At 33.1% G+C, this 144179-nt stretch overlaps 8 protein-coding genes across 13 annotated transcripts; 4 read left to right on the forward strand and 4 right to left on the reverse strand.

The window, feature by feature from the left end:
- Nucleotides 1–15511: 15511 nt before the first annotated feature.
- Nucleotides 15512–16591, forward strand: LOC135133577 (jerky protein homolog-like). Its single transcript, XM_064062027.1, has one exon. It carries the CDS (start codon nucleotides 15512–15514, stop codon nucleotides 16589–16591), a length of 1080 nt encoding a protein of 359 aa, XP_063918097.1.
- Nucleotides 16592–34098: 17507 nt separating this feature from the next.
- Nucleotides 34099–38380, forward strand: LOC135133675 (origin recognition complex subunit 3). Its single transcript, XM_064062148.1, has 9 exons — nucleotides 34099–34270; nucleotides 34399–34542; nucleotides 34593–34874; nucleotides 34927–35394; nucleotides 35445–35756; nucleotides 35806–36114; nucleotides 36165–36392; nucleotides 36460–36650; nucleotides 38243–38380. The coding sequence occupies exons 1-9, from the start codon at nucleotides 34244–34246 to the stop codon at nucleotides 38343–38345; spliced, it is 2064 nt and encodes a 687-aa protein (XP_063918218.1). The 5' UTR covers nucleotides 34099–34243; the 3' UTR covers nucleotides 38346–38380.
- Nucleotides 38381–45695: 7315 nt separating this feature from the next.
- Nucleotides 45696–48561, reverse strand: LOC135133642 (CKLF-like MARVEL transmembrane domain-containing protein 4). 2 transcript variants are annotated; one of them, XM_064062097.1, is made up of 4 exons: nucleotides 48455–48561; nucleotides 47542–47686; nucleotides 46280–46546; nucleotides 45696–46215 (listed from the first exon to the last, which is right to left on the reverse strand). In XM_064062097.1, the coding sequence occupies exons 2-4, from the start codon at nucleotides 47674–47676 to the stop codon at nucleotides 46069–46071; spliced, it is 549 nt and encodes a 182-aa protein (XP_063918167.1). In that variant the 5' UTR covers nucleotides 47677–47686; nucleotides 48455–48561; the 3' UTR covers nucleotides 45696–46068. The 2 variants fall into 2 exon arrangements, with proteins under 2 accessions (XP_063918167.1, XP_063918166.1); XM_064062096.1 differs by lacking the exon at nucleotides 48455–48561 and adding an exon at nucleotides 48029–48446.
- A 6974-nt stretch (nucleotides 48562–55535) lies between these two features.
- LOC135133735 (protein asteroid) lies at nucleotides 55536–57854 on the reverse strand. The gene has a single exon (XM_064062223.1). It carries the CDS (start codon nucleotides 57754–57756, stop codon nucleotides 55552–55554), a length of 2205 nt encoding a protein of 734 aa, XP_063918293.1. The 5' UTR covers nucleotides 57757–57854; the 3' UTR covers nucleotides 55536–55551.
- Nucleotides 57855–57993: 139 nt separating this feature from the next.
- On the forward strand, nucleotides 57994–59360 carry LOC135133736 (protein-S-isoprenylcysteine O-methyltransferase). 2 transcript variants are annotated; one of them, XM_064062225.1, is made up of 5 exons: nucleotides 57994–58352; nucleotides 58402–58663; nucleotides 58709–58818; nucleotides 58865–59177; nucleotides 59236–59360. In XM_064062225.1, the coding sequence occupies exons 1-4, from the start codon at nucleotides 58164–58166 to the stop codon at nucleotides 59147–59149; spliced, it is 846 nt and encodes a 281-aa protein (XP_063918295.1). In that variant the 5' UTR covers nucleotides 57994–58163; the 3' UTR covers nucleotides 59150–59177; nucleotides 59236–59360. The 2 variants fall into 2 exon arrangements, with proteins under 2 accessions (XP_063918295.1, XP_063918294.1); XM_064062224.1 differs by having other exon boundaries at nucleotides 58865–59360.
- Nucleotides 59361–59412: 52 nt separating this feature from the next.
- Ack-like (Activated Cdc42 kinase-like) lies at nucleotides 59413–85495 on the reverse strand. 4 transcript variants are annotated; one of them, XM_064062221.1, is made up of 11 exons: nucleotides 85445–85494; nucleotides 85292–85383; nucleotides 85053–85140; nucleotides 84610–84967; nucleotides 83557–84371; nucleotides 77166–77427; nucleotides 76312–76842; nucleotides 66380–66451; nucleotides 66173–66326; nucleotides 65569–66131; nucleotides 59413–59874 (listed from the first exon to the last, which is right to left on the reverse strand). In XM_064062221.1, the coding sequence occupies exons 2-11, from the start codon at nucleotides 85293–85295 to the stop codon at nucleotides 59677–59679; spliced, it is 3045 nt and encodes a 1014-aa protein (XP_063918291.1). In that variant the 5' UTR covers nucleotides 85296–85383; nucleotides 85445–85494; the 3' UTR covers nucleotides 59413–59676. The 4 variants fall into 4 exon arrangements, with proteins under 4 accessions (XP_063918291.1, XP_063918292.1, XP_063918289.1 ...); XM_064062222.1 differs by lacking the exon at nucleotides 85292–85383 and having other exon boundaries at nucleotides 65569–66119; nucleotides 85384–85495; XM_064062219.1 differs by lacking the exon at nucleotides 85292–85383 and having other exon boundaries at nucleotides 85384–85495.
- Nucleotides 85496–85586: 91 nt separating this feature from the next.
- LOC135133737 (large ribosomal subunit protein bL20m) lies at nucleotides 85587–86342 on the forward strand. The gene is made up of 3 exons (XM_064062226.1): nucleotides 85587–85826; nucleotides 85878–85988; nucleotides 86040–86342. Exons 1-3 carry the CDS (start codon nucleotides 85740–85742, stop codon nucleotides 86289–86291), a joined length of 450 nt encoding a protein of 149 aa, XP_063918296.1. The 5' UTR covers nucleotides 85587–85739; the 3' UTR covers nucleotides 86292–86342.
- A 47501-nt stretch (nucleotides 86343–133843) lies between these two features.
- Nucleotides 133844–137179, reverse strand: LOC135133578 (splicing regulatory glutamine/lysine-rich protein 1-like). Its single transcript, XM_064062028.1, has 6 exons — nucleotides 137120–137179; nucleotides 136749–137072; nucleotides 136493–136652; nucleotides 136316–136421; nucleotides 134134–134341; nucleotides 133844–134047 (listed from the first exon to the last, which is right to left on the reverse strand). The coding sequence occupies exons 1-6, from the start codon at nucleotides 137177–137179 to the stop codon at nucleotides 133844–133846; spliced, it is 1062 nt and encodes a 353-aa protein (XP_063918098.1).
- Nucleotides 137180–144179: the final 7000 nt, after the last annotated feature.

Consider the following 144179-nt stretch of genomic DNA (forward strand, 5'->3'; position numbering starts at 1 on the left):
GACGTTTTATGACCCTAAAATATGAAATGAAAAAATAGGTTTCCCGTTTCCGTTTACCTGTCCTCTGTCTGTCAATGTTTTTACTTCCGCAACATAAGCTAAGGAAGTATTGTAATAGGATCCAACCGGCGAATGGCTACTTTCAGGTCTTTCCGACGTATTTTGACCCTTAGAGTATGAAAAAGAGTTGTCTTGTGTCTGTTTGCAACGCAAATTTGAAACTAAAAACTTATCAATAAATATCGAAAGAATAATAAAAAACACACCGAAGACAGAAGTGGATTTTGGCAGTTTGTCTTTGATCATGACATTTTCAACTCAAACCAAATTGGCGGTAATCTGACAAGACGAAAATTTATTAAAGACAAATCTTGAAAAATCCGTAGCTGTCTTTGATCGTGTTTTTTATTGTTTTAAAAAGCCAAAAATTCTGTTTACTATTCAAGGAGGTATTTAGAAATTTTTATAAATCGACAGGTTTTAAATTTTTGAATTCGTTGAGAGTGTTTTTAGGTATCATAGAAAGTTTAAAAAATCAAACTAAGAACTATCTTAATTTCTTTGAACATGATCAAAATTTAAAAATAAAAACAGGAAAATAAAAAGAACGAAAAAATTTCACAACGGAGTTTAAAGTCAAAAGTTGTGGCAAAATTTAATTTAATTTAATTTATTCCATACCTTGTCAAAATTTGAATTTTGTATTAATGAATTAATTTATAATTTGCCCTTTTTTCTTAATATACGTAGTCTTCTTTTCACAACAAGAAACTTAAAACATGTTTTTCTCAGCATACCTACATATACTAAACTCACTCGACATACACCTTGTAAAACTTTTATGACTTAAGCGGCTTAAGTCAAATTAGCTATTGTAAGCTTTATATAGCCGAACCGCAAGGATTATTACTGTTCATTGTTCCCATAACGGAGCTGTAAAATTTTACAAAGTATATCTTGACTGAGTTAAGGTGTATGTCAAGTGAGTTTAGTATAGTCTTCTTTTCATAACGAAAAACTTAAAACATGTTCACATTGGTCAAATTCTGCAGGGAAATGAGAATTTTGTAATTATGCTCCGCCCCTGGCTCCCGAAGAATAAAAAAATCATCACACTTGAGATAGGGTGGGTGGGCGGGGCTTAAATTTGGCCCTTTTTTTCTTTCTTAATATACGTGGTCTTCTCTTCAAAACAACTTCAACTTAGCCAAAGCAGGAATAAACTGATTAACCACCAAATTTTGAAAAATTGTTCCGTCCATTGTTTTGTGATGGTTTCTTTCATTGTTTTTCTGCAACATGTTTTTGTTTAGATAAAATTTTGCGACTGTTTTCCTCCCTATGTTTGTAACTGATTGACTTTCAGGTCTTTTCTCAACACATAATTAATTTTTATTTTTGAATTTTTAAATATTGGGCGCGATGGAGTGCAAATAGTTAACATGAAACAAATATATACAAGAGCTGAAAAAACGAGAATCTAAGATGGCTTTAAAGAAACAAAATTCAAATTTGGGAATGGCTGTTTGGGATTTATAAACATTCGTGTCAGATTTATATCATATTTGCATTGAATTATTTTAAAAAAACTTGAAAATCCGATTTTTTAATAACAAAAAAATCAAAATTTTTAACTACAATATTATAAATAAATATCGAGAGAGCAGTAACAAATACAATCAAAGACAGCCATGGAATTTTCAAGATTTGTGTTTAATAGAATTTTCACCGGGCAGATTAGCGTCAAAAATTTGCAAAATTTAAACTCATCTTCAAAGTAGTTCAAAAAGACTTTTTACAGTTGGTAAAATCCGATACATTGATGTGGTCCGTGTCGATTTTTATTAGACAGCTATTTTACATTATATGTATATAACGAATATCATGTAAAATCTGGCTAATCATCCCCAAGAATAATTTAATGATGTCACCTCAACATTTTGAGGGGTAAATGCTATTCAAATTTTTTAAAATAACATACTCGTGTACGTGTGGTTTATGAATCCGTTTTGTGTTTTTACGCTAGACGTCCAGACTTTCTTCCAAAAAATAAAATTTGTGTTGTCCTAACTCAGGTCAAACTGGTCGACAAAAAATGATGGGGATCCTACGACAGGTCTAAATGGTCAACAGACAAAGATGCCGTGTTTAAGATAGGTCAAATGAGGTCAAACTGTCTTAGAAACTGCACTACTTAATTATTCGTCATAAGAGAAGAACGTTTAGGGTCCAATTATGGATCAATTCGTTAGAGCGGGCGCATATAATGCGACGGTCGTGGGTTCGATCCCCACATCGATCACTTTTTTTCTTACAATGTGACTCGTATTTTCAATTTTTTTAACCTACTAAATTTTATAATTTTTTGAAAAAGCTGGATTTGTTGGACTGTGCTTTTATATTCTTTTGACGTTGTTATTAATCGACTAATTCTAACTTGGATGTATTACATACTGAGAAAATGTTTCTTCTAGTCTTCTATCTATTTTTGTTCCTTATTTCTCTTTTAATCAATATTCTATACATTTATTTATTCGTCGTTCTCTTTCTCTTCACTATTTTCAACATTGTACTTACTCTTATCATAGTCATCGTCTTCTACCACATCAATTTCTCTTATTTTTTCCATCGTTTTTTACTACAAGTGAGCTAATATCCCAAAATAGATACACACACTTTTATTTTAGAATAACCTGCGTGGTGCATGAAGAAAAAAAAATCATTTGATGCTATAATTTTAGCACTTAATTTTAGAAAATAGTTAAATAAAAAAATTCCAACGGATAAACAGGGAGACGGTAGCGGAAAACCTGTATTTTCTAATTCTGCGAACTGTGAAATTGAAAAAACATGAATTTAGATATGTATGAAAATGGAAAAATTAATTGGTCTAGAGTCCGTAAAAATAAAGTCAGAATTGCAGAAAATTATAATACTACAAGATAATAAACCGTTTTTCGTTATCATCGACGACTGTACTTTCGCCCATTATAAATCCCATTAAGAACCCATTGGTATGATCCTGGAAACTTCGTTCTTGCGAGGAATTTATAGCGGAAGTAAGTGTTCGATCTCGAAGTAATAACCCATTACTGGAACAAAAACTGGTTTATTACTTCGTGGAGTTCGATCCTGTCATAAACCTAAGAAAAAATTTGTCATTGCAAATCCTATTAAATTTCTGTAGAAAATCCACAACGCAAAATTCTTAGCCTTTCTTCCTTTCTTCGCACCTTCTTCGGAGTCGAGTTCAAGAAAGTCCAAGCATCCGGTCATCCTCCTATAAAAGTAAGTGTTTTCGCAATGCACCATACCGCTTTCTTGGCATCCAATTGCATTGTTCGTACACTTCTTCAACAGTTGGTGGACACACTTTAGTGTCCATCGTCCAAGTGAATAAGGTTAGATATCAAGACTGCCAGGTTATTTGCGAACGTTGTGCCACTTACCTGCTCTGCACTCGACGCAGAAAAGAAGAGTACATTACGAGAATCGAACACACATGATGATGGTGCCGTTGAACTCGGCCAGATTTATGCAGGATGGCGTGATTGACCATTTTGCGCCACAAACAGTCATGCAGTTGATAATTAGCAAGTGCATCTTATTGTTCATATCGTGCTGGCGAACACGAGCGAAGAGGGAAACAACCACGGTACACCACTTCCAAACTGGCTATTATGCTGATTTATGGCCACGGCAGGAAGGTGAAATGGCTTCAGGATACCTGAAACTGAAATCGGGAATGGTGCTTGAAGGAACTGAAAACTTGTTCTGAGAGGCGTTGTGGGATGACGACAGATGGGAAGTGAGAAGTGTGCTGGGTTTTAATTGACAATTAACGAACTGTCTGTTTGCTTAGTGTATTGACTACCGTTCATAACTTGCGCTAAAAGCGATACGGTAACTTTTATTGTGCAGATTTATCGGTGTTGATAACCACGCTTGTCGGTGAATAATAAAGAACACTGTTATGATTAAATTCTTAGAAAGGCATAACTTGTTTATATCAGGTTGATAGAATCTGTTCAGATTTGCATTACCGGAAGTATACAAGATGGTACTTTTCTTCTTGACAAATAAGCAAACAATATTTTTTATTTTTGTCAAAGCAAACAGAAAAGTAACAAAAAATTATGTTGCTTTCGATGTTTGCTCGTCACAAAGTGAAATTATTTTTTAAACAAAACAGCTATAAAGTTATTTACGCAGGATTTCCCTCATTTTTCAAGGGACTACTTTCGTGTGTTGTCATTACCTTAGGAAAATTATAGACTCAGCTTCTGAAGTAATAAGTAAAATGTATCACTCTGTATTTGAGATATCACTTAAAATTGATGGAAATGCCACCCCAAGTTACTTCCTGTTGTCAAAACTGACAAGGGTGACAATGACACTTAAAAATTTGTTATGGATTATTACTATTAAAATGGCATTACTTAACTTTCCTGAGTGCTTAAAAGTGACTTGGTTAATTCTGTTGTTAAATTAACCAGTATTGGGTAAGATGACATCTGAGGGTGTATTCCTTATTGTCTAAAATGCAAGCGAAATTGACTGTACTTTAAAAGCAAGAATCAAAATATTTTTTCCCTTAATTAATATAATTTAATTTTCCTAATTTTCGTCAGTACTATACCACCTAATCTAATACAAAATTCTTCTAAAATTTAATGTTAAAAAATTATTTTGACACACCAAAACATTCTTACTCAGTTCGACAATTACTGTAAAGAATATTAACGTATAATGTAAACTTTTTGGTTATGGTCAAATAACTGGCAAATAAAATGTCAAATAACTTACTTCAATTTTCTAAAAGAAGATGGTCCTGCACTTGTGGTTTATGAATCCGTGCTGAGTTTTTACCCTAGACACCGAGATTTTTCGAAAAAAAATCAAAAAATTGTCAAACCGAATGCTCTGAAATTTTGCAAATACGAATTTTTTCGAACTATATACTAGAGATGTACCGACTGTAGGTCTGGCCGACTAACCGACTAGCCGATTGTTCGGCCAGTAAAAACCGACTAGTCGGCCGACTGTTCGGCTTTGCTAAAACCGGTTTATAAATGCAACAGACAGTGTGTTTTTTTTCTATTTCTCTGACTACCTTAAAAATTTGTAATAACTAAAGTTCCTTTGTTTTCAAAAAATTTGTTAAATTTGTTTGGATAATTTTAACATTTAATTTTTTTTTTAGTAACTCACTACAAAAATAAAGAATAACACAATTTAGGGCCAGTTTATACAATATTTTAACTGAGATTAAGTTGATCGCGCATTTAGCAAGGCCATTAGCGACGTCTAATTGGCGAAGAGTCGGTCACATGGTACTTTAATGCGGGGTTAAACATTAAATCGCAATTAAATATTTAATTGAGGTTCTGTAAACCGGGGTTAATTGTTTTATATACTATTTTAATTTTAATAAAAAAAGCCGACCGATCGGCTGTTTAGCCGACCAGTCGCCGACTGCAGCCGACGCTGAAAAACGGCCGAATAGTCGGCTTACCCGACCGGTCGGCCACTAGTCGGTACATCCTTACTATATACATAAACTGTCGAAGTTAAGCATGTAGTGAGAAACTGAGAATACATTTTTTCGTTTGATGCTGCTTTAAATATATTTCTGCGGGTTTGTTATTTGCGCTACTGGTTTTTACTTTATTGTGGTTATTACAAAACCGAAATTGCAAAATCAAATTTTACAATTGCAAATTTGTCGAAATAAGATTTTTAACAATTTTTAAATCCCATAGTTCAACAATTGCAATTTTTAATTAAACTGACACTTTCTCAATTAAGGACGCTAAAGAAACTTATTTTACTCAGAAAACTTGGGGCTCAGTATCTTTTTTTTTTTGTAAACATATTTAAATATCCGGAAATAAATGAAACAAATCGTCTGCTGGAATATTTACATTTTATTCAGTATATTATTGAATGTATTTTTACCCCTAGTTGAACTAAAAAATCAGTAATTATAGTTTCAGCTGACTAAAAGAGCTGTAATAAGTGTGTTTAAATATTGAAAACTTTAACCTGCAGTACTCATCAAATTGTAAATAAAACCTGGTGGATAAAAAGCTTTTTTCTTGAAAATTTTCCATCACGTACAACAAAATTGGCAGTTCTTCGCGGAGTCTAAGAAGTCTGAGAAACTTATTTTGTGTTATCAAAATTTTAACGGGAAAATGAACCCTTATCCAACCTTTTTAGACGCTACTGAAGGATAAATAGGTAAAATTAATTTATTTTAGTAAATCCTAGCAACTGTAAAAATAATAAAAAATAACAGACCCGTTTGTTGCTATAGAAACCAAAGATGACCTTTTTATCAGAGGCGTACAACGAATTTGGACATAAATTTTAATAATTTTTACCTCTAAAAAGAGAACACTTTTACCTGAACTTTTTTTTACTTTTAGCACCCATACTTCGAAACCAATTGCCGACTTTATTTTGTACGTACCTTTCAATAACACGCTGCATTTAAAAATCAATGTCTCAATTATTTTTGGAAATTTCGGAATGCCGTTTTCAACACTGTTTTCATTTTACAAAACTCTAGAAATCGTACGAGATGCTTTGTCAATTTATTGTCGGAAATGAGATACAGTACAGGGAAACTTGTGTCGTAGAAGCTACTGGAAGTTGTAATGATTGTATGTCATTTCCAAGAAAAAAGTCGACAGTCTATCGGGTATGATTTCTAGAGTTTTGGATTTTTAAAAATACTTGATGCAAAAATTTCAACAAAATTAAAAAAATAAATGTGAAAATAAATTTGTTTTCTAAAATACTGTCCTGGCATTGTACAATAAAAGTTGTGGACAGGTTACATGTAAAATTTCATGACAATAAGTCTGTTAATAATGGAAATATTACATTCTGAAAATGTATTGATATTGTCATATCATATAAGCCAAACGTAACGAAATTTGTCTGTTTATAGTACATATTTCAAAAAATGACAAAATTATCTTACAATTTTCCTGAATAAATATTCTTCAAATTCGAAGTTGATTAGACAAAATTAATCAAATTTCGTTTGACACAAATGCTGATGCTTGTTATCTTGTATAATAGTCGAATTCTTTCGAAGTATATACATAAACAGTCGAAGTTAAGCATGTAGTGATAAACTGAGAATACATTTTTTCCTTTACTGCTACTTTAAATATATCACTGCGGGTTTGTTATTTACGCTGCTGGTTTTTACTTTACACGGGTTATCACAAAAGAAAAAATGGGATTTGTTGAACTGTACTTCAAGGGCGAGGGAAGTTCTGTCGAAGTAACCCTTTTAACAATTTTTAAGTTCGTAGTTCAACAACGTTAGTAATTTTTAATCAAACTGACACTTTTCCTCGGTTAAGGATGCTAAAGAAATTTATTTTACTCACAAAACTCTGGGTCTCGGTATCTTTTTTTGTTAAAATATTTAAATATCCGCAAATAAATGAAAAAAAAAACATCTATTGAAATATTTACATTTTATTTAGTTTATTATTGGACGAATTTTTACACCTAGTAGAACTGAAAAATCAATAATTATACTGTTTATTCAAAAATTGTTGAATTCAGTTGGTACCAAATACCACTGCTCTAGAGCTTATTTTCACACTGGCAAGTTGGTAGTACAAAAATTTCAAATTTGAAATTTCATGACAAAAACGTCAAAATAAAATAAACAAAAACAACCTGTTTTGAATGAAAACCATAATCATCCTAATTCAATTTTGTTGACAGCACATCTGGGCACCAAAAATCTCCCAGACAATCACTATGTTGCCGGTTGAGTGGTCACTTAATTTTTGAACAGATAATAGTTCCAGGTTTGAAATAATGAACACTTACTAAAGCAGATGTAATAAGTTTGTTTAAATATTGAGAACTTTAACCTATAGGACTTATCAAGTTGGAAATTAAAAAGGGGAAAAAAGCTTTGTCATGTTTAATTAGAATGAAATATCCAGGAAGAGTAAATCTGTCGGTAACTACTTGATTAATATTCATTATTTCAGAACCCAGACTATACCTGCAGTATATTTGTAACGAAACAGTTTTTACTAATCTAAAATGATCTTCTATGAATGCTCATTTTTAGCAATTAAGGTTGAAAATCTAATGTTTTTAGTGTGAAAAATGATTTATTTCACTGTGGAAATTTCCGTGTATAATTCCAACCAACACTAAATTATATATAACTCTGCTAGATCCACTCAGATCTCAAATTTCATCTTTTTACTTCCTTGATTGTAAACTAAGGAAGTATTGTAATATGATCTACCGACGACTAGCTACTTTCATGTTTTATTAGCGTACGAAAAAATGGGTCTCGCATTTCCATCTGTTTGTCGTCCGTCTGTGTCGATTCTAACCAAAATTTGTGTAATCATCCCGACCAACAATTTAAGGACGTCCCTTCAATTTTTTTTAGTAAACGCCATTTAAATTTTATAAAATATCATAGTCCTGTATTTGTGGTTTATGAATCTGCCTTGAGTTTTTACCTTAGGCGTCAAAATTATTATTATTATTATTATTATTAATAAAAAATAAAGGGCAGAGGGCAAGCCCTGTTATGCCCACGGAACTGTACAATTATAACAATATGTGAACAATCTATAAACTGTCAAATCTAGATTTAAAAACATGCTAGTAAAAATTCAAAATGTTTTCTTAGTCTTTTTACTTCTCGACCGTAACGCATAGAAGTGTAATAGGGTATGTTCCATTCCTTCGAAATCTATTATTCTAGAATTTTTTGTAGATTTTTAGGGAACTTTTCCAAAATCTCAATTTTTCAGTGTTACCTCTTTTGAAATTTTGAACTCTTTTTCGATATATATGTATTTCAGAGCTTTTGTGGATTTATAGCAACTTTTAGAAAACCTCAATTTCTCAATACGGGGGAAAGTTTGTATAACTCCGACATTGAGGCCTAATATTTCTAAAATCTTGATCCGGGACCATAAACACGCCATATTTTTCAAATCAGTTCATCGAGATCTATATCCTAGAATCTTTTGAGGATTTTTAGGCAACTTTTCCAAAATCTCCATTTTTCAATAAATATTTTGAAGTTTTCGATTCTTTACCCCATAGTTTTCAATTTTTTAATGCCCTCTCCCCTTATGAAATTTTCGATACTTTATCGATCACCATCGAAAATTACCTGAAGAGAACTTTTTTGTCAACTTCGACCTCGAAAATTCGTATAATTTTCCAAAACTGCCAAATAAAATATGGCCATTCTTTTAGAATTTTCAAAAATTTTGAGTCTGTGACTAAACATTTGGAAAATCTGCATCCGTGACGATCAGCAAGTTATATTCTCACAATATTCATGTGGACATCTATATCTTAGAATATTTTGTGGATCTTTAGACAACTTTTATAATACCTCTATTTTTCAGGACTCCCATTTTATGAAATTCCTTCGAAAATTACCTAGAGATTTTTTTGTACCTTTCGGTGTCCAAAATTTACTTTCATTTTTTGAAAATTAAAAACGTTTTTCCAAAATCACCAAATAAATATGGCAATTTGAAAATTTCTAAAAAAATTGAGTTTGAGACAGAGTGTTTTGAAAATCTTGGCCCAGGATTATAAACACTCGGTATTTTCTGAATCATGTCTTGGGAATCTATACCCTAGAACGTTTTGCGTATTTTTAGGCAACTTTTCCAAAACCTCAATTTTTCAATATTCCCTACTTATGAATTTTCCGACCTTTTCTCGACCACCTTCGAAAATTACCTAAAAAGATCTTCCGTAGATGTCGACCTCCAAATTTACTTGCGGCTTAATTTTTTTTTAAATCCCAGCATTTTTCTAAGATCGCCAAATGAAACAGGCAAATTTTAGTACATATTTCTAAACAAATTAACCTATCTTTTGAGAATCAAGATCCAGAGGAAAGTCCACTTTCATGTTTTATCAACATTTCATGAAAAAATAGGCACCAAAAGTTTGTGTGGTAAATACTATTTAAATTCCATAAAATAACATACTCTTGTATTTGTGTTTTATGAATCCGCCTTGATTCTTTATTGTAGACATCTAGATTTTGGAAAAAAAAGCCAGATTGTATAATAACATTATAAGCATTTTTTTCACTTAGTGTGTGACTGCTATTATCTATATTTTTTAACTTGTAGAGGTTATTATAAAATAAATAGAAAAAGAACTTCTGACTTTTGTCAATTTTTGTCTTCATTCTACTTTTTGTCTCTTTCATACTGATCTTTAATGTTTTCGATGTTTTAATTTATCTTTTTGTTTTTATGTTCCCAACGGCATGAAGATATTTTGAAAAAGTCGATATTTCAGATTTCCTTGGCACCACACCGAATATTTCGATATTTTTCATATATTTTAAGAATATTAATGATAAGATTGTAACGAAAATTTTCTATACCTCCAAAAACTGATTTTAACTTTGCATATTTTTGAAAGACAATGATTTAGAAATTACAGATTATTGAATAAATATAGAACGAACCGACTTATTTTATCCACGATGTTAGAAGCTCCTACCTCATAAAACAAAATAAAAAACTCACCACATAAATATGTAATTTTAGAACATTTCATTTATAACCAGAAATCGTTAATAAATAAAATTAATAAAACCGTCTTTCACTCCATTAAACGAATTTATTAACTTAGGGACCGGTTTGGGCCTATTTTTGGTGCACGTTTCCAACCTGGAGCTACAACCGATTATGAATTATAGTGAAACCTACATCTGAAAACACACCTAATTTAAAAATAAACAAAATTTGTAGCGCAGAAAATGAAAAAATGGCAACTTTTAGCAAACAGACGTCCCTGCGTGACGACTTTACTCCATTTCGGTAAAAAATTGTGTTATACCATAAAATTGCAAATAATCCACCGTGAAACTAAGTCTAGTGTAACTTGCCCCATCACAAATAAAAGATTATAAAATACTAAAATTAAAAGCTAAAATTAAACTATATCTTAACATTTTTATTAATAATTTTCGTTGGTTAATCAGCTTCATCTTAATGCATGCACCAAGCCATCTGTCCATGTTCATAATTGTTATTAACAACGCACTTTAGCTGTCATTTGCTTGCGCAATGCGTTTATTTCCCCAGTAAATTTCATTACGCCAGAATACTTAATTGTTTGGTTTGTGAATAACCAACGATCATCTGCTGATAATTGGCACTAATCTGAATTATTAACAGTGCTCGTGCAATTATTTCGACGCTAAATGCAGTGAACGTTTTAGCTTAGCTCAGTTATCTTACTGTATTTTGACAATGAAAGGATCAAATTAAAAGCAATTAATTTCTAACCGTAAGTTTATTTAAGGAAACTATTAATAATGCCGTCGCAAAGTCACGGTCGTTTTCAGTTATTACATAATACATTTGTTTAACGTTAATTAAAGCATCCAAAGTTCTTGAGCCGCCCCGAACCTTGAAAATTTAATATGCTGCATAAAAGTCTAATTTCCGGTAAAGTTCCCAAGTTTTACTTTTAGTGGTTTTGATTTCATTAAAAGATCATTGATCCTGTTATTATTCTGCTAATAGAAACACCAGAACGTGCATTATTAGTGATCTTAATTACACCAATATAATAAGTGTAGTGACTCCAGGTTCAACGGCATCGTCTCTAAATAATGCTAATTTGTAATAAAGGAAAGCATTTTGCGGCTACTCCTTTTCATTTCTTGCTGAATTTTAATTCGGCGGCGGGTCACCATTGAAATAAAACCACAATTTTTAATTATCAACTTTTATTTTATTTTAATTTCAATTTTAAATTTTTGGTCACCGAGAGAAGCTGTGTGAGCAATTTAACTTGTGCTGCCATCGCGCAAGCCACCTTGGAACCAACAGCGTTTCTGCAACTAATTTAAAATCGAATTTTGTTACCAATAATAAATTTTATTGTATAAAGAAGCAAAAGACTAAGTAATATGTTATATTTAAAAAAAAAATGAGTAGTGATCTTAATTCAGAGTAAATACTGCATAATACCCTTTTAGTGTAGTGACTCCAAGTTCAACGGCACCGCCTCTAAATAATGCTAATTCGTAAAAAGGAAAGCATTTTGCAAATATTTGTCTTCCATTTCTTGGCGTGGTCTGAGGCTGCCACTTAACCGATGAATCGAATTATCAGGATGAAATCCTGAGTTTTTCAATCGCATTCCTTGCATAAATTAATATAAAGAGCAAATTGAAGCTACGATTGTATCTGCGTATCAGAGAGCCATTTGAAACTAACATTTAGCAGTGAACTTGGCAAAGGTAGGCCATTCGAGTTCAATGCCTTACTTTCATAACTTCACAATCTCTCTTACATCACTTGTACTACTATACAAAGTGTGAGTGGGGAAATTTACAACTGGCGACGTTCTTTCATCACTTGATTCCACGTTTAATTGTGTTTCCTTTTTGTGTGGGTACTTTTCTGAAAGTAGCCAAACGGCTTGATTTATCTGCTCTGGTCGCTGGTGAGTGGTTTTTCAGGGCGCCGGGCTTCCGAGAGCTCCTGGAGTTGGAGGATTTGAAGGAGACGTCAGCGAGGATGACAGTGGTTATAAAATGACAATGTTTGTTTTATGGGAGGTGATCGTGGTTTATTAAGAGGCGGTTTATAAACGGCTGGCGAAACAGATGCGATTAAAACGGAGAAAGAAGGAGCTTTAAAGGAGTGATTTATGGGACGTGAATTGAAAACAATCAGCTGTTATTACAAGTTTTGACAATATAAGATTTGCTAATAGATCATGATGGGGTTAAATAAGAAGTGAAATTTATTTACGACTCGTTCAAATAAATGTCATAATAATAAACATTACATTTTGAATTTGTTATGGAGAATTCTGTTAACCCAAGTTCTCTGGAACTTACGATTAAACGAGTTCATAAATACAAAGTTTTCATTTAAAATTTTATATTAAACTTCAGATTCGATTTCAAATCCTTGGTTATTTTGTTCGGGCTCTTTTAATTAAAAACTGGATCAACGAGGATTTTTCCATTCATACTTACACTATAATTCGTCTTTATGAGAATTTTATATTTCAGGATTCAGGACAACACGATTCGGAACTCCAACATTCTCGTTGTAATAGGATTCAGGACTACAAAATTCGGAATAACAGACCGCCCGGAATCCAGTATTATCCTTTTTGCATGTTTACTTCGCGAGATTATTTCAATAAATGTTCGATCATGTTTTCTTACCATTTCATAACTTGAAAAACCTGAAAATGGATTTCCCGTTTCCATGCATTCTAATGTCAATGTGTAGACGGCAAAATTATAAAACTTGTCTATTCATCCCGTTCAAAAAACTTATGACGTCAGAAATTTGACTTTTTTTTAGAAAAATTGCACTCTTAATGTAACATTGTTACATGTTGTTAATATGTTTGTTCTCACAAAGAAAAAATGATAACGTCAATATTGCTTGAAATTTGTTAAGTGTTACGAGTGAATTTATGAACTATCCTATAATTTTGAAATCTTGCTCTGAGACTAAAAACACGCTATATTTTTCGAATCGGCACATCCCAGACTTTTTTGTGACTTTTTTAGTTAACTTTTCCAAAAGTTCAATTTTTCAAAATTTTTGGAAAATTATCTGAAGAAATTTTTTTTGTTGATTTCGACTTGTAGAAGTTATTTTCGGCTCCACATCTGCGAAAATAGCATTTTCATTTTGTCCATTATCAAATATGGAAATTTTTACGATATTTTAAAATTTTGATTTTGAAATAAAAAAATTCGAAAATCTTGGTCTGTATCCTCCACCAGGCTATGTTTATCAAATTGACGCTTCGAGATTTATATTCCAAATTTTTTTGTATATATTTAAGGATTTTGACAAGAGCTCAGATTTTCAATACACCTACTTACGGCATTTGTTATTTTTTCGCAAGCAGTTTCAAAAATTACCGAAGGACATAAATATTTTTGTTACTTTTGAAGAAATGATTTTCAGCAACATTTCTTCGAAAATTCCAACTACTTTTGCAGAATCATCAAAATGAAGCATTTTAAGACTTTTATTTTGAAATTGAAAACTTCGAAAATCTTGATCTGGGACCATCAACAACCTCTGCTTTCCAAATCAACTTGTGGATATCGATATAATAGAACTTTTGGTGTATATTTAATCACTTTGGATAAGGCTCAAATTTTCAATACATAGGGATTTTTTTGTCTTTTTCAAGTAGTTTCAAAAATTAAAAAAAACACTTTTTTGTTGATTTCGATTTGCAGAATTCATTGTAGCCAAGATTTCTTCGAAAAATTTAACTACCTTTCCAGAATCTCCAAGATGAAATACGGCCAGTGATAGACAATTTTAAAAGTTTGATTTTGAGATCAAGAATTTCAAAAATTTTGATCTGTGGCCATTAACAAGCTGCTTTCTGAATCAGCTCGTCGATCTTTATATCCCTGAATTTTTTGTGTTTTTTTTTTTGGAACTTTGCCAATTTTTCAATTTTTTTAACGTGTTCAAGAATTTTCGAAAAATACAGTAGAACCCCGATTATCCGGGTGCGCATTAACCGGGCGGTGGAATATCCGTGCCAGTAGATAACCTCGATTATCCGTGGTTCGATTATCCGTGCCGAACACGAAATGCAAGCATGCCGACAACTCAGCTAAAATGTGATTTGTAAAACAAAATATTATGTTACCCACCTATAACAGCGTTGTGGTATAAGCATGAAACTGAAATCATAATAGCTACCACAGCGTTTTTTATTAATGAGCTGATTAATTTAACATTTATTTAGTCTGTTTTAAACTTTGTGGTGTAAAAGCGTAATATATTCACTCAATATCGAACACTTATATAGTAATTATGGATCAGCCAGGTGCACGTGGTTCTGCTAAACGAAAGCGTACAGTTCTAACCATTGAACAAAAAATTGAGATTTTCAAACAAAATGGGCCAGGTAGATATTCGTCGAATATATAATTAAATCTAAATTTTGAAACAAACGTTTTATCTAGGAGAAAATGTGGCAGCTCTAGCTAGACGATTTGGAATAGGGCGTCAAACAGTTCGCGATATTGTCAAGAACAAAACAAATCTACAGGCTTTTTTATTACAAGCCGATAGTACGCAAGTGGTTTCCCAACGAAAAACAATGAAGGCTTCCACGTTTGAAGAACTGGAACAAGCAATGATTAAATGGTTTCTACAAAAACGAGCCGAAGGTACGCCAATTTCGGGACCAATGTGCTTACGTCAAGCTCAACTATTTCAAGAAAAACTGAATCCTGGAGAAAATTTTAAGGCTTCAAATGGATGGCTATATCGATTTAAAAAACGACATGGAATAAGAGAGCTACCCATAGAAGGCGAGAAACTGAGTGCAGACGAGGTAGCTCTAACTGAGTTTTTGTTATGAGCTTGAAAATATTATCCTGGAACGTGATTTAAAATTGGATCAAGTATATAATGCCGACGAAACAGGTTTATTTTGGAAAACAATGCCCACTAAAACTTTAGCTCACGAATCTGAAAAATGTGCTTCAGGTTTTAAAACCAATAAAGACAGAGTTACCATACTTTGTGGTGCCAATGCAACTGGACGACATAAACTACGACTGACTGTGATTGGAAAGTCAAAAAATCCACGTGCCTTTAAGAACATTAACAGAAATAATCTACCCGTGGATTACTATAATCAAAAATCGTGTTGGATGACACGAGATATTTTCAGAGAATGGTTTTTTAAAAAATTTATCCCTCAAGTCAAAAAATTTCTTGAAGTTAATAAATTGCCACCAAAAGCTCTGTTACTTCTTGACAACGCGACTGTACATATGGACGAGACAGTATTGAAATCTGAAGATGGAAATATTACTGCAGCGTTCTTTCCTCCAAATGTTACATCTATTGGCCAACCAATGGATCAAGGAGTGATCGAGAACATGAAAAGATACTACAGAAAAAAGATAATGATGGACTTATTACAAGAAGACGCTGACCCAATGACGTTTTGGAAAAATCTAAATATTAAGGACGCGATTTATGGCATTGCTGAGGCTTGGAGTTGTGTAAAAGATGTCACAATAAAGCGAGCATTTTTAAAAATTTTAACATTAGAAGATGTACCAGATATGAACGAAACGATAGTAGAGAGTGAAGTTACTACAAATGCCATAGCAAACATTGCCTCCGAAATTTCAACATTGGATGGTGTCGATGCTGAAGTAATTGACAATTGGATTCAGTGCGATTTTCAAGAACACGGGACTGAAACTTTTACTGAAGAAGAAATAATTGCACAATCTGAAAAAAACAAAGAAGAGTCAGGTGAAGATCACGAAAAAAACAAAGAAGAGTCAGATGAAAATGATGATATCTTTGAAGAACACACTTCCAATAAGATTACAAATCGACAAGCACTGGAAGCTTGTAATACTTTGATTGATTATTTTGAAAAGCAAGATATTGATGACTTTACCATTTTAAACTTACAAAAAATGAAGTCGTTCATTAGACAGAAACAATTAAAAACTAAAAAACAAACCAAATTGAGAGCTTTTTTTGTAAAACATGTTTAATTTAACCGTACATATGTATTTCCCTAAATAAATAAATAATTTTGATTAACCGTTCATTTCAATTATCCGGCAAACATCTGGTCCCGGTCGGCCCGGATAATCGAGGTTGCACTGTACCTAAAAAGATGTTTTCGTTCATTTCGACTTGCAGAAGTTACTTCAGCACCATTTTTGGAAATTTGCAACCACTTTCCCAGAATTACCAAATTGAAATACATACGGCAATTTTTAAGATATCTATTTTAAAAATTTGATTTTGAAACCAAAAAGTTCGAAAATCTTGGTCTGGCCCCATTAATAGGCTAAGGCTACGTTTTCTGAATTAGTTAGTCGAGATTTTCAGTACTCCCCCACTTACTAAATTTTTTAACGAAACATTTTTTTTATTAATTTCGATTTTCAGAATTCACGAACATTACTGCTACTTTTCCAGAATCATAAAAATTGAATTATGGTCATTTTTGGGATATTTTTAAAATTCCATTTTGAAATCGACAATTTCGAAAATTTTGACCTGGGAACATCAGCAGGCTCTTTTCTATATCAGCTCGTTAATATTCATATCCCAGAATTTTTTGTAGGTCTTGAGAACTTTGTCAAAATTTCCATTTTTCAATATTTTTGACGTTCTCTGAGAATTTTTCAAAAATACCTAAAAAGATGTTTTCGTTGATTTCGATTTGCAGAAGTTATTTTAGGACCATTTCTGCGAAATTTACAACCATTTTCCCAGAATCGCTAAATTGAAATATGGCAATTTTTGGAATATTTACTTTAAAAATTTGATTTTGAAACCAAAAATTTTCATAAATCTTGGGCTGGCTTTATCAACAGAGGCTAAGACTATTTTTTCTGAATTAGTTAGTCAAGATTGATGTCCCGGAATTTTTTGTGTATTTTAAACAACTTTGTCAAAAGGTCAGATTTTCCAATACCTCCCACCTATGAATTTTTTTACCTTTTTCTGAGCAGTTTTGAAAATTACCGAAAGAACTTTTTTTTTTTATTTTGACTTTCAGAATTCCCGAAAATTCCAACTACTTTTTCAGAATCATCAAAATTGAATATGGCAATTTTTTATTTTGAAAATTTGATTTTGAAACCGAAAATTTCGAAAACCTTGCTACGCATCCATCAGCAGGCTATGTTTTTCTAATTATCTCGTCGAGAACTATATCCCAGAATTTTTTGTGTATTTTGAGGTAACTTTGAAGTAAGCTCAGATTTTTCAATACGGAATTTTTTACTTTTTCCTAGAAATTTCGAAAATTACCAGAACACATTTTTTTGTTAATTTTGACCCACAGAATTAATTTTCGGCAACATTTCTTCGAAAATTCCAATTACTTGCACACCGAATCGTCAAAATGAAATAGGGCCATATTTACGATATTTTAAAAACTTGATTTTGAAACCGAAAATTTTGAAAATCTTGCTCTGGATCCATCAGCTCTCCAAATCAGCTCCTCGTTATGTATATCATAGTTTTATTCTGAGTTTTTAATCAACTTTGTCAAAAGTTCGCTTCTTCAAAATTTTTTTGACGTTTTTCTGAACACTTTCGAAAATGACCCAAAATAGTGTTTTTTGTTGATTTCGAATTACAGAACTTATTTTAGGTTCAATTTCTGAGAAAATTGCAACCACTTTTCCAAAATCGCCAAGATCGAATAACGCAATTTTTGAGATATTTTTCAGATTTTTCAATACGGAATTTTTTACTTTTTCCTAGAAATTTCGAAAATTACCAGAACACATTTTTTTGTTAATTTTGACTCGCAGAATTAATTTTCGGCAACATTTCTTCGAAAATTCCAATTACTTTTATACAGAATCGTCAGAATGAAATATGACCATTTTTGCGATATTTTAAAAACTTCACAGGTTTTTAGGCAACTTTGTCAAAGGTTCGGTTCTTCCAAATTTTCGAAAATAACCCAAAATAGTGTTTTTTGTTGATTTCACTTCCAGAACTTATTTTCGCCAAAACGGAACTGAGAATTTTTTTAAATCGCCAAGAAGAATTAACGCAATTTTTGGAATATTTTAGTAATTTGACTTTGAAACCAAAAATTTCGAAAATCTTGATATGCATCCACTATGGTTTTCTAATTAACTCGTCGAGAACTATATCTCAGCATTTTTTGTGTATTTTTAGGTAACTTTGCAAAAAAATCAGATCTTCAATATCCCCCAATTACGGATTTTTGTATTTTTTTCCAAGAAATTTGGAAAACTACAGAAACACATTTTTTTGTTAATTTCGAATTGCAGAATTTATTTTCGGTAACATTTCTTCAAAAATTCCGAGTTCTTTTACAAAATCGTCAAAGTGAAATATGACCATTTTCGCGATATTTTGAAAATTTTATTTTGAAATCGAAAATTTCGAAAATCTTGATCTGGGATCAATGCTTTTGGAATCAGATCCTCGATATCGATATTAATACAGATTTTTTGTGTGTTTTTAGGCAACTTTGTCAAAATTTTTGTTGATATTTTTCTGAACACTGTCGAAAATAACCCAAAATATGTAGGGTTTTTTGTTGATTACGACTTGCAGAACTTATGTTCGGTTACATTTCTACGAAAATTGCAACAATTCCAGAATCGCCAAGATGAAATAACGCAATTTTTGGAATATTTTGCTAATTTGAAACCGAAAATTTCGAAAATCAGCTTTGCATCTATCAGCAGGCTATGTTTTTACAATTAGATCGTCGAGAATTATATTCCAGAATGTTTGTATATTTTTAGACCATTTTACAAAAAGCTCAGATTTTCAATCACTGAATTTTCTACTTTTTTCCGAGAAATTTCGAAATTACCCAAAGAAATTTTTTCTGTTAATTTCGACTTGCAGAACTCATTTTCGGCAACATTTCTGCAAAAATTCCAACTACTTTAACAAAACCACCAAAATGAAATATGGCCATTTTTGGAGCATTTTAAAAATGTGATTTTGGCACCGAAAATTTAGAAAATCTGGAACCATCAACGACTCTCGAATCAGTTCGTCGATATTTGTCCCAAGTTATTTTGTGGATTCGTAGGCAACTTTTTCGAATGAAAATTTTTTTAATTCACCTCTTCCATGAAAATTTTGACGCTTTTTGACTTCCTTCGAAATTAACCTAAAGAGACTGAAGATATTTTTCTTTATAGATTTCGACCTCCATACGTAGCTTTTGGTGTCATTTCCTTGATAACTTCTACCATTTTTCCAGAATCGCGACTTGAAATATGGCAGTTTTTATAATTAAAATAAAATTGAATTTCAAATGAAATAATTCTAAAATCTTACGCCGAATCAGCAAGTCGAAATCTAAATGCCAAATTTTTTATGTAGATTTGCCAAAAACTCAAATTTTTAATACATATAGTTTCCCCACTTCTAATTTGGTTTTATGATAGCATCTCATACTATATACTGGTTAAATCCTTATTTATGACTGTCCCATCACCGGCAGTAGTAATCTATTTTCAACGAAGTTAACTTTTACACATCATAAAACCGAATTAGAACTGGGGAAACTATACTTTTGAAACTTTTAACTTTTTTCAGGGCAGTTTCTAAATTTACTTGAAGACACTTTTTTGCTGATTTCGACTTGCAGAAATCATTTTCATTCCATTGAAAAATTCAAACAGATTTCCAGGCAACAATTTTACTTCTCGACAAATTGTAGATTTAATTAAATCGTTAATCATGGAAACATAAAATTTATATACTTATTAAGTGAATATATATTAAATTAAATATAGAATACAATTTTTGAATTATTTTTCGAAGTTATCAACATCTATTTTCCATATAGATATGGCAAAATTTAATCAAATAAACGTGTAGTACGTGTTACACAATATTTCTCAAATTTATTTATTAGTTATATTTTTGGTAATATTTGTAATGTATATTGTAATTAAAAACGCTACCTCTGGCGATTCAGTTTACCAGTATCGATTTCCAAATTCCCATTTTTGGTGTGGTATTTTAAACCATGCACCAAAAACTTAGCATAAAAAAAATGCATGGTGAACCGCCGATGCAATTGACAACTAAATTACTTCATTACCGATTCGAGCCCAGCGCAGATGCTTTTGTTCCCATCAGATTAAGACAAAACCGATAAATTCCACCTTGGAAAAAGTGCACCAGCACCACAAATAATAGATTCTTGAAATTACACCGCAAAAAATTAATTACAACAAGCACTCGAAGAGAGGAATCAGTAAATTGCATTTTTTCCAGTAATGCTTGGCTCCGGTCCGGAGTTCGTTGTCCGGAGTCAAAATAACGGCGATTCCGACATGTTCACTTTCGTGGGCCATTGCCACCAAAGTTTCGGCTGCGGTAAGCGAAATCACTGATTCACTGCAGTGACAATTAATTGCACACGGAATGGAACGAAATTCTTGAGAACTGACTGTTCGTGAAATAATCTGTACCGTAAGGAAGAGTAGATGTTATTTTCTTCGGAGATTGGAAACTGCAATAAGGATGTGCTTATATAACAGTTTAACAATCAGATAGGAGCTCAAACAATCAATTTAACAATTTAGCAATAAATTTAGCACGACCTGGAGTCAAGTTCAGGTCTTAAGTTCAACGTCTTGGTGATTGCGCAGATTTTAACAATGAGACATGAGGATACTGCACATAATAGAGCGTACAACAAAAAAGCGCCACCAATGCTTGGGGATTATTTCTGCATGATAACATCATATCTAGTATTTGCACATCTTTGGGTTATGAATTTTTATTGCGGAGTTTACGTCGGGCGAGCTTTTATTTCAACTATAGTTGGCCAAGGATTACACTCTAAAATCAGGACAACCCAAAAATTTGCATTAATAGTCAGTCACCCGGTATTGTAGCAGGAAGACTTTTTAGTAGTTTTAACATTTATTTGATTTAAACGAACTTTTAAGCTGTCAGTAGTTTTTGCTGAAAATAAAAATCATTAGTAGAGAGCGGATTTCTAGGTTTAATGCTTTTTGTGAAAAATGTAAGCACTTCAAAACTTTTTTATATCTGTAACTATGATACAATTTGGAGTCATTTGACACATTTTTTTTTATGGTTATTTGCTTTTTTTTCAATTTTATGCATATTAAAACTTATATGCTTATTTAATGCTTTTTTCGACGAATATGAGTTTTAATGCATATTTTGTTCAAATGCCGGCCTCGTCGGGATGACAAATACTTGTTAGTTAGCTGTATCGTATCGTATGCATTTTACCTGGACTTGACCATTGAAGTACACTTACTCAAGACCCTTTCTGTGAATAGGTTCCGGTCATTTGGGTAATAAAATTTTATTATAGGATTGGAAAAATACTCCATAGATTTTATGACTCTAAATCGTTACTTCCGTTGATAATGAATTAAAGCTTTTAACCAGATGTTCTTTTTCGGCATTTTGCGGCAAGACCGTTGAAGATTTTCTAGAAAAAAGGATTATTGTACCCAACTACCTACCTTAAAATTTTTCTAATGGAAACTTTTAAGTAAATGAACCGTTTATTTCACAACCATCAGTCTATCGCATCTGTCGTAGTACAGTGTTATACGTGGTTCTCCCTTGTTACATGTTGAGTTCTTTTTGGTAATATTACTAATATTTTAAAAGAATGCCGAAAGTAAAATCGACGCCGGATGAGTGGATAAGGGATTTTCCAGAATTAAAATTAGAAAACAACAAAATATTCTGCAGAGCTTGTGTGAAAACCGTAAGTCCACTAATTTCTTTTTATCTATTTTCCTTTGTTAATCCTGTATATGTACGTTGTTTTAGATTCAAAGTGATAAAAAATATAACGTGACGCAACATGTCAGAACGACTCTTCATGTAGAAAGGAAGAAAATGTTTGAAGTTTCTAAAATTAAACAGCAGACCATACATGAATCTGTTGCATCTACTTCCACAAAAGATGAGCACTTTCAGTTTAATTTCGATTTATGCTTATTCTTAATTTTTTTGTGCTTATAAATCCGCTCTCTAATCATTAGAGTTGTAATTTGCTTAAATCAACACAAAACTTGAAAATGGATACTTATCTGTAAGAAATCTAAAACGTTCATAAAATACAAACAACCAAATTCAAAATGCTTGAAGATATCAGTTTCATTTTTTGCTTCCCAATTAATTTAAGTTTGCTCAAAAATATGCTTAGGGAATGCTGTTTAAATTTTATAGAATAATATACCCCGGTACTTGTGGTTTACGAATCCGCTTTAAGTGTTTATCCCAGACATCCACATTTTCCCAAAAAATGCAAATTATATAATAACATTTTACAACAGTTTAGGAGCAACCCAACCGTAAAGGTCAAGCCTTGTGATTGGTATTGTCTATATCTGTTTCACTTATAGAGGATATCATAAAATAAACAAAATTTCCCAAAATCAAGTTTTATCAGTTTTTGAAGAAACTGGATTTATTAGACTGTATGCACTTCAGTGGCGCCGGAAGTTCTGTTTAAATAACCTTGGACTTTTGTTTTAATTTGAATACATATTTTATCAATCTGAAGTTTTTATTATATTTTTTTTTTGAGTACTGATTTGACGTCATTTGATTGATCGCATAAGTATGTTACACTTTGTTTTACTCTGTATTAGACAATTTTCGAAATGTTGAAAATAAGTATAACAGTAAAAATCGCAAATTTTGATCAAAAACATTGTCCGTCTGCAAAATTCTCTAGCATAAAATGGAACCAAGTCGTTTACAAAATAGTTACACTTTTACGAGATCTGACACTAATTACTAAAAACATTGGGTATAATTAATAATTATTTTAAAAAGCCTTTAAAAGCGTTTTTTTTTTTTTAATAGAAACCCTCAATTTTTTTGCTAAACTTAACTTAGTAAACCTTGTTAATTCTGTGAATACTCTACATCTGAACATTTTGAAAATTAAAATTTTTGCTAAAAATGTATTTTTGACTAGAAATCTGTTTCTGACGATTTAAAGCACGGTTTTAGCATTCTAAACTATCAAATCCACCTGTGAGCGACAAAAATTGGTCGAATGTTATTTCGATAGAACTTTCCTCGCCTCTGAAGTACAGTACAGTGAAATTTTCATTTTTCGTGATAACGTCTATAAAGTACAAAAAAAGGCCACGGAATTTTCGTGTTCGGCGTTGTTTGTAAAAATCTACCATACACTGTGAATTTTTTTGCGAAAACTTAGATATCTAAAAAACTCAAGGCGGATTCATAAACCACAAGTATATTATTGTATAACATTTAAGTAATACTAGCCCACAAGTTTGAGATGTCGTCATCATGTTAAGTCATATCCGAACTGAGGCACAAATTTGGTCAACTAGCAGCTAGTTAAAAACATGGGTAATTCTGGCCGAATTGTGCTGCATTCGAACTGCATGGGTGCCGGGAGTTATGGCAATTGAATAAATTCGGAAGAGCGTCAAATCTCATTTAGGTAGTGTTATGCATTTAAATTTTATAGAAAACTAGATCTATTTAGACTCAAATACGTCATTAACAAAATGGCTTAACTCTCAAGTCAGAATTTTTCCGCAGTTCGGTCATAGATTATGTTATACATTATAAATTATAAGGTATCAAGTAGTTAAAAAAAATTGTACCGCAGTTCGGTCGCAGACTAGAAATGTTCGGATAGATTGATCAAATGGTTAGTGAGGGTGATTAGACAAATTGTGTTAGCGTTTAACTGTCTACGTGATATACTCATAACATACATCTAAACAATCGGTTTAATAGTATTGGAGATTATCTGTATAATAAAAATCGGAACAGACGCCAGACAGATAGATGGAAAAGGAGGACCTATTATTTCGTATTCTAGGGGTCGTGACATGTCCAGAAAATATTAAATTAGTCATTCGTCGATTGGACACGCTTACAATACCTTCTTAGCTTACTCTCAGGAAGTAAAAATTTTAGAATTTTTTTCCAACAATTCCACCACCCTACCGTCTGAGAAACATCAAAAAACATTGATATTTTAGCTAGAAATATTTTTTTGTCGAAATTTTTGAAATTCAAGCTGCTTTGGACCTCTTCGAGCACTTCGAATTACTACATCCACCTGTAAGCTGCCGAAATGACTCCTTTTTCGAAAAGAAGTCGATTGTACTCAAATTTCCTGTTTGGCACTTGTAGCCCTATAAAATCGTTCAGAAACTAAGAAAATGTCAATTTTTGGCAAATTTTCTCATGGTTTCTAAAGAATTGCCAGTACTGGAAAAAGGGTATTATTATTTAAAAAGTAGATAACGCCATTGCTCAAAAACAAAAATGACAATGCAAATTTTAAAATAACGCAAAAAAAATGTATTTAAAAAACTGACCCTTCCAAAAATCTCTGAACAAAAAATAGTCCCTTCTTCTTCTTTTCCATCTGCATGATGAAGATATTAAGTTCAGAAACACGTGTAGTAGTATTCTACAAATAAAATATTGCTACGAAAGAAACCCATACGCTACCCCGGTACGACGCCTATGGGCCGTCGAAAGATTCCTAGTAGGTAAGAACGCCAATGACGGGTGAGTCATCGTTAGTCACGACGGCCGAGCAACGTACGAAAAGCCTGGAAGCAGAAGTCGCTATGGGTATTCGAGAAAGACCTCGAACGCAGAAGTATGAGTCAAGAGACTCCAGTCAAGTTGCGCCGAAATTGTTTTGTGCATAATCGTTGTAATAGTCGTGTAAATTCGAATCAGTAAGAAATACATAAATTGTTGAGTTTTACCCACGCCGATTTTATTCACCCATCAACGTAAGAATATTTTGGAACCTAAATGATATTGCAAAATTTATTTAAAAAATTATGATGGATTTCTAACAAGGATCCAATTTACCAACCAACAGTTGTTTCACTTTCATAGGTTTTTTCGTTTTTTACTGCTAAGCTAAGGAAGTATTGTAATAGGGTCGAAGCGGCAAATGGCTACTTTAGAATAAGAAAAAAATAGATCTCCGGTTTCCGTCTGTCTGACTGTCGTCTGTCTGTCGCTTGTCTGTCTATTGTCTTGCTGTCTATGTGTCGTCTCTATTGATTTTTGTTAGACAGATACTCTTCGGAACAACTGATATAGATGGTAAAAGACGAACCAAAATCATCGCCACCAAGACTTTAATGTCGTCACATCAAAATTTTCCTTGGCGTTCTATGAAGCCGCGTTAAAAATAAAATTGTAAATATCACGACGCAAAAGTCACTTCCGGTCTAGTTTCTTTGATAACTCCAACCGTTTTACCAGAATCGCCCACTGAAATATCTCTATTTTCAGAAATTTCGGAAAATTCCAAATTCACACCGAATATTTCGAAAATATTGCTCCGTGTCCTTAAACACGCTAAATTTTGGGAATGAGCATATCGAGATCTATATCCCTGAATTTTTTGAGGATTTTTGGACAACTTTTTCAAAAACGAAATTTTTCAATAATGTATGTATGTAATAATAAAAACTTATTTTTCACCATTATCGAAATTTAACTAAACACATTTTCTTCTAGGTTTTGGAACGCAGAAGTCACTTCCGGCCTCGTTTCTTCGATAACTTCAACCGTTTTTCCAGAATCGCGTACCGAAATATTGCAATTATAAAAAATTTCAAAAAATTTCAATATCACACCGAATATTTCGGAAATGTTGCTCCGTTACCATAAACACGCTATATTTTTAGAATCAGCACGTCGGGAACTACATCCCTGAAATTTTTGGATACATTTTCCAAAAACAAAATTTTCTAATTATGTACGCAAATTTGGACCCATTTTTGACCCTTTTCGAAATTTAACCAAATACATTTACTTGTAGATTTCTGGACGCAGAAGTCCCTTCCGCCCTCGTTTCTTTGATAACTCCAACCGTTCCAGAATCTCTGTCACTTGTCTCTCTATCGTCTGTCTATTTGTCCTCTGTATCGAATTTTATTAGACAGATAATCTCCGGAACAACCGGATCAATTACTGTCAAATTTTGTATGTATGTTGTGAACATCATATAGGTAGGGAAAAGTCGAACCAAAATCAATCCCACCAAGAATTTAATATCGTCACCCAAATTTTTGTTTGGTATTTGTGATCTAAAAAATCAAAATTAGGAAATAACATTTTTACATTTAATTTGGGATCTACAAAACCGAATGCTTTGAAATCTTGCAGATGCTTTAAGGTTATAAAGAGCATAATAAATTTTTAGTCAAAATATATTTGGTTATCCCCTCGAAAAACTTGATGACGTCAGCTCAAAAGTTTGCCGAATAAATCTTATCTAAAATGTACAAAATATGCTAAGTCTGTACTTGTAATTTATCATTCCATTCATATTTTTTGGACTTGCATATACAGGGTGACTCAAAAAAAATTATCATTATATTTCAGGAGCGAGGGAAGTTCTGTCGAAACAATTTTCGACCAATTTTTACTCTAGGCATCCATATTTTTCCAAAAAAAAAAAACAAATTATACATATAATAACATATTTTATATCTACCATTATAAACCAAACATAACTTCATGCAATGATGAGCCTGTCGGATTAATAACACGAAATACGTGAATTTCGCAGGTTCGATTTCCTCATTGGCCACTTTTTTTCTTACACTGTGATTGGTATTACTTATATTTTTACTTCCTGAGCGTAAGCTAAAAAAGTATATATTAATGCTAGGGTCCATCCAACGAACTTTCATGTTTTCTGTACATGTCATGACCCCTACAATATGAAACAATAGGTCTCCCATTTCTGTCTGTCTGTCTGTCTGTCTGTCTGTCTGTCTGTCTATCTGTCTGCTATCTGTGTGCCGTCTCTATCAATTAGTATTAAACAGGTGATCTGAAATTACTGGACCGATTGTTATCAAATTTTATATGTAATTTAAAAATATAGTGTAGAACGCTAACTGAAGTTGTCTATTCATCTCCACCAACAATTAAATGACATAAATTAAGATTTTTCCATAGCAACTCCTATTTACATTTTATAAATAGCATTCGTGGTTTATGAATCCGCTTGATTTTTGTCACTATTATTTTACAAAAATTAGTGTGCAATATTTGTCACGAGTCTCACGTAGTAAAATTAAAAGTCAAAAATGTTAAGTATAAAAGAGTAGGTATGTGAATAAAACAAAATTAATCGTCTCAAATAAAGTAGAATACACAAGAGATCCAATTTTATTATTGGATTTATAGGAATAAATGATTCCTCTATTTAATTTTTATTTTTTTTATTTATTTTATTTTTTAAAAAAGCTTTATTTTCTAAGTTTTTAGGATCTAGTGTATGTTCATTATTGACAATATTTTCATGAAGAACATAGAAATTGGAAAAACAGCTATTGTGACTCAACGTTCACAGAAATAATGTCTATTTAATTTTTGGACGATATGAAACTTTAGCCACTAAAATATACAACTAATTTTATTATTTAAAAAATATAAAACATTATTAAGCTTATGGGCAAAATTTTAATGAATTAACTTACACTGCAACAAACATAAATAACAATTTTACAACAATTTTTTGACAAGATGTCATCAACCTTTTGGAGGGGATGAATTTTAAATTAATTTTAGTTAATAATGTTCGGTGATACCTAAAGTGATGTTAATATATTACCAAAGCTTCGAAAACGTGTATTGTAAAATCTATAACAAAAAAATTTTGTTGTGTGCAACCATAAAGAGGCGAAAAACAAATATTAAGGTTTTCTTATTCTATTGATAAACTGCGAGGGACCAAAAATATCAAAATTAGAAATTTTCCAAAATAATCTTACTGCAATAATTCCCACTTTGTTTTCTGTTAATGTTGTTTTTTAAACTGAAAAAAAAACAGAATAATTTACTAATTTGTTGCCTTTAATAAACATATAAATAAATAAACCGATTTAACAATAGCGAAGCATCAAAAAAATAACCTATACACAAGGTGAAAATACAGTGTTTTGAACACTCAAATTAATAAGTTGTTACTTTTTCATGTTTATATTTTAACAAAAAAAACCTTGATACGAGTAGTTCATATTTTATAAATATAAACAGTGATTTATTAGTTCGTGCCATTGAATGTAGTAATGTTTAACCTTAAATGAAATGTTATTAAAAGTGTGTTCCGCCCGTTTTTTTTGAGCATTTTGTAACAAAAATTAACTACTTTCGTATTTAATATCATCAGAAGCCCCCAAAAGTGAGAATCTACTTACTAAAGCCTTGATTTCAGAATGTTTGTCTTTGTTTTAATTTTTGACGCAGTTTTCCATAATAATTTCAGTACCCCCGAAAAATATGCACATAACTTATCTCCCACACTGCTGATTGCAGTTATTTAGGCATTCAACGGAACACGTCTTCGACCAAAATTAATCATCCTCTATGCAAGATTTCAGTCCTCCTAGAACAATAAATCAGAATTTGTAATTTAGATCGGTCTAAAATTAAACGAGTGGTGGCAAGCCGTAGGGCATGTAATAATTACTGCAGGTGAAGGCGTTTGCGGAAAGCCATCGTGGCCTAAATGCTATCTTTGCATCTCCGAACGTGCGTCGGACGTTTCGCTGCAGATAGCTTTCTAATCGTCTGCAGCGTTTTTTGCTAAAATGTCGAATTGAGACAATTACATGAATCAATGGCGAAATTATCAGTCGGCGAACATCCGAAGTAGAAGCGGAAATGCATTCTATGGCGGTGTAGCACGAACAAAAAGTGCAACATACTGACATATATTTGCTTTTACTCAGTAGCTGTCTACTGCTAAAGTGCTCTTGTCTGTCTTCCTAGAAGCCATTGACTTACTTTATGCAACTTTGATGTTTGATGATCTTGCGGATCGACCATCCATCAAAATGTACGCTTGCATGGATCTGCAGCGGTTGCGGGTGAAAGCAGTTTTTCTGGTGTTGAACGAGTGGAGGATTTTTTATTGTAGAGGTTGTTCCAGTTGGGAACAGGACCTTTTGTTCGGTAAAGAAGCGATTATTTTCGAGCGTTTTTAACAAATAAATTTTATTTTAAAATCATGGCGAAAAAAAATATTGTCGAAAGTGTTTTGGCTAGGAATGCTAGGACTGCTTCAGCTTTTTTTCTAGGACTGTCTAGAGTGAATATTAAACAAATTCTAGGTAATGGTGGTCGCTGAAAGAATACAATGAAGTAATTATTCATTTTAGCCTCCTGAAAAATGAATACCACTCCTACTTTTTGTATCTTATAGTATTTCCTACAACCGTTTAGAAAAACGTTTATTGTAGACGTGTCGCAATGCACCGCTTAAGAAAAACCTCAACTGCAGTCGGAGGAGAGTAAAATACAAGGTACTGCTTGCATAAAGTAGCCATTTCTCACTCGTCTAGCTGTGGTAAGGTTTTTTCTCGAGATAAATTCTCCATTAAGCTGTTTATAAGTTCCCTTTAAAAAGAAATATAAAAAAAACAGTATGCAAGTCCTTCTGTTGTAAAATAATTGACACAATTTTCAAAAAATGCTTAAAAATGTAGCACACTATAAAATATTAATATACCCGAGGTAACAGACTTTATTTTACTATAATTTTCAAAAATATTAAAAACAAGTTACACAAAATTCTGAAGTAAGTAGATAATGAAATAAATGTGTGAAGTTTATTTCTTTTTTATGATAACCCCTGTAATTAAAAAAATATATATGAGTATATGCTTAACTACATATCAAGTTGTCTACTCAAAGCAAACGAACTTAAATTATTTTTTAAACTATAGTCTCCGAAATACTACAAGGTTATATGGCTGTTGTAAAATTAGGGCACTGTGAAGACGACAATGGAGCAGTTAATAAGGCAAATCCTTAGTTATAAATTGTGTTTGTGTTGGTTTAATGTACCAAAAATGTTTAAGCGGATTACCCATCAGTAGTTATTAGCCGCACAAAAGGAATTATAACATCCCATTATTAAGTTTAGTGTGGCCATATAACCTTGTAGTATTTCGGACACTATACTGGAGCTTCTGAATATTATTTTAGGTAAGTAACTATTATTAATTAAAATGAGGTGAATCGTTCTTGATTTAATCAGTAAAAAACCGAATTCCACCAGCGCCACACGTCAATTGTGATAAAAAATGTGATGATAAAATTTGGATTTTTTGCGAAAATCTGTATTCCTAGGATAAAAAATTAAGGCGGATTTATAAACCACAAGCATAGTAGGAGTATGTAATTTTATTAAATTTAAATGGCGTTTACTAAGAAAAATGTAAGGGATGTCATCAAATTGTCGCCGGGAATGAGTGAACAAATTTTGGTTAGCGTTTTACTATTTACACGATATTTCATAATACACGTATAAAATTTGACAACAATCAAGCGGTAGTTTCAAAGATTATCTGAAACGTCGAGAAAACATGAAAGTTGTTAGTCGCCCTATTACAAATCTTTCCTAACTTGCCCTCGAAAAGTAAAAACAGAAACTGATAAAATTTAAATCATATTTTATTTCTCCGTTATTAACAGACTTACTGCTATGAAATTTTAAATACAAATTGTCCACAAGTTACTCAGTATTACACGGCGGCGGCTTTTTTTTAACAGTTTACCATGATCATTCTTTTTGAAGTTTCTGTGAAATTTTTCATCACGTATTTTTTAAATTCAATGTCACAATTATTTAGTTCGGAACGCGGTTTTTACCACTGTTCTTTTTATTGTTGAAAATGAAATACTATCATAAAGCAGCTTCGACACTAGGTTCTTTTTAGAAATCTCATTTCCGACAAAAGAAAAATCGACAACTAAATCTGCTCTCGCGTTATATACATATACAGGTTATATTTAAAATTTCATAACAGTAGGTTTGTTAATAACGGTGATATTACGAAAATATATTGAAAATCTAATGAGCCAAAAGTCAGAACTTCTCTTTACTAATGATTAAACTTCTCATTTTACATTTCATTTCATTTTTTGTTGGATTCTTTAAAATAATTTTGTTAGTTTTTCTCAGTTTTTTTTAATATGCCCATTTCCTAATAAGGTTTCTATATTTTTTGCCATCTTTATTTTGCCATATAATACTTATCTATACTTATATTATTATATTATATTATTATAAATATAAAGCTGAAGAGTTTGTTTGGTTGAATGCACTAATCTCAATAACTACTGGTTCGAATTCAAAAAATCTTTTTGTGTTGGATAGTCCATTTATCGAGGAAGGCCATAGATTATATAACATCACGTCATTTATTCTAAAAGAATCTAGTATAAAATTTTCGTGTCACAGTGTTTGTAACCAAACTCGTCCGAAACGACTTGACGTATTTTCATGAAATTTTTTGTGTATATTCGGTAGGTCTGAGAATAGATCGTAAACTATTTTTCATACCCCTAAGTGATAAGGGTGGCCCACCAATTTTTTTTTATTTTTTGGACAAAATTTTTTATTTTTATTTTTTTAAGATTTGGCATCAAGAAATACATATAACCCTAAATTTTCACCCTTCTACCACCAACCTCCATTTTTTAATAACGATATTAGTATCTTTACTTTCATCCACAGATGCGCAATAGGGTTGCAAGAATATAATCATTGTCATACGATAAATTTGTATGTATAATTTATATAATTTAATTTAATTATATTTATATGTATGTATTTTAATTTAATTTTTTATTTAACTACCAAAATATTCACTAGAAATGCCAAACCAACGTAACCTATAAAAATGTCTGCTTGGTACACTTTAGTTCAAATTTTTACTCAATGAAATTTTCAGTAAAACTTAGAAAAAAGGCACTGTATAAATAATACTATAAAGTCCACTTGATAAAAATTAAGGTTGGTTGCAATGTCCTGCTCGGGTTTTTTGTTCGGTAGGGTTGACAGACAACAACGAGATCTGAAATTTTATTGACAACTGACAAGCGCACAAGCAAAAATCATTGAAAGATTCATTTCTGAATTCAAAGTGGATAATTTTACCAAAAAACAAAGTAGAACTCTGACGTCAAATAAACACGGTTATTTTTTGATATTTACAACGTTACAACATCTTATACCCAGTAATATTCCGTAATTTACACTAGGGAGGAGACAGATAGAAATGACCTGGACTTTATAAACAACAATTTATGAAAACAAAACCAATGAAATGAGAAAACTGTGGTGTGAACTTTTAAAACTTCAACTACCTAATAATTTCGCTCTATGTTTGTGTTGACAGATTAATATGATATTTATAGAGCAGAATTACCAACTGAGGTTTCAGGGTAAGACTAATTCAATTTGTTTTTTAGATTCCTGAGAACATGTACTTTTGAAATATTTCTAGATGTTTTGGTTACAGTTTATCTAAAAAGAGTGAAATACAGCATCAATATTTTTTTAATAAACCATTTGAAGACAGCTGTCAAAATTGCGATAGTAAGTGGTAGAGAAATTATAATTAGATTCCTAGAGAAAACAGAAATGACATTATTACCTGTTACAAAAACATAATGTTCACTAAAACAAAAGAAAGTCGCTATAATACAGACAAACTAATAATTTTTTTCCTTTGACATTTTGATATTTCACAGCCTAGAGAATACGAAAACGTAGTTACTTAACTTAAATTTTAACTGTTTCTTGTCACTGTCGTGAAGATGGTAAAACACTATCCTGTGCCTGTAAAACTTAAAATTAAAAATGTTTTTAATGATCTTTTCTAGACAATTTAAAACGACATTTCTAAAAGTACTACATAAAATTATTAAATATGTCCCCTGGAATAATAATACTTAGCGTGATTTTCAATTTACTTACCGTACACAACGTCTTCAAATAGTGAATGTATCGACCGTTTTATTTTATCGATTATCTCATAAACGGCTTTTTTAATTTCCTTTAAATTCTTCGAAACGCTATCTACAGTTACCTTGAACGTGCCAAAATAAAAAAATCTATCAAGAAGTTGATGAGATCATTTCAAAAATGATTAAATAAATGTTTATAGACAGATTACTTTGAGATATAACATTGTTCCACTTTAGCAATATGTTTTTTATTTTTGAAAATTACTTATACAGATTGTCAAAAAAATACTGGATGAAACGAATATATAAAAGTTAGCAACTTTTCGTTTGTTGTCAGCGGTCAGGGAAGTCTGTGTAAATATTTTAACTTATTTTTGAACAGTGTCAAGGGCACTATTTGCGACACCCAGTATATTTATTTATTTTACACTGTTAGTGGAATCTGAATTTGAACAATCGTGGACCTGTAACAAATTTCAACCACAACCACAGTTCGACTGTAGGTCTGTTTGATAATATATGCAACCAAATATACGCACTATTAGTTTTAATAATATACCGACTGAGGTAAAAATATTCATAATAAAAACTAAAGCTTAGCCAACAGGACAGTTTAAAATTTAGATTTTCATACGTTCTATTTTAAAAATTGATTTTTCTCTAAACGTTGATAATTCTGTCACAGTCAGTAACATTTCGATCAACGGGTGGTAGTACTGATGATTTAAATTTTGTTGTCATGTGTTATTGTCCCGCCAAAGATATATCAATTAGTGCAGTTTTAACACGATTTATGGCGTAATTTACAATTTTGCATGTTTTAATATTATAAATAGGGGCCAGTGCATACTTAAGTGTACAAGTTGCTGTGTAAAATGTCTTCGACAGTGTCTGTTTCTAAAGTAAGTTCTAAACATAACCTCACACGTCTAAGTGCGATTTTTTCAATTTACGTTTATATTTACACTATTTTGCAATATAAACTCACAAATTAAAGTTCAGCTTGTAAAATTATGTGCACGCCTTTTAGGGTGTATTCGTTTTTAAAAATGGGGCAAAAGCAGCCTCAAAATCCGCACGAAAAAAGAAAAAAGCGACCGAAAGCCTCTTCTGTGATAGTTTATGGTACAAAACGTATAAAACATTATGGAACTCCGTTGAAACAAAAATTCAAGTAACTGTGTTTGTGTTGTAACCTCAAATAACTCATACTTGTCATTTTAGGAATTAAATAACGATATGTTTTCAAGTGTCCTGAGTAACTTAGTTGATTGTATTAAAAATAGTTATGCAAACCCGGTATCAGAAATTCCTGCTGTTGCTTTGCTCACTGGCATCAACATGCCGGATCATTCAGCTCAGTTTAAAACCTTAAAGCAAGAAATAAAGAGAACCATAACACCACATTTGTGTACATTGAGTGGAGAAGATTGCCACAATTTAAAATATCTAGTGGAAACTATGATCCACCAACTAGTTAAAAATGAAGATGTGATGGATGAAGAGGTAATCTGTGTGTTTGTATGTTTATATTTGTGCAATAATTGAACGTTTAAAGGACGAATCTGACTCAGACACTCCACGAATTAAAAAGTCTCAGTGCAACTTTTCTTTACTACAGTATTGGTATGAAGAACTGTACTTAAATAAATCACAGAAACTTTCACCCAGCAAGAAAATAATCGTTGTGATAATTCCACACTTTGAGAACTTTTCCCCTAAAGTGCTTCAGGATTTTATTTTAATCGCTAGTTCGTACATTAATATTTTACCATTCGTGTTTGTGTTCGGCGTAGCGACGTCGCTTTCGGTTGTTCATCGTTCCTTACCCTATCACGTTTCCTCAAAAATTAATATCCAAGTCTTCCATTCCTTTCCTTCCACAGTGTACTTGAATAACGTTCTCGAAAATATTCTATTTTCAAGAGACTGCCCGTTTCATTTAGGTGGAAAAGTATTTAATCTCTTTCGTGATATATTTTTGTTTTATGATTTGTCTGTCAGCGGTTTTATCCAGAATTTTAAGGTAATAAAATTGGTTTGTTACATTCTTGTGATTATTTTTTGTTTTTTTAGTACGCGATGCTCGAACACTTTAGTTACGGTAACGCAATGGCGCTATGCCAGAAAAAACACGTTAAACAAATTATTGAAGACTTTACTCACGACGATCTCGAAAATGTGCGTCAAATCATGTCTTTCAGAAAACTAGTCGAAAGCGAAGAACCAGAGAATAGAATTCGCCTTTTAACTGATGATACGTATTTTAAAAATGTTCTAAGGAGAGAAATTAAAAAAATTATGTCGTATTTGCCGAATTTGCATTTGTTTTTAAGGTGTCTACACGTGTTAGTGCACGACTTACCAAAAGCACCATTAGGAAAACAGGTTTTATTTTGAGAAAATATATACTAGGATTCTTATGTTGTTTTTGAAGGTGCGCGAACTGTATGCTGTCGCAGTGTCAAAAAACATCACCACGACTCAGGAATATAAAGAATGTTTCCAGTTATTATCATTTCAATCAAAGGAGGAGTTAACTAAGAAGATTGTAAGGGTTAAGGAGCTCATTGTGAATAATTTTGAACAATCTCATTTGGATTATGAAGTAGAGGGTATTTTAGTCAATGAATTTGATAAGTTTATGACGCAGCTAGATAATTTGGAACTGGTGGAAGATAAGAAGGAAGAAGTGACGCAGAAAGACTCTTTGCTTGAGTTAATGAATAGATTAGATCTTAAGGAGGTAACTTTCGTGTGAATTTTGTAATACCAAATCATTGTTATTCGTTTTAGAAATTAAAACAAATGTCACAAAATAAACCACTGAATAAATATGAAAAAATTCGTCATAATTTACTAAATTTTCTGTCAAGCCAGTTTGAGGTGTATTTAGTACCACCGAGCAATTTCTATTTTCATGAAATTTTCTTTTTTAATGATATGTCAATTCAGAGTCATATTATAGGAACTCACAGAACAGCGATCCACACAGCTTTAAATGATCCACATTTTTATCTGCAGGTACCATATTTTTCAGTTTAATTGTATTTTGTTTTTGTATGTAGATAATGTTCTATGTTCTTTTCAGTGTCCTTGCTGCAGTATACCCAATGACTCAGTGATATTACCTTCCATGCCAGATATATGTATAGTGTACAAACTACACCTTGAATGTGGAAAAATGATCAATTTGTATGATTGGTTACAGTCATTCCTAAGTATTGTGGATCCACAGGAGCTTGATGATGATTCCAAGCCGACAGTAGATCCGGAATTACAGTATCCTTTTATTTAAATTTGTGTTACAAAATAATATCCTTCTATACTTCTAAATGTACAACAAACACAAGTTAGTTAAAAACTGCTTAAGCAAAATTATCACCAGCTTGATAAATAGTTAATTTAAAATTGATTTATTTAAATTGATCAAAATTTCTCTGCTCATCCCTACCAAAATTTTGATGACGTCACATTCAATGTTTGGGAACTTTTGTTTAAATTGTTAAAATAAAATCCACCCATATTTTTTATTTTAATACATAGGCGTTATTACAAAAAAAAAAAACACTTCGTTTATAATTTATCTAAGTAACTTTAATTGATTCATTGTGTTTCTGGTATGAGGGAAGTTCTATTTAATAACTTTGGTCCAATTTTTTGGCACTACAAATACGAAAGATTACAATTTTTCTATGTGGTGTAGTTTTATTTTTCGTAAAATTTCAGTTATCTTGTATGTATACGCCATCTACGAAAATAGTGGTCTTACGAGTTTGACTCCTCCGTAACGAATAATGCAGCTTATTAAATGCAAATTTATGTCACTCCTCCAAAGCTTCTAAATAGAACTGGCTTATCTGTTTAGATGTACGAGGTAAGCGCCAAATATTCTCGGCCTAACAAAGAAAGAGACCTGATGGAAAAAAATTAAATATTTATATTTCAACATAATCTCTGTTAACTTCAATACATTCAAAACTACGTCCAACTAACAGCTCTATGCGTTTAAAAAAATTATTTGAATCTTTATCACTAAAATGATGTAGTACTGCCGTTTGCACCTCTTTATCCGTCCAAAACGTTTTCCTTGCAAGTCGTTTTTTAACTTAGAGAACAGTTAATAATCGTTCGAAGCTAAGTCAGTACTGTAGGGTGGGTGATCAAGTTACTCGAAGTCACAGGCCCCTATAGCAGCTTGAGAAAGACATGCGGTATGAACGGGCGCATTTTCATGAAGCAATCGAACGCCTCTTGTTAATTTTCTCGGCCTTTTTTCCCAAATACGTTCTCCTAATTTATGCAGTAAGTAAGCATAATATGTAGCGTTGACAGTGGTATTTCATCCTTTAAAATTAATCAACAACATTCCTTTACAGTCCCAAAAAATTGTGGCCATGATTTTTTTGGAAGATTGGTTCGTCTTCAAGGGTTTCTTACCCCATGCGAAATAACTGTGATCATTTTTTTTAGTAAAATGTGAAGGACAAGCTTCAGCAAACACAAAAACCATCCTGTCCTTAATACCCTTTAGAGCAATTCCATCTTTTGATAAGAATTTGATTGCCGTTCGATTTTCAATTTTTAACAGGCATGATGAGTCCATAATTTTTCAAATATTACTCCTCAAATGTATCAAAACTAATGGGCAGTGGGGCTTGAAATTTTACACACATACTGCGGGGACCCTCTAGTCTTTTATGAGTTGTACAAATTTCCCGACGAGCAATCGCAAATATATCAGGCCGAGAATATTTGGCGCTTACCTCGTAGTTCAAATACTCGAGGGGTTTGGAAAAGCCAGTCATAAAACCACTGTTTTAGTGGATGGCCTATACTTAAAAAGTTGTATATAAACCTTAACACAAAATTAGAGCCCGATTTACGCAAGCGGTAGCAGAGCTAGAATATCTAGGTTTTATTAAAAGTTCAAAAAGGAAGACTGACCATGTGACTAGACTTACTTGGGGCGGTTGAAGCATATTTTATTAAATAAAGATCTGAACTATAAATCTTTTTCTATTTGAAATAACCATATCTAGTAATTCCTTAGTTTATTCCAGTTGCGTTGTTATTTCTCTGCTGCTGCAGAGTTCTAACAGCACCAAAAATACCGGGTATCTATTAATAATTGAAGCAAATTTTTGGGTTGACAACTCTGAATTAAGAAAGTAAGAAAAAAAATGACATATCCTCTAGAAAAGAGAGGGTGGGTGGGCGGGGCTAGTACCTAGTAGGATGTGACTGATTTCGGCAAATGATACCTTCTGAAAAAATAGAGGGCGGGTGGGCGGGGCTAGTGCTTCCAAAAATAAGACTAAACAATATTAAGAGTATTCATTAGAATGAAGATAGGGTGGGTGGGCGGGGCTACTGCTTGTTCATAAGACTAGAAAAAAGCTGAACTCCGCCCCACTCACCTTTCTCCATTTTACTGACTTATTTTGTTTCCTGTAAAATGAGAATTGAATTCTGTTTTGACAAGAGATAGAATCTAAGGTTGGGTTGAGTTTGTTCTGGTGAATGGAGGAATAAAATTCAATATATGTATAAATGTGTTATCAGAAGTGGATCAAGGGTCAAACATTGGTCCTATATCATTTTCCCTTTTTATTAACGATGTGAAAGATAAGCTTAACAGTAATTTTCTGCTCAAACTCCAATCGTCTTTAAAAAAGACCAATTTTAGCGAATGATATAATTCCTTTTAATTTATCCGAAAATAAAACACCAAGGTACCTAAAATTAACTGCGCACCTTTTAAATGTAGGGTTTTAATACTTTGACAATTTTTGATATGTCAAACATTTTTAAATGCTTACTGGATTTTTTCTGATTTGTACCTTGGCTTTATATGTATCAGGCAAACATTGTTGTCAAATGGAATTTTATCAAATTACTACAAAAACAACATAACCATATTTTGGTGCATTGTAACTGAAATGGTAATTAAGCATGGTTATGGGGTAGAGAAATATTAACTAAAAGTTTTATTACTAGTTATTGTGCTAATGACTGTCTTGTTTAGTTATTATTAAACGTAGCAAAAGACACAATTTTAAAATAATTATGTCAAATATTAAAATCATGCGAGAAGGATTTTTTTCCAATTTTTGACACTCGCCAGTTGATTGTTAAGAGCGTAGCTGAGAGTTAATCTGCCATTGTCCAAACACCCGGTATTAAAAAAAAAAAAAAATGTAGCCCCGCCCATGATTTTTTTTATTCATCCTGAGCCAAGAGGGTGGAGCTGAAAATCCTTATTTTTTTACAAGGACTTAACATGTAAAAATATGTTTTTAATTATCGTGTTGTTCAAGAATACTATGTATATTAAGTAAAAAATAAAGCCAAAGACTAAGCCCCACCCTGCCATGTTGAACTTAATCGTGATGAATTTTTAATTCGTTGCCAGACCGAGGGGCGGACTGTAATTGCAAAATCCATATTTCCCTACAAAAACTACTATTTTAAACATATTTTAAATTCTTGTTATGAAAAGATAACTAACTATATTTAAAATAAGGCAAAATATATGCCCCGCCCACCCGCCCTATCTCAATTGTGATAATTTTTTTTATTCATCGTGAGTCAAGGGGGTGGAGCTTAAAATCCTTATTTCTCTACATGAAATTATCATGTAAAAACATGTTTTTAATTATCATGTTATTCAAAAAATACTTTGTATATTGAGTAAAAAATAAAGCCAAAGATTAAGCCCCATCCTTCCATGTCGAACTTAATCCTGATGAATTTTTAATTCGTATTTCCCTGCAAAAATTTACTATTTTAAACATGTTTTAATTTCATCTAATTATATTAAAAAAAAGGCAAAATGTATGCCCCGCCCACCCGCCCTGTCTCAATTGTGATGATTTTTTTTATTCATCACAAGGGGGTGGAGCTTAAAATCTTTATTTATTTTAAGTTCTTGTTATGAAGAGATAACTAAGAATAATAAAAAAAGGAAATATATAACTTTAACTTTGCTTACAGAGTCTTTCATAAGCAAGCAATAGCCCCGCCGACCCACCCCCTCTTCATTCCAGTGATTACTCTTAATATTATTCAGTCATTTACTAAAATCAGTCTTAACATAAGAAATACTAGTCCCGCCCATCTGCCCTCTGTTTTCTTAGAGGGTATGTTATCTGCAAAATCAGTCTTATCATGGCAAATACTAGCCCCGCCCACCCACCCTCAATTTTCTTGGAAGGTATGTCATTGGCCAAAATCAGTGTTATCGTAGCAGGTACTAGCCCCGCTCACCCGCGCTGTTATTCTATAACGATTTTATTTCTGATCAGTATGAGATCAACCTTTCATTCGGACTAAATAAAATGAATCACTGAAATAAAGGCGGTGTGGATGGGCGGGGTTAGTACGTTCTTTTGTAGAGTGAAAATGGGAATTAATAAAATGTCGATTGTAAAGAAAGGGGTAAACGCAATTTTTTATATTATTTACTATTTGCGATATTTCTTATTTCAGAAGAAAAAAAAAAATGGCAGAACGGGTGGGTGGGCGGGGCTAAGTTTAAATTTTTCTAACATTCTTTTATAAGCAAATAATAACCCCTTCCACCCACCCCCTCTTCATTCAGTGATTGCTCTTAAAATTGTTCAGTCATTTACTTCAATTCAAAAAACTAATTTAATTTAAATTTCAAAATTTTGAAAATTCAAACTGTTGTCAGATTTTGCTAAAAATCTACAAAAAATTATCGGATATCGGTTGTATTGAAGAGTTGATTCAAAAATATATTGCTGGTCCCAAATCAAGATTTTTAAAATTTTCGGTTTCAAAATTAAGATTTTCAAATATCCCAAAATGGCCATATTTCATTTTGGTGTAGTTTTCGAACAAACGTTGGCGGAATTTTGGAAATCTGCAAATCGGAATCAACGAAAAAATGGTTTTAGGCGTAGCAAAAGTTAAAAATTTGAAAATTTGAGCTTTTGGCAAAGTTTCGTAGAAAACCAGAAAAAGTTCTGGTATATAAGTAGATATCGATGAGCAGATTTGAAAAATATAACTTGCTGTTAGTCCTAGACCAAGATTTTTGAAATTTTCAGTTTCAAAATAAAAGTTTAAAATTCGAAAATTTTCCGTATTTCATTTTGATGATTCTGGAAATGTGGTTGAAGTTTTTCAACAAACGTTGCCAAAAATGCAAATTGAGATCAACGAAAAAAGGCTTTGAGTAATTTTCGAAGGTGCTTGGAAAAGGCTAATCGTAATTTTTTGTTATACTATTTGGTATAAGATTTATTTCGTATTTCAGAAGAAACAAATGAGAGAACGGGTGGGTGGGCGGGGCTAAGTTTAACTTTTTCTAACAGTCTTTTATAAGCAAGCAATAGCCCCGCCCACCCACCCCCTCTTCATTCCAGTGATTACCCTTAATATTGTTCAGTTATTTACTTTAATTAAAAAAAATAATAATTTAAATTTCAAAATTTTGAAAATTAAAATTTTTGACAAACTTTTAATGATGAACTTAGTTACAGTTTATGTACAGTTTAGTATTACCCGATTTTTTGTTCTTGGTATAGGTAACTTTGAACATAGAAACGTTCGGATATAAAAGCAGTCTCTCTATTGGTTAACTTAATCGCCTTTCAGTTCTCACACGGTTAAAGCCTGGACAATTCTTTTTGGGAATTACGGCACAGTTCGGGACAGGGAACATGTCATTCACGGGAATGGCGCGAATTCTGGGACACCTGTATATATAAACGATAAAAAAAACCTTGTTGCACTCATAACGAGTGTTCAGTTGAAAAAAGTTATCAAGTTGGCGTTGCTTTTTTGAAAACGTAGCGAAAAACGCATACGTTTATTAATCCACACCGTTGTGAATAACTGACATTTTCGCCTTGTTAGCTGCCATCGATTAAATTTTAGGTTTATTGTATTTAAACATATTTGGCAATGTTTACTAATAATTAAGACCCACTGAATGACTTTTTCACCACATATATTATTTGAGTTTTTTTTATATACCTACAGTTTAAACTTTTTTTGTGCAAAGAACACCCCATGGGACGAAATCTCGTCGTAATAAAAACATTTTTACAGATTCTAAGTATATACCGTATAATCAAAAGGTTTTAGGGTATGTGTTCGAAAGTTCAAGAATATACTGGTAATGACTTTGAAGGACCATATCAAACACAAACACTGTTTGATAAAAAATGTATTTATTTTGTACTAACGAGGCACTACCGATACCGACTGTTTTCGTTACGGTTCTGTTACAAGTATCAGAATAAAATTCAAAAATAGTTGTGGGGGGTGGTTTTCACCACCGTCGCGCTTGCGCATTACAAAGGTCTTAACAGTATGATTAATATACCTAGGCTTAATTTATTGCTTTCCAATAAACAAAAGCTTTCTATCTATAGTCTTTGCCATTTCTATTGAAACACCACCTGTTGATTTTGCTTAAAATTTAGCAATTGGTAACAGTTTTCGGTTTTTAATTAGAAAATTGTCTGAATATCAACGTTGCCAAATTTACGATCAACAAGTGGTGTTTCAATAGAAATGGCAAAGACTATAGTATGTCCGACGTGCGCTGACCACAACTTCCTTTTTCTGAAAACTTGGATTGTACTGGTGAGCCACTTAATTTGTGTTTACGGAAGATTCTAGAAACAAAATTTTGAGTCTAACTTGATCGATATATTTGTATAAAAGTCTTTTGCGTTGTCAAAATCTTGACGTTTAAATTAAAAATTTTGATAGACAGAGAGAAATAGGTGAAGAGCAGTGGCGGCTCGTGAAGTTTTCTTCAGAGGAGGCTCAAGTTTGAAAAGCACTACTTTTTATATCTTTCATTATCTGAATCATTTTTTTTTGTCATGCCCACGAAAAGAACACTCTTGCGTTGATAGATAAACTATTGCATCGATTAGTCTTTTCAAAATTGTCCTATTTTCACTAACTTTTTCGTTATAGTTCTCAATATCCCTCTTATGAGCGGAATCTAAAGTAGAAGAAAATATGTGTTTCTGTGATTTTTTACGCCTTTCTATAGATCGTGACAAATTTTATAAATTATTATAGCCTGGTTTATCCCAGATGGAAGATTTATCACTTGTGAATAATACACAATTCCAACAGTATAATTTGCTTCTTAAAACCGCAGCCGTTATCCATTTAGTTTTATTATAATTATTTTCATGAAATGCTCTGTCATTACCAGTACACGGAGTTCTATATCACCACTGCAATCCCCCAGTTGAAGTAAGGTGTGGTTTACGGCGAGTAGCGGGGACGCTTTGATCTGGTCCACAAGGTCGTAGCCAGTGCGTCGGTAGGAGTGTTTACAGCTAGTAAATAAACTACTTCTATATTACTATATTACTTCAAATAATAATACTCGATGCCCTTTTTAATTTTTCAACCACAGGACCACATATTCGTGATCTTGAAATGTTATATTATGTTGATATAGTCCAAAAGAAAAATATATTTGTAATCAAACTATCGACGTGACAGCACTGGATCTAGCGTATGAGTCATTACCATTAATAGAAGTGGTGATGTTGGTCTCTCCTTTTGTTTTATAGCTATCTTTTTATCACAATCAAAGCTACTAAATTCATTTTTCGCCACTCACCACTGAACAGGGAGCACACGAAACCACCTCAATGTTTTTCCTGTTTACACCCGATCGCGCCAATTAATAAGAAAGAGATAAAATTATCCGTACGACTTGATCTGAAAAGAGATGAACTAGCCGGAGGCTAGCGACCTGAAGCGGCAGCTCGATCAACGTTTTAGCCAATGCAGTACAGAATGACGGTGCATCAAGGTTACGGTCTCAATAGTAAAATGCATTCTCGGCGGAAGCTAGCCTTTACCGCTGAAGCCAAACGCGGAGTGGTGTGAATTATGATTGTAAGGGCGCAAATATAATTTTTTTCGACATTTAAACCTGATATATGATGAAAGTAAATTAAATCAAACAAAATATTCTGAAAAGTAACAAATGTCTACAAATTCTTTCATCGAAAAAATTAGAGGAAGCTCAGCTCCAAAAAACCAAGGAGGCTCAGCCTCCCCTGCCTCCTCTGAGGAACCGCCACTGGTGAAGAGTTTAAAAAGTACCGACATACGTTTTTGTGCGATCCCGCGTTGGTCCAAATAATCACAAAAAAGTCGTTTAATAGGCTATAAAATTAATTTTCAAAATAATGTTGGCATTACAGATATTTGAAACGTATTTAACCGTAACTGTCAAACTGAACTGAAACGCGTTTCATAGGTTGCTAGACGATTTTAATTCTATTATATGGTGTTTTACGTGTAATTTATTTTGTGGGCGATTTTGGAATACTGATAGGCGGTCGGAAATAAACACTTTTGAATCAGAAGACCTTCAAAAATGTTACTAAACTATGTAGATTTTTATATTACTGGCGGATGGTACGAACTTATTCAAAAAAAAGAAAATGGACAAATGACAGTGACATGAAAAACTTATTCCCTTTGCTTTTCATTGATCTACGAGAACCCGATTTTTTAATACTCGATTTTTGGTGCACTTACCCATTTATTGTTTCTTCAGCAACACTTTCTTTGAAGTGCTACAGTTGCCGCCAAAAAATTTCAGACGTCAATGTCATTCAGTCGTCAGATAGTGTAAAGCAACCTTTAGATGTTTAGGTATTTTTCGTGGTGTGAGTATACTCCCACCACGGTATTTTGAAAGTTGTGAAAGTTTGACATTCCAGCTGTCCGAAATAATGACAATAAAGCATAGACTACTTTAAAATTTTTGACATGACAGAAAAGTGATGTTTGAAATTTTTTGTCGGAAACTGTATATAGAGGAGCTGCGGTTTTGGGCATTGTACTTTGTTTTTAATAAGAGGAAATACGTAATAAATATTTGACATTAATTGAGTTTATTTTAATATCAAAATTTTTCTTCTACCTCGGTGTCTTGATTCGTTTTTGTTAGTAACTGTCAATTAAACTTCGTTTTAGTGATCGACCTGTAAACAGACACGATAGAGGCCAGAGGGTATCTCTCCGGAATTGATAATATTTACTTATTATCATTGTTTTTGCACAAATAATATTTAAGTAGATTAAAAATGGCGATGACGTAACTAAGGAAAAACAAACATGAAGACAAGTTGCTACCTGTAAAAACTTGAAATGAAAAGTGAGGTTAAGTTTTAGTTTTACTGTCGACGCAGCGAAGTGTGTGCTTGTCCACTTTATCCTGTAGGTACTTCATTAAAGGTAAGAAAGCCATAACTTTGAGAAACATACGTATTCATGGTCGTCTACTAACACCGTAAAACCACGTTTGTAAACTTACATTCATATATTTAGTTCTTCGTTGCAACAATAAAAATACAATATAAAAGTGTTAATAACACTTTACATAAATAACTATTTGTATTACTTTTATCCAACAGGAATAAGTGCTTTCATAACAAAAATATTTACAATATGCTTTGCTCTGATATAAATAGATATGTGATAAATAACTAACAAATTAATTTACTTTTTTCCAAAATATGGCGATGAGCTTGTAAACCATTACTAAGTAGTTACAATTACAATGTCCAACACATGATCATGAATTAATTATAAGCTAAATGACTTGTACATACTGAAACTGGGTTCTCGACTATTAAGTAGACAAAAAAGACGGATAAACTTCTTGAACACAACATTAATAGTGAGGAGTTGTTGGAGATGTCGCCGTCGCAGTCTGTTTGTTTATAACTCTTTCACCCTGTGCGAGTTGACCACTTTGTACCGCCCTGAGTTTGAAGTAAGCGTCCGCTGCGTACACGATCATTGCGCAGAACCCAAAAAACTGTAAGTAAGAATGAGCGATCATGAGGGTGATCATTGGAATGGAAGTCAAACATTTCACTCACTGCAGCAACTGCGAACGCTTCCACTCCCAAAGTAGCTGCAAGGCACGATGCGATCAAGTAGAGTACTGTCCACACGGCACAAAACCCAAACTCGATTTTTAGCCACGGAATTCGGTAGAATTTTTCTATGATGTGGAATAGGTAGAACAGGAGGAGAATGCCCGTGAACCAGAAGCCAGTCATCGAACAGAAAATGAAGTAGCTACCTCGGGAATGGTAGGAGAAGGCACTTACTTCTATGCATATGAAGCCCAGAAGATTTAGAATCTGAAACATATTAAATTTGTAATCGTTTATTAGTCAGAAGATGAATAATTTTATTCGTGAAAGAATGCGATGACAACATAAAATTGCGACACACTACCTAGGGACACAGATAAATAAAGTAACAGTTGTAGCAGTTTTAGTAAATTGATGTATATTTTCTTAAGGAATGTTGCAGTTGCGGTTAGAAACAGTGTCGTTTGTTACATGTGGTTTATTTTTCGTAACTTAGCCTTCGCTAGCTCAAAGCATACGATAATTAATTATGTATATACAAAGTCTTAACTCTGAATCAAATGTTTCCCCACTAAAAATTAATAAAATCTCGAAGTGTTCTTAAATTAGTGTAGCAGGTGATTTTTAAATTTTTACTCTAGTTACTATTTAAAATAAAAATATGAATTTGCATTTCCGTATGTGATATCTTTGTGTTTATTGTAGACCCATTCACAACGTTTACACTCGTAATCGGCGTATATATAGAACAGATGTGTCATTCGCAATTATAATTTGTGTACAATTTGATTAATTTTTGTAGATAGAAATATTGTGGATCAGAGTTAACTCTGTTGACTTATTAAAAAATATTTTGAATTTACGGATACTTTTATCGTCTTTATAGCCACTTTATGGTCTCATTGTACTCAAGCCTCAACTAATCAACAACAATTACCTATACATTTGAAATAATGAAAATGTTTCAAATTGCGATCAAAAGAAAGAAACGTAAATACAAAAAACATAAAATTAACAATAACAAAATTTTTATTGCGCTCATAAAATAGTTCATAATCTAAATCTGGTTTAGCAATATTTGCAGAAACATGTATCCTGGTTGATTTATAACAACTCTTAACAAAAATTTCACTGTGGTACCTGATAATTCTAAAATACAGTTGACTGTAGCAAATATTTAAAATTCCTGTTCTGCATTGAAATTTAGATAATCGCAACGATTTTCAAAGTCTAAATTAATTCCAGTGAAACTTGACACTCACGATCTGGGCAGCTTTGAGAATTCCAGGCAAGGTCCTTATGTAAATGGGGTCATATCTGACATTGGTCTGGACAGTTGTGTTTGAGGTAACAGTTGTGGTTGTGGTGTGCTGTCCCGGAAAACCTGGATCGGCCATCGCTAACTACCTGAAAATCACAGATTACATGTGTTTAAAATTATTGTTGACTAATAAATTCTGTGATGATGTCATTCATGCAGTAATATCCAAAGCTAGACCGTCTAAAATTAATCCCACAAATTAGGGTCAAATCTGTTTACAAATATCGACTTTGCTTAATATAACTCAATCTGAGATTCACCAGAAGTGCGTATTCACGCAATTCGTGAGAATTATGCTATGTTAATTTAATAAAACCCACCAGAAACATCGATTTTCCCACATGACCAGTCACACTGGTATTAAAGGCTAACGCACCCAGGTAAAAACTCTGTTTTTTCGTAGACACAAGTAACAGCGTATTACTTACCAAAAACTGGAGAGTAGAACCTTGAATAAAATTAAATTAGTCTGTTTTGACTTTTTTCACTATCAAAACACTACATCAATGGACTAGTATCACATCACCGCGTTCGCCTCTGCTTTGGTTTGGAGGCGTAACCGCCCAACAGCCTTGCGCAATGTAGGAATGATGGGTGGGTGTTGAAGAGAGATGGTACGAAAAAAGAAATGTCGGTTGATTTTGGCGCCAAGTCCAAGCTTGGTTGCAACGCCGCCTTGACTAACGACACCGACTGTCGTTCGCAGTCTTGCGTTATCAACTTGAGCTAATCGCGCTTGTTGGAGTTTCCGATTTGCGGTTTTGGGGGCGGTTAAGTTAAGTGGGTGTTTGTAAGCGGCACGTTTTGTAAATTAATGAATTTATTACACTTATTCGCTAGAGATATTCACTTACGTTCTAAAGTTTGTTCAAGTTTTGCTTATCTACCATATGATAATGTTTCATTGTCACAGCGAGATAAAATATAGGAAATGTGTGGATAAGATCGCAGGTATTACGCATATCTTATCTACCTCCCTTCTACAGTAGCTGCAACACTTTGGGTTTAACGTATATAATAACGAAGTCAATAGTAAATTCAAGAATTGATTTAATTTTGGCACGTGATATAGGTACGTTGAGTTTTTCGTTGATGGACGTCATTTATAACGTCAGCGATATTTTTTATTGTACATAAAAAAAAATGTAACTAGATCTAGAAATAATACACATTCGAAATGAAAATTATGAAAACTTGATTTAAAAGAAAGTAAAATGGATTTTTGCAAAACTGCTCGTTCGGATTGTTTGCCTATTGTGATGTCATTAATTTAAAGTTGATGGTACGAGGCGATGAATTTTATGAAACTTGAAAGTGTGGGTATAAACAAGAACTTTCACTTTATTATGTTCGTAATAATTTTATACATTCTAGCATTCCACATTTAATATCTATAAATAATCTAATTAATGTGATGAATGCGCAAGAATTATACCGATTTCTTTTTAATTTTTGAAAAAAAAAAAACACCAAAGTATGGCATATGATGAAAAAAATGTCTAGTCAGCCATGGAATTATTTCTTTTTAAACTGGTGGCACTAATGTTGTTTTCTATTGAATTTACTCGTATGTTCGTTATTAGAATTGTCAGTAATGTCAGTGTACTAAAAAATGCTTGAAAAAACATACAATTTTTATAATCCAAAGTTTTACCAAAATGGAGTCAAGCAAGCAAACGGTGAATGGTCTCTCTAATACGATGCATAGACAAATTTCGCGAGCAATTTCCAATAGTCTTAAAAACGAGTATCTGTAAGATTTTTTAAATAGTTTCATGGGTGACTAGATGACTTTTTTTATCATAAAAAAAGAGAAAATATTCCACTCCATTATTAAAAAATAATAATAATAATAAAATAAAACTACTTTCACATCAGCACAATTCTGTGGTATATGTATTGATATATTTTACAGATTTTTGTGCGTCAGTATTAAAGTAGAGTAATTAGGTCCTTTTTAATTGCTTTTTAATTACCCCATTAATTACTTACTTACTTTAATTACTAGCACTTTCATTTCAATTATCCAATTTTTAATTAACACCTTAATTACTACCGCTTTATTAATTTGACAGCGGATTTAATTAATTATAAAATGAATAATTGAAATGAAAGGGCTAGTAATTAAGACAGTCATTAAAAGATAATTAATAGGGTCCTAATTACTAGAAGTGAAAGTGCTAGTAATTAAGGGGGTGATTAAAAAGCAATAAAAAAGGCCCTAATTACTCTACTTTACTACTTGCGTCAATTAGCAGTATCAGTTTCCAAAATTATGTTTTTCAAATCATTGAAATATTACAGCGGAACAGAAACATGGAACGTTAGTGTGGTTAGAGCAAATAGGCCTTCACGAGGAGACGCCCTTCGCGCTGCTGTCGTCACCATGCTACGTACTTTTTCACTCAAATTTGTTTTTTTTTATTTGCTCGAATGTTCATATTTAAATTTGCCGCCACGCCATCGTAATAACTTGGATATACTTTAATGACAATTTCTTTTTTTCTTTGCATGTTTAAATTTGCCGTGTTCAAATATTTGTCAATTTGTAACATTTGATTCCATTTTTACTTCACGAGCATAAGCTAAGGAAGTGTTGTAATATTTGTAATCGAGTCCATCAGGCGACTGGCTATTTTAACGTTTTCTCGATGTGTCATGGCCTTAAGAGTACGAAAAAATAGGTCTGCCCTTTGCCATGAATATCATGTAGATGGTAAAACGCTAACTAAACTCACCGTCACCAAAAATGTAATCACGTAGACTTAAAATTGTATATAATAAATGGATTGTAAATTGTTTAAAATAACGTGGTCCTACACGTGTAGTTTATGAATCCGTGTTGAGTTTTTACCAGAGATATCCAAATTTTTGGAAAAAAAATCAAAATTGTATAATTTCTTTAGTTTTGCAATTTTTCGATTTTTTATATTTTAAATTTTACAAATTTTTATTTTTCGCTTGGGTTACTTCGATTTTTAGATGTTTGAATTTTTCAATGATTCGATTTTTCGACTTCTTGTTTTGGGTTTTCGATTTTTGTATTTTCACTATTTTCCAATTTTTTGATGTCCCGATTGGATTTTGGCATTTCCATTTTTCAGCTTCTCGATTTTTCAATAATCGAGTTCTCAGTTTCTCAATATTTCGGTTTCGGCTTTACAGTTTTCTGATTCTGCAATTTTTCGACTTTTCAATCTTTCGGTTTTTCAATTTCTCGATTTTTCAATTTTTTGATTCTGCAATTTTTCGATTTTCATATTTTCAATTTTTGGCTTTTCTAAGTTTCCATTTGTCGATTTTTCGAATTCTCGATCAATCGCTTTTTCGACTTTTCGATTCCCTGATTTTTCAATTTTTTAATTTTTCAAATGGTCCCCAGTTAAATTTCTCGATTTTTCGATTCAATTTTTCGATTTTTAAATTTTTCCATTTTTCATATTTTCAATTTTTGGCTTTTCTAAGTTTCCATTTGTCAATTTTTCGAATTCTTGATCAATCGATTTTTCGACTTTTCCATTCCTCGATTTCTCAATTTTTCATTATTTTGATTTTTCAAATGGTTCGTAGTTTAATTTCCCGATTTTTTAAATTTTCGATATTTCAGTTCACTGATATTTCAGTTTTCCAATTTTTCGATTTATCGATTTTTTTGTTTTAAATTTTTCAGATTTTTATTTTTCGTTTGGGCTACTTCGATTTCTCTATGTTTCAATTTTTTAATGATTCGATTTTCGACTTCGGATTTTCGGTTTTTGGATTTTCCAATTTTTCGATGTCCCGATTTTGATTTTGGATTTTTCCATTTTTCATTTTTTCGATTTTTCAACAATCGAGGTCTCAGTTTCCCGATATATCAGTTTTGGGCTTTCCAGTTTTCTGATTCTGCAATTTTTCGGTTTTTCAATCTCTCAATCTCTCGATTTTTCAGTTTTTCGATTTTTCTGGTTCTTCAATTTTTCTTTCTAAGTTTCCATTTGTCGATTTTTCGAATTTTCAATGCCTCGATTTCTCAATTTTTCAAATTTTTGATTTTTCAAATGGTCGATTTTTTAATTTCTCTACTTTTTGGAATTTTAGATTTTTCGATTTTAAATTTTTAAATTTTTGATTTTTGGATTTTTCAATTTTGCGACTTCAATTTTTCGATTTTTCAGTTTCTCCATACTTTAATTTTTCGTATTTTAAATTTTAGATTTTTCCATTACTCTATTTTTCACTTTTTCGAATTTTCAATTTTTCAAATTTTTAATTTTAGATATTTCCATTTTTCGAGTTTTCAGTTTTACATTTTTCAATTTTTAGTTTTTCTATTTTTTAAATTTTTAATTTTTCGTTTTTTCAATTTTTCCATTTTTGATGTTTCGATTTCTCGATTTTTCAATTTTTCCCCTTTTCGATTTATCGAGATTTAGATGTGCCGATTTTTCGATTGTTCAGTTTCCTGATTCTTCGATTTTTAAATTTTTCAATTTTTCGTATTTTCAATTTTTGGCTTTTCTAAGTTTCCATTTGTCGATTTTTTGAATTCTCGATCAATCGATTTTTCGACTTTTCGATTCCTCGATTTCTCAATTTTTCAAAATTTTGATTTTTCAAATGGCTCCTAGTTTAATTTCCCGATTTTTTAAATTTTAGATTTTTCGATTTCTCGATGTTTCTGTTCACTGCTATTTCAGTTTTCCAATTTTTGGATTTATCGATTTTTTTGTTTTAAATTTTACAAATTTTTATTTTTCGTGTGGGGTACTTCGATTTCGCTATGTTTCAATTTTTTAATGATTCGATTTTCGTCTTCTTCGGTTTTTCGGTTTTTGGATTTTCCAATTTTTCGATGCCCCGATTTTGATTTTGGCTTTTCCATTTTTCAGTTTCCCGATATTTCAGTTTTGGGCTTTCCAGTTTTCTGATTCTGCAATTTTTCGGTTTTTCAATCTCTCGATTTTTCAGTTTTTCAATTTTTTGGTTCTTCAATTTTTCGATTTTTAAATTTCGCCATTTTCATATTTTCTTTCTTTCTAAGTTTCCATTTGTCGATTTCAAATGTTGGATCAATTGATTTTTCGACTTTTTGATGCCTCGAGTTCTCAATTTTTCAACTTTTTGATTTTTCAAATGGTCGATATTTTAATTTCTCGATTTTTTGGAATTGTAGATTTTTCTAATTTAAATTTTTCAATTTTTGGATTTTTTGATATTTCAGATTTTCGACTTTTCAATTTTGCGATCTTCATCTTCTTTCGATTCTTCAGTTTCTCCATACTTTAATTTTTGGGTATTTTAAATTTTAGATTTTTCCATTACTCTATTTTTCAATTTTTCTAATTTTTAATTTTAGATATTTCGATTTTTCGACTTTTCGGTTTTACATTTTTCAGTTTTTAGTTTTTCTATTTTTAAAATTTTTAATTTTTCGTTTTTTCAATTTTTCCATTTTTTGATGTTTCGATTTCTCGATTTTTCCACTTTTCGCCTTCTCGATTAATCGAGATTTAGATGTGCCGATTTTTCGATTGTTCAGTTTCCTGATTTTTCAACTTTTCGATTTTTAAATTTTTCCGTTTTTCATATTTTCAATTTTTGGCTTCTCTAAGTTTCCATTTGTCGATTTTTCAAATTTTCGATTTTTCAATTTTGATTTTTCAGACGCGTAACATTTTAATTTCTCGATTTTTTAAATTTTAGATTTTTTTTCTCGATGTTTCAGTTCTCTGATATTTGTTTTTCAATTCTCTGAATCTTTAAATTTTCGCTTTTTGATTTTTCCATTTCTCGATTTTCATTTTTATGGTTTTTGGAATTTTAGATTTTTCGATTTTAAATTTTTCAATTTTTGGATTTTTTGATATTTCAATTTTTCGATTCTTCAGTTTATCGATATTTTAATTTTATTATTTTATTACTTATTTTACATTTTTCGATTTCTCTATTTTTCAGTTTTTCGATTTTTAAATTTTTCCATTTTTCACATTTTCAACTTTTGGCTTCTCTAAGTTTCCATTTGTCGATTTTTTGATTTTTCAGATGCGTGATATTTTAATTTCTCGATTTTTTAAATTTTCCATTTTTCCATTACCTTATTTTGCCGTTTTTCGATTTTTCAAATTTTTAATTTTAGATCTTTCGATTTTTCGACTTCTCTGTTTTACATTTTTAGTTTTTCAGTTTTTCTTTCTTAAAATTTTTGATTTTTCAATTGTTCCATTTTTTGATGTTTCGATTTGTCGATTTTTGAATTTTTCGCCTTCTCGATTTATCGAGATTTGGATGTTCCGATTTTTCGATTGTTGAATTTCCTGATTTTTAATTTTTCGATTTTAAAATTTTTCCATTTTTCATATTTTCAACTTTTGGCTTCTCTAAGTTTCCATTTGTCGACTTTTCAATTTTTGACTTCTCAAAGTTTCCATTGGTCGATTTTTTGATTTTTCAGATGCATGATATTTTAATTTCTCGATTTTTTAAATTTTAGATTTTTCGATGTCTTGATGTTTTAGTTCTCTGACATTTCTGTTTTTCAATTTGCTGAATCTTCAAATTTTCGACTGTTGATTTTCCTATTTCTCGATTTTCAATTTTTTGGTTTTAGGAATTTTAGATTTTTCGATTTCAAATTTTTCAGTTTTTGGATTTTTCGGTATTTCAATTTTTCAAATTTTTAATTTTAGATCTTTCGATTTTTCGACTTCTCTGTTTCACATTTTTAGTTTTTCAGTTTTTCTATTTTTTAAATTTTTGATGTTTCGTTTTTTGAGTCTTTCGCCTTCTCGATTTATCGAGATTTGGATGTTCCGATTTTTCGATTGTTCAATTTCCTGAATTTCAATTTTTCGATTTTTTATTTGAAAAGTTTCAGTTTTTAATTTTCCATTCGGACTATTTGGATTTCTCGATCTTTTCATGTTTGGCTTTCTCGGTTTTTTTATTTTTCGGCTTTTCGATTTTTAGATTTTTGGATTTTCCAATTTTTCGACTTTTCAGTTTTGGGATTTTTGAATTCATCTGTTTTTCAATTTTAATTTAATTTTAGATGTTTCAAATTCCCGATTTCTCGTTTTTGATTTTTCAGTCTTCTGATTTTTAATTTTTCTAATATTTCAGTTTTTCGATTGTTCAATTTAATTTTGAATCTGCAGAATCGAAAGCCTGGAAATCTTGCAGACGTTTTAAAGTCGTGGTAAATTTTAAACAAAATATGTTTGTTTATTCCTCTCCCCCAAAATTATGACGTCACTTCAGAATTTTTCTGAATAAATTTTTAAATGACTTACCTTGGACACAGTAGACCTTGGATGGGTACAACGTGTGTATGAAATATTTTAAAAGGCAATATTAAATTGATTTGAACGTGTATATATTTTTCGATAATTCTAGAATGTTCTGTTCCCGAAGAATTCTTGTCTAATAATAATATACGTCTAAAACTGCACTTTTTTTTTAACTTGTTAGTGTAACATAGCGTCCTTGAACACCATGAATCACTGGACTGCTACTAAAGGAGCGCATATTTACAATCTATAAACCATGACACCTAGAAACAATTCTTGGAAATGTTTAATATTAGAAGATGACTGATATTAAATTGCAACTGTGCATTTTTAGTTCTTACTGTGTAAAATAAGTAAATGAGAAATAAGTTTTGAAATGTTGGTTGGATCATGACGTCATAATTTCAATGTTATCGTCAACGAAAAAACTTTCAAGCACATTTGTATCAGACCCATTCCGATTTTTAAAACAAATTGGGTCATTATATTTTATGGGAAATCATTCTTCATTAATTACAATACTTTTGATAAAAACGTTCGGGCACATCAAAGTTTACGTTAAATTTAACTACGTTGCACGTGATCTTGCTATTAATTTCAAAACGAAGTTTCTGCGGCGTGTATTTTCGAGGTAAATTGCGGAGTTGATGGCATAGTAAACGCACTATTCTCAGTAACATATATCATTTATTAACAAAAGACAATAACGAAAATTTGTTGTTTGAATCATAAATATATTCTTCGTCTTCTTCGCTCGCACAGGGTAACAATTCTTGCACAACATTTTCCACGGTTTTCTTCTTCTTCCTCCTCTTCCTCACAGGCTCGTGCTGCCCAAGATCGTCCACAATCCGACTTTCCACTTCGTCAGCCATCATTTCAAAGACACCCAAAATTTGGGGACAACTTTCCAACAACAGTTTCATGTACGATTTCAAATCGCTCCGTTTTTGTAAATTCGTCGTCATGTTGTAAAGAAAAGTACCATCGTAAAAATCCGATATCACAGTAGTCGGAAACGGACAACCAAACAAAGAGTTCAAGTACTTCACGTGTAACAAACAACTCTGAAACTCCGCAAACGCGTCCACTATACTTCTGTCAAACAACTTCACGTACGACTTCATTTTGGCGTCCATTTGAAAATAATGGATGAGTTTTTTCATACACGCGATGCTGTTGTCGAAATCGATATGGTCTAGGGCTTGAGTGATATTTAGGGACGGCTTAGTTTTTGCAACGTTTGCATTTGTACTATATTTTGCGAGAAACGACCTAGTGGATCTGTAAAATCCAACTTTGCTATCGACGTAATTTAATATGATAGCGCACAATATGAGTGAGTAAATACATGGCAGTTCTACTTTATTTTTAGAATTGGTAACCCAGTATTTGATTGATATCAAGAACAGATGCCAAGAATTTGGAAAGCCGTTAAATATGTCCTGTTCTACGTTAATGATGTCCAGTAGAGAGGTTTTGCTTGTTTTTGGGTCCATGTTTTCGACGTCCATTAATTTTGGCACGTCGTTTTCATACAAAGGCACCCCGAATTTTTTAACGTGTCCGTGAATATTGGTTGATACGCACGTCAGTTTTTTTGTATTTGGGTAAGTTAGAATTTTGTGGATGGCAGCGATGATCTTGAGGTTCATAAAGTGTGAACTTCCGGTTGAAAAGTCTTCAATTTGGGGGATACAGAAGTAGATGTTGGACACTTTCATGTCCATGAAACAGGGAGGATATTGACACCTTCTGAAATTGTCTGTGAAAAAATCGGGTCTGTCGGGTTTGGGGTCACACTTTGGCGGTACTTCAATTTCGTCTTCTTCTTCTGATGATGAAGACGTAGTTTCTTCTGACCCTTCTGCTTCAGGCTCATTGTCGCTTTCTTCAAGTTCTTCGTCTTCTATATTTTCAATGTCTTCTGGTTCAGGAACTGATATTGTCGTGTGTTCTCGACGGGGTTCATCAATGTTGAAATAGGAACAAACTGGGGTATTCCCGCACGAATAACCTTCAATCGCCCGTCGTATTTTCCTAGCTAGCCGCCGTCGATTTTTCAGTTTGTATCGCCCCAAAATTTTTCTCAAAGCGGACTCTGGCGTTTCATTTTTTAGCCACACTATTACAGATTTGATTAAAGTTTGCTGCTCATTTTGTTTGGTTTTTTGCATTTTTAACTGTCTGTAAAAAACAGAGAAGGCTCTCTTTTTAATATAATCGTTTCCTAAGAGGGCAGACAGTAGAGGCAAGTTCACTTTATCTAAACCCCCAAATGAGTTTAGAAACCTCTCTGCTTTATATACCGCACATGGTATATAGTTCACGCCCTTTCGCTTCCTTAGTTTCAAATCCATCTCCGAAAACGGGATATACAAAACGTCAAAAATGTAGAAATCGGAATCATAGCTCACAATAGGGCATTGCAAAGTCCGTGCCAAGTAGGCAGCGTCGCTGTCACCCTCAAAGTCGCAACGGACACACTGCAGTTTCAGTTTCATTACAATATCGACGAAGAGTTCTCGAAGGAACAACGGGAATAGGCTGATTCGGCCTTCCGTGACGCTGTTGAGGTCTTTGGCGGCACTAACCTTGTTCCTCATTCGGCTGTACACAGTTTTCATTTTACGCTTCTCGTAGGCCCCATCGAAAATTATCAAGGGGGTGACGTTGCAGTCCGCCAGTAGACGAAAGAACGAGTAGATTGACCTGGCGTACTTGTCGTAGTCGCCCCCGAAACAATCGTTACACCTGCAGTGCCACTTGTAGAGTTGGCACGCAATGCTGTTTCCGTCCACCACCAAGTAGGAGTCGTGGAGTTCATAGCGCTCCAAATACTGGTTGGAGCGGTTCGCTATGAACGTTGTGAGGCCTCGAACACCCATTTTTCGCTAAACAGCGTGAAACACCATGTTAACCTCAAAACGTGTTGTAAATAAAATGTCAAATGTCAAGTGGCTGTGTCTACGGTTACCACTTTCGCCACTCGTTTGCGCGATATTATTTAAATTCAGCAACAATTAGCGATAGTTGTATTTGTGTACTTTCAAGTGTTGTAAAGTACGTCGATTTTGTGCTTTTTTGTGTTTTTTTGTGGCTTTATTGCGTTCTTGGGTGCAGACGCAATTGCGGCGTGACGTTAGCCACAACGTCACCCTAATGTTTTGATGATAAAAATGTTATCTAATTTGGCAATGTGAAAAAATCGTCTCCGTGCAGTAATTTTCCGAAATAATGCGGAAAGTGTTTAATTTGGTTGTGACACAAGCCCACTGAACTCCGAAACTCGAAAATGTTAAGCCAGGAAGGGCGAATTTCGCTCAAGAGCTTCACCGGATCAGCCTTTGCGTTTTTCGTGATTTGCATGTTTAATTGCTATTATGGAATCACCAACCTGGTTGCAAACGCACTCATTGTTTTTCTTTACTCGGTTAATGTTTACTTTTTCCTACGGTTTGTGTATAGTCCGTACGCTTTCGCAGTGAGTTTTGTAACTTTGTGACAATGTTGGAACTGAAGGTTTTTTTTAGATTGCTGTTCGTGCCGCCTTTCTGGGGCTCGTGTTGTCTTTAGGAGTGTATGTGAAGCTAGTCGCGCCCCCGAATGTTCAGATTTTCGGGGGCTACATGTCGGTTATGGCGGTGTTTCATTATAGCGAGTTTTTGGCCATTGCGATTGTGCAGCCGAAGCAAGTTTCGACTGATTCGTTTGTGATAAATCATAGTCCGCAATATACGGTTGCTGCTATGACGTCGTGGGTGGAGTTTTTCATCGAAACGTATTTTTTCCCAGGTAGGGTTAAAGTGGGTTTGATTGTGACTGATCTGGGGGTTTCAGGCCTTAAGGAGCAGACCTGGCTCTCCAATATAGGCCTTCTTGTTTGTATTTTGGGTGACTTGTTAAGAAAAACGGCGATTTTGACAGCTGGTTCCAATTTCAATCACCTGGTAATTTTTTGACGTTTTTTAATGTTGAGTAAATTGTGGGTTGTAGGTGCAGTGTGAGAAATCCAATGATCACGTTTTGGTTACCCATGGTGTGTATGGTTGGTTCCGTCACCCCAGCTACGTGGGATGGTTTTATTGGTCCATTGGGACCCAAATAATACTCGTAAACCCAATTTGCATTCCAGCATATACCATTGCCAGTTGGATGTTTTTCAAAGAACGAATTTATATTGAAGAAAGTATGCTGTTGAGCTTTTTTGGCCAAAATTACTGTGATTATCAGCAACAAGTTGGAACTGGAATTCCTTTTATTGAAGGGTATAAAATATAGTTGCAATGAACAATGAATACGTGTAAATGTACAACTTTCTTTAAACCAATCTGAGACAATTTTCAAAACAAATAATATATTTCTAGGCTCCAAAGCACCGTATCACTATAAAAGTATTTTGTTGGCGCCTTTCTACTTAAATGGTTTTATTAACTTTTTATATAACTTATGTGTTCTATTGACTAATTGTACAATAAAGATATATATTTTATTGTCACGTGATTTAATTCTGATTCATGTTGTGGAAAATAAGACCAACAAAGTTTTGTGTACAAATTTATTGTAAAACATTGTATAATTTTTAAAAAGTGTCGCTACTTGTGGAAGTCACGTATCCATAAAGTGTGACCAGCCAATGTGCCAATTTCAATAAAAAAATAATTTTAACATAATTATTTTTATAACAAAATTTATTTAAAGACATCCATAAAAATAAGTTAAATTCTTTTTAAATAAAATTACAACATTTCCTGGCAAGACAATAAATAGAATATCCATAAAGTTTTAAACTTAGTACATTTGATATGTTACACTTGAGTCACTTCGCCATCTTGCTGTAAAATCCATTGTGCGGCTTTAGCTACGTCCCACGACGAACTTTCCAGTGCGTTGCAACAAGTATTCATTTCTGCGCTCACCATGTTTTGGAGTTTCACCACCTTGATTGCTTTCATTACTTCCCACTCACAGTGGTCCAAGGCTTCTACACATTTTTCTTTAGAAACCTGAAAATTCGAAAAAATCAAATACCGCGCCTTTATAGTATATGTTCAGTTTTTGAAAGGCGGCACAATTAGCAGAGCCCGTTTTTCGACTAGGCGGTACATTCCAATTCCAATGAAAAAAAATGTCCGAAAGTTATTTCGGCAGTACAATGAAACATATCCAGCATTTTCGAGCTGAGTCAACAATTTTGTGATGACGTCATTAACATTTTCCCAAGGACACGTATATCAACTTGGATTGGTGTAGTGTAAACTAAAAATAACAGTTTTATATCCCCAAAATTTTCTAGAAAAATGGAGTGAGCCGTTCCTGATTTAATCAATAAAATATTTTTTTCACTAGCAGCCTGGACGCATGCAAATGTCGACTCATTTAGTGGTAGCAAATTCAACTTTTGCTACCACGGGTTCAAAAAGAAAAATTGAGGTTATGTACGCAATGTTTGATGTGATTATTTCTTAAAAAATGAACAAATGTGTGCTACAAACATTACTTGAGTATACGCATGGTAGTTGGTAGACGGTAGAAGATAAAATGATTAACTCAGCGACAAGTATAAACGGTTTTCTTTGTGTTGAAGATTTAGATTAAGTTTGATTAGAAATCAAAACAAAATCATGTTGCGTCAAAAAATTGAACGTTTATTTTTCAATTTATTGTCTTATGGTTTCTACTAGTGAAAAAAATAGTATATTAACCACGGTTGCAAAGCCACTTCTAGACCTCGCACTTAGAGCCCTCGACGCTGCGCGTCTCGGGTTCTAATTTACGCTCGGTCTAGAATGCTTGGCTCTGCAACCTTGGCTAATAATATACTATTTTTCACTAGCAGCCTGGACGCATGCAAATGTCGACTCATTTAGTGGTAGCAAATTCAACTTTTGCTACCACGGGTTCAAAAAGAAAAATTGAGGTTATGTACGCAATGTTTGATGTGATTATTTCTTAAAAAATGAACAAATGTGTGCTACAAACATTACTTGAGTATACGCATGGTAGTTGGTAGACGGTAGAAGATAAAATAATTAACTCAGCGACAAGTATAAATGGTTTTCTTTGTGTTGAAGATTTAGATCAAGTTTGATTAGAAATCAAAACAAAATCATGTTGCGTCAAAAAATTGAACGTTTATTTTTCAGTTTATTGTCTTATGGTTTCTACTAGTGAAAAAAATAGTATATTAACCACGGTTGCAAAGCCACTTCTAGACCTCGCACTTAAAGCCCTCGACACTGCGCGTCTCGGGTTCTAATTTGCGCTCGGTCTAGAATGCTTGTCTCTGCAACCTTGGCTAATAATATACTATTTTTTTTTGAACCACTTGTTTAAACAAATCTAAAAAATTTGAATGCAATGATAAATCACAAGTAAAATCACATCACATTTTGGGTAGAATTTATTCGGCAAAATTTTGAGATGACATCATCAATTTTTGGGGGGGGAATAAACAGATAGATTTTGATTAACAATTTACCATGCTTACAATAACTTTAAAACGTCTCCAAAATTTCATAGTATTCAGTTTTGCAATTCTTGATTTATACCGTAAAATAAATTGACTCATTCATTTTTTTTGAGTAATTCTGTATGAGCAAATAAAAAAAAAATGAGGCACTTAATTTGATCAATAAAAACTGGTCGAAGGCTAAAAGTATAATCCGACAAATCCAGTTCTTAAAAAAATGATAAAATTTGATTTTATGATTTTCGTTTTGTGATAACTGCTGTAAAGTAAAAACCAGAGGCATAAATAACACCCCTTGTCCTTCAGCAGTAAGTAATAGCAATCTAAAGCTCAAGTTTTTATTTATGTTTATACATCGAAAGAATGTCACGTAGAAGTTGATTCGATTTGAATCAGATTGTCTTCTCAAAACAGGGCTAAAACTATTAATTAAACCACAATTGAACAAAATGAGTGTCCATTTTCGACAAAATTTTGTATTTCTTAAATTTTTCGTTTCAGTTCATTTTATTAATTTTTTTTAATTTTTCAGTTTTTCAATGTTCCGATTTTTTAATTGCTTCAATGTGAAAATTTTAAATTTTTGGATTTTTCAGTTTTTCCGGTTTTTCAACTTTTAGATTTAATTTTTCGTTTTTTCAATTTTAATTTTTGATTTACAATTTTTCTAATTTTCATTGTAAACATGTATTATAGTGAACCAAGAGCTATAAGGTTATATGGCCATCATAACAGTAGTTGACCGCAAATAAATACCCCCTTTGAGTGGTTCGCACTAAGCTTACCGGTTGGCAATAAATCATCTTCTAAACATTTCTTGCTGATATTTAACAGGGCCGGCTTTCAAAGCGAGTGGTTATTTTGGAACCCTCAGCGGCTGCAGGTAATAAAGAAATAGTGGAGTGGTGGATTTTCATATTTAGTGAAAGCCGCCCCTGAACGAAACCACAAGAGCCGGTCGAGCTGCAGTGGACACGTTATTTACTACCCTAAAACCTTTTCTATTGTAAACAACTTAACTTCGACACAATGGGATGATTTTATGATGGCCATATAACCTTATAACTCTTGGTTCACTATAATAATAATTTTTAAAATTTTCCCTTTTTCAATTTTACTATTTTAGAATTTATCCATTTCTCAATTATTTGATTTTAAAAGTTTTTCATTTATTCGATTTTTCAGTTTTTTGATTTATAATTTTTAAATTTCTCGATATTTTATTTTTGGGTTTTCCAATTTTTCGATTTGATTCGTTTTTCCTTTCCAATTTTTCGATTTTGAGTTTCTCGATTTTTAGTTTTTCAGTGTTTCAATTCATGGTTTCTTCAGTTTTTGAACTTTTCGAATCAAACCAATGGAAAAATTGCAAAATTGTAAAACTGAAAAATCAAAAATGAAAAAAATCGAAAAAGCCAAAATTAAGAAACTGAAAAATCGAAATGTGGAAAAAATGGAAATCGAGAAATTGAAAAACTGAATAAAATTAGAGTTGAAAAAACCCAAAATTATGAAACCGAAACACTTAAAAATCGAAAAACGAAAGAAAATGAAAAAAGCATTTTAAATTTTTAATTTTTCGTTTCTTCAATTTTTGATCTATAATTTTTCTAGTTTTCATTGTATGTAATAATAATAATTTTTAAAATTTTTTATATTTTCAATTTTACTATTTTACCTTTTTTCCATTTGTCAATTATTTGATTTTAAAACTTTTTCATTTATTCGATTATCAAATTTTTTGATTTTTTGATTAGAATTTTTAATTGCCCAGTATTTAATTTTTAATTTTTCGATCTTACAATGTTACAGTTTTTCGACTTTGAAATTTTGACGATTTTACAATTTTTGGGTTTTCCAATTTTTCGATTCGTTTTTTCTTTCCAATTTTTCGATTTTAAGGTTCTCCATTTTTAGTTTTTCAATGTTTCAATTTATGGTTTCTTCAGTTTTTCAATTTGCAATTTTTCGATTTTGCAATTTCTCGTTTTTTCAATTTTTTGATTTTTCAACTTTTCGAATTAAAAAAAATGGAAAAATTGCAAAACTGAAAAATCAAAAATGAAAACACGAAAAAGTATTAAAATGAAAACTTTGAAAAATATAAAAATTGGAAATCGAGAACTTGAAAAATTGAAAAATCGAACAGTTGACAAACTTAAAATCAAAATATTGAAAATAAAAGAAATCTGAAAATCGGATAATTGGGAAATCCAAAATTTGAAAAATTGAATAAACGAAAAGTTGTAAAATAAAAAAGAAACATTGAAAAAATCAAGGAAATGAAAAAACAAAAAATTGTGACAAAATTGAAGAAACGAAAAATTGAAAAATCGAAAAAGCCAAAATTAAGAAACTGAAAAATCGAAATATGGAAAAAATGGAAAATGAGATATTGAAAAACTGAAAAAAATTAGAGTTGAAAAAACCCAAAATTATGAAACCGAAACACTGAAAGATGGAAAAATGGAAAACTGAAAGAAAATGAAAAAAGCATTTTAAATTTTTAATTTTTCGTTTCTTCAATTTTTGATTTATAATTTTTCTAGTTTTCATTGTATGCAATAATAATTTTTGAAATTTTTCACATTTTCAATTTTACTATTTTACTTTTTTGCCATTTGTCATTTATTCGATTATCAAAATTTTTTATTTTTCGATTAGAATTTTTAATTGCTCAGTATTTAATTTTTCAATTTTTCGATCTTTCAATCTTACAGTTTTTCGACGTTAGAATTTTGACGATTTTACAATTTTTGAGTTTTCCAATTTTTCGATTTTAAGTTTCTCCATTTTTAGTTTTTCAATGTTTCAATTTATGGTTTCTTCAGTTTTTCAATTTGCAATTTTTCGATTTTGCAATTTCTCGTTTTTTCAATTTTTTGATTTTTCAATTTTTCGAATAAAAAAAATGGAAAAATTGCAAAACTGAAAAATCAAAAATGAAAACACGAAAAAGTATTAAAATGAAAACTTTGAAAAACATAAAAATTGGAAATCGAAAACTTTAAAAATTGAAAAATCGAAAGACTAACAGTTGACAAACTTGAAAATCAAAATATTGAAAATTAAAGAAATCTGAAAAACGGATAATTGGGAAATTCAAAATTTGCAAAATTGAATAAACGAAAAATTGTAAAATCAAAAGAAACATTGAAAAAAATAAGGAAATGGAAAAACAAAAAAATATGAAACCCAAACACTGGAAGGTTTGGAAAAATTGAGAAATGAAAGAAAACGAAAAAACAATTTCAGATTTTGAATTTTTCGTTTCTTCATTTTGTTATTTACAATTTTTCTAGTTTTCATTGTAAGTATATAATAATAATAATTAAAAAAAAAATCACATTTTCAATTTTACTATTTTACATTTTTTCCGTTTGTCAATTATTTGATTTTAAAACATTTTCATTTATTCGGTTGTTCAATGTTTTGATTTTTGAGTTTTGAAATACCTTCTAAAAGAAGAAAGGGTGGGTGGGCGGGGCTACTACCAGCTAAGATAAAACTGATTTTGGCAAATGAGATATCCTCTAGGAAAAGAGAGGGTGGGTGGGCGGAGCTAGTTCCTGCTAAGATAAGAGTGATTCTAGCAAATGACGTATCGTCTAAGAAATTTAATTAAATTACTATAAGAAAAGACACTGGAGGCAACACTTTCAAATTCTTTCCACACAGGAATACCTAGAACCTCAAGATTGTTTTAAATAAAAAAAAAAAAAAAAACAAAAAACGGGGTCCCGAAATTAACTCAAAAACAGGTCAGGTCAGAATTTTCCATAAATAGAACACCAAAGTCCCCTAAAATTGTTTTAAATAATTTACAAAAAAAAATCTCACCATGGGTACCCAAGAGTTTCCCGAATTAAAAAAAAAAACACTGGTTTAGCGAAAAAACTGAAAGTGGATCGTACTCTATAAGTATATGCGTATATTTTTGTGTAACATTCAAATCATTTTAGAATACCATTCATTGAAATGACGTCATCAAATTGTTGGTGGGAATGATTAGCCAAATTTTGGTTAGCATTCAGCCATCTACATGATATTTCTAATACACATACAAAATTTGACAACAATCGGGAGACTACTTTTTTCATACTATAGGGGTCATGAAACGTCGAGAAAACATAAAAGTGGCTATTCGTCCGATGGACTCGATTATAGTACTTCCTTCACTTAACTCGGGAAGTAGAAATGTACAGATTTAAATTTAGACAATACTTACATCTTTCCCTAGAACCTTCAACATAATCCTCACTTCATCCGAATCGATTCCCCGTGTCCTCGAGCTCGGTTTCGCATTAGCGAACTTCAAAAGATCCTCACAGCTCACATGATGACTGCTCAATTTGCTCTCATCCTCGACCTTCATATTTCCAAAATTGTGCGCAACACCATCCACAACATCCTGTTCTTGCGGAATCTCGTCCAAAGCATTCAGATCTGACTCGATCTGAGCTTCAAAATGTATAGACTCTGGATTTTTATCAGCAATCTGAGTAACACTATTTGAGTAAACCGGCAAATCGGTAGTCTGAAAAGGATCAACCGTTGTTGTAGCAGGCGGCGTTACAGTATTAATTTTATCCAAAGTTCTTTGTAAATTCGTCGGCGGTATGATTAGGGGATGTTTTCGAGTATGTCTCGGTTTAGCAGCGAGTAGTGTTTTATTGCGATCACGTGGAGGTAGGGGGATGGGATTGTCATCCCTGTGAGTAAACTCCGATGAGTGCGGGAGAGTATGACTGGAGAAATTCTGTCTTGGCGGCAGCTCGTCTGTGGATAAATCTAGAGAGTTTCGTGTTAAAACTACAAATGCGTTGACAAACCTGTTTTTGTTCCATTCAGATTCTCGGGCACAGAATTTCGTACGGATTCGTGCAATTTCGGTGGAAGGGTGCTGGCGACGCTAGCCGAACGCGTTCTCGGGTTGATGACGGGCTGACCCGAACGCAGAATTCGTAATGGATTAGTGACCATGAGCTGGAATCGAGCGGGTTCGGTTTGGGCGGAAGCAACAACAAACTATAGCTCACCTGCGTGACGTCGGCCGAGGGGCTTTCTACAAGACCCTGATACGCCATTTGAGCTTCTTGTGTAACTTTGGACTAAAGGGAAAAAAGAAATAAAACAATAAAAACAAAAAAGGTTAGGAGAGAAAAAAAGAAAGAAATTAAATTGAGTGGGGTGCGGCCGATACCGTAATTGAAGCGTCTTTGTGAAGATTATACAAAGTTGTCAATAACATTCCTACAGATATTGCTATCGTAATGTAAATGGGAGGGATACGTTACGTATAATAAAGTGTATAACAAAGTATTAAACGCTACGTTAAATTAGTCGGTAGCAATTTATAGTTAGTAGTTCTGATTTTGTGATGTTCACGTTAAGCTCTTGTTGAGGTGGGGGCGGCGATTTTCATTGGTTGCAATCGACTTAAGTTACTTAAATCTATGTACTGAGTAAGCAAACACTCACTAACCGTGAACTATAATTTCTTTTTTGTTTTGTGTTAAAATAACATCAACTTCAAGACGTGTAGGTAAAAAAATCTACTAAGCGTTTGTGGCGAACTTCCTTTGTCTTTGAAGGACAATCAATACCAACTTTAGTGCGTTTTTCAGTAAATATTTATTTCATAATAATTTTTGAGATGACATCATCAGTTTTCTAGAGGGGATTAATATAGAAATTGTGGTAAATAATATTTTGGGATCCTACAGTAACTGCACCAGTTTATCAAAATTTGGAATGAATTTGTAATGGACTTTCTGAGATAAATGAACAATAAAAATATTTACCACGTTTTTAAGGACAAGAAACAGACAAAAAATGGTCTAAAGTTATTTAGACAGAACTTCCCCCGTTCCTAGAGTAAAATACAATATTTCTTTTTTTTTTTTCGAAAAATTATAAGATTGAATTTTGCAATTTTTTTTATGATAAACCTTATTAGTTAAAATAAAGTTATGTATGTAATCTTAAAGTAAGGTAGAGAAGCATGTTATGTGTGTGTTTCAAATGAGCGTGCCCATTATAAAAGGACACGTATATCAATTTGAATATGTACACCATAACACTAATAATAACGGTATTCTATTACCAAAATTTCGAGAAAATGGAATGATTTAATCAAAAAAATAAATTAACTGATTCATGAATTTGTTTGAATCACCCTGGATAAGCAATTCTGAAAAATGTGAATGCATATGATAAATCATAAGTTGTGACTCATCATATTTTGCCTATTTTAGGTGGGATTTCTTCGGCAAAATTTTTTCAATTTTTAAATTTTTCGTTTGGGTTTATTTTGTTTATTTTTTCAATTTTTCGGTTTTTCGGTGTTCCGATTTTATAGTTTTTCTTTTTTTCAATGCGATTTTTTTTGGATTTCTCAATTTTTCATTTCTTCAATTTTTGATTTACAATTTTTCTAGTTTTCATTGTAAATATGTAATAATAATAATTTTTAAAACTTTTCACTTTTTCAATTTACTATTTTAGAATTTTTCCATTTCTCAATTATTTGATTTTAAAACTTTTTCATTTATTCGATTTTACAATTTTTTGATTTTTGATTTTTCGATTCCATTCGTTTTTTCTTTCCAATTTTTCCATTCATTAATTTTTTCGGTTTTTAAGTTTCTCGATTTTTAGTTTTTCAATGTTTTAATTTATCGTTCCAGTTTTTCGATTTGTAATTTTTCGATTTTGCAATTTCTCGTTTTTTCATTTTTTTGATTTTTCAACTTTTCGAATAAAAAGAAAACGGAGAAACTGCAAAATTGTATATCTGAAAAGTCAAAAATGAAAAAAACGAAAAAGTGTAAAAATGAAAACTTTGAAAAATATAAAAATTGGAAATTAAGAACTTGAAAAATCAAGAAACGAAAAATTGGATAATTGGGAAATACAAAAATTGAAAAACTGAAAAATCGACAATCGAAAATTTGAAAAACTGCATAAACGACAAATTATAAAATCGAAAGAAACATTGAAAAAATAAAGGAAATGAAAAAACGAACAATTGTGATAAAATAGAGGAAACGAAAAATTGAAAAATCGAAAAATTCAAAATTAAGAAACTAAAAAATCGAAAAATGGAAAAAAACATGAAATCGAAACACTGAAAGATTCAAAAATTGAAAAATGAAAGAAAACAAAAAAACAAATTTTCATTCTTTCAACTTTTAGATTATTTAATTTTTCGTTTCTTAAATTTTTAACATTTTCAATTTTACTATTTTAGATTTTTTCAATTTCTCAATTACATATTTGATTTTAACATTTTTTTCATTTATTCGATTTTTCAATTTTTCGATCTTTCAATCTTACAGTTTTTCGACTTTTGAATTTTGACGAATTCTATAATTTTACAATTTTGCAATTTTTCGATTCGACTCAATTTTTCTTCTTTCCAATTTTTGGATTCGTTAACTTTTTCGATTTTTAAATTTCTCGATTTTTAATTTTTCAATATTTGAATTTATCGTCGTTTGTCGTCGAATTAGTTCTTCGATTCGTATTTTTTCGATTTTTCAAGCTTTTGATTTTTCAACTTTTCGGATAAAAAAAATCCAAAACTGTAAAAGTGAGAAATCAAAGACTGAAAATTTGAAAAATTGAATAAAAAAAATATAAAATCGAAAGAAACATTGAAAAAATGAAGGAAATGAAAAAACGAACAACTGTGATAAAATTCAGGAAACGAAAAATTGAAAAATCGAAAAATCAAAAATTGAAAAAAATTGGAAATCGGAAAATTGAAAAACCGAAAAAATTAAAGTTGAAAAAACAAACAATTCTGAAATCGAAACATTGAAAGGTGGAAAAATTGAAAAATAAAAGAAAATGAAAAAATAACTTTTTGTATTTTCAACTATTAGATTTTTTAATTTTTCGTTTCTTCAATTTTTGATTTACAATTTTTTGAGTTTTCATTGTAAATATGTAATAATAATTTTTAAAACTTTTTACATTTTCAATTTTACTATTTTAGATTTTTTCCCTTTCTCAATTATTTGATTTTAAAACTTTCATTTATTCGGTTTTTTAATTTTTCCATATATAATTTTTCAATTTTTCGATCTTCCAATGTGACAGTTTTTTAACTTTCGAATTTTGACGATTCTATAATTTTACGATTTAACAATTTTTTGAACTTTCCTAGCTTTTTTTCGATTCGATTCGTTTTTTCTTCTTTCCAATTTTTCGATTCGTTAATTTTTTCGATTTTCAAATTTCTGGATTTTTAATTTTTCAATGTTTGAATTTATCGTTTATTCAATTCTTCGATTCGCATTTTTCGATTTTTCAACTTTTCGAATAAACAAAAAACGCCAAAATTGTAAAACTGAGAAATTGAAGATTGAAAATTTAAAATTTGAATGAACGAACAATTGTGATAAAATTCAGGAAACGAAAAATTGAAAAATCGAAAAGTCCAAAATTAAGAAACTGAAAAATCACAAATGGAAAAAAATTGGAAATCGGGAAATTGAAAAACTGAAAAAATTAAAGTTAAAAAAACGAAAAATTATGAAATCGACAGATTGAAAGGAGGAAAAATTGAAAATGAAAGAAAATGAAAAATTATTTTTCGTTTCTTCAATTTTTGATTTACAATTTTTCTACTTTTCATTGTAAATATGTAATAATAATGATTTTTAAAACTTTTCACATTTTCAATTTTACTATTTTAGATTTTTTCCATTTCTCAATTATTTGATTTTAAAACTTTTTCATTTATTCGATTTTTCAATTTTTGGATTTTTCGATTTATAATTTTTGGATTTTCCAATTTTTCGATTGGATTCGTTTTTTCTTCTTTCCAATTTTTCGATTCGTTAATTTTTTCGATTTTTAAATTTCTTGATTTTTAATTTCTCAATTTTCTGATTTTTTAACTTTTCGAATAAAAAAAAATGAAAATTAAAAAACCATGAAAATGAAGAGCGTGAAAAACTGAGGAAACAAAAAAAATGAAAAATTGTAATATGGCAAAATTACCAATCGAAAAATTAAAGAAACGAAAAATGAAGAAATTGAAAAAATCGAAGTTGAAAAAACGAAAAATTGTGATATCAAAAAATGGGTCAAATTAGATAAATCCAGATTTTTCGAAAAATGATGAAATTTGATTTTGCGAATTTCAGAGGGTTTATTACTCAAAATTTTGAGATGACGTCACCAATCTTTTTGCGAGTGGATAAACAAATAAATTTTCATTAACGATTTAAAACGTTTGTAAGATTTCAAAGCATTCGATTTTGCAGTTTCAAAGTTAAATTGCAAAATGTTCTTACACAATTTTGATTTTTTTTTACAAAATCTGGATGTCTAGGGTAAAAATTAACTCAATACGCATTCATACATCACAAGTGCAGGAGTATTTTATTTTTTATAAAATTGAAAAAAATATATTGTAAATTTTGCAGATGAGGTCATCCCGTTGATGGTGGGGATGATTAACCAAATTTTGGTGAACGTTTTACCATCTACATGATTATTTCATTATTGTTGGTGATATTCCTAATATACATACAAAATCTGACCAGTAATTCGGAGACTGTCCAATAAAAATTAATAGACGACAGACAGACAGACAGACAGACAGACGGAAACATACTGTAAAAGTCGTAAAACGTAGAGAAAACATGAAAATGGACTTGATTATTTCATTAGCTTGCACTTAGGAAGTGTACAACAATCTCAAAGTACCTCCAAAAACTAAAGTAATCAACCCGCCAACAAATGACAGACAGACGGAAACGTGAAAGCGGCATTTTCAGCCGTCAATCGCAACAGAACCTGATTGGCTAATTCGCTATCCCTACAAAATCGTGCTCAGTAAATCGCAACCCCCACCCAGCCCGGCACTCTTTACAAGCTAGAATCCGAGGACGTCGAATTGGACGACCGCTGCTGGCACCGCGCCGCCGACGTCGGCGACAGCCCGCTCAGGATGCTGTTGCTCGGAGGCGGCGACCGCCCCATGACCTTCGACCCGAAATTGGGCTTCAGGAATGGGTTGGTCGACCTCTTGCACATCTCCGAGCGTATGCTGCTGTTCGAGGCCGACAGCCGAGACAGGCGTCTGCGCCTGCGCCAGTCCAGGTCCACCGACCCGACGCTGATGCAGTCGCTGTCGCTCGAGCTCGACTCGTACGCCTTCGGGTTGTACGACTGCCGCCTTCGGTTGCGGTCGCGTATACTTCGGCCGTTCTTGCGCGGTATGTTCTCCTGCGTGTCGCTGAAGCTCAGCGTCCGAGGCCTCTCGAAAAAGTCTTTCTTCACAGTCTGTCGTTCGTATTTTAAGTCTTTATCGAAACTACCATCAAACACGTTATCAGTCTTATAGTAAATGTACGACGTCTCGAAGTACTGGGACCCGTTGGCGTTGTACCCTACGGGTTCGGGGGGGAGGGGGTCGCGGAAAAAACCGTGGGTGGGGAACCTCGGCTCGGCCGAGTAGGTCTTCCGAGCCATGTTCTCGGATTTGGTTAAGGTCCGATCCCGGTATTGCATCTGCGGTCGGTAGTAGTTGTCTTCGAACGATAAGTTCTGGAACTGGTTCTCGAAACCGAGTTCTTGGTGGACGAATGCGTCGTCGTGTAAGCTCGATAAGTTGCGGCATGAGCTGTGCGGAGCTCGGTGGGTCGACGGGAATGGACGAGAGAGCAGTTCGCGCGACTTCGCGAAGTAGAATTCGGCTGAAGCTTTGTCCCAAAGCGGAAGGCGTAAGCTGTTGTTGGAAAGCTCGTCGAGGGAGGATGGTGAACTTGTGAATTTCTAACGGAAAGTGTGGGGAAGAATAAGAAATAAATAAAACGAGGGGGAGGCGGGGGGAGGGGAAAAGACTCAGTGTTAGTATAGTGTTCTAAATTAGAGCAATTATAATAAACATACAAAGTTATGTTGCGCTTGGCATGTGTGCGAATTGCGCTTCAAAAATATACAGTACGTCCACATGTTTCGTGTTGGTTTTGGATGCACTGTATGTGTTGTAGAAATTGAGTGTGCTTTGAAATCGGTAGTTATGGAGAATGGCGAACAAGTCATGTGAAACGGTTGTAATAATTAAGAAAACCTTCGAACTAAATATTTAATTGTTTCGAAACGTAGACCACGTTATCGGAAATTACTCAAAAATAAACATGTTTCATTCTGCCTGAAATTAAGTTTGTAGACTCATTACTGAGTGCGTTTTTGCCATTGGTTGTTGAAAATTTTGGCTATTTTAAGCAAAATCCTTCTATAGCCAAAATTCAAAAAACCTTAATTGTGAGTCTATAACTTTTGAACGGACAAAGAGAGCGTATTCTGGTTTTTACCACTGAACTTCTTGAAGTTTCCTAGTCACATTGGGTAGTCTTCATGTACATATTTATCGGATGGTGTCATTTTCGGGACACTCGAATGTTAAATTTTTTATAAAAATTAGGAGTCCTTCTACCACTTTTTTGGTAGCAGATTCTTGTTCAGTAGGCTCGAATTAGGGACGGGTGTAATTTTCAGACAAATCGAGGTACGTTCAACCGAGATATGTCCTAAACCCGAAAATTTTGACCGGAATAGCTCCGGAAAAATTGCTCCAAACATAAACATGTTTGAATGTGTCTGAAATTAAGTTTCTAGATTAATTTTGACCAGCTGAGTGCGTTTTTACCATCAGTTCTTAAAACTTTTTACTATTTTAAGCGAAACCCTTCTTATTAAAAAAACTAAAAAAAAACAAAATTGTGAATTTGACGGTCTATAGCTTTTAAACGGACAAAGAAGGCGTATTCTGGGTTGTACCACTGAATTTCCTGAAGTTTTCTAGTCATATTAGCTAGTCTTTAGGCCAAAATCTTTGCTCATTTCCAATCTATGTACATATTTATCGGATGGTGTCATTTTCGGGAGACTCCAATATTAATTTTTTTTTTTTTTTTTTTAATTAGCAGCCCTTCTACAATTTTTTTGGTACCAGATCCTTATTCAGGAGGTACGAATTAGGGACAGGAGTGATTTTCAGATAAATCGAGATAAGTTTTACCCATAGAATATGTTCTAAATTCGAAAATTTTAACAGGAATAACTCCGGAAAAATTGCGCAATCAACAAATATGTTTAAATTAAGTTCTAGATTAATTTTCTCAAGCTGAGTACGTTTTTGCCATCAATTGTTAAAAATTCTCACTATTTAAAGCGAAATCGTTTTTAACAAAAACTCAAAAAACCAAAATTATGAGTTTGACGGTCCATAATTTTTAAACAGACAAAAAGAGCGGATTCCGGTTTTTACCACTGAATTCGTTAAAGTTTTCTAGTCTCATTGGCTAGTATTCAAGCCGAAATCTTCGCCCGTTTAAAATCTAGCCCCGCCCACCCACCCCCTCTTTTCTTAGAGGCTATGTGATTTGCCAAAATCGATTTAGCAGGTACTAACCCCGCCCACCCACCCCCTATTTTCTTGGAAAATCTTATTTGCCAAAATCAGTCTTACCTTGGCAGGTATTACTCTCGCCCACCCACCCTCTCTTTTCTTAGAAGGGTATTTGATTTGCCAAAATCAGTCTTACCTCAGCAAAATAGTAGCCCCACCCACCCACCCTCTCTTTTCTTAGCCAAAAGCACTTTTATCTTAGCAGCTACTACCCAGGATAAGACTGATTTTGGCAAATGACATACCTTCTAAGAAAACAGAGGGTGGGTGGGCGGGATTAGTACCTGTTAGGATAAGACTGATTTGGCACATGAGATTCCTCTAAGAAAATAGGTGGGCGAGGTTAGTACCTACTAATCTAAGATCGATTTTAGCGAATGACAGTCTCTAAGAAAATAGTGGATGGGTGGGACTAGTACACAGTTTACACTTTCAAAAATTGGTCGTAAATTTTGACAACGGGTATATCATTCGCGAAAATCAGTCTTATTTTAGCAAGTACTAGCCCCGCCCACCCACCCTCTCTTTTCTTAGAGGCTGTGATTTGCCAAAATCGACTTACTTTGGGAGGTACTAACCCCGCCCACCCACCCTCTATTTTCTTAGGAGGATCTCATATGCCAAAATCAGTCTTGCCCTAGCAAAATACTAGCCCCGCCCACCCACCCTCTCTTTTCTCAGCCAAAAGCAGTTTTATCTTAGCAGCTACTACCTAGGATAAGACTGATTTTGGCAAATGACATACGTTCTAAAAAAAGAGAGGGTGGGTGGGCGGGGTTAGTACTTGTTAGGATAAGACTGATTTGGCACATGAGATTCCTCTAAGAAAATAGGTGGGCGGGGTTAGTACCTACTAATCTGATATCGATTTTGGCGAATGACATACTCTCCAAGAAAATAGTGCGCAGGTGGGGCTAGTACACCGTTTTCCCTAGATTCTTTTCAAAAATTTTTTAAGTACACAGTTTACACTTTCAAAAATCGATCGTAAATTTTGACAACGGGTATATCATTCGCCAAAATCAGTCTTATCTTAGCGAGTCCTAGCCCCGCCCACCCACCCTCTCTTTTCTTAGAGGCTATATGATTTGCCAAAATCGACTTACTTTAGGGCCACGAGTAATTTTCAGATAAATCGAGATACGTTTAACTCACATATGTTCTAAATTCGAAAATTTTGACCGGAATAACTTACAAACATGTTTAAATCTGCCTAAAATTAAGGTTCTAGACTAATTGTGTTTTTGCCATGACTTGTTGAAAATTTTCACTATTTTAAGGAATATGCTCTTTTAACAAAAACTCAAAAAAAACAAAATTGTGAGTTTGACGGTTCATTACTTTCGAACCGACAAAGACTTCGTATTCCGGTTTTTACCGTTCAATTTCTTGAAATTTTCTAGTTACATTAGCTGGTCTTAAGGCCGAAATTTTTGCCCGTTTAGAATCTATGTCCATATTTATCGGACGGTGTCATTTTAGGAAGACTCGAATATTAAAAAATTAAAAAAAAATAGGAGCCCTTCTACAATTTGTTTGGGCACAAATTCTTATTCAAGAGGTCCGAATTAGTGACAGGAGTAATTTTCAGACAAATCCAGGTACAACGTTTAACCGAGATCTAAAATTTTGACCAGATAGCTAGGAAAAATTGCTCAAAAAATAAACATATTTCAATCTGCCGAAGATTTAAGTTTCTTGACTAATTTTGCCCAGCTGAGTGTGTTTTTGGAGCTATTCCACGACATTTGTAACAAATACTTGAACAATTTTTGTGTTGCGGGGATAAGATTAAAAAAAAACGAGTTTTAACAAGTTTCAATGGTCAGTGCTATAGTCCGGTTACCGAACAGATGGAGCGATCACGTGCGTAATAAAGTGAGTGTCCCAGTTTACACGATAACATCAAGATTAATACAATTTTAGCCCGATTGTTAAGTTTTTTTTTTATTAAATCCATCTTAATAAAGGAAAAATTCAGGTGACTTATGCGCAAAGAACAGATATAATTTTTTGATCTGTGTGAAAACGGCCGACATCCCTCAAATAATAGTCAGGTTTTAAAAAAGCACCTGATGCTCACGCATTTTTACAATTCCATCTGTTCGGTGAACGGAATATAGTGCAAGAAGTTAAATAGTAACCGTCAAGTTAATACGTCATAATAGATAGATAGTCAAACATCACTATTTAAAGTTGTAACATGTATTGTGTCTAGTTTATTGTGGCCGTGAAGCCATTAAATACTTGAAAGAACTTTAAATCCTGTGTTTGTAAAATCGATTCGAGATTTAGTTTAAATCCTGGAATTAATGTTCGCCTGTTACGTACATAATGCTGTGTACCATACGCTCGAAGATTAAATTACAGTAATCCACTTTCCTGCGTAACAAGCACGGAAATTGGTAGACATCTCGGTAAGTACACGAGTATGAAACATTTCCCAAATAACATTACCGCCATCTCCACGTTCAAATGACTTATTGCCACTTCCACTACCCATCAGACACATCATAGTACCATCCAAAGGCACAGTACCTGCAAATCCGACGTCGACAGCGCCTCCTCCGAGAAATTCCTCCGCTCCGTGCTCTTGTCGTGCTCGCCGACCGACGGGAACCTGAAACTGAATTTCTTCTTGCTCGGCGAGGCCGGCGTCGTCGGCGCCGGTGCCGACATCGACCTCGTCGTCAGCTCGTTGGCGAGGGCGATCGCGGTGTCCAGCGTCTTCTGGTCGTGCGTCGAGATGGGCTTGATCGTCGCTTGTTTCCTCGATTTCGTGTTCAGCTTCTCTCGTAGTTCGTTACTCCTGTTCGACCCTTCGTGATCCAGGGACTGGTTCGGCTGGCCGAACGAACTCAACATTAGTTCCATTTCGGCCATTAGTGACGGCCCTAGGTCAAGATGGGGGCTGTTGGTGTTTTCTTCATCACTGATCTCGTGGTACTCGTGATCTTGCAGAGGCGCAGGCGCAGGAACGTGGTCGCGGTCACCCTCGAGGAGCGGGGCGGCCTCGAGGTCCTTGTGGGGGCGGTAGGGTGCCACGACTTGAGTGGGAACTGAACCGTACTGTGTGATAAAGTAGTTTTAGCAACTTGAATTGTGACTAAACTACGAGTAACTAAAAATGGAATGGTTGAAGTTGTAGAAAAAATGATGGTAGATGATGACACTTAAACACCACTTTTTTGGGTTGTTTACACTGACCTATGTTACGAGAATGATGCATGTGAGAAGAGGGTGGCGAATTGTAATAAGAGAGTATTAAAAACGTCTCGTAGTTAAGAGATCTGTTGAAAAGAGTTATTTCAATTCTCGAGACTATAAAATCTGGTACACCCCTTTTTTTTTTGGTATTTATTTATTTCGTAAAGGTTTCAAAATTTACTTACATTGCCTTTGGAACCACCCAAAAAGCTTAAGTCGCCGAAGTACGCCCCGTCAAGGCCGACGTGACCGGTGTGTTTCAGATCGCCTTGAGGAGCGCTGATCATCTCGCTTCTTAGTTTTTTGCGAGATGACGATCTTGTACTGTCAGTACGAAGGAACGATGAACTTGGTAAGTCGCTACCAAGGTAGGCTACGACGTTGATGGGGTCAAAAAGGCCGGTTTTCCCGCTCGAAGTTACGCCCTTCCAAAGGGGATGATGTGTTCTACAAGAAGTTTTTTTTTTAATTTACAATTCATCTATTTTTTATATGTTTACTTACAATGTATTTATTTGTATATTATCTAAAGTATTTTTTGATTACTTTCATGTTTATTTATTTTAAAAAGTAAATAAACCAATTGAGTTTTAAATGTTATCAAATTGTATTATAAACAAATGTTAAGTACACATTTTTAACAAATGGACTCCGTCAAACAATTAATTCCCATTAAAGTTGGTTATCTAGGGTTTTCAAGTACCGTGGAATCGAAAATAAGACGAATTAAAATTCACTGTGAGACTAATTATATAGATGGTAGCACTACCTTTCTGTCGGCTGTCAAGTTTGTTATCTGTCAATGACTGCCAGCCCTACTCTGACGTCATCAAATTGGCGAGTCTACGTAATACTAATTTTCGGACAAACTCAGGTTAATGTAATAACAATGAATAACACAATAGCCAATAAATTTTTGCAGTCAGATTGAAATTTTTATGTAATTTACTAAAACTACAAGGCTTTCATTAATGTTTGAGATCTAGTGCGGCATGGAATTTTAAAATCAGTTGGTACTTCCTACGTTTTGCTTGACCTAAAATTTTAATATGTCAAGTGTAACACAGAAAAGTCATAGTCAAATTTCAAATTGAATTTAGCAATCCGTGAGTGGTACCAACTTACAAAGTCATATAAACATCAAGATAAAAAATCCTTAACCAGTGACGCACAAGGCACAGGTATCCGACATTATCCTAAATTTGACAGGGTTATTACAAAGTGAACTAACTTAACATTGCTGTCAATAATTCAGAACTGCCAACAAAAAAATTTGCTTCAATCATTAATAGTCAGTCAGTAGTACTTCAACTGTACTACCTTCTGCTGGAACCTGCAAAGTTGTTATGTTTTTAAAAAATAAAATAATAACTGGTTTTGTTAATATTACGCGTTTGTTGATGTAAATATTGGTGGCATGGCATATGACAGTCCATAATTGACAGTCGGATCCGTTGCCTACTACTAAATATAAAAATAATTAAAACCAATTTTTCTGCGGATTTAGATGTCTCCAAAAACAGAAAACACAAACAGAGGCCCAAAAAGAGAAGTTTTACTTTGTACCAACCCAGTTCAGGAGGTGATGGTTTTTTATTTTGTAAACCAATAGTAACAAGGTTGTCAAACGGAAAATTTCCGTACATGCATTAACCACGGAAATAAAGTGATAACTAATGTGTGGGTATTACCGATGGTTTTTTCTAAGTGGTTTTTAACCACAAAAATTAAATAAAACTGGTCACTTAGCCAGAAGGAAAATAATAAATCTAGTTTGCCACGATTAATAAACACAGCTTTGAATATTTTACTATTTAATGAAAGTAACAAATGTTCTATTGAAAAAGTCATCAAGTTGGCGCTGCTTTTTGGATAGAAATAAATCCATGCTTTTGTGCACGGTGGTAGAAGTAAGGTGTGGAAACAAGCCGCTCCAATTTGTTGAATAAAACACGCATCCCAGTAGGCTTATTTACTACGAAATAGTATGCAGCACAGTATGTCCATCTATGTATTAACATTTCAACTTGTCCGTGTATTTATGAATGAAATAAGTGACAGATTCGTTGGAGGGAAAATAAATCACAGCACTACGGTTTGTGGTTGGTCTTTGGTGTGAATCGTGTGATTGGTAGATGATTCGACATTTGTGATTGGGTAATAAATGACATTGGCATAAATGTCAAAGATTTAATACAGTTTTCTATTACTTAATTTCAACTGATCTCTCTAGACGTCGCTGCGGTGTGGACAGATAATGACATATAATCCAAACCACGCGATTTGTGTTTTCTACCAATGATTTTGAGGAAAGTTATGAATGAGGTTTCCACACCTTACTTCTACCACCGTGCTTTTGTGTATAATTGACATTTCACAACTCAAAAAATGGTTTAAAAAAATTTATGAAATTAAATTCAATTTTCGACTTTTTAAATGTTGGATTTTTCACTTTTTTGATATTTCGATTTCTCGATCTTCGGCTTTTTCGACTTCCCGCTTTTAGATTTTTCGGATAAATTTTTCAATTTTTCGATGTCTCGATCTTTTGATGTTCCCATTTCTTCATGTTTCAATTTTTCTATTTCGATTTTCCTATTTTTCGTTTTTTTTTTATTTTTTAGTTCATCAATTTTTAAGATTTTATTTTTTTGATTTTTCCATTTTTCAGTTTTTTCGATTTCTTGATTTATGGACATTTCAATGATTCGATTTTAAAATTTGTCGATTTATCGGAATTTTTAAGTTTAATAAATGTTTCAATTTTGAATTTTTCGATTTTGCGCTACCTCGATTTTTCAATTTCGATTACTCGGTTTTGCGATTTTTCGACTTTTCGAGTTTCCGATTTTCCAATTTTTCATTTTTTTTTATTTTTAAATTTTTCCATTCTTTAAATATTTTATTTTTGACTTTTCAGTTTTTTGGTTTTAAAATTTTTCGATTTTTCAATTTGTTGATTTATCGGTGTTTCAATTTTGAAATTTTCGATTTTGGGCAATTTCGATTACTCGGTTTTGTAATTTTCCGACTTTTCGAGTTTCCGATTTTCCAATTTTTCGTTCTTTTGATTTTTTAGTTTATCGATTTTTAAGATTTTATTTTTTAATTTTTAAATTTTTCCATTTTTTAAATATTCGATTTTTCAAGTTTTAAATTTTTCGATTTTTCAGTTTTTTCGATTTCTTGATTAATGGAGATTCAATGATTCGATTTTAAAATTTGTCGATTTATCGGACTTTTTAAGTTTAAATATTTCAATTTTGAATTTTTCGATTTTGCGCTACCTCGATTTTTCAATTTCGATTACTCGGTTTTGCGATTTTTCGACTTTTCGAGTTTCCGATTTTCCAATTTTTCATTTTTTTTTTATTTTTAAATTTTTCCATTCCTTAAATTTTTGATTTTTCGATTTTTCAGTTTTTGGTTTTTAAATTTTTCGATTTTTCAATTTGTTGATTTATCGGTAGGTTTCAATTTTGAAATTTTCGATTTTGGGCAATTTCAATTACTCCGCTTTGCAATTTTCCGACTTTTCGAGTTTCCGATTTTCCAGTTTTTCGTTCTTTTGATTTTTTAGTTTATCGATTTTTAAGATTTTATTTTTTAATTTTTAAATTTTGCCATTTTTTAAATATTCGATTTTTCAAGTTTTAAATTTTTCGATTTTTCAGTTTTTTCGATTTCTTGATTTATGGAGATTCAATGATTCGATTTTAAAATTTGTCGATTTATCGGACTTTTTAAGTTTAAATGTTTCAATTTTGAAGTTTTCGATTTTGCGCTACCTCGATTTTTCAATTTCGGTTACTCGGTTTTGCGATTTTTCGACTTTTCGAGTTTCCGATTTTCCAATTTTTAATTTTTTTTTATTTTTAAATTTTTCCATTCCTTAAATTTTTGATTTTTTAGTTTTTGGGTTTTTAAATTTTTCGATTTTTCAATTTGTTGATTTATCGGTATGTTTCAATTTTGAAATTTTCGTTTTGGGCAATTTCAATTACTCGGTTTTGCAATTTTCCGACTTTTCGAGTTTCCGATTTTCCAGTTTTTTGTTCTTTTGATTTTTTAGTTTATCGATTTTTAAGATTTTATTTTTTAATTTTTAAATTTTTCCATTTTTTAAATATTCGATTTTTCGAGTTTTAAATTTTTCGATTTTTGAATTTTTCGATTTCTTGATTTATGGAGATTTCAATGATTCGATTCTTCAATTTGTCGATTTATCAGTATTTTGAAGTTTAAATGTTTCAATTTTGAATTTTTCGATTTTGGGCTACTTCGGTTTTTCAATTTTGATTACTCGGTTTTGTGATTTTTCGATTTTTCGAGTTTCCGAGTTTTCGTTTTTTTGATTTTTTAGTTTACCAATTTTTAAGATTTTTTTTTTGATTTTTCAATTTTTCGATTTTTAGAATTTTTGATTTTTCGGTTTTTAAATTTTTCAATTTTTCAGTTTTTTCGATTTCTTGATTTATGAACATTTCAATGATTCGATTTTCCAATTTGTCGATTTATATAGTATTTTGAAGTTTAAATGTTTCAATTTTGAATTTTTCGATTTTAGGCTACTTCGATTTTTCAATTTCGATTGCTCGGTTTTGTGGTTTTTCGACTTTTCGATTTTCCTTCTAATTTTTCGATTTTTCAATTTTTAAACATCTCGGTTATGACATTTTTCGATTTCTCGATGTTTCAATTTTTAGATTTTTTAAACTTTAGATTTTTCGATTTTTTAAATTTTACATTTTCGATTTTTCCATTTTTCAATATTTTGATGTTTCCATTTCCGGATTTAAATTTTTTTAATATTGTTACGAAATAAACCCATACGCCGCCCCGGTACAACGCCTATGGGTCTTCTAGTATGTAGTATGACTCATCGGCCGGTCGAAGCGGCGTTCGCTAAAGAAAGGCCTGGAAGCGGAAGTCGCGATGGATTCGAGATCGACCTCGACTGCGAAACATCGAGAAGGGAATATGGGTTTAAATGGGGGCCACCTTCGGCAACGAACCACGAATCCAGCGAATGTTAAGAAGAACCAGCCACGTTGCGCCGGAATTAGTTCGTACATAATCCCTCTGTAATTAGTCGTGTAAATCCGACTTATTTAGAAATAAATTGTTGAGTTTAACCCACGCCGATTTTATTCACCGATCAACGTAACAATATGTACATATTTCAATTTTTCGACTTTTCGTTTTCTCGATTTTTACTTTGTCGATTTTTTAAATTTCATCTTTTTTTATTTTGTTTCTGTGTTTCGACTTTACGGATTTCCATTTTTCGGTTTTTTAATTTAATTTATTAAAAAAAAATCAAAAGTGAAAAACCGACCTTGAAATTAATTCAAATTTAATGCATTATGTGTTTTACCACAAAAGAAGGGAAATTCTACGATTTACGCTATTCACGTATTTATCAGGAAACAAGGTTTAAATATTTTATGAATCACACTGATAACAATAAATAATTCATTTTATACAATTTGTACCCCGAGTATTAAAATCATAAATCACGATTTTAATGTTGCTATAAAATAAATTTCAAAGTTGGAAATCTCGTAAGTCTCGGAATGTATTTGTCACTTTTCACTGTTTCAAAACTGGAAGTATAAGCGTTTGTAATATGCAAATACGTAGTCTTACTCAGTTTCATGAATCACTCCTTGAAATCGTATTTAGAGGAATCATAAAATTATTTCTACAGAACTTTCCTCATTTATAAAAGCAAACAACTTCAATAAAAATTTATTTAACATCTTATGACAGGACTATAACACGAATAACACTTTTGCACTCCCAGAATTTCGTAAAAATTAGAATTTAACCAATAAAATAAACTGCTTCATTTTTAAAATGCCTGTATAAACATCATAAACATGTCGGATTCATAAACCACCAATATATTATGTCATAAAATTTAGATAACCTTAACTACCCAAAGTGGTGAAGGCCTTAATCAAATAGTTAGTGGGGAAGATTAGACAAATTTTGGTTGGCATTTTAAAATCTACACGATATTCCCAACATACATATAAAATAGGATTTAGTTAACAATTCCCAAACTAAAACTTTTTCCCTAAAAATGCACCAACAACCAATCAGGAAAATGCGCGCGCAACCAACACAACCCACCGAGACGGCTTTCACATGGACGCGTTTTCACAAACCTTCAATGGTCATGTGATGTCTCGAACACTACAATACTAACAGGCGTATCTGATTGGCATTTCAAATCACGTGACCAATCGCATCCGTGTGAAAGCTGCTTGAATATTTATATAACGCCAACATAATTATCATGACGCTGCTATCAAAAAATGTACAGACATTTTATAAATTGATTGGGTTTAAATATTTGTATCCACACTTCACCGCCGAACCAAGAATTTTTATTGTTCACGAGTCTCTTATCATTTTTTAATTACTTACACAATTTTTCTATATTAAATAATCCACTTACTATTGTTGTAAGTTACTGATACGATTATCAACAACTTAAAAAAAACAGGTTTATTCAAGGTCATTTTTACATATCGACCTTATCGAACCTAAGCTTGAATTTTTACTTACTTCTTATCCAGCACTGTAATGACGTCACCCACCCGGAACGACAGCATATGCGGTCCTTCCCCCGCCGGATTCTTCGACTGCACTTGCTCGGGCCTGCAGTCGGCCAAAATCGGCCCGATCTCGGCGAACCTGGGTCTCGCCGCCGCCTCGTGCCGCCAGCAATCCAGCATCAGATTATAATGATCTAGAGGGCAGCAATCCGGCTGTTCCAGCCTCTGGAAATTAGGCTCGTCGATCGCCTCCAGGATCTGCTGGCCCGTGAGGGCCGCCCACGGCTGGAACCCATACGAGAACATCTCCCAGAGGGTGACCCCGAACGCCCAAACGTCACTCGAAGTCGTAAATCTTAAGTAACTTATGCACTCGGGCGCACACCACGCTATCGGCAGTTTGAGATTGACGTTGAAGTTGGTTTGGTAGTAATCCTTGCCCTGGCCCAAGGCCCGGCTTAAGCCGAAGTCGGAGATTTTGACTTTGCTTTTGGAAAAAACTAGGATGTTTCGTGCGGCTAAATCCCGGTGGATGAGACGGTTTGCCTCGAGGTACTGCATTCCGTCGCATATTTGGTAAGCGAAATCACAAAGCGTTAAAACTGGAAAGCTCGATCGAAGCGAAGGCTCTTTTAGACACTCTAGAAGCGAGCGAAGTGGTGCTAATTCGGTTACAAGCATGAGGCTCCCTTCGACGTTTGGCAGGACGACGCCGAAAAAACGCACAATGTTGGGGTGGTCGATGTTGTGCATGATGGAGGCCTCTTTTAGGAACTCGACCATGTTGCTTTGCATCCTGTCCCGTGATAAACACTTTATTGCAACCTGGAATGTTCAAAAAGTGTTTACTGAGATAATGAGTCACAGCAATCAAGCACTTCAGTTTCAATGTCAAATCAACAATTATTTGATAGAGAAACAGGTTTTTTCTCGCGCTATGAAATTATTTTCCTGTGGTGCAATGAACCATTAGGTAACTGTAGTTTAGACAAGGCCTTATAAGGAAGGTCCTCATTAGCATTTTATTGGCGATTACGCGCTTCCTTTTTGGAAAAACAATTACCTGTATCCTTTCGCCTTCATTGCACCAGACACCTTGTTGGACAACCCCGAATTCGCCCATGCCCAACTCCTTGTTAATGGTTATACTGGCGGCCGGTATGATGTGTTTGCTGGGTACTCTCGGTGATCTTGACACAGACAAAGAATCAATGTTCATTAAAAGATAAGCATCATTTGAAGATTGTCCCTGTTTCCTATAATTGATGATTTTTTTCAATTTCGATAAATAATTGTGGGGGAAATGTTTATCATAGTATTTACGAAGGCGCCTCATTTCCGGTTTGGACATTCCTATTTCTACTAAATCACTTTCAGCTGTGAATTTCAACTGGGAAGGATGAGCAATTTTCAACGTATTTCTAAAAATAACAAACAAATGTTTACTGTAGATGGCTTTTATCAAACTATAGTTATTCGAGGGTGAATATTTCTTGATAAACTTACTTAAAGCTATTAAAATAATGTTGTAACTCCGCTTCTACAAGGAATTCATAGAGACCAGGCCCCTTTTTTATGGAGGCATTGACACCCTCTAAAAGTAAAAGTGTGAATGAAAGAGTTTATTATTGTTAAATCTGTAAAACATGAATGGATATGCACAAGCACATGCGAGAAGAAAGAATACATGAATGGAAATGGTTTGTGCGAGATATGAGTACAAAGAAATAAAAACAGTATCATACCCATGTCCACTAAACTAGGGAAAACTGTTTAAAATATACACACACTACAACAATTAACTAGTACACAGCTGAAGAAACCATCTAAAGTGTACCTGGAAGTATTTCCATGTTGAATGCACTATAAATATTTATATAATTAAAATAAATAAATACATTCCAAAGATTTTTATTGCTCAATATTTATCATTCCTCCATTGTGACAGGGGATTGACAACTGACATTGACGGCTTGTAATTTGACACCAGCTATCCACAGGACGCAAATCAAACTTTAAAACAAACACACAAACTAAATTAGACTTATCTAGACACGACACGACTCACATTTCGTTTAAAAAAAACTCATTTCACTCATTTTTGTTAATTTTACTTTGTGAAACACGAGCGACCGATGATTAGGTACTACGTTTAGTAAGCCACATAACCTCAATTTACAACAAGTTACAAACATGGTATTTACCTCCGTTGCGAATTTTGTACGAAGTAGAGGCCCCGATGAGTTCTGGCGCAAACGAAAAATTTTTAAAATGGCTGCGGTACTATTTCTTACACGGTTTTATTATAAATGTTCACCAAAATTCTTTTAGCACTATATCGGCAGAAGCAGAAATTGTTACAGCCTGGCTATAAGGAGCGTCCATCGCGCTTTAGTTTTTGCCACTAAAGGAAGGGCTTTGAAAAAGCAAGACCTTGCAAATGTGTGTTGAAGTGTGCTGTAGCGATGTCATGTTCTAATTTTTTGGTTTTAGTTATGGGTGACTCGAATTACTGCTGGTTGTGAACAGCATGATGTAAATTATCACGTATTTAGGGAAAGTTTGTCAAGAAGTAATATAATGTTGAACAGAAAGAGTTTGGCGGATTTGGCGTGTTGGGAACCTTTTACTTTTAAAGCTTTGACTGATATAGCACAGAAGAGGGCTTTAGAGGAGGGAATTGCGCCACCAAAGGGAAATAAAGTTCTGTTTGTACCAAAAAGGGGGTCACAGAAGAAAACTTAGTCAAACAATTTTGTCTTTAGTTATTTAAAATAAATAGGTTTAATTTTTGAAGTGTATAATTTTTTTTTTAATAGTAATAAGTCTAACTGCTATTGTTAGTGGCAACCATAATGTGACAACTAATAAGTCAAAATAGTTGTAAATTTTAGTTATTCTCTTTATGAATGGTTGTTAAAAAGTAATATTTAATTATTTTTTGTTTTTTCTTGTTAGGCAACACAATATACACGAAACAACGTTGATTATTATTAGAGTCCGGAATTTTATGCACGAAATTTGGCCAAAATATGTGCATATATATGCACAAAAAATAAGAAAATATGTTTTAATTTTACGAAAATATGCAAAATTTTTATAAAAATATGCACACATTTTGTACTTTTTTTATTGAGCATACAATAAATTGGTAGTGCATCCATAAGTCGAATCGGTTTGATTTAAAACAATATTGTGCCATATTTTAAAAACTTCATTTCACAAAAAAAAAACAACTAAATAACAAATATTTGTAAAAAAAAACGAGTGCAATGATACACCAAAAAATACGTAAATGTCTGCATTAATGTTATAACTTGCAACTATATGTTTTTTAATGTTTTCAATTAAAAACTTACGTCGCCTATCAGACAAAATTTATTTATAGATAGAGAAACTCCTCTCTACATCCAGTGACGTAATGGGTGCATACTTAAGGGCGCTAAATAAATTTGGTTCTATGTTAACCTCACTACTAGAATCTCCATTATGTATTTTAGCTACCTTTGATAACAAAATATAACCTTGATTCTTTTCTAGTACTTCTTAAACTTTTTATTTATAAGTTGTCGTATTTTTCCCTTTAATTTTTTAATGCTTGTTTGGAATTATATTCAACAGAAATAAAATCGTGAATGAGAACAGCGCCGGTGGGCGGGGCTAGTATCTGCTAAAATAAGATCGATTTTAGTAATTGACACTCTCTAAAAAAGAGAGGGTGGGTGGGCGGGGCTAGTACCTTTTAAAATAAGACCAATTTTGGCAAATGTAACTTCGACCATTTTTCCAGAATCACCAACTGAAATGTGGCAACTTTTAAGATTATTAAAAAAAAAATCAGTTTCAAACCGGATATTTCTAAAATCTCGTTCCAGTGTCATAAACGAGCTACATTTTTCCAATTGGCATGTCAAAATGTATATCTCAGAATTGTTTGGGATTTTTTAAGCAACTTTTTCAAAAACTCAATTTTTCAATACACCCCACTTTGAAATTTTCGATTGTTTTTGACAATTTGCGAAATTTAACCAAAGACATTGTCTTGTAGATTTCGACATTTAGAAGTTAAAAACGCCGATACTTGCAATAAAAAGTTCACGTTTTGCTTTAAAAATTTAAAAATTGTCAAAATATGCAAAATTTAATATGCGTCAATCAATTCCTATTTACCTAATTCGCCTAGATCCGAAAGCGTTTACTTGTACTATGAACAGTCATCAATATGAAAATCTCATAAATTCCGGACTGTATTGATTATTTAGGACATTTGAAGCACATTTTTTAATACTTTTCTGATTTTTTTAGAGCACAACTTCATATACAAAGAGTTGTGAATTAGCAAGTTTCAACCATGTTTTAAACCAAAAGCTCGCCATCCTTAATTTTTTTTATGCATAGGGGAGACTAAGGAAGGTTCGGAGGTATTATTTGAAAAACACGATACTCAAAAACATGCGAGAAATAAGGATTTTGCAATTAAGCTCCGCCTCCTTGGCTCATGACGAATTACAGCTTCCCTTTTTTTCTTAATATGTATAGTCATCTTTTCACAACAAGAAATTTAAAACATGTTTAAAATCGTACATTTGTATAGGGAAATATCGATTTTGCAATTACGCTCCGCCCCTCGGTCTGACAACGAATGAAAAATTCATCACGATTGACATCGAGCCGATGGGTGGGGTTCTCTTTTGGTTTTCTTTTTTAATTAACACATTTAGTTTTCCTTGTATAATACGACTACTTAAGAGCATATTTCACATGGTAATTTCTCGCAGAAGAATAAAGATTTGACAATTAAGCTTCGCCCCTAGGCTTACGACGAATAAAAAATTATCAGAATTGAGATAGGGCGGGTGGGCGGGGCTTATATTTTGCCTTTTTTTTTGCTTAATATACATAGCCATCTTTCCACAACAAGAAACTTAAAACGTGCTTAAAATACTACATTTTTGCAAGAAAATATGGATTTTGCAATTATGGAGCGAAGCCTAAATCCAAAATCCTCATACAAATTTTCCATTTTAAACATGTTTTAAGTCAGGGCCGGCTTAAGCATACTCTGCGCCGGGGTGCGAAAATCAGCGTTGCGCCCCCCTATCAAAAATTAATTAACCCTCTTTTTTACAGAGTCTAGAGCCCCACACGAGAATCTAACGTTAGGGGTGGTTAACCTAGAAGCAGTTAACCGTCACAATTCACTTAAATATTCTATTCATATATGCCAAAAATCAAAAACATAATGATGGTTGATTTATTTATTATATAAACAACATGGCTAGGAAGTTCAAATGATGACAATCGGTACAATCTTATTACAATTATATTATATATAATATATTTAAATGTAACTGTAAATACACAGTGACATTTAAATAATAAAACTATAAAACAAATTTAAAATTATTTCGGAGTATTAAACGTTATAAAAAATAATTAAACATATTAAACAGATATTTAAACTTAACAAAAAGTAAAAAATTATTCCATAAAAAATATCTCACAAATTTACTCTATGTGAGATACAAGGTGTCAGATCAGAATGATTAAATTTAAAACTATTCTGTGCTATTTCATACATCAAAGTCATTTTTTTCGCTTTTGATTTTTTAAATTTTTTATTAAGACCCACCACTGACCCGGAAATGACCGGCATTCAGGCAAGACTTCTATCATTACGGGTACTAAGACCAAGTAATGATATGCATTGATTATTATTATTATTTATTTATATATTATTATTTATTTATTATCTATATCGGATCTATTTCCATATGTTAATTTCTGTTGCAAGTTGAGACATTGTGTTTTTTTGCTCTAGCTCCAATTTCCTCCAGTTTTCTATATTTTCTAAAAATGAAAAATTTTTAGTGTATTGTATTAACAATTCGAATCTTTCATTTATTTTTGCAATTGGTGTGTCGAATAAATAATAATAGAAATTAATTTTAAAATTTTGCTTTGGGTCTAAAATGAGCTCATCTGCAGTTTCGTAATTAAAATGTCTTTTTCGGGGACGTGGACGAGCAGTTTGAACAAATTCAGTTTCACACATTCTTCAGCAATTGATACTGAGTCAAATAACAACTGTTCAAACGCAGTGTCAGTACGGTTTGTGACTAAATCTTTGCTGATTTGATCTAGCATTTTGACGGCCTCTGAAAGAATGACATCCGACTTTTGTAAATTTTTACTGACAATATTAATTTTTGATAAAATATTGTACCAAATAACTATTGAACATACATACTTAAAACTCTTTAATTTCGACATCAGTGAGCTTCCTATGTTCCTTGTGTCGCTGTCATACTTGTTATTTGAAAAAATAAAATACAATGCATCATACATTTTTTCCATATTAAAACGTAGTGCTTTTACAGCGTCAATTCTACTTTCCCATCGCGTATTTGACAGTGGTTTTAATGTCAAAGTGGGTAACTGATTCATGATGACATCCCACCGTGATGTTGATCCGGAAAAAGTACATAAATTTCCTGGACAATTGAAAGAAAAATCGTTATTTCCTTGTTTCAACGCAAATCAAACATTAAACAATATATTATTTAGTTAGTATTTTTCACTTTTCACGGTTCACTATTTTTTCAGAGAAGCAGACAACAACTCGCGGCGAATGTTGCAAAACCAATGAAGAAATTTGTATTTTGGGGCAAAATATAATTTATTCTTGAAAACGGATCATCAAAGAAACTATTTACAGAAATAATGTTTTGGAAATAGTTTACAACTACCAGCTATTAGCGCGGCGCCCTTTAACATTGCTCTGAGAGCGGTCAATTTCGCCCCACGTGTTTTTGGCAGAATTGAAACATCATATAAAGATAAAATAATATCTACATCTGCCAAATTCTTGGATTTCAACGCTATTTTACTATAAGTTTTATTAAGATTTATAACGTGCGGACTATGGCCTAGATGTCATTGTAAAATAAATGCACGGGGTTCTCTTCCCTCGCTTCGATGTTCACGTTAATTTTTATTACACTTAAGTGTTCGGCTGGCCGCTTGCGCCCCTAGGGCCTTGCGCCCGGGCGCCTTGCACCCCTTGCACCCCCGGGTTAAGACGGCCCTGTTTTAAGTTTTATGGTGTGAAAAGAAGTCTACACAAGACATTAAAACAAAAATACAAAATGTAAGCCCGCCCACCCGCCCTATCTCAATTGTGATGATTTTTTTATTCGCCGTGAACCACAGGGGCGGAATTTAACTGCAAAATAATTATTACTTTACAAGAAATTAAAATCATATTTTTGAATTTGAAACATAATATTCAAAGAATATTATGTATATTGAAAAAAAAGGACAAAATATAAACCCCGCCCACCCACCCCATCGCAATTGTGATGATTTTTTTTATTCTTAGAAACTTAAAACACGTTTAAAATGGTAAATATTTGTAAGGAAATATAGATTTTGCAATTAGGCTCCGCCCCTAGGGCGGCCAACGAATTATGACTTCATTACTATCTAGATCAAGGCGTGGTATGGGTGGGCTTAATCTTTGGCACGATACTTAAAAACATGTGTTGCATGGTAATTTCTTGTAGAGAAATAATAACGATTTTGCAATTAAATTCCGCTCCTTTGACTCTCGACGATCAAAAAAAAATCATCACAATTGAGATAGGGTGGGTGGGCGGGGCCGATATTTTGCCTTTTTTTTTAAATATATGTAGTCGTCTTTTTAGAACAAGAAACTTAAAACATGTTTACAATGGTAAATTCTTCAGATAAATATGGATCTTGCAATTAAGCCCCGCCCCTCAATCTGACAACAAAAGAAAAATTCATCACAATTGAGAATTGAGACTGGGGCGGGTATGGGTGGGGACTAGTCTTTGGCTTTATTTTTTTCTTAATATGTATAATAGTATTCTTTGAACAACACGATATTCAAAAACATGTTCTTAATTTCTCCAAGAGAAATAAGGATTTTGCAGTTAAGCTCCGTCCCCTTGGCTCACGACGAATAAAAAGTCATCACAATTGAGATGGGCTGGGTGGGTGGGGCTTATATTTTGCCTTTTTTTTTCTTAATATACATAGCCATCTTTCCAGAACAAGAAACTTAAAACATGGTTAGAATAGTACATTTTTGGAAGAAAATATGGATTTTGCAATTATGGAGCGAAAACTAAATGCAAAATCCTTATACAAATTTTCCATTTTAAACATGTTTTAAGTTTCATGGCGTGAAAAGAAGTCTACACATATTAAAACAAACAGACAAAATGTAAGCCCGCCCACCCGCCCTATCTCTATTGTGATGATTTTTTTTATTCACAATGAAGCAAGGGGGCGGAGTTTAACTGCAAAATACTTATTTCTTTACAAGAAATTAAAAGCATATTTTTGAGTATCGTGCTGTCCAAAGAATACTATGTATATTAAAAAGGCAAGATATAAACCCCGCCCACCCACCCTATGGCAATTGTGATGATTTTTTTAATTCTTAGAAACTTAAAACACGTTTAAAACGGTAAATCTTTGTAAGGAAATATACATTTTGCAATTAGGCTCCGCCCCTAGGTCGGCCAGTTCATTACTATTTAGATCAAGGTAGGTATGGGTGGCTTTAATTTTTTTTTATATATACGCAGTATTCTTTAAACATAACGATACTCAAAAACATGTCTTACATGGTAAGAGAAATAATAACGATTTTGCAATTAAATTCCGCTCGTTTGGCTCTCGACGATTAAAAAAAACCATCAGAACTGAGGTAGGGTGGGTGGGTGGGGCCTAATCTTTGGCTTTATTTTTTTCTTAATTTACATAGTATTCTTTGAACAAGACGATACTCAAAAACATGTTTTTAATTTCTCGTAGAGAAATAAGGTTTTTGCAGTTAAGCTCCGCCTCCTTGGCTCACGACGAATATAAAAATCATCACAATTCAGATAGGGCGGGTGGGCGGGGCTACATTTTGCTTTTTTTTTTCTTAATATGTGTAGACTTATTTCGACAACAAGAAACTTAAAACATGTGTAAAATTGTAAATTTTGTAGTAATCAATTTAAATCTTCCACTTTTCTTCTACTACCCCTTTAAATAAGGCAAAAATTGAAAAGCAGCTGCAACATTTAAATTTTGACTACATGGCGATATTGAATTATGCCATGTATTAGTACTTATAATGAATTTGTAACATATTTTTATTTAATTGATTTATCAGGTCTATCATTTAGATGATTTTATGTATTAGTAAAATTTCATAAAATTTCGTAATTTCTGTTACATATTCTCTTGCCTCCATATTTTATTTCTGATCAAATTTACCCTATGCATATTTTGGCTACAGCTTTCTTTCCAGGATTATTTTCTATTTTACCCAATTCTGTACCTAGATTTTCTTTTACGGTTTTTCTATATTCTTTCCCTTTAAAAACGGCAAAAACCATGAAATGAGTTGTGTTCTGAACAAGTCCTTATATAATAGTGAAGTGTCAATTTGTTCTCATTTACTAATTTAATTTAATAATAAACCGTTTGCAAGTATATGGTAAAATAATATTCCGGTAACCTGTATCGAGATTTCCCACAACTACCACTTCTGTTATGAGCTGATCATAATAAAACTTTATTGAGCAATTTCAAACCGTTTTTACTATATTCGAGTATGTACTCCAAGGCTTTTGAAATAATAAACAATAATTCATTTTTGTTACGACTCTCTGATAGATGTATCAGACAGATAGATAACTGAAAATATCACATTGATTGAGTAAATGAGTACCTACCTACCTTAAAATTTTAAGGGAACATATTCTGAAATCGTGAAAAGGAAGTTTTTCTTCTTCCATTTGATATAGAACTTCTATTTCAGGGATTTAAACTCTGAAGAATCCATGTTGGAATACGGATACATGAGTGAAACAAATTTAATCAAATTTACTATCAAGTTTTATCTAGTTTAATAATAATTTACAAGAGCAACACATCGCTGATATTATTTCCGGTCGTCCCAAAAAGGATAATTTAATTTCCCCGAATTTCTGAAAATACAGTTATTCTGTAATCAGGGTGGTTGCACTGTTTAGATATCAAAATTAATACATTTAAATACTTTTATCCCCCACCAGACAGCTGCTGACGTCATTTCAACAAATCATCACATAATTGTGTTAAAATGTACAATATTTTTTTTTAATAGTGATAACCCGAAGAAGCCACGGAAGCGTATGGAAATAATTTAATGTAAGGTCGGAAGGACATGAGAGCTGATTATAGCCGCCCATAAAGATTAAGTGCAACCTGAAACAGGAAAATGTTAACGATAATGAAGACATGAAAGCTGCGACACCCATAAACTGGACGGAAGTGATTCATCAAGATTCCTGTGTGAAATATTCCATCTATGGCTTTATACTGTTTTCGGTTTGCAGTTTGTGACGTTTTCTTGTCACGAACTTATAGTTCCTGAACATAACTTTTTTATTACGCGTCTTTAATCCATATTCCTGCTAAAATCTCTCAGGATGTGGGGTGGGTAAATGGAAGCTTTATGGGCAGGTTCGGCTGTTTCCACGCTATTTTGAACGAGTACAGCGATATACAGTGGAAGTTTTGTTTTCGCATGCAAAGCGATCGAGTGCATTGACGAGCTTTTAACTCTTGTGTGTACATACGGTCTCTCCTGCGCCCTTGGATTGAGTTTTCGCCTTAAATCGTCGCCGTAAAATACATATTTGTGTTGTTGATTGGTTGTTACGGCGCAGATATTAGCTATAACCCAAAGGTTTCGATGGAGCGGCGATAAGAAAGTTTTAATGACTATTTTTCCATTGATCGCGTTTAATAAAACGTTATCTATTTACACCGGTGAACCAGTCATGACTTTCATTAAAGTCGAATCGATTCGTAAAAAGTCGGCTTGGTGGGTACTGATAAGTGGAAATAGTACGCATTAGTTTGTAGGGTTTATGTAAATACACGTATATTTATCGAAAGCTCAAAAAAATGTCTAGAATTACTTACACCGAATTGAACGTGCTCAGTCATGAGGGTTTACATTTTTTTTTAAATCACATAATAGAAAATGGACACTGATTATTCATTCCTCCAAGAAAACGATGAAGTCAATCCAAAAATTATTAAACAAATAATGCTTGGAAATGTGTTTGTTCTACAGTAATTATCAATAATTGTTTGAAACGGGAGCTAAAAAATCAAAATGTTCGAATCTGTTTTCCCCAATTTTCCTGAAAGTAGTTACAACTGTACGTAAAAACAAAAACTGTACACAATTTTTCACAAATTTTGAATTTGAAGGTTTTCTCTAAACAAAACTTTAACAGATTTCAGTTTTACAGTTGATTTACATTTTCAGGAAAACGTGTATTTTATGGTTTTTCGACGTTTTATGTTGCCTAGAGTACGATCAAATAGGTTTTCCGTTTCTGTCTGTCTATTGTTTGTCTGTATTGATTTTTATTAGACAGATAAGTAATCGCCAGAATTAACGAAACGATTTTGTCAAATTTTGTATCTATGTTAGGAATATCGTGGAAATGGTGAAACCCTAACCAAAATTTGTCTAATCGTCCCCCCATCAGCAATTTATTAGCGTTCTCTCATCATTTAGCGTAGTAGGTTAAATTTTATAAAATAAGGTAATCATGTACTCGTGGTTTATGAATCCGTCTTCATTTTTATCACAATTATTTTATAATTTTTTGAGCAATATTGTCCATGTGTTTCATGTAGCGAATATCTTGTTTTTTTATTTTTTATTCCAAAATTCGTGTTTATTTTTGCGATGCGTACAATATTTAAATTAACTAAAACGATGGACAAAACTAACTATCCAAACGAAAAATACTACTTTTCAAGAATTTTCTTGAAAAGTAGTATTTTTCGTTTGGATAGTCAGATATTTATCTGACTTTCAAAAATAGGAACAATTTATTGTAAACAAAAAAAAAATCTGTTGCATACAGAACTTTTTTAAAACTTCTAACTAATCTTTATTTTTAGTTGCAAAGAAAATTGTAATTTGATGTATGTAATAATGATAATCATGGAGACAAGATCAAAATTACTAAGCAAAATCTGTAGATTCCAAATTTAGGGTTTAGAACTAACTAGAACTAACTTCAAAATCAGTTTTCTTATGAAACTGAAATTTTAAAAAGTGAAATTATCTTGAGTTCAATATAGAATTAAAAAAAAAAACCAAATCTGAAATTGATCTATCTGCAAATAAACTAAAACTAAATATGAAACCTATTTTACAAACAATTTTGCTAATATTAATCTTCATAATATACCAGGTGTCTTAATTTTCATGTTCCATTACAATATATATTTCAACTATATCAAAAGTTAAAAATATATCATAAATACAGGGTGAGTCACCAAGCGCGCGTTCTGCGATATCTCATTAATTATTATTATAGGAGTAGAAAAAAGATCAAAAATCAAAGTTGTACGATTCTTTGAGAACTATGCTCTAAAATTATTTTTAAGTATACAGTGTTCTGTTTTTAAGGCGTACTAAGCTGTGTAGTTTTTTTAAATGAAACGCCCTATATATTTTGACATATTCTCATTAATAGAGAGCGGAAAATATGCAGCAAAATTTTGGGGAATATGATTATATGATATGCATTAAATTTATTCAAATATGCATTAACTTTCTCAATATATGCAGAGATATGTAGTTGCATATGCTCCAAAAATTAAAAAAAAATCGTAATAACCGAACTAAATTCATTTACAAATTACAAAAACATGTTTCTCGAGCATACGTTTTATTACAAAAAATACATAAATCACATTGCAAAGTGTTTAATTAATTCTCACTAACACATAAATCACATTTTTAAAGATAATATTCTTATACTAAAAAATAAATATAAACAGAACAAATTGAAAAGTAGTAGTGATAGGCGCGGATTCAGGATTTCGTTTAGGGGGGGCAATTTTTGTGCGATTTTACCCAGAAATTCGTTCTAAACAAAAAAGTTTATAAAATTTTAGCTTGTATACTCTTTTTCACATAACATGGGTGGGATTTGGTTGTTTTCGTTACACGTATAGTCTACAGTAGAACCTCGATAATCCAAATTAATTGGGAAAAAGGTGTGTTCGGATTAACGATTTGTTCGGATCAGCGATTTTCCCAAAAATCTGAAAGGGAATTGAATAACAACTTCATATACAGTTGAAAACAAACTTCAAGAAATAAACTTTAATTTCATTAAACAAAATTAAAGAATTCTTAAGTAACAATGGATAATAGATACATTCTAAAAAAATATTACTCCGTGACCAGAAACACGCTATCTTTTTGGAATCAATACGCCGGGATCTATACCTTGAATTTTTTCAGAATTTTTAGATGAATTTTTCAAAAATTAAATTTTCCATTATGTATTACCTCCATTATGCAAATTTCGACCCATTCTCGACGATTTTCGAAATTTAACTAAATACATTTTCTTGTAGATTTTCGGCCTCAGAAGTCATTTCTGGCTTCATTTCTTTGATAACTTAAACCATTTTTCCAGATTCGTCCAGTTGAAATATCGAAATTTTTAAAAATTTCGAAAAATTCTAATTTCACAGCGAATTTTCTGAAAATATTGCTCGGTTACCATTAACATGCTGTATTTTTGGAATCAGCGCATCGGGATATACATACAGGGTATTTTTGAAATAGATGGAAACTTTTTTTGAGGTAATTGGTCATGATGTAGAGAATTTATGCATCAAATATTGATCTAATAAAAATTCTTTAGTTTTCGAGATAAAATTGATTGAAAATCTGTTAAAAATTTGCGTGTGCGCTACTGATTCCAAAAATGTTAAAGGTAAATTTGATCACTATAGTAATTTAAAGTAGGTAAAATTGTTGCTTGTTAACATGACAATACATTCATTGGCCCATCATTTTTTGACGTTTTTGCAATTTTTTGGAACAACAAAATGAATTTTTCTAATTCTGAAATGACTGACATGGTTCTGATGTATGGACAAGCCTTAGGAAACTCCTTGGCATTTCCCGAACGAAGATTGCCAAATCATAAAACATTTGCTAACGTTGTTCAGCGTCTACGAGAAAATGGGAAATTTCAACCTCGTTTTAGTGATCGTGGTCGTGAAAGGACAGAACGGACACTTGATGCCGAAGAAGAAATTTTGAATGTCGTTGAAAACGATCCAGGTATAAGCATTAGACGATTGTCTTACCGAGTGGGAGTTTCATTTGAATGCGTGCGACTTCTTTTTATGGGGTCACATGAAAGAGTTGGTTTACCGAACACCAGTAAATTCTGTTGAGGAACTTTGGGACAGAATAACAAATGTAGCTGCTGAAATTAGAGCACATCCCGAAATGATAACCAGAACCCAACAATCATTGATTAGACGTGCGGAAGCGTGTATACGAAATGGTGGTGGACATTTTGAAAACTTGCTCTAGTTGCATACGTTACGTTTTGTTTCATTTTATGGTTGATTAAATTATGATTTTGAAGTTTTAATTGTCAGTTCATCAATTATTGTCATTGTTTATTTGTTGCTAGCAATAAATTAATAGCAACAGTAGTTACACCTCGGCAGTTTTCAGTTACTAGGTTTCACATTTTTTCGTGAAACCATTATTTATCAGTGGAGGAATGAATGTTTGGATAGGGGTTAAATTTTCCTTTCAAAATTTTACTAAAACAACAAACGTTCATTTGACTTCTTAGGTTCCCTACATTCACCAGATTTTTTGTTTCCATGTATTTCAATAACACCCTGTATATCTCTTAAAATTTTGTCAGAATTTTTAGGAAATTTTTTCAAAATTGAAATTTTCCTCATGCAAATTTCGACCCATTTTCGACGATTTTCGAAATTTAACTAAATACTTTTTCTTGTAGATTTCGGGCCTCATTTCTTCGATAACTTCAACCTTTTTTCCAGAATTAGTTAATTAATTCAGTGCATTGAAATATCGCAATTTTTAAAAATTTCAAAATATTCCATATAACATACGAAGAAAGATCCTGCGTCATTTTTGCAAGTAGGTGCGTGTTTCCAAGTTCAGTTCGGATTGCAGAGTTTTTGTTCGGATTAAACAAGCATCGACTTCAAATAACCTCTGTTCGGATTACTGGATGTTCGGATAATCGTGAATTCGGATTATAGAGGTTGTACTGTATTTACAAAATGAAATGCGAGTTCAAAATTTTGAAATTGGTCAAAATAAAGTACCTCAGTCGTGTGTCAGGGGGGGGGGGGGCAATTGCACCCATTCCCCCCCCCCCCCCTGGATCCGCGCCTGAGTAGTGATCGACTATTTAATTACTATTTTGGTAACAGTTTATTTTTAAATATTTTTCGAAATATTCTAATAAAAAGTTTTTCCGGTGATTCTAAAATATGCTTTTGTAAGTAGAAAAAGTGCGTACTACGTCCACAGATGTAAAGTAGCCCAAGAGCTATAAGGTTATATGACCATCATAAAAGTAGTTGACCGCAAATAAATACCCTCTTTGTGTGGTTCGCACTAAGCTTACCGGTTGGCAATAAATCTTCTTATAAACATTTCTTGCTTAGATTTAGATATTTAGTGAAAGCCACCCCTGAACGAAACAACAGTCGGTCGAACTGCAGTTGACACGTTATTTACGACCCTAAAACCTTTTCCATTTAAACAACTTAACTTCGACACAATGGGATAATTTTAAGATGATCATATAACCTTATAGCTTTTGGTTTACTATATAAAAATCTTTACCGGTTTAGAGCAGGCGCGACAAAAGAGAGTTCCTTCTTGAAGAATAATAAGTTCAGGAAAAGGTTTAATCCACAAATTAATTAGAGTTATCGTTGACATACTGACACATCTGTATCGCTTTAAATGCAAACTCACGATGAAAAATAATAGGGTAACGTCCCTTCGACCACCATAAAACATACTATTAATACACTTAAGTAACGAACAAAAATATTGGGAATGAACGGTATTTCCAAATGAAATCAGACCCCGAATTTACCTGGAAGAATGGCCCGGTGGTTTCTCGAAACTACCATAAAACCCAAACCTTTACTAGATATTTGAAGCTCAGGACAATATTTGCAATATGATTCACGAAATTTCGTTTATCTAGATAAATGCCGATAAAATGACAATTTTTTCTTTCAAATTAGCACAAAAATTGATACAAAATGCAAAATATGCACCCGTTACGTGAAATATGCAGCAGAAGGCAAATATATGCAAATAAGCAATTTTTTTATAGCTGTATTTATTTTTAATTAGCATGATTCGTTCACATATTAAATATCCTCGTATATGCAAAAAATAACCGATATGCAAATTTCATAAAATCCGCTCTCTACTCATTAACTTCTTCCTAGGCTTTATAATTACAGATTATTTTTGAAATTCTAATGCGAGGTTGCCACGTTATGCCTATTTTTTGTGTTTATAAAAAAAATCAAAAATTTTTCATATTTCAAAAATCGTTATTTCAGTTTATTAAAAAAGAACACCCTGTATTTTATTACTGTTTCTTACTCTATTTAATAATAAAATACAAGGTGATCTATCTGAAACACGTGAAATATCGATATTCGAAAATTGTACTAATTTTCCGTCTGTCTGTCTGTTGTATATATAGATATTAATTAGACAGAATTTTATATGTATGTTACAAATATTATGTAGATGGTAAAACGTTAATCAAAATTTCTATAGTCGTCCCCACCAACAATTTAAAAACGTCACCTCAAAGTTATGCTTCGTAAATGCTATTTAAATTTTATAAAATAATGTACTCCTGTACCTACTTGTCATTTATGAATCCGCCTTGGGTTTTTTACTCCAGGCATACACATTTTCCCAAAAAAACAAATTATATAATAACATTTTATAACAGTATAGGAACAACCCAACCATAACGGCCAAGCATTGTGATTGGTATTATCTTATAGGTGATATTATAAAGTAAATAAAATTTTTCAGAATCAAATTTTGTCATTTTATTTTAATTATTAACATCCGCCCTCTAATTTCTTAGAGGGTAGGTCATTTGCCAAAATTAGTCTTATCTTAGCAAGTCCTAGCCCCGCCCACCCGCCCTCTATTTTGTTGGAGGTTATGTCATTTGCCATAATCAGTCTTATCTTAGCAAGTACTAGCCCCGCCCACCCACCCTTTATTTTTTTTTAAACGGTATGTCATTTACCAAAATCAGTTTTATCCTAGCAGGCACTATCCCCCGCCCACCATTTTATTTGTATTCAGGGTAAGATCCACCTTTCATTCAGAGTAGATAAAATATATATCATTGAAATAGAGGCTGGATGGGGTTAATTATATGTTCTTTTGTAGAGTGGGAATGGAAACTAACAGAACTTAGACAGTTAAAAAAAAAAAAAGTGCTGATCGTAATTTTTTCGGTATACTATTTCCTATAAGAGTTATTTCTTATTTCAGAAGAAAGTAATGAGACAATGGGTGGGTGGGTGGGTCTAAGTTTAACTTTTTCCTACAGTCTTTTATAAGAAAGCAATAGCCCCGCCCACCTACCCCCTCTTCATTTCAGTGGCTGCTCTTAATATTGTTCAGTCATTTACCAAAATTAGTCTTATTTCAACAAATACTAGCCCCGCCCACCCACCCTCTCTTTTCTTAGATGGTATTTCATTCGCAACAATCAGTCTGAAGTTTTTATTATCATTTATTTTTGAATAGTGATCTCATTATTGATAAACAGACAATTTTCGAAATGTTAACATTATAACAATATACAAGATATATTTTGATTCGGAATTTTATATATCAGGTATTTAAAAAATTTTGTACTGCAGTTCGATCGTACACTAGAAATGGACCACAGTTCGGAGCAGACAGAAACGAGTAACAATACTGAAAGTATTTTAGCAAAAAATAAAATATTAAAACCCAAATATTTGAGTAAATTCACTTTATTTTCCCCTATTGGTTCTCTCGTTAACGTCATAACATTAGCTTATAGTAAAAACCAGATTCGGTGTCAAGTTGATAAATGGCAGCGGATACGCAAAAACGCCCCGCCCGCCCGCCCTCTATTTTGTTAGAAGTTATGTCATTTGCCACAATCAGTATTATCTTAGCAAGTACTAGCCCCGCCCACCCACCCTTTATTTTCTTAATGGGTATGTCATTTACCAAAATCAGTCTCTTAACCTAGCAGGAATTACCCGCGCCCAGCCACGTTGTTCTCATTCTAACGATTTTATTAGTGTTCAGTACAAGATCCACCTTCTGTTCAGGCTAGATAAAATATATATCACTGAAATGGAGGAGGGTGGGTGGGCGGGGTTAATTATACCTATGTTCTTTTGTAGAGTGGGATTGGAAACTAACAGAACTTAGGCTGTTAAAGAAAAGAAAAAAAGTGCTAATCGTAATTTTTTCGGTATACTATTTGTCATAAGATTTATTTCTTATTTCAGAAGAAAACAAAATGATAGAACGGGTGGGTGGGCGGGGCAAAGTTTAACTTTGTCCTACAGTCTTTTATAAGAAAACACTAGCCCCGTCCACCTACCCCTTCTTCATTTCAGTGACTACTCTTAATATTGTTCACTCATTTACCAAAATTAGTCTTATTTCAACAAATACTAGCCCCCCCCCCCACCCGCCCTCTCTTTGCTTAGAAAGTATGTCCTTTGCAACAATCAGTCTGAAGTTTTGATTATCATTTATTTTTGAGTACTGACGTCATTATTGATAGATCTTATTTTATAAGTGTGTTATATTTCTTTACACCTTTACAAGATGTATCACTACTTACCAAAAACATTGGATATAATTAATTATTTAAAAAAAACCTATAATGGCATTACTGTTTTTGCTATTTTTTTAAAAGAATAACACAATTACCAACTTTTAAAAAAAAAGCCTCATTTTTTTGCCAAACTTAGTAGACCTTGTTAAGTGTGTGACTATGGATTTTGTAGTCTACATCCGAACATTTTGAAAACGAAAATTTTTGCTAAAAATATGTTTTTTGGCCAAATTTGTGTGATTTGCGCTATTTGGACCTCAGTTTGAACATTTTAAACTGCCGGATCCACCTCTGAGCTACAAAAATGGCTTATTTTCCGAAGAGTAGTCGATTTAGGTCCGTTTTCAAGCTTTACCAACTGTAAGTTCATCCAACTCATTCAGAAATTAAAGAATCGGTCGAAGATTATTTCGATAGAACTTTTCTCGCCCCTGAATGTTTGTGTTCGGCGTTGCGTGTAAAAGGTTATCATACACTGGGATTTTTTTTGCGAAAATTAAATTTAGATACCTAGGAGAAGGCGGATTCAAAAACCACAAGTGTAGGAGTATGTTGTTGTATAACATTTAATTAAGACTAACGTACAAACGTGAGATGACGTTATTAAATTTAGTCATATGCGAACTGAGGCGCAAATTTTGTTCAAAAAGTAGGTAGTTAAGTACATGGGTATTTCTGACCTAATTACGCTCCGTTCTCGAATTGCATGGGTGCGGAGAGTTATGGCAATTGAATAATTTCCGAAGAGGGTAGAAATCTCAAGCAGTGTAATTAAAAATTTTGTACTGCAGCTCGATCGCACACTAGAAATGTACCGCAGTTCGGAACAGATAGATAGGAATAACAATACTGAAAGTATTGTAGCAAAAAATAAAATAAAATCCAAATACTTGAGTAAATTAACTTTATTTATCCCCTAACGGTTCGCTCATTACATCATAACATTAGCTTATAGTAAAAACCCGATTCGGTGTCAAGTTGATAAATGACAGCAGATACGCAAAAACGCATCTGACGCAATTGCGCCGATTATCGCTTCCACAATTTTCACATCTTAACTTACAACTCAACTTAAAACCATCCCTTATCGCATCGACTGAAGCACCTAAACCAGATATTCATTTAATCGTTCCGTTAACCCTAGCAGAACTACGAAACACCATAGGCGTTAGCACGCCACGTAATTGTTTTTTATCCAATAAACCCCGTCGCAATAAACCCGTTCAACTTCCGGCGCAAAAAAACCGCCCCCATTAATGATGGTCAGCGATACATATTCATAGGTGCGATCAGTTAAAGAGACAGAAACGTTAGAGTCATTTAACAATGGTGTGAGTTGCGGGGGCGGTAAGGCCATGGGGTGGCTTCGTAATCAGCAGACTGTGGAGGCCGCAGGGCGAGGGCGAGGGGTGTTGAACTACGCCGCGACGCTCGGGTTGACCTGCCGCCACGCTTATCACGTTTACATGTGGGCGCCGAACGCTGCCGCCCTCCTATTATGATATCCACCCACGGCAATTAATCCCGGGGGAGGACATTCAGACCTGTTTGTTCATTTTCAGGAGTGGGACGATTAGCTATTTGCGAATTCGTCATCGGATCGCTGAAATTCGGCGTTGCACAATTTGATGGGTTTTCAGATGCAGGGGTGATTTTTTCAGGATTAAAGTATTTCTGGACTGGTGGGATTTTTAATGAGGCTGGGGTGGATGTGGGCAGCGGTTTGCCCTTTTAATGTAATTGTAATTAATGTTGCACAAACAATGTTCACATAATTCATCATTTTTTTTTTGTGAGCTACGTGGTTTTAAGATAAGGGAGGGGTTGAGGTAAATAACGGGACTGTTGTTGGTTTAATTGATGGTGGTTGGGTGTTTTCAGAAAGGTGTGGATGAATGTGAATAGAGGGACATTTTGGGGAAGAGTGGGCTGTTTAGAATTCCCAGGGACAATTAAATAACGGCTTTAAATACTTCCACACAAAATTGTTTAGAAGGATTTGTGTGTGATTTTATGTCTATATTTTTTTTTTCACTTTTAACTGTTTATGCTAAAAAAATCTTAAAAATGAGAAAAAAAAATTAAGCATATAGTTTTAAAATAATGTTCCTTATATTTTTTCCTTTTGCCTTTGCATTTAGGGGAACTACATACAAAAATACTAACTGATGGAAAAAAGTGATCCAGTTGGCCATGTCCATTTTATGACCTAGTAGAGGACTTTTTTTTGACATATAACATAAGAATAATGAGATTTATTTATGGAACCAAAAAGGTAGATTTTTTTAATTTACTGGACTTTCCAGTATATGGGTTGAACAACAAGTTCAAAGAAAACTGTCATATATAGCGAAAAATCATTTAAACGTTTATGCCTAGAGACCATTAATGTTTGTGAATTTTTTTGTCAAGTTGGCAATATATTTAAAAATTTATGATGGCATACCTGATGTAAAATTGAAATTTTAGGCATCAATTCAGTAACTGCGATCTTCTCATTGGTTTTTAGGAAAAAAGTAAACATTTACTACTGTGAAATGACATTGCTGTCAATAATTCAGAATTGCCAACTCAGGAATTTGCTTCAATCATTACTAGTCACTTAGTACTTGTCATTTCAACATAATTTCTTCTGTCATATTTGATAATATAATCACAAACTTTTTTCTTTTAGGTAAAAGCAGATTCTTTCGGTACATTATCGACCGACAAAATTTTTATTCATTCTAAAATATCTAGGAAAAGGACGTTTAGAACTTTCTAGATGACGCCCTCTTCCGATTTGACAGTAATTTATTCCAAAATAAAAATCCACTAACATGTGAATCTATTTAGACGTGCGCTATTTCATTATAGCCTATTTAATTCCAAAATTTCAGAAAAATTCGTTATGTAGTTTTATTTTATTACGTTATTTTTAAGTTAATTTTTTGTCAAAAGTAAAAAGTGACACACATTAAAACTACAATTAAAAGAATATGATTGTCGCGAAATTCAAATCAGATTAATAGTAGATAAAAGTGTGTAATGACGTCACCAGTTTTTGAAGAGGATAAATACATAAATTTTAGTTGATATACAATCATCAAAATTAGCTTTTTAAAGTCTTAAAATCCTATTAACTCATTACGCTCGTTATGTTCCTATATTTGTACGTACTTAATCGTATGAAAAGTTTGCAAGCTTTAATGAGTGTCAACACTCCCGTGATGTGTTGTCTTCGAAGTAATTTGAAAGAATCTCCAGGACTACTTGTGTCTTGTTTTTGAAGTAATTTTTAAAAAATTCGGGGACCACTTTTGTTTTGTTTTTGAAGTAGATTGAAAGAACCTCGGAGTCCCCCTTGTTTTGAAGTAGCTTAAAAGAAACTCGGGGATTACTTGTACCTAGTTTTTGAAGTAGTTTGAAAGAAGCTCGGGGACCCCTTTTGTTTTTTAAGTACATAGTTTGAAAGAATGTTTGGGCACAGTATCAGGGATTCCTTGTCTTGTTTTTGAAGTAATTTGAAAAAATCTCGGGGACCCCTTTTGTTTTGCTTTTAAAGTAGTTTGAAAGAATCTCGGAGACGCTTTTTGCTTTGTTTTTGACGTAGTTTAAAAGAATCTCGGAGAGTCTTTGTGCCTGGTTTTTGAAACAGTTTAAAAGAATCTTCGTGGTTCTTTATGTTTTGTTTTTTGAAGTGGTTTTAAGGAATGTCGGGGATTCCTTGTCTTGTTTTTGAAGTAATTAGAAAGAATCTCGGAGAACTCTTTTGTTTTGTTTCTGGAAGTAGTTTGAAAGAATCTCGGCGTCCTTTGTGTTTGGTTTTTGAAGTATTTTGAAAGAATCTCGAGGATCCTTTGTGTTTGGTTTTTGAAGTAGTTTGAAACAATTTCGGGAACTTCCTGTGTTTTGTTTTTGATGTTGCTTGAAAGATCCTCGGGGATCCCTTTTGTCTGGTTTTTCAAGTAGTTTGAAATAATCTCGGGGACCCCTTGTGTCTGGTTTTTGAAGTAGTTTGAAAGGATCTCGGAGACGCTTTTTGCTTTGTTTTTGACGTAGTTTAAAAGAATCTCGGAGAGTCTTTGTGCCTGGTTTTTGAAACAGTTTAAAAGAATCTTCGGGGTCCCTTATGTTTTGTTTTTTGAAGTGGTTTTAAGGAATGTCGAGGATTCCTTTTTTTGTTTTTGAAGTAATTAGAAAGAATCTCGGAGAACTCTTTTGTTTTGTTTCTGGAAGTCGTTTGAAAGAATCTCGGCGTCCTTAGTGTTTGGTTTTTGAAGTACGTATTTTGAAAGAATCTCGGGGATCCTTTGTGTGTGGTTTTTGAAGTAGTTTGAAAGAATCTCGGGAACCCCCTGTGTTTTGTTTTTGAAGTTGCTTGAAAGATTCTCGGGGACCCCTTTTGTCTAGTTTTTCAAGTAGCTTGAAAGAATCTCGGGAATCCCTTGTGTCTGGTTTTTGAAGTAGTTTGAAAGAATCTCGAGGACGCTTTTTGTTTTGTTTTTGAAGTAGTTTAAAAGAATCTCGGAGACTCCTTGTGCCTGGTTTTTAAAGCAGTTTAAAAGAATCTTCGGGATCCTTTATGTTTTATTTTTTGAAGTAGTTTTAACGAATGTCGGGGATTCCTTGTGTTTTGTTTTTGAAGTAGTTTAAAAGAATCTCGGGGGCCCTTTTTGTTTTGTTTTTGAAGTAGTTTAAAACAAACCCGAGGACCCATTGTACCTGGTTTTTTAAGTAGTTTGAAAGAATCTTGGGAATCCCTTATGTTTTGTTTTTTGAAGTAGTTTTAAAGAATGTCGGGGATTCCTTGTCTTGTTTTGAAGTAATTGGAAAGAATATCGGGGAACCTTTTTGTTTTGTTTTTGAAGTAGTTTAAAGGAATCTCGGGGTCCTTTGTGTCTGGCTTTTGAAGTATTTTGAAAGAATCTCGGGAAACTTTTGTGTCTATTTTTTGAAATAGTTTGAAAGAACCTCGGGAACCTCTTCTACCTGGTATTCTGAAGTAGTTTAAAAGAATCTCGGGAAACACTTGTGTCTTGTTTTTGAGGTAGTTTGAAAGAATCTCGGGGGCTCCTTGTGTGTGGTTTTTGAGGTAGTTTAAAAGAATCTGGGGAGCCTCTTGTACTTGATTTTTGAAGTAGTTGGAAAGAATTTCGGGGGCTCCTTTTGTTTTGTTTTTGAAGTAATCTAATAGAATCTCGGGGGCCCCTTTTGTTTTGTTTTTGAAGTAGTTTAAAAGAATTCCGGGGACCCCTTGTATCTGGTTTTTGAAGTAGTTTGCAAGAATCTTGGGGATCACTTGTGTTTTGTTTTTTGAAGTGGTTTAAAAGAGCCTCGGGGTCCTTTGTGTCTGGTTTTTGAAGTATTTTGAAATAATCTCGGGAAACTTTTGTGTCTATTTTTTGAAATAGTTTGAAAGAACCTCGGGGAACCCTTGTGTGTGGTTTTTAAGGTAGTTTCAAAGAATCTCGGGAACTCCGTTTGTTTTATCTTTGATGTAGTTTAAAAGAATCTCGGGAACCTGTTGTACCTGGTTTCTGAAGTAGTTTGAAAGAATTTCGGGAAACACTTGTGTCTTCTTTTTGAGGTAGTTTGAAAGAATCTCGGGGACTCCTTGTGAGTGGTTTTTGAGGTAGTTTAAAAGAATCTCGGAAGCCTCTTGTATCTGGTTTTTGAAGTAGTCTGAAAGAATCTCGGGAGCCCCTTTTGTTTTGTTTTTGAAGTAGTTTAAAAGAATTCCGGGGACCCCTTGTATCTCGTTTTTTAAATAGTTTGCAAGAATCTTGGGGATCGCTTGTGTTTTGTTTTTTGGAGTAGTTTAAAGAATGTCGGGGATTCCTTGTCTTGTTTTGAAGTAATTAGAAAAAATCTCGGGGAACCCTTTTGTCTGATTTTTGAAGTAGTTTGAAAAAATCTTGGGATCCTTTGTGTTTTGTGTTTTGAAGTAGTTTTAAAGAATTTCGGAAATCCCTTATCTTCTTTTTGAAGTAATTTGGCAGAATCTCGGAGTCACGTGAATATAAAATTTGGTTTTGGGCATCGACGCTCTGGAAAATTCCCGATTTCCAGATGGTCTCTTCCGCTCCTGGTCAGCAGATTCTTTGCTACCATATTTCTAGATTTATACGTCAGTTACCTAATAACAGAAGCGTTCAAGATTGTAATAGTTTTGTAAAAAATAGTACACACAAAAAAGGTCTTCAAGTTGGCGCTGGACGTCTCATAGTCTGATGTGGTTATAACTATTTTGTCATAAAATCGTAACTTCGGACGAATATTTTGGAGTTCTTATTAAGGGGATTATAAATATTTTTACGACTTTTTAAAAGCATTTTTGGATTATTTTCAAATGTAAATATCTGAAGAACCAGTGAAGCTAAAACCATTAACGTCTACCGCTCCACCGTTTTTGAAACGTTGACTCGCTTCTATTAATATTTTTACAGATTGGGGAAATCCAAAGCTATTTTGCTGAACCGACAGGTCCTCGTTTTGTTGCATTTTTGCTCGTTCGCTGCAAATCCGGTTTCAGCTCCACAATCAGAATCGCACTCACTGAACAAAACCAACCGGCTATTTGTTACCATGAAGCTTCCAATGAAAATAATTTATCATTTCCAGATAACTATAGCTCAGTTCGACCTGTGTACCACCTACGCCGCGTTTGACTCATCGCACGGTGCAACCTTGGCAAAAGTCTTATTATAATCACGATCAAGGCCCTTGCTTGCATTCGCTGGTACCTAGCCTTGATTACCGTGCTAAAAATTCGCGCTAAGCTTGGCGTGTTTTTTGTCTTATTTCGGTCGCCGATCCACCTGGCAATTTTAGTGAAATTAGTATAGGGGAAAAGTTCGTGTCTAGCAGACGAATTCATCAACGACGAACAAAGAATATTTCTCCGTAGTAAACCTCCATGTAAACGTGACGGCGGCGAGCTGGCGTCCGGGCGCGCGTGCCGCCAATATGGACGATCCACAGGGCGAGTTGAGCGAGCGGATTTCAGGGTCTGAAAGTTTTATGAAAAATCCGCTTCGCGTCTTTCGGTGAAGTGGAAAAGGGGGGATTATGTTCTAGGGGAATTAATTATTCGGAAGGTGTACAATGTTTTATGGACAATCTGAAACAATTTTAAAATAATGTAAATAACGTTGTTGTTATGTGTATGCAACTAGAGCGACATTTAAGTTACAAAAAATGCGAAGAAATGTCGCATAATTTTTAATTTAAATTAATTTGTTATCATTTCATTAAAAAATTGTGTTTCGTTGTTTCATAAAAACATCACACTCAGATACATACATTTAAATGAAACAATTTTTTGTTTATTTTAATTGAGAAATAAAATTCCAAATGATGTTTAAAAAAATTAATTAAAAATAAAGTTAATACACCGACATTGGTTCAATATTCTTACTAACCACAACCCCACTGTGGTGTCAAATCTGGGGGAAATTAGGTGGGCCATTACTGACAAAATAATATTCATAAATAATTTTAAAAGGGGCGAATAAACAAACTTTACTCTATAATTCTTGTACAACAAATAAAGTATAAAATTTAAACTGGTTAACACGTACATACCAAGAAATATATGAAGTCACGTCAACTTTTTTTTACAGAAATGACATATACCTTTTCTTTAAAAAATATATATAATAAATGTCTTTTAGGTGTGTTAAATAGAATATTTTTTATATTTCCAGAGATATTAGTCTGAAAATCATTTGACTTTATACTTAAAAAAATAAAATAAGTGGCAGGATTTCTGATGACCTGTTCAACGTTAATACGAGTATCTAAGATATTTGAAAAAATAGAATCTTGAACTTCTTTCTGCACATAAAAAAATGAAATGGAGATGAAATCTACTTTTTTATTTTAAATGTTACGTTTTAAGTATTCTGTTTAACCTGCTTAAAAAATATACCGTGTGATTATTTACATTTCTGGCCTAGTTAGCCATGACGCGTATGTCAGCAGTGCAATTGTAAAGACCGATGTAAGCGCCATAGTCAACTAGAGCAGAAATTTAAAAAATCACCCAATGTTACATTTTAGTTGAAAAAAAGTTGATATTGTTTTCGGAAAAAGTGAAAGGTATATAAGTCCAAATCTATTATTTTGTCTATGTCTTGGTAGCAACCGCTTTTGTGGTCGTGGGGAAGAGGTTCGCCTTCGAATTTATATAATTTCTTCAAAAAGTCTCTAAAAAGTCATAAATTATTTTAACGTAGTTGTCTTTTAAGTAAGGGGTTTAGCTTTTTCTCGATTATTACAACATCTGGACAAATAAAACACATGTTTTTTTCATCAATAGTGTTCATGATATTTGTTTTTTTATAGGAAAAAAATTGTCATATTTAAAAATTCAGTTCAGCCATCTTTAAAAATGGAGGATTGCAATTTGCACACGATTTTTAGTCACCTGTGCTTTAATATACTGGTAATAAACTAAACAATTATGTATGCAGGGTGATTAAATTTGCAAATTATCATTTTGTCGTGTTTTTCACATTGAACACCTCTACTTTCTTAGAGGGTGTGTCATTTGCTAATATCAGTCTTATCTTAGCACGTACTAGCTCTGCCCACCCGCCCTTTATTTTCTTAGAAGATACGTCATTTTCCAAAATCAGTCTTATCCTAGCAAGTACTAGCCCCGCCCACCCGCCCTTGATTTTCTTAGAAGATGTCATTTTCCAAAATCAGTCTTATCTTGGCAGCTATTAAACCCGCCCACCCATCCTTTATTTAAATAGAAGATATGTTATTTTCTAAAATCAATCTTATCTTAGGACGTACGAGCCCCGCCCACCGGCCCTTTATTTTCTTAGAAGATATGTCATTTTCCAAAATCAATCTTATCTTAGCAAATACTATACCCGCCTACCCACCCTTTATCTTCTTAGAAGATATGTCATTTTCCAAAATCAGGCTTATCTTAGCAAATACTAGCCCCGCCCACCCGCCCTTTATTTTCTTAGGAAATAAGTCATTTTCCAAAATCATCTTATCTTAGTAAGTACTAGCCCCGCCCACCTGCCCTGTATTTTCTTAGAAGATATGTCATTTTCCAAAATCAGTCTTATCTTACCCGTTAGTAACCCTCTGTATCGATTTTATACCGTTTTTTCAGACTTCTACAAACTGAAAATATTGAGATAATACAATTTGAAATTTGTTAAAATATTAAACAAAACGAGTTAATGCCGAGTCCTGCAGTACTGAAAAACCAAAAAGTTAACACTTGAAAAACTATACTTTCTTTTATTTGAAAAGAAAAAGTTGATGTCATTTTCGCCAAAAATTAGAAGCGCAAAAATACTACAGGTACGATTTTGTAGATTCTTTGCGTTATTTTTTTTTAATTTCAAGCTTTTACCTTTTCAGTTAAGTAAAATATTGTAATGGAAATGTAAATTGGGACACCCACTATAATAAAATTTGTTTAAATATATTTCAAATGACAAAACATTTTTTTCTTAGAAGGAGGCAAACACAAATTTTGTTTAGCAGTCTAAGTGCCTTTTGGGATCAGTTGTTTATTGTCAATATACAGGGTGAGTCACCAAGAACGCAGTTCTCGATATCTCACAACTTGTTTTATTTTTTAACAGAATACCTTATATAATTTTGGATATTCTGATTTACCTCTTTTTACGCTTTATAGTCGCAATTCATTTTTGAAATTCTGATCCAACGTTGCCACGTTATTCCAATTTTCCTGAAATTTTTTCAGAATGGATTTAGAAAAAATCGTAATTTTTAAAATATGTGTTACATTATTTTGTGGAGAGATAATTAAAGGTAAACACTTTGTTGTGGTGGAAACAAAAATGAACCTTAATATACAGAGGGTTTATAAAAAAATTAACCAGTTGCAATGATCAAATATTGATATTTTAGTTTTTTTCAAATAGAACACTCTGTATTTTATTACTGCATCTTATTCTGTTTTTTGTTCTCTTTCTTTTTGCTAAGTATTTTCTGTTTTTTAAGAGACATACCGACCTAATGATAGAAACAAAAAGAGAAACAGAGTAGATGCAGCAATAATATACAGGGTGTTATTTTTGAAAAAACTAAAATATCGATATTTGAAAATTGTAACAATTTAGATTTTTTTTAAACACGCTTTACGTGCGTATCTCTGTTTCTATAGATCTTAAAAATAACATTATACAATACGACTTTGGAACGATACAACTTTGGTTTGTGACTTTTTTCAACCTCTAGTAATAAATATATGTCGAGGATGGCAGACTTAGTGATTCACCCTGTACAACAGACAGACAAACGGAAAACCCGCATTTTTGCTTTCTACAAATTACGAAATTTGTGGAAATGATGAAATTAAACATTCGCCAAAAAAAAATAAATAAATAAGGCACATTAGCAATAAAAGAATTTTTGATATATTTCAAGGGGTATTTGAGAAAAAACACACTTTAGTTAATGTTAATGTAAACTTTCTACGAAGTCCAGAGATAGAAGAAAAACACGAAGAGTATGTTGCAATGACGTCATCGATTTCTTGGAGAGAATGAGTACATGAAATTTTGTTGACACTTCATATCTTACGTAATCTCAAAATTTTTGTGCACTGGGAATTTTTTAATAAAATCGGAATAGATAGACAAACTCATGTTTTTGTATTCTTGGACCTGTAAAGATCCAAAAACGTGAAATTAAGTATTCGTCAAAGTGATCTCATTACAATACACATAATTATGAACCACGTGAACGATATTTTGCTAATATATTAATTATTTATTGTTATTAATTAAGATAGAAGTATTGTAATAAGGTCCATGCGGCGAATGGTTACTTTCATGTTTTCTCGATGTTTCATGACCCCTCGAAGCTTACTAAAATTTGTTTGATCATCCCCATCAACAATATAATAACATAATCCTGTATTTGTCGTTTATGAATCAGCCTTGATTTTCCCTATTTAAATTCTTTTTTGATAAGAAGTAGAATCTAAGGTTGGGTTCAGTTTGTTATAGTGAATGGAGTAGTAAAATTCAATATGCGAAAAAAGGTGTGATCAGGAGCGGATCAGAGGTCACACATTGGTCCCATATCGTTTCCCTTTTTTATTAATAATGTGAAAGACAAGCTTAACAGTAATTTCCTGTCTTTTGCAGAGGATCGGAAAATTGTTCCAAAAACTTTCTAAAAAACTTTTAAGCGTGCCATAATTTTTGCGCTTTCTCAAGAGTTTTCTCGTATATTATTATTAATCGTAAATTAATTAAAGCTTATAAATTGCTTGCTTATAAAAGACTATAGGAAAAAGTTGAACTTAGCCCCACCCACCCGTTCTAGCATTTTTTCTTCTGAAATAAGAAGTAAATGTTATAGCAAACAGTACAAAAGAAAGTTACAATGGTCGTTTTTGTTATAGCCTAGGTTCTATCCCACTGCCACTCTACAGAAGAACATATATAAGGCGGGTGGGCGGGGCTAGTACCTAGTAAGATAAGACTGATTTCTTCAAATGATACCTTCTGAAAAAATAGACGGAGGGTGGGCGGGGCTAGTGCTTGCAAAAATAAGACTAAACAATATTAAGAGTAGTCACTAGAATGATGAAAGGGTGGGTGGGCGGGGCTACTGTTTGTTCATAAGACTGTAGAAAATAGCTACACTCCGCCCCCCCACCTTCTTTCTCCCTTTTACTGACTTATTCTGTTTACTCTAAAATGAGAATTGAATTCTATTTTGACAAGAGATAGAATCCAAGGTTGGGTTCAGTTTGTTCTGGTGAATGGAGAAATAAAATTCAATATATGTACAAGGCTAATTTTATGTTTTCTCTGAGGTTTATCAATATTTATCTGTTGTACTATTTGTCTACATAGTCTCTGAAACAATTTTACTATTATTTTAAAATTGGTCATCTCACAGGAGAACAATATTTTTGAAAAAACTATAGAAATATTTTCGTTATAAAAATGTAACTAGTACCTACAAAGTTTTCAAAAATGATTGGTATAATCTAAGAGGGCACTAATTTATTCCGCCTTGAAAGATATTCTGACAGATGACACTTGATTAAAACTTTTAAAATGTCTACAATTACTAAGAAGTGGCAAATCTGCAGCATTGTACGAAAGCTCTGTATAAAAACTTTTATAAGACATACACCCTAATATGCACGAGATCTTGATCACGATTCAGAGACCGGAAAGTATTTTTAATGTTAAAACTCTAACTTTATGCATATTTTTTTAATAGTTTTTCCATTTAAATGAAAATCTGTCTTATTTACAGAAACAATTTACTGCACTAAAATTAAAAAGAAAATCGCTTTTCTTACAAATTTTTATCAATTGTGACGTTTTCGTAAGTCGTGCCCTAGAAAATAGTGATCGTTATTATATAGTTATATTAATATTGTATTAATAACACAAATTAAGCACACTACACAACTGTACCAATGAGCTTTGACCAATTAAGATATATTTTTTTATAGTATTTTTGGCTCTTAAAGCTCTTCCGCCTGTGCCTCGGCCGCACGCCTCGCCGATCCAACGTGGTGTGGTTCGCCGTTATATATCTCGGAAGCGAGATAGAAAGCGTGAAAGTATAAGAGCGCTAACGCTGGATTCGTAATCTTAAATCGTGTGTGCTTATGACACAAGCACAGAGTCCTGAATCTTGCAGGCTTTTTCCAGTTTTATGGATCGGGTTAATGACAGCGTCGAATAAAAGGGGAAAGAGGTGCAAATAAAGCGGCGACGACGTCGCTGTCGTCACGCCATCGCCGCCGAAACGCCGAATCGAAGATATCTAAATTCGAAGCTCGGCGAATCCACCATTTGTCACATCCCCTAAAGCTCGCCTCGGCTGAACGCCGCAACATTTTCAGGATTCAGACTGCTGCGATCGGCATTAACGAGACAAAGGAGAGCGCACGCCGTGTCCGCGCCTACAATTGAAGCAATTTATCGGTGGCGTGTCGTGATTCTTCGCGAAAAGAAGACATGATACCGGAGAATTATTTTTAGACGCGGAATTATTAACGAAAGCCCCGCTGCGATCGTAATCGCTTTTATTTTTGACTCGTGCTCCACTTTTTTTCTAATTGATTGGGATTTTGCACCGGAATGCGGAGTTAAGGTGGAGGCGGCGGTACAGAGTTGCCCTGTTGTTGAAAGAGTTATTTCGGGCATGGTTTGCCCTCGAGGATGTCGTACGGGTGGAAGTCGGTTGATTTCGAACTGAAAATAGTGCGAAGGATGGCGAGCTTTCTTAGAAAAACGGGAATGGACGGCTTCAAGATACAGAATAGTGTAAATATTCGTGAACAAATAGCGTGAAAGAGAGACTCAATAAATATACTTACTTATTATCATTATTATTTTTATTTAAATTTTAGAATATGGGTATAAGTCTAAACCACAAATAAAGAAGCATATTACACTACAAATTTCAATTTCAACAGATGAATTCTGATTCATGATGTTCACGATATCATTAAAACGTGTGCAGAATTTCAGGACAAACCGTCTTCTAATCACTAAATAGTAACATTTTTTTGTAAAATTTTGCCGTTTCGAAAAACCTGTATATTAACTTGTACATTTCAAATATGACTTACCACCTACATAATATTCTTAGGATATAAAATTTCACAGAAATCAATTTAATAGTTTCGGAGATTAGTTTTCTAAGAAAATTGTAGGAAACAACAAACTGGTGACAGATTGTGACCTGCCAAAATAGTCCCGTTAAAAAAGCCCCCACAAATTAGCTCAACGACAAAATAGCTCCACGCAAAATAGCCCCGACAAATTAGCTCAGCGACGAAATAGCTTCCGACAAAGCAGCCCCTCAAAATAGCAGGGTATGAAACTTTTGTAGTTAAAAAAATATATTAGGAGTATTAATTTTTGTTTCACAAAATACAATTCTGATTTCTGTTTATTTACAGAAATGTTTAAAATTTGTTTGAGAAAATAGGGAAGTCAGTTCAGGGTAGCTTAGGTCAATTCCTCCCCTAAGGGGGTAAATAGGGGATAAAAGTCTTAATGTTCGTTCCGTCCTTCATTTTCAAAGTAAAAGCTTGAAATTTAATATTTAAGCTTGTGACTAGAAATTAAACACTTACCTGAGTCGGCGTTTTTGGAAATTCCACCCCTGAATAGGGGATGAAAATTCGTGACTCGCGTAATTTTTGAAATAATACACGTAAAATTGAATATGTAAGCTTATAGTTAAAAATTAGCATTTACTTGTTCCTGAATTTTCTTGACATTTTTTTGCAATGAAAGGGTTAACAAAAAAAATACAGGATTATTTTTAAAATACATGTTAGGTAGAGAGATAACGAAAAATACAGCTTTGTTGTGGTATAAATGAGATTAAATTTTCATATACAGGTTTTTATAAAAAATGTTTTAATTATTACACCCTGCATTTTATTACTGCATCTTATACTATTTTTTGTTCTCTTTGTTTTATGCTGAGTATTTTCTATATTTAAAGTTGATAGTTGTTGCGATTTTTTCCTTTTTTTTAAGAGACACATCGACATATTAGAAGAATAAGGACATTATTTAGCTATACAGAGTGTTCTTCATTTAAGGCGCAACACACAACTTGTTTTTTTTTTAATGAAACAGCCTAAATATTTTTAGATATGTATTTTGAATGATTTCTTCTTGGACTTTACAACCACGGTTTATTTTTGAAATTCTGATGCGACGTTGCCACGTTATTCCAATTTTCTTGAATTTTTTAGCAGTGAAAAAAAATATAAAATGAAATGAGGTTGTGATATACAGAGTGTTTATAAAAAATTTTGGTTGTAAGAATCGATATTTTAGTGCTTTTTTTTTAATAGAACACCCTATATTTTTTCAATTAGATTATCTGTTTTGAGGCTAACTACAATTTCTGTCAAAGTAACATGTGAGAAATGATAGAAGTATCAATGATGTTTATTTTTGGGTTTTTATAATGTCCTGAAAAAGCTGTGAATTAATAAACGGTGAAACCGTCGAGATAGAACATATCTATCTTTTTTAGTGTCCACGTGCCCCGAAAAATAGATAACCCAATATTTTAGTACATCTATTTCTATTTTTTGTTACTGCGATTTTTTACTTTTTTAAGAGACACCGTCATATTAGAAGAATGAGAACGAAAAATAGAGTAAGATATAGTAAAAAATATACCTTATTCTATTTGAAAAAACTGAAAAATTGATATTTGAAAACTGTAAAGTTTTATATTTTTTGATACAAACATTATGTATTTTAAAATTCGATTTAATTGATACCACGAGAAAGCATGTACTTTTATTTATCCTTCCACAAAATATTGTAACATAAATTTTAAAAATAACCCTCCAGCGAATTTTTTTGTAAACCCTTCCATTGCTAAAAAATCTGCAGAATTGGAATAACCTTTACAACGTCGCAACGGAATTTCAAAGTAAATTATGATTATAAAGCCTAAGGAGAGGCTAATGAAAATGTTTGAAAGTATATAGTCCAGAAGGAATCGTACAACTTTGGTCTTTGACTTTTTTTCTATCTCTAATAAATAATGATAATGAGAATGAGACATCGAGGACCGCGCGCTTAGTGACTCACCCTGTATAGTGTTTATATATTTATCATCACATGGGTTTCCCTACTGGGTAGACCGTGACGAGAGAGTGCCACTGACCCCTTTTCTTGCACATACTGTCTATTTTAGTTTCAAAAATCAGAAGTAGGTAGATACTTCCAGAGATAAAATATCTAAGTTTTTAAAAAAGTAAGTTGTAACTGCTACAACTATGAGAAGACAACTAATGGTAACAAACCTTCATTTTCGTGAGCCAAGCCGTGGGCAGAAGTTATTTAACAAATAAATATAAATAATGGAAATTATCTACAAAATATGCATTTATATGCCGTAAACACCAAATATGCATTTTTTGTATGTGATATTTTTGCTCATTTTTGGATATTTTTGTATCATGGGCTATTTTGACGGGGTTATATTGTCGTGAAGCTATTTTGTCGTAAAGCTATTTTGTCGAGAGCTATTTTGTTCCAGATTATTTTGTCAAGGTACCATGATATGTGATAGACAAACCAAGGAAATTTACTTTTTCGTATTCTAGAAACTATGAAACGTGTAGAAAACCTGAAGTTAGCCTTTTTCCAAACGGGCTGAATTACAAAAAATAAAACGGATATCACGAAAATGAAAAAAAAATTGATGTCATGGTATTAAATAGAACTTCCCTCGTCCCTCGAGTACAGTCTAACAAATCCGGTATAAAATGTTATAAAGTTTTTATTTTCTTTCTTGAAAATCTGAATGCTTAAAGTAAAAACTCAAGTCGGATTCATAAACCACATGAACAGGACTTTGTTACATTATAAAACTGGAATAGCATTTACTATCAAAATTTTGAGGTGATGTCATTAGGAGGCAAGATGTTTAGACAAATTTTGGTCAGCGTTTTACTATCTACATGATATTTCCAAAACTTGAACAAGAAAACTGAAAAACTTAAAAGTAATAATACACACGAAAAAATAAATAGTGTCGTTGTAACCGGTTTTGGCGTCACCGAAAAAAATTTAGAGACAAAAATCAAGTAGGGTAAATGTGTACAAGAGTGCGAATATGTATAAGAGCACGCATTGATGATTTCTGCTTATTAGTGCCATCTGGGTAAGATGAAGTTATACCATTCAGAATTTAATGCTAAACCTGAGATAAAGGTGCAAAAGTGACCTGAATATAATTTATAGTTTGGTCGTGCTGACGATTTTATGTTTACACGTTGTGTGGATGTAATTTTTACCGCTCATAGTTTTAGCTTTTTGTAAGGTACGTACCAGTTCTTTTATTTTACAGTAATAATTTTCATTAGTTGTAACTTTTAAGGTCTCGTTATACACTAACAGTTTTATACTTTCTATCCATCAAAAGCTTTTAACTTTGAAAACATTAGGTTATGTACAAGTGTACAAGAGTGCGCAGCGAGGTATTGTATAAGAGTGCGCATTGCTTGCAATACGTAGTCTAATAGTCTTGGAGATACATATCATACGATAATGAATTATTTACTCTACTACTTTGTACTGCTTCTCAAGTTGTGTGGTGGTGGTTATGGTGATTTTTTTTTATTTTTACTTCCTGAGCGTGTTGTAATCGAGTCCGTCGACCGATTCTCTATTTTTACGTTTTCTCGACTTCTCAAGATCCCTAGAGTACGAAGAAATAGGTCTCCCGTTTTATGTGTAGTCTGTAGTCACTTATTCCCATTTATTTTCACCTTAGAAACAAATATTTTTTCATAAAATGTAATGCGCACTCATAAGCGTTCAAATGCGCACTCTTGTGCAATGAACTGTCTAAGAGTGCGCATTTACACATCTTGACAAAAATTGAAATTACTATTAAAATATAGTGGTCTTGAGACGTACAATTAAATATATCTGATCTCTAAACATGTATATAACGAACCCGTATCATAAAATTTGTCTATCCAAAAAAATTAAAAAGTTGTTGACAGTTTTACACTAAGTGCGTACTCTTGTACACATTTACCCTACTTAAAGCAGGTTGAAGTTGGTTAGGTTTTGAAAATTCCATAAGAAAGATCCAGAAATAACGACAACAAAAATGCCATCAAAAATGATTACTACAAATTATGTTGATTTATAATAATCAATAATCTCACAGGGTTGCCGGGTAGACAAATCACATATCTATCCCGCATCACTCCCAACAGGAAATGTACGTCAAACGAGAGAACTCTATTTTTTGCTAACAAACTGTAAAAATTGAATTCTTTAATTCCTTCAACAGTAGAATTTTCGAGTCGATATGGCAACATTGCTGTCCAAGGGTTATGTGACATCATCATCCACATACGACTTCCGACGAGCATATTGATGTATGGCCATTTCTTTCTTAAGTTGTCTATAAAAAAAACGTTTGTTCTATTGTCTGTCTGTTATCGTCTAGCTTCTATTGTTTGTTTTCTCAGTCTATATTCTTTATGTCTTCCTGTACGCGTATCTGTATGCCTGTTGGTCGTCTACAAACCTGTCTTCCAGCTTCCGTCTTCTACCGTCTTGATTCTGCTTGTCTGTCTTCTGTTGTTTGTCGTTAGTTGTCTATATTCCGTCGTTTATCTCCCGTCGTCAAGTTTCCGTCATCTATTAATATCAATTTTGTGTGTGTTGTCTGTATTTTGTCTTCAAGCGTCAGTCTTCTGACTTTTTCTTCTGTTTTTTGCCTTTCGGTGTCTATCTTTGTCATCTGTCTTGCGCTTTTAGCTTTCCATTATCTATCATCTGTTTTCTGTGTTTCATCTGTCTTTTGCAGATGTCTGTCGTTCGTTTCCCGGCGTCTATTTGTCAGTCCTGTTTTTTGTTGGTCTGCTTATTTGTCGTCAGTCTGTTCACCTATTTGTCCTCAATCTATCTGCCTGTCCAAATTGCTTAAGACGATTCGTATTAATTTCCTTAATCTTTGTTGCTACAGACTGGTTGAATTTTGAAAACTTAATTATCTAGTTTGTAAATTTTCGAAAAACATTCTGACAGAATTAAATTTCATTATTTCGAGTGATCAGGTAAGTTCAGAGAGAAGTTTGCTAGATGTTTAAAAAAAATTACTCCCTTGCTACATTTGTTCCTGATTTTTACTTCCCAAGCGTAAGCTAAACTCTATTGTAATAGGTAACATTCGATGAATGGGTACTTTCATGTTTTCTCGACGTTTTGGGGTCCCTACTGGACGAAAAACAGGTATCCCGTTTCCGCCTGTCTGTGTCGATTTTTATTACACAGATAATCTCCGAAACTATTATTAGACCGATGGTTCTCAAATTTTATATGTATTTTAGGAATGTCTCGAAGATGTTAAAACGCTAACCAAAATGTGTCTAATTATTATCTCCGTTTTCTCAAAATTTTTCATTGTAAATAGGGTTTAATTAAATTTTATAAAATACCATATTCCTATATTTGTGGTTTATGAATACGCCTTCAGGTTTTCTTCAAGACACCCAAATTTTAGCAAAAAATCGAAACTGTAAGCAACCATTCCTATTAATATAAGCGGAGTTTGCGCAAGGATTACACTGTTATTACAATTACCTATTTAAATAGTGATCAACTAAAAACACCTGTAGAGTTATTTCTTGATACTCAAATGAACGTATTCCGAACGTATGGTGTAGCTAACATCTAACAATTATATAATTTGAAAATAGAGCGGCAATTCGAACTGAAAGTAATCATGGCGATAGATCAAACAGCTACTTCATGTTTTTCGACGTTTCATGGTTCCAAGTATACGAAAGAGAAGATCTCCCGTTTCCGTCTGATTGTCTGTTTGTCTGTCTGTATCAATTTTTACTAGACAGATAATCTTCAAAACTCCTGAACTGATTGTCGTCAAATTTTATGTGAATATTAGGAATATTGTGTAGGTGGTAAAACGCTAACCAAAATTTCTCCAATCCTTCCCACCAACAGTGAGATGACGTATTTTTAAAAAGTAACATACTCCTGCATTTGTTATTTATGAATTCGTGTTTCTGTTTTACCCTCCACATCCAGATTTTTGGAAAAAAAATCAACAATTTCTGGCAAACGTTCTAAGGTTGTAGTAAGCATGCTTGATCAAAATTTATTCATTTATGTCCCCTCCCCCAAAATGATGATATCATTTAACAATTTTTCCGTATAAATTTGATAAAATACGTAACACTCTTTTCACGAAAATATATTTAAAATGTTTACGATGATAAATGTTTGTCGCGAAACATCGACTTTACAATTAAGCTCCGCCTCTCTTAATATATGTAATTAGTTTTCTTTTCACGACAAGAAACTGAAAATGTGTTTAAAAGGGTAAATTTGTAGAGAAGTGTGGGGCATAAAATTTACTATTTTAAACATGTTTTCAGTTTTTTGTTTGAAGAAAAGACTATGTATATTAAGAAGAAAAAAAAAATGCAAAACATAAGCCCCACCCACCCACCCTATCTCAATTGTGACGATTTTTCTTTGTTCGTCGTTACTCAAGAGGGGCGGAGCTTAATTGCAAAATCCGTATTTTTCTACAAGAATTACCATGTGAAACATGTTCTTCAGTGATGGTGTGGCTCAAACAACTATATGTATTAAGTAAAAAAAAAGATAAGCCCTACCCATCCGTCTGGATCTCAGCGTGATGAATTTTCCATTCACTGACAGACTGAGGGGCGGAGCCTAATTACAAAATCCATATTTCCTGTTTTAAACATGTTTTAAGTTTCTTGTTGCAAAAAGAAGACTACGAAAAAAAGGCAAAATATAATTCGAATTAACATTATCATTTCAGAAATTGGGTCACATTCGATTTTTCGACTTATCGTGTTTTGGACTCCTGGTTTTTTACTTTTCGGATTTTCAATTTTTCGTTAAATTTTAGATTTTTCAATTTTTCGTTAAACTTAAGATTTTTCAATTTTTCGACTGTTTTATACTTCGATTTCTCAATTTTTAAAATTCTAGATCTTTCGATTTCTCGAGTTTTCAGTTCTTCTATATTTCAATTTTTCAATTTTCGGCTTTTCCAATTTTTCTTTCTTAAAATTTTTCAATTTTTGATTTCTCGATTTATCGAATTCAGATGTTTCGATGTTTTGATTGTTCAATTCTCGATTTATCAATTTTTGAAATTCTGGAGTTTCGATTTCTGAATTTGTCGATTTTGCCTGTTTAAACAATCTTCACGAAAATATGTTTAAAACGTTTACGATGATAAATTTTTGTCGCGAAACATCGACTTTACAGTTAAGCTCCTCCCCTCGGTCTGACAACGAATAAAAATTCATCACAATTAAGATGACGGCAGGTGGGCGGGGTTTGTATTTTGCCTTTTTTTTTCTTAATAAGTGTACCTAGTTTTATTTTCACGATAAAAAACTGAAAATGTGTTTACCATTTTAAACATGTTTCCATTTTTACCCATTTTCGAGCATCTTCGACAAGTACCATAGTTTTTTTTTTCGACACATTTCGATCTACAAAAGTTATGTTCGGTTTCTTCGAAAATTCCCACCATTTCTCTAAAATTTACACTACGAAATGTTTCACTTCCTTGGATTTTTAAAAAACCGGATTGTCATAGCGAATATTTCTCAGATCTTGATTCGGTGGGTGGAGCTGAAATTTTGCCTTATTTCGGGATAAACAAGCTTTTCACCAAAATATATTTAAAACTTTTATGATGGTAAATTTTGGCGCGAAACATCGACGAATGAATAAGAAATTCATTACAATTGAGATGAGGGCGGGTAGGCGGGCTTTGTATTTTGCCTTTTTTTTTTTCTTCTATTCACGACAAGAAACTGAAAATGTGTTTAAAAGGGTAAATTTGTAGAGAAGTGTGGGGGATAAAATTTACCATTTGTACATGTTTTCAGTTTCTTGTTGTGAAGAAAAGACTAAGCATATTAAGAAGAAAAAAATACAAAAGATGTGTAATTTATGAATTCGTGTTTAATTTTTACCCTAAGCATCCACATTTTTGGTAAAACAATTAAAATTGTATAACAACATTTTACAATTTAACTTCCAAATTGGAAATGCCGCCTTTGATGCTTGTTATTTGAACGGGCTAATAGTCGAATTCTTTCGAAATATAAACATAAACAGTTGAAGTTAAGTATGTACTGAGAATACATTTTGAAAAGGTTTATGTTCGTCTACGAAAAATCCACTACTACCCAATATGTTTTTGAAAACTGTTACAAAATTGATCAAAATCTTTTAAAATGAATGGGAGAAATTAATGAATTAAATTTCTAGTGATTATGGAATCGCTAGAGATATTGAAAAATAAGGACAGAATGTCTAAATCAGATATTGATCCAATTCATGTTTAGTAAAAAAGTACAAGAGAAGGTACTTACTAGCCTGTAAATTTACTGGAATTTAAATGGGAAGTCTGGAGGTATAACATGTTACTCATGGCACCAATGCAACACTAATGCAAACTGTACTAGTTCAGGAGGTTAAATATGTATCGAATTAAACATTCCATCTTAACCGTAGCTTAATCAAATTTAATTTGTCTTGTCAATATTGTATTAGCAGATGACGTTTCACTTCCACCATTCCACATTTCGTCTAGTGAAATATGCAAAACAGAATTTGTGTTAAATGCTATAAATCGTCATAAAAATTATAGTAATCCTGGCCGTTGCGTCTGACGCACATTCGTCCAAAATAAGTTATTAATTTCCTTTTTTTACAAATTAAACATAACTTTTATTATTGAAAGCTGCTAAATTAATTTAGAGATTAAAATGAAACTTTCGACCACAATAACTGTCACAGGTGAGTTAAATTCGCTTTATGCAACTAACCTCAAGTTACTGCCTGAGCACAACTGTGCAACGCAAGCCGAACATTTCATCCTCCGATTTTTAATAAAATCTTCCACCGATATTTTTTAACACCCTTCTCCACCTAAATCTCGCCATATCAATTCCACAAAACCATCCCCATTGACCTCCGCTTTGGGCCTTCACCTTCCTCTCTTAATCCCCCTTCTTCGTTTTTGTTTTTACGCCTCTTCCCATGTCAAATCCCGAATTTACTCCTGCATAATATAGAGATTTATCCGTGCTCTGCCCTTATTACGTATTAATAAACCTGTCAAAGTTATCCATATGTAACGCCCCTGAAATTATTTCGCCGGCAGGTCGCATTTTGCAGACAAATCAGAGCCAGGCCTGCCAACGCACGTTAATAATAAAATCCCATACAAACAAAAATGGACAAGTTAAAAACCGTAATCCCTTTTCGCACAGGTCCGATCGGAATTTTGCCGCCTCTTTGATTTGGCCTAAACAGTTTTCGGTCTGATGGCTTGCAAAGTCCACTTTTAAAATCAGGAATGCTCGTTCGACTTTCGGGGTGACTCATGACGATGAAAGGCTCGGGAAAAGGCGGATTTATTTAGTTTACCGTTGTTCTATTGTTCTAAGCGAAGTTTGGAGCACTGACTGGGTTTAAAATAAGTTTGCGACCTAGATACTATTATTTTTCCGATGTGACACCTATTGTCATCGATGGAACGTTGAGAAACGGCGGCGCGAAGACTGATTGACCCCTAAATGACAGCGGAATTTTGTTTTTTAGAAAATATTAATATTTTTTTCGTATTTATAGAATAACGGCTACTGTTGTCTTCGGCACTGTGAAGCTGTTTTGGGTATAAATACATCACGTAACTGTAGACATTCCTACTCTAAATTTAGTAGTCATCAGTCGGAAAAGTGTCTTAAACTCGCTTTTGATTCGAGTTAAGCCGCTGAAAGGGTTCACTTCATCTGTAGAGGAACAGAGTCCTATTCATGATCAAAGCTTTCCAGTCCAGTCGAGTTTGACATGCCTCTTGCAAAACTATCGAGAATTCTGGTTCATTAATTTCTTCTCTAAGCGAATAATAATGCTTCTGTTTTAATATGACATTTTTAAGATAAATCAAATTTGAATAAAATTATTTGTAAATGTATCATGTTAAACTGCTTCATTAAAAAATTTGTTAAGGCAAAGTTTTCGGAAAATCCAACAGAAAGAACAAATTTAAGTTTTTAAAATCAGATATTTTGCCCAGTCTGAATACAAAATGGCTTATTCGATTTTTCACAACAACCACATCTGTTTAATTAAACTATATATTATATATTTAATATTTAATTACAAGTGTAATATATTATTATTATTTATGCCGAAAGCAACTGAACATTAACAGATTCGAATATATTATTCTCTCTTTTAATTTGTGTAATTTCACACTCGTTTTATTTAATTCATTGTGTCTATTTTGATGGTAATAGAAGGATAAATAACGTGTGTTTAATTAAAAATGTGATCTCCTATTTTATTTTTGTTTCCCGTATGTCGTAGTGTCTTTCATTAAGTTCAAAATAGTTGTAATTTTGATGTCAAACTCAGTTCAGACGTTACACTTGGCCAAATTTTTATTTAGACACCTGATATTTGTTTAATTATCTTTAATCTATCATCCTCTATAATATTTTTATTTCTCAATCGATGGTTAAAGGAAGTATTTTATCGTTTATTAGCGATTTTCGTATAAATTTAATCTTTAAAACTATTAAACCGATTTTGTTAATTTTTGTTGCTTTGAAATGGTACAACCTGAAAATATTACCCTTGTACAGCTTCTAGAAAACGAAAATGTCGATTCCCCATTTTTATCTTACCATCGTCTCTTAACAATTTAAGCAGAAAGTTAACTCGAAAAAGTTATAATAGTCAAGCGGTCAAGAGGTCGGGCAAAGAATCAAGGCGTCAGGAGGTCGGTCAAGAAATTAAGGCGTCATGAGGTCAAGGGGTCAAATCAAAATCAAAATTAAATTCAAAATCATAATCATTCAAATCTATATCAAGATTGTAAATCAACACTGTACATCAACACCATAGAACGAGATCGTATATAAATATCGTATATCAAGATCAAAGATAAAGATCATAAATCAAGATCGTGATTCAAAATCGTAGTTCATAGATCAAGACCACAGATAAAGATCATGGATCAACACCATAGATCAGATCATGGATCAAGAACAAATAGACCAAGAACAAAACCAAGATCAAAGAGATCGAGATAGAGATAGATATCATAAATCGAGATCAAAACCGAGCTGAAACCGAAATGGAGATTGAGACCGAGACCGAGATCAATATCAAGATCAAGGAGATCAAGTTCAAGCTCCAAGGAATCGAGATCCAAATCAAGGGATCAAAATGAAGTTCAATACATACTAAATAAATTTAAAAACATGGAACATTATAAGCGAATTTTTATCTTTTTAACGACTGTTAGAGATCAAAGAAATCAAGAACGAGATAGAGATAGAGATCAAGATCAAACAGATCAAGATCAAAATCAAAGGGATCAAAACCAAGGAGTTTAAGATCGCGGCTAAGGTCAAAGAGATCGAGATCAAAATCAAAGAGACCGAAATTGACATCCAAGATATCGAGATCAAGGTTAAGGCCAAGATAAAGATGATTGAGATCAAAGGTATTATGCTCCAGATCAAGGCCAAGATCAAGATCAAAAAGATTAATATAAAGCTTAAAGAGATCAAAAACAAGATCCAAGACATCAAGATCAAGTTAAAGATGAAATGGCTCAAGTTCAAGATAAAATAAATCAAGATCAAGATCAAAAAGATCATGATGATTTAAATTAAGATCAAAATCAAATAGATCAAATCAAATAGATCAAGTTGGGGATAACATATATCAAGATCAAGATCGATACATACACATAACTTTAAAAACATGGAACATTGGAAACGAAAATGTTCCCACTGAAAATTAATCTTTGAACTACCGAAACGATAATGTTAATTTTTATTTTGTGAAAATCGTAAAACCTGACAATATTTTAGCCGCCTTCCACATCTTCTGGAAGACAAAAATGAAGGTTTCTCATTTTCATCTATTTATCGCTTCTAAGAATTTTCGCAAAAATTTAAGTCGGAAAAATCGCCAAAGTCAATAGTCAAAATTAAAAATTTTAATCCTTTTAAAGATTAACATGATTCTTGTCACGATCATGGTCAAAATGTCAAAGAATCAAGGTGTCAGGGGCTTGAACAAAAAATCAATGCGTCAAGGGGTCAAAGGATCAAATCAAAATAAACATCACCGAGACCGAGATCAAGATCAAGGTCAAAGAGATTAAAAAAAATTAAGTTCAAGAGACAAGATCAACATCAAATAATAAATATAAAAATCAAAATCATCCAAATCATCAAATAAGATCAAAGAGATTAAGATCCAGGTCAAGAACAAAATAAAAATCATTCAAATGATCAAAGAGATCAAATAGATTAAGATCAAGGTCAAGAACAAAATAAAAATCAAGATCATAGATCAAGATCGTAGATCAAGATCGTAGATCAAGGTCCTAAATCAAGATCGTAGATCAAGATCGTAGATCAAGGTCCTAAATCAAGATCGTAGATCAAGTTCCTAAATCAAGATTCTACAACAAGATCATCGATATCGTAGATGGAGATCGTATATCAAGATGTTATATCAAGACTGTAGACCGAAATTGTATGTCAAGATCTTGAACCAAGATGCTAAATCAAGATCCTACAACAAGATCATAGATCGATGTCGTAGATCGAGATCATAGATCGAGATCGTAGATTAAGATCGTAGATCAAGATCGTAAATCAAGATCGTAGATCAAGGTCCTAAATCAAGATCGTAGATCAAGTTCCTAAATCAAGATTCTACAACAAGATCATACATCGATATCGTAGACGGAGATCGTATATCAAGATGTTATATCAAGACCGTAGACCGAGATCGTATGTCAAGATCTTGAACCAAGATGCTAAATCAAGATTCTACAACAAGATCATAGATCGATGTCGTAGATCGAGATCGTAGATTAACACTGTAGTACAAGATCGTAGATCAAGATGGTAGAAAAATATCATAGATCAAGATCGTAGATTAAGATTGATGATCAAGATCACAGTCAAAGAGATCAAAAAGACTGAGATCAAAAGACAATGTTAAGCTAAAAAAAGTCGAGAGTGGAGACAGCAAGCATATATCGAGACCGAACTGAGATCGAGACGGAGATTGAGACCGAGACCGAGATCAAGATCAAGGTCAAATAGATTAAGATCAAGATTAATATCAAACAGAGCAAGATCAAGATCGATACATACAAATAAATTTTAAAAACATGGTACGTTGGAAACTAAAATGTCGCTTTCCTATTTTGATCTTTAGCAACTTTATAAGAAAATTAATTTTTGAACTGCCGAGCTGATGATAATTTTTTTCATGGAAATAGTAAAACCTGACAATATTATTCTTCCACAGCTTCTGAAGACAAAGATGCTGGTTTCTCATTTTCTTTATCGAGAGTTTAGTAAGAAAGTTCATTCGTGAAACTACCAAACCGATAATTAATCAATGAAGTAATTTTTGTTTCGTGAAACTGGTAAAACCTGATAATAATATTAGTCTTGGACAGCTTATAGAAAACTGAAATTTCGGTTTCCCATATTCATCGTTCCATCGTCTTTTTGAGTTTACCAGAAAGTGAATTTTTGAACTACCGAACCGGTGATGGTAATTTTCTTTCGTGAAAATGCTAAAACCTGAGAATATTAATCTAGGAGACAAAAATGCTGGTTTCTCATTTACCCTTGCAAATTGGTCTGAGGTTATTTAGAAATTAGGTACAGTCCAACTTCATTTAAAAATGATAAAATTTGATTTTGTCAAATTGTATTTACTTATTTTATAATAAACCGTATATGTTAAAGAATAGTTGCGGTGGAATTTCTATTATAGCTCTAATTATAACTTTGATTTTTCTTGCAAAGATTTGGATACCAAGGGTAAACAATCAAGGCGGATTCATAGACCACACGTACAGGATTATGTTAGTGTATAAAATATAAGTAACATTCACAATGCAAAATTTTTAAGTGACGTCATCAAATTGTTTGTGGGGATGATCAGAAAAATTTTGTTAAGCGTTTTACCAAATTTACAGTCGCCTGGCTTTGACATTATCATTTTTATTCTTTTTTAATAAAGAATTTTACATTGTAGCCCTAAGCAAGTTGTGTCGCCGCATATCGAGTTTTTTTTTTCATAATTTAAGGGGAATACGTGAATGAACTCTAATCCATATATTGAACTAAGTATTATTGACGGGTTTAAATTACGCAGTATCCTAACAACCTCCACTATACTTAGCTCATCTAAATATTAGTTCTTGTGAAATATTTAATTTTTCTCCTACGAATTTATAATTCGAAATGTAACTTCGCGAAATGAAATTAAGCCTGGAAAAATAACTGCGAAGCGAATAGAAACAAGACAAATAAAAAGAATGTAAATTTATCCGAACGAACCAAGCCATAAATTATTAAAAAAGACGAATGAAAAAAATATATTAACCATGTAAACGTTCATAAGCGAAAAGAAGCTGTCAGAATACTTGAAAAGGCCTCCGAAGCTGATATGGAAAGAAAACTTCAAAGCGGCGGAAAAACGTCATGAAATAGTAAATACTCCGCCGGCTCCGCCATCGCAGGACACTTATAAAACAATAAATTAGAGTAATTGCGCCAACATAAAATAATAAAACTCTCTGCATGCACGTAGATATTTCAGAGGATATCTTAATTACGATTTCAGCGCGTTCTCCGTAGTCGTCCTATTTATAGGCAGACATACGGCGGAAAATTCGATTTCAATTATGCGAAGCAGCCCCCGTTGCCGCCTCCAGTATCAAATATTTAACACATACAAAAATGATATTTCGCACGTGATCGTCGCTCGTCGCCGCTTATTTATTATTCTTTATCAGCGTGCCGTTTAATAGCGGAGCTGAAAATTAACCGAAAGATGATAAATTGATAAAATTTCGTCAACCGTAAAGCTTCCAGATGGCACGTAAACGCCACAATTTCAGTTTGAGCGGTGACATTTGAGAAATCAGATTTTTCAGCCGGCTTCAGACACAGAAATAGATGCCGGTGCAACGTGCGTGGTTAAGAGAATTAATTTATTTGATGCCTGGCTAGAACTAATTAGACTGGGATGAGAACGGCATAAATCCACCCGCGTTTATCACAGTCAAAGTGATTACCGGCTAAAAGCATCGTAATGTATTCCTGTCGATGGCAAGTACGCTGTACGGCTTTTGGGTTAAATGAAACTTTTTTATAACGATGGTAAACAGGAGTGTGGCAGGTGAAGAACGACTGTCAAAGGGACGATTTATGGGAAACGGGTGTGTCACCAGTGGCGACGACGGATTCAAGTTTTCGGGAGTTCACCTGGAGTTCATGAACCCAAGTTTTTAAACGCCATTGCAGTTTCGGTTCAGATTCTTTCAAATCATATTTTCTTTCATTCAATGCTTCGGCACATAATAAATTGATTCAAAAGAGTTTCAGGTTTAATAATTGATGGATCCAATATCTTTAAGTACTAATCATTTTTAATTGATTATTAAAATAGTAAGTACTATCTTCCGACACTTGCAAAATTTTGTAAATGTTACCGACTGCGCCACTTTAGCGATCCAATATATCGAATACAATATAATAATTGTATTTTCTTTCTTTGAAGATATTTTAGTACTTAATGGTTAATTTGAGAATTTCTTAATGACAAGACAACAAGCACTCTAGGCGTGGCTTTGGTAGATTCTAGTGCTTGCACTTTGATTTGTATTATGTAGAGAGAAACTTAGTTATCTAAGGACCTTAGGCCATGCACCTAACTGCAACATAGGCTCCAAGTTTCACAAACTTGGAGAGGATCTCCGAGGAAATGTTGGACATATTCTGCATAACAAGTAGACACTTGTTGTTAAGTTGAAAATTTATTTCTTTAAGAGAAAGTTTGATTTAATATTCTTCTATATGAAAAATCTTTTATCACAGTAGTTAATACTTCACAAAATTTTCTTTAACTAGTTAAACTAATCACGTTAAAATTTTGCATGCCTGCGATTACAAACGAATTTTCGAATTCTCGAATTAAAATAGTTCAGACTGCTCTTTAAAGCACAACCGAACCTTTTCAATTTAATAAAAAATTCGATAACCTACGCGTTTTCCAAACGCGGAGTCCCGCATAATTGAGTTATTCAAACCATTATACAAGTTAAAGTTAGTTAAAACTCGTTAATGCTGAAATTTAACTAAAGTCGATTATAATTATGTGCACGAATTATGAAAGTCAATAACAGTTCGGCCGCACTAATACAATAATTCCCTAACTAATTCATTCAACATTTTTACTTTTTCGGGTGTCAAAAACCCCATAACGTTAAAAGCCCGGTTTAAGACCCTTTTTCCCCGTGGTGAAAAATTTCGGCGCACATTTGCGGAGTCGCTGAAACCTAAAATCTCCACTAGTGTCACGCAGATAAACCGCTATCGCGTAAAAATGTATGTGACTACGAAGGTTGTACAATATAACGGCGGGTGGTGTCGGCGGCGGCGGCGGCGGCGTCGATCTAAATCGTCCAGGGTAAAAGTCCACATCATGGGCGGCTATAGAAGCGACAAAGAGGGACGCTCACCTTTCTTGTTTTTCATCCTTGGAGTGAGAATATTTGCGTAACAACTGCTCCAATTTCGGTTTTAAATTGATTTGAATTGAAAAATGAAAAAGTAATAAATTGAAATATTTGTTGCAATTAAATGGGCTATTTTTTTTAGTAATGAAATGGATTTCGGCTCCCGAGAGGCGCTGGCGGTAAACTGAATCCGTGGTTCTTCCAAGTGCAAGTTTTCTCATACGTTGTGGAGAAAATAGTGGGTGTATCTAAAATTGGTTTCTTATGAATTAAATCATTGGATTCTTTGTTTATTTCAATGAAATCGAAGTTCATTTCTTCATTGTTAACTGTAAATTTCTGCTTTTTTAGCAATACTCTGAATACTAATAAACCATCTGACACGTTTTGGTGGGTTTATAATTTACAAAGATTGAAACATTTCGCCAAAAAATACCAATTGCAACCATTGTTTATACAAAATGATTTTTTTGTGTTAGATATTCATTTGAAAACAATAGAAATTTAAAATTTTTTTGGTTTCTTGGAAGTTTAACAAGCAGCTAAATTACATATTCCTAAACAAAATACATATTCATATTTTCCAGATGATTTATTTTGAAAATTTTGTGGTTTATAAAATTTTAGAGCTAATTTTTAGTATCATAAAAAAAATTTTGGAACATCTGTTAAGTGATATAATCTTATTGTTTTTTGATTTTATGAAATCCATTGCAGCAGTTAGCAATTAATACATTTAATAAATAAAAATTCTTCAGGACACTTTAGAATAAAAACAGGAATTCGAAATAAACATTAAAAAATTTCAACAAAACTTCGTAGTAGGTGAACTGTTAATTTTTGTTATTTTATATGTCTTTGTTTCCAAGAATGGTATTTGGAAAGACAAGGAACAAAATAATTTTGACTTTGTCTCAAAATTCAAGTTGAAAAACGAAGTTAGATCATCTGAGTTCAACAAACTTTTAGAAAAATTCTGTTTAGATACAAGAGATAATTGAAGATTTATATTTCACCATAAAATTTCGGAGAAGAAAAAAGTTAGTTGATGTGAATTCAAAAAATGTTTAGACGATTCTTTTTCAGAAACGGAATCCAACAAAAATGTTTCGACTACAGGTAAATATTTGTAAATATTCCTCAAATATTCCACTGGAAGGGAAGGTCACACCGCTAAATTAAAAATTAAAATAGTGCTGAACAGGTTGGCTGTCAGGAAAAAGTGAAGATATTTTCATTTTTCTATAGCGATTTTGCAAAAGAATTTAATTTTAGAACCATGAAAATCTTGCATTTCAGTCCTAAATTAAACTTGGAAAAAGTCTGCTAAAGATAGTTGGAAATTCCAAAAGGGCTTTCTTTTGAAAATCTATCTCTATTCTATCTTTTCCCTTTCTTCTCTGTATCCCTCTTGGTTCTGCTCGTTCTCTTCTCTCTATTTCCTCTGTTCCTTCTGTTCTCTTTGTGGTTTCCATTGTCTCCCCTGTCTTTGTTATATCTGCTCTTACTGTTCACACTATTCTCTCCACTCTTTCTGCTTTCTCGTCTCCCTATGTTTTCTATGTCATTTCTGATCATTCTGATCTAAAAAACTACATTTGCAAAGAACTCTATTTTGAAAAAATTCGTTCATCTAGAACATTTTGTTCTTTCGGTTCTTTCTATTTTACCTTTCCTCTCTGTTCTCTGTCTTCGCTCTTCGTTCCACTCCTTTTCTTCTCTCTATTTCCTCTGTTTCTTCTGTTCCTTCTGTTGCTTCCACCCTCTGTTCTCTCTGCCAACTTCACTATGTCTGCTCTTAGTGCTCCTTGTATTCTCTCCGCTCTTTTTGCTCTCTCTTCTCGCTGTGTTTTCTCTGTTCCTTCTGACCCTTCTGATCTAAACAATGTACATTCGGAAAGGACTTCGTCTTGAAAAAAATCTGTTAATCAAAAAGCATTCCCATTGTTCTCTCCGTTTTCTCTATTCTACCTTTTCTATCTGTTCTCTGTACTTTTGCTGGTCCTCTGTTTGTTCTATTCCTTCTCACTCTTCCATTTTCTCTGTTTTCTCAATTCTCTTTATTTCTTGTTTTTCTCGTTCCTCTGTTTCCTCTGCTTTCTTTTCTATCTGTGTTTTCTCTGTTACATCTCGACCCTCTGATTTTTAAAACCACATTCCAAAAGGATTTTATTTTGAAAAAATTCGGTAATCTAGAACATTCTCCCTGTTCTCGCCGTTCAGTTTTTTCCCTCTCTTCTCTCTGCTATCTTTGCTATATCTGTTCTCATTGCTCTCCCTATTTTCTCCGCTCCTTATATTCCCTTTTCTCTGTGTCCACTCTAATATTTCTGATCCCTCTAATTTAGAAATCTGTATGCAAAAAGAGTTTATTTTAAAGAAATCGGTAATATAGGACACTCTGTTTTTCCACCCTATCTGTTTCGTGTTTTCTCTGTGTGGTTTATGTTCCGTCTAGTATCTCTGTTCGCGTGTTCCTTCTCTTCTCTCTATTCCCTTTGTTCCTTCTGTTCGTTCTGTTCCTTTTCTGTCCTCTGTTCTCTCTTCTCTCTCTGTTCTCTCTATCCCTCCTGTTCCCACTGATACTTTATTTTGAAAAAAAATCGGTAAATTAGAACACTCTGTTTTTCCGTTTTTCTGTTCTATGTTTTGTCTCTGTGGTCTGTGTTTCATCTGGTGGCTCTGTTCCTTGTGTTACTTCTCTCTATTCCCTCTCTTCGCTCTATTTTTTCTCTTTTTTACGTTCCTTCAATCTTTGCTATCACTGCGCTCCATATTCCCTTCGCTTTCTTTGTTCCCTCTTTTCCGTGTGATCCCTCTGTTACTCTGCTCCATCTGATCTAGAAAACTACATTCTAAAGAAACCTTATTTTGCAAAAAATCGGTATTCTAGAACATTCTCTCTGTTTTATCCGTTATCCCAGTTCTACTCGTATATTTTCTATATGTTCTCTGTGCTTTTTTTCGTTCTATTCTCTCTAATCTTTTTTTCTTCTCTTTATTCTCTCCGGTCTCCCTATTCCATTTGTTCCTTATGCTGTTCTCGTGCTTCTGTTCCCTCTGCTATCTCCGCTCTCCCTATTCTCTTCGCTCTCATTAGTCTTCCATCTCTCTGTTCCTTTTGCTCCCTCTGATTTACAAAACCACATTCGAAGAGTACTTTATTTTGAAAGAATTATGTTCTATCTTTTCTTTCTGTTCTTTGTGCTCTTTCTGATTTCTTGTCTTCTTCCTATTCGTTCTATACTCTCTATTCCCTCTGTTTTTTTGGCCCTTCTATTTCTTTTGCTCTCTCTTCTGTCGGTCTTCCCCCTGATTTAGAAAACTACATTCAAAGAAGACTTTATTTTGAAAAAAATCGGTGATCTAAAATCTGTGTTTCTTCTGATGCCTCTATTCGTTCTGTTCTATCTGTTCTCTTTATTCCTTCTCTTCGAACCATTTCTTATTTTTCTGTTTCTTCTGTTTTCTTTGCTATTTTTGCTATCTCTGGTCTCCCGGTTATCTCCGTTTTCTCCGCTCTGTCTTCTTCGTTGTTCCCTCTGCTAAGAAAACTGAATTTTATTTTGAAAAAATTCGGTAATCTACCTCATGTTCTTTGCGTTTTCTCTGTTCTATATTTTCCTTCTAATATCTGTGTTCCTTCTGGTCTCTTTGTTTGTTCTCTTCATTATCTTCTCCCTATTTCCTTTGTTCTTTCTGTTCCCTCCATTTTCTCTAATCCCTCTGTGTTTTCTGTTCTCCCTATTCTCTCCACTCTTATTGGTCTTCCATTTCTCTATGTTCTATCTACTCCTTCTGCTCCCTTTGATTTACAAAACCACATTTCAAAACAAAGAATTCTGTTCTAACTTTTCTCTCTGTTCTTTGTGCTCTTTCTGATGTCTTCTCTTCTCCCTTTTCCTTCTATTTCTTCTGTTCTTTTTAGTCCTTTTATTTCCTCTGCTCTCTCTTCTCACTGTGTATCCCCGATTTAGAAAACTACATTCAAAAAAGACTTTATTTTGAAAACATTCGGTGATTTCGAACCTATGCTTCTTCTAATGCCTCTGTTCTTTCTATTATCTCTACTCCTTCTCTTCTTACCATTTCCTGTTTTCCTATTCCTTATCTTTTCTCTGCTATTTTTGCTACCTCTGGTCTCCCTGTTATCCCTATTTTCAGTGCTCTGTCTTCTTCGTTGTTCCCTCTGTTCAGAAAATTGAACTTTATTTTGAAAAAAACTCGGTAATCTAGAACACTTCCTGTTCTTTGCGTTTTCTTTGTTCTATATTTTCCTTTTAACCTCTGTGTTCCTTCTGGTCTCTCTGTTTGTTCTCTTAATTATCTTCTTCCTATTCCCTCTGTTCTTTCTGTTCCCTCTATTTTCTCTAGTCCCTCTGTTTTTTCTGCTCTCCGTATTCTCTCCGCTCTCCCTGTTCGTTGTTCTCTCTCTGTTCTCTCTGTTGCTTATGTTCCCTCTGATCTCTCCATTCCCTCTGTTTCTTCTGTTTCCTCTGTTCCTTCTATTCCTTCTGTTCCCTCTGTTCACGCTGGTCTCTCTATTCTCACTATTGTCTTTGTTCTCTTTCCTCTCTCTGATCGCTCTGTTCTCTCTGTTATCTCGGTTCTACCTACTCCTTCTGTTCTTTCTGCTCTCTCTGTTGTCTTTGTTACCCCCATTCTTTCTTTCCTCTCTGTTTTCTGTTCGCTATTGTCCTTCTGCTTCCTCTGCATTACAAAACCATATTCGAAGAGGACTTTATTTTGAAAGAATTTAGAACAGAATTCTTTCAAAAGGCCCTATTCCTTCTATTCTTTTTGGCCCTTCTGTTTCTTCTGCTCTTAAAAAAATTCTGTGATTTAGAACCTATGCTTCTCCTGATGCCTCTGTTCTTTCTGCTCTCTCTACACCTTCTCTTCTTACCATTTCCTGTTTTTCTATTCCTTCTCTTTTCTCTGCTATTTTTGCTGTCTCAGGTATCCCTTTTATTTATGTTTCCTCTGCTCTGTCTTCTCCGTTGTTGCCGCTATTCAGAAAATTGAACGTTATTTTGAAAAAACTCGATTATCTAGAACACTCTCTGTTCTGTATTTTCCTTCTAATCTCTGTGTTCCTCCCGGTCTCTCTTGTTTGTTCTCTTAATTATCTTCTTCCTACTCCCTCTGTTCTTTCTGTTCTCTCTATTTTCTCTAGTCCTTCTGTTTTTTCTGCTCTCCGTATTCTCTTCCCTCTCTCTGCTCTTACTTCTCTCTGTTGCTTGTGTTCCCTCTGATCTCTCTATTCCCTCTATTTTATATATTCTGTCAATTGTCTCTGTTCTCTTTCCTCTCTGATCGCTCTGTTCCCTCAGTTATCTCGGTTCTACCTACTCCTGTTCTTTCTGCTTTCTCTGCTGTTTCTGTTCCGCCCGTTCTTTCTTTTCTCTCTGTTTTCTGTTCGCTATTAAGAAAAGATGACAACATTTGAGAATGAAAAAAACAGTAGTAGAATTCTAAGCGAAAATAGGAAACTGTGATAAGATCTGGACTTTAAACCACGAACTAATGACACAGAGAGAACCGAATCAATGAAGAATTGATAACGTTAGAATTAATGATTCAAAAAAGGATTTCAATTGTATGGCTGCTAGATAAGGAAGAAAGAAGGCAATCAACAATGAGACAGAGATTGTAAAAAGACTCTTCGACAACGCTGTTAAACATTTTGTTGAAGAATTAGGCAATTAGCTCCAACATTTTATCTAAATGAATAGATGGCAGATTTTTTTGTGGATGTTTTTAAATTTAAAGGAAAAATGCAGTCCAGGAAAAGAACAAAAACTGTCATACAAATAACCGAAAACAAACCTTCGCAAGATAAAGAATAATACAAAAAGTCAGAACGCAGCTTCAGGATCCTCTGTTCAAAGCGTTCTAAGAAGAATTAACGATAGCAGAAAAGCTGCCTTATCTAAGTCTTATAATTCTGTGTGAAGAACGGTAAGAAGCCATTGGCGACAATAAGGAAAAATTGACAATTCCGCAAAGTTCAGTGAAAAAGAGACCGAATGAGTTTTCACACAATTTTACAGACGAGAAATTAAAGCTGGAACGCTCGGGACGTGGAAGGAAAGAGACAAGATTTAAAGAAGATGCTGTGATCGATCCAGCGGATAAGGCAAGAGCTTGCATGATAGAGGAATTAGTAAAATTTATTACATTTTTAGAATTTTGGCCATCGATACTTAAAAGAATCCATCCCTGTCCAGCGGAAATTCTTGTTTGACTCAAGATTAAAGAAATATCTTACAATTCAAACAAAAATCAAAGAAAATAATCTGAATAAGGCGAAAATTGCAAACAAAACTGTCTGCTTTATGATTGTGGTTAAAATTTTACAATATTTTGAAGTAGACATCTATAGGGAAATGTGCACAGCTGAACATTTGTTGCAGCGCTCAGACCCACAATTACTCACTTCGCCTCAACAGAGCCTACCCGTGATTCACGAAAAAATATTTCCGCGAATGCGGCTATTTTTAAAGAAAAATCCGTAGGCGCCCCTGGCCCAAACCTGCTGCTCCGCTCTTCTCGGCTCTGTCTGACGGAATAGATTTATCAAAAGCTTCGAGTACAGTAGTCACGGTGGCACGAGAGGCGCTAACCGAGACATTTGCCACAGACAGGTGGCCTCCCACGCAATATCGCATCCGTCTTCGTCGGCGTCCAGGGACGTATTGGGATGCATTGTGACAATCGCGTCGCGACGCAGAAGAAAGGAGCTTTTTAATTTACCGGTGAAATGGAACCGAGATGTTCGGGGATTTTTGTTCAAAGTGAGAGGAGCTTTTGTTGCATTTTCGATTGTTGTTCGCGGAGAGGAAAATTGGTGGCCGAATCGGGATTTGTACAACTGCACTGATTGTGGAGTGGAACAGATGCAAGCGATAGGCAATTAAAAGTTGTGTTTTTAATTTGAAATTTATTCGAGGTTTGGGAATCGGAGGATGGAATAATTGTGGTGCTCTATTCTTCCAAGCTATTAGCAACTAAATAATTGGGTTGGATTGAGCAAATTCGTTCAGTGCTTATAATATCCAGTTCTAATGAGAAATTAGGCTGAAATCCTTAAAAACGAGATTGGTCGATTCGAGTAATAAACATTTGATTAGAATGTAATCTTATTAAGCAGAAGAATAATTTGCTTTGTTATTAATTGTTGTCAAAGTTGCCACTAATGGAAAATGAAGTGTCCTAGCCCTTTGATGTTGGAATTCCCAAGACGCGATTTATTTGAGTTTTCTCGTAATAAAATTTCTTCAGCAACGTTAAACGTTAAAAAATTGTCCTAAAACGTAATGTGTGCCTTAGAGACTATTATCGTTATGTTTGTAGTGTGTTTGTTATTAGTTGTGTAACGATCAAACATTTTTCCTATCTACCGACCTAAGTAATAATTTGTCTTCCAAATAAAAATTACAGTTCATCCATATCTTGAAATTGATGAGGGTACTTTACTAACAAAAAATATTTACGTTTTGGTGGCCTTGGATAAATTAATTTTCATACTAATACTAGTAATACTACTAAAACTGAATGTCTGCATTCGTCGCCGTGTTGTAATTGCATTGTTTAAAGTTCTGTTTTACTAATCTCCAGACATATTTCATGGAACAAATGTATAGAGAAAATTGGAAAAGTTTAGATCGCAATTTAAATCCATCTTACGTTAAAAAAAATCACATCATGCTGAAACTGATCTCAATTCAGTTTCGACTCTCTTTCGTTGCGGTTACGAATTTGGCGTAGTCGGTGAGATAATACTATTATAGAAATATTATTTAAGTTCTAGAAAAAAATTTCTTAAAACTGTCAAAACTCAAACACTTCACATATTATAATTTACTGCAAGAGCGAGCAAAGCAAGCTAAAAGTTGTGTATACAAAGCACGTGAGACGAGCGCAGCTCATATCTAATTTGATTGAGTGAAATAGTTTAGAATCCCTCGAATATATTATTACGAAAAATCCTCACCGAACAAAAGCATATAGGAATGTCTGAGGGTGCTATGGAAACGACAAAGTCAGGTAAGTTCAGGAAATGGAAATTCGTGAATGTTCACGTACCTTCAGCAAACGGAATTTAAATAAATAGCGTGGGTTAAGTGTTGTGTTTACAAGCAAAGCTTGCTAAGACTCAGGAGTTTGTGTTAAAAAGGAAAATATTACCTAAAATTCTATAATATTTGAGCTGGAAGATGACATTCTAGAAGAATTTGTTTGGGGGCGAAAAGACGCATCTGAAAAAATTTGAGAAAGATTCTAAGCCAAGAGAGGAAGTTAACCTAGTTAAAGAATCAAACTCTAGAACATTCTTTTTGACAAAAAAACTACCCTCATAATACTGAACAATTTCACTATCAAAATAAAAGCTCTGTAACGATATAAATTTTCGTGAGGCGGAAACAGTGATAAGGGTACCGGCGCGACAGCGGAAACCGGCCACTGAGTTCTCAACTAGCAAAGCCAGAGGATGAAAGGAAGAGGGCGTTTTTGGAAACCTATTTCCTTTTCAGCGACGCCGCCTCCTCAGGATCCGCAGAAGTTCCGTTTAACCAGAAGCCGCTGCCAGGTACGCCAGGGAGGCCGTAGGACGTCTTTGATCGAATTCTATTTCTATTGTTCCAGTTTGACCGGTTCCATACCTTTTTAAAGTAAAAGTTTATTCTTAGACCCATTGCAGTAAAATAGAGTCCCCCAAATAATGAACATTTCAAGTTATAACGCAGTAACTATATAATTATTAAACGTATTATTAACAGCAGTGCTAATTAACTGCTACTGGCCACAGTAATAAGAAATTTAAATATACATGTATTTAAAGATACTTTAAAACGTTTGTTGGTTAAAAGAATGCATTTTATTCGTATGAAGAATATTTGTCTTTTAAATTCAAGTGATGTCATTGTGTGTGTACTTGTAATATTATATGTGAATATGTATATATTTTTTTTGACCTGTGCAAAACAAATTGTTGTTGTAGCATTAATAAACGTAATTATTTATTTATTATTTATTTATTAGCATTATAGTCCTGAGCAGTTTATGGGGGCTTCTAATATGCAATTTTGGAAACAAAATGTCAACGTTCACTAGTTGGCAGACTCTACTTTACCAGTGTTTTAAAGTAATTTGTTGCGTATTTTCTAAGATAAGTTTTATTTTACATTTAAAATTTTTTTAAGAGTAAATTTCAAGTGAGATAAATTTGCTCCACAAAATTTTAAAATTTCGTCACTATTTTTATGCAGACGATGAGTAAATACTCTTTTCTTGATGTACTAAAATTTAGATAGATTTTTAGATAAATTTTAAATTTTCGTTTTGCTGACATTTTTTTTGAAAACCCCATTCATTAAAATAAAATAAAGGTGAATTATTTAACAACAAACAGAATGGCGTCTGTTAAAGTGCATTAATAAAGTTTCGTGATGATATTTTCTTAGGTACGTTTACTTTTAAATTTTCTTGACGTTTCATGAATCTTTTCATAGTTAATGTTATTTAAACTTCATAAAAGAATACCTATATATCTATGATCTATGAATCCGCCTTTATTTTTCACCTAATTGGGGCTCCATAGTCTTGTCTTTTTTTTAATGCGAGATAATCTCGAGAACTCCTAGTGTCTTTTTTTGGTGGAATTGAAAAGAATCTTGAGCCCACTTATTGTTTTGTTTTTGAAATGATAAAAGAATCTAGAGGCTTCCTAGTATTGTCTTTTTTTAATGCCAAAGGGTCTGAAGGACCCTTAGTGTCTTTTTTTTTAATTTAAAAGAATCACAGGAACCCCGAGTGTCTTTTTTTGGTAGAATTCAAAATAATCTTGAATCCACCTACAGTTTTGTTTTTGAAAAAATAAAAGAATTTTTAGAGTCTCTAGTCTTGTTTTTTTTTTTTTAATGTGAAAGAATGTCGAAGACCCCTACTGCCTTTTTTGGAAGAATTTAAAAGAATCTCGACGGCCTAGAGTGTCTTTCTTAAAAATATGAAAGAATCTCGAGGACCACTTATTTCTTTCTTTTTGTAAAAATTTTACATATTCACGGGGGTCCTTCGTGTCCTTTATTTTTGAATGATGAATTCAAAAGAATCTTGAACCCACTTGGTGCTTTCTTTATAAAACAAACTTGGGGCTTCCTAGTCTTGTCTTTTTTTATGAAAGAAACTCGAAGACCCCAAGTGTTTTTTTGGAAGAATTCAAAGGAATAATCGGGGGGACCACTTCTAAATTTTTTTTTTTTTTAGAAGATCTCAAAAGAATCTTCAGCCCACCTTTTGTTTTGTTAAAAAAAAAATCTTGGGACTCCTTAGTTTTATTTTTTTTTTTAATATGAATAAATTTCGAGGACCACTAGTAGTTTTTTTGAAGAATTTAAATGTGATCTCGAGTGCCCCAAAAAAAATTTTGGGGACTACTAGTCCCTTTTTTTGGAAAAATTTAAAAGAATGGCGGGTGTCCTTTGTATTTTTTTTAAGAATTCAAAAAAGAATCTTGAGCCCCTTTAGTAATACCTTTATGAATAAATAAAAGAATCTTTAGGCGTCCGAGTCTTGTCTTTTTTTGAAAATCGAGAAACGAGAAGTCAAGTATATAATTGTAAAATCGTAAAATTTAAAAAACCGAAAAATTGAAGAAATGAAAAACTAAATTTGTATTTTTCAAACTCTTCGTTTTCTGGTTTCTAAATTTTTAATTTTTAAATTTTTCGATTTATAATTTTTAATTTTTCGATTACAGCTGCAGATTATTAATTCTTTGATTTTCAGTTTGTCACTTCCCCAATTGTTCAATTTTTTAGTTGTATACGATTTTGAAATTTCTCTATTTTCTTTTGAAACTAAATTTTTGTAGGAAGTTTCCTTTGGAATTTTTTTATTCCCTTTTTTAGTATTTTTTCTACTGCGCGAGCGTAAGCTAAGGAAGTATTGTAACATGCTCTATCTGACGCAAGGCTACTTTCACGTTTTCGTGGCGTGGCGTTTCATGACTTTAAGAATATGAAAAATTACGTTTCCGTTTTCCGAGTATCTATCGTCGATATTTATATTATAACAGATAATTTCCAAAAAAAATTTTCTGGACTACTAGTCCCTTTTTTGGAAAAATTTAAAAGCATGGCGGGTGTCCTTTGTATTTTTTTTCAAAGAATTCAAAAAGAATCTTGAGCCCCTTTAGTTATACCTTTTTGAATAAATAAAAGAATCTTTAGGCCTCCGAGTCTTGTCTTTTTTTAGTGAAGCGTCTTTCTTTGGAAGAATTCAAAAAAATCTTGAACCCACCTGGTGTTTTGTTTTTGAAAAAATAAAAGAAACTTGGGGTTCCCTGGTTTTGGTTTTTTTAATACGGAAGAATCTCGAGGAGCTTAACCGTCTTTTTTTTGTACGAATTTAAAAGAATTTCGGAAGTTCCTAGTGTCTTTTTTTTTAGAAGAACTCAAAAGAATCGCGGTGGTCCTTTGTGTCTCTTTTTCTGAAAGAATTCAAAAAAATCTTCAGTCCACGTTTTGTTTTGTTTTTGAAAAAATTAAAAGAATCTTGGGGTCCCTACTCTTGTCTTTCTTTTGCGAAAGAATCTCGTGGACACCCAGTAGTCTTTTTTTGAAAGAATTTAAAAGAATCTCGGGAGCTTTAAGTGTCTTTTTTAAAAATATGAACAATTCGCTAGGACCACTAGTCTCTTTCAATTTGGAAA

The sequence above is a fragment of the Zophobas morio genome, unplaced genomic scaffold (genome assembly GCF_036711695.1).
Source record: "Zophobas morio isolate AGI-343-1 ecotype UQ-CSIRO unplaced genomic scaffold, CSIRO_AGI_Zmor_V1 ptg000022l, whole genome shotgun sequence".
NCBI classification, from domain to species: domain Eukaryota; kingdom Metazoa; phylum Arthropoda; class Insecta; order Coleoptera; family Tenebrionidae; genus Zophobas; species Zophobas morio.

What these genes read in the sequence shown, in the direction of transcription:
- LOC135133577 (XM_064062027.1), top strand. Translation starts at nt 15,512, where the DNA reads ATGCCCACTAAAACTTTAGCTCACGAATCTGAAAAATGTGCTTCAGGT.
- LOC135133675 (XM_064062148.1), top strand. Translation starts at nt 34,244, where the DNA reads ATGTCTTCGACAGTGTCTGTTTCTAAA. An exon ending in ATCCACATTTTTATCTGCAG is followed by an intron (nt 36,393 to 36,459) that starts GTACCATATTTT and finishes TGTTCTTTTCAG; the next exon opens with TGTCCTTGCTGCAGTATACC. An exon ending in ACAGTAGATCCGGAATTACA is followed by an intron (nt 36,651 to 38,242) that starts GTATCCTTTTAT and finishes ACACAAAATTAG; the next exon opens with AGCCCGATTTACGCAAGCGG.
- LOC135133642 (XM_064062097.1), bottom strand. Translation starts at nt 47,676, where the DNA reads ATGGCCGATCCAGGTTTTCCGGGACAGCACACCACAACCACAACTGTT. An exon ending in TTCTCAAAGCTGCCCAGATC is followed by an intron (nt 46,547 to 47,541) that starts GTGAGTGTCAAG and finishes AATATGTTTCAG; the next exon opens with ATTCTAAATCTTCTGGGCTT. An exon ending in AAGCGTTCGCAGTTGCTGCA is followed by an intron (nt 46,216 to 46,279) that starts GTGAGTGAAATG and finishes TCTTACTTACAG; the next exon opens with TTTTTTGGGTTCTGCGCAAT.
- LOC135133735 (XM_064062223.1), bottom strand. Translation starts at nt 57,756, where the DNA reads ATGGGTGTTCGAGGCCTCACAACGTTCATAGCGAACCGCTCCAACCAG.
- LOC135133736 (XM_064062224.1), top strand. Translation starts at nt 58,164, where the DNA reads ATGTTAAGCCAGGAAGGGCGAATTTCGCTCAAGAGCTTCACCGGATCA. An exon ending in ATAGTCCGTACGCTTTCGCA is followed by an intron (nt 58,353 to 58,401) that starts GTGAGTTTTGTA and finishes GGTTTTTTTTAG; the next exon opens with ATTGCTGTTCGTGCCGCCTT. An exon ending in GTTCCAATTTCAATCACCTG is followed by an intron (nt 58,819 to 58,864) that starts GTAATTTTTTGA and finishes TGTGGGTTGTAG; the next exon opens with GTGCAGTGTGAGAAATCCAA.
- Ack-like (XM_064062219.1), bottom strand. An exon ending in CATTATTTTAATAGCTTTAA is followed by an intron (nt 84,968 to 85,052) that starts GTAAGTTTATCA and finishes TGTTATTTTTAG; the next exon opens with AAATACGTTGAAAATTGCTC. An exon ending in TCTGAATGGAACAAAAACAG is followed by an intron (nt 66,132 to 66,172) that starts GTTTGTCAACGC and finishes GAAACTCTCTAG; the next exon opens with ATTTATCCACAGACGAGCTG.
- LOC135133737 (XM_064062226.1), top strand. Translation starts at nt 85,740, where the DNA reads ATGGTATTTACCTCCGTTGCGAATTTTGTACGAAGTAGAGGCCCCGAT. An exon ending in AAATTTTTAAAATGGCTGCG is followed by an intron (nt 85,827 to 85,877) that starts GTACTATTTCTT and finishes AAATTCTTTTAG; the next exon opens with CACTATATCGGCAGAAGCAG. An exon ending in AAAAGCAAGACCTTGCAAAT is followed by an intron (nt 85,989 to 86,039) that starts GTGTGTTGAAGT and finishes TTTTGGTTTTAG; the next exon opens with TTATGGGTGACTCGAATTAC.
- LOC135133578 (XM_064062028.1), bottom strand. Translation starts at nt 137,179, where the DNA reads ATGCAGAGGAAGCAGAAGGACAATAGCGAACAGAAAACAGAGAGGAAA. An exon ending in AGAGGAAAGAAAGAATGGGG is followed by an intron (nt 137,073 to 137,119) that starts GTAACAAAGACA and finishes AGGAGTAGGTAG; the next exon opens with AACCGAGATAACAGAGAGAA. An exon ending in AGGCATTAGAAGAAGCATAG is followed by an intron (nt 136,422 to 136,492) that starts GTTCGAAATCAC and finishes GGGGATACACAG; the next exon opens with TGAGAAGAGAGAGCAGAGGA.